The sequence below is a fragment of the Molothrus ater genome, chromosome 15 (assembly GCF_012460135.2).
Source record: "Molothrus ater isolate BHLD 08-10-18 breed brown headed cowbird chromosome 15, BPBGC_Mater_1.1, whole genome shotgun sequence".
Taxonomy (NCBI): Eukaryota; Metazoa; Chordata; class Aves; order Passeriformes; family Icteridae; genus Molothrus; species Molothrus ater.
The window spans coordinates 14,888,609-15,012,824 of NC_050492.2; the positions used below are offsets into that span (position 1 = coordinate 14,888,609).

Consider the following 124,216-nt stretch of genomic DNA (forward strand, 5'->3'; position numbering starts at 1 on the left):
AACATCCTCCCAGGCACCTGCAGTGGCACAGGCAGAGCTGTGGAGCTGAGCATCTCCTCCTGCACTGCACCTGTGCAGCACTGCTGGCTGCCATGAGGGGTGAAATGTGTCCCTGCAGGGAGCGAATTCCCAGCACAAAACAAGCCCTCGGACCTTTGCTCCAAAACGTTTGTTTATGACTAATCACAGCTATCCCAGTGCCAGCTGGGGACCAATGTCCACTGTCCCCATGGCCTTGGCAGCCAGCAGCTCACCAGTGCCTGGTGACAAAGCCCCAGGCTGTGACAGCACCGCAGCTCTCGGGGACTCTCACCCTAAGGATGCAAAGGAGGAGTGGGTCCAACTGCAGCCCACCCATGGCCATCTCCTCTTGGGAGCTCTGGGCTGGTGGCAGGGCTGGTGGCTCCCATTACTGAGGTGAAAAACGAGTATTGATCATTGCTGTGAGTCCAGCACGAGGCACGCACAGCCCACGGCCGGGTCGATAGAGCCGGGGAGGCTTCTGCTCTCACTGAGGTTTCTGTGTCCGTCTGGGGCTCCAGGAGGAAGCCTGTGCTGTGCCAGCATCCAGCACAGCCCCTGCACAGCTCCATCCTCCACAGTGCAGCCTCTGTCCAGCTCTCCAAGCCGATATTTCCACCCGGAGGAAGCTCCAGGGTAGGGATGCTCACACGTGCAGGGCAGGGGTGAGAAGGCAAAGCAGCCATCCCACAGCTGCAGCCTCTCCATCCCTCAGTTTCCACACCGGCGGCATGGAGACAGCCCCAAGGATTCTCTGCCTGGCAGGGCTTCCTCCCGTGGGCTCCCATCTCGGCAGGGATGCTCTGTGCACACAGGCTCCCCTCAGAGCTACGTTCCTGTGCTGTTCCACATCCCCAGGGCTGACTGTCCTGGTGTTCCATGGGGGTGCCCAGCCTTGGTGCAACCGGAGGAACGCTGAAAATTCGGGATTTCCGTCCCTCCAGAGGAGGATGCCGGCAGAGGATGAAGGCAGAACTACACTTCCCAGAGTGCTCCTGGCACTGCCGGGGGAAAGGCTGAGGGACCCAGACACCAGCTCCTCCCTGCTCCTATATTATTCTCCTTCTTGTTTATTTGTGGGTTTTCTGCACTTAACTGTCTGCCTCATCCACTTAATTGGGGGATTATTGCCACTACCTGCCCGCCCGCCAGAGCCCAACTCATTACTGGGGTTTATTTATTAGCAGCGAGGCAGCAGAAACGCACCCTGCAGCTCCCTCCTCTGCTCCTCGGGCACAGGCAGCTGGAGGCCATGCAGGAAAGCGAGCAGGAGCCAGTTTGGCCAGGACCAGGTCAAAGCCAGCCCCTGCCATGCACGGAGGCAGGGCAGCATCCTCCTGCAGCGCCTGGCATCTTGGCAAAGCACAGGAGGAGGACCAAAAGCCTGGCTGCTCTTTAAAAGTGTTCCCTGGGCTCGGGAAAGGCCAGCACAGCACTGTCCTTCTGCTCACAGCAAGGCACCTCTGTCCTCGGCATGGTGGCAGGTGGTGACAGCCGTGTGGCGGGGAGGTGACGAGGCCACTGCTCCCCGAGCCCAGGAGGAGCCAGCAGAGCCCCACGGCTCCTCTCCAAACCCTGCTCCGGTTTCCAGGCGGGAGAATCCGGGGGAAATGTGGGACAGCAGGAGAGAGCTGCATATCGAGCGCTTTGATAAATAAAACATGTGCAGAAGGCAATCAGAGCTGCCCACTTGGCTGCAGCAGCAGCAGCAGCTCCGTCTGCGGCGGCTGCACGGGGGGAATTCACAAGCGGTGCCACCCCGGCCGCCAGCCCCGGCGCTGCTCCTCCGCTCGCATCCAAGTTTTGCAGCCTCAGCACCGAGGGGGATTGATTTATTCATCAGCCTCTCCATCCCGCAGCAGCCCTGCAAGAAGGAGTGGTGCAGTGGCTGTTGCGTGATGTGACGAGCAGCACGGCGGGAGCAGGGAGGGACAACCGGAGGTGGCTCCCGGGTGACCCGAGTGTGACCCTGCCGGGATGCCTGGTGGAGGAGGGATTCCCCAGGGTGGGAAATGGGAGCAGCAAACTCCCCCGGGGGCCGTGGTGCTGAGCTCTCCTCGGGCATTAAGGCACAGCTGTCTTGCACCCCTGTTCAGAGGGTGTTCAGAGATCCCAATGGCCAAACAGATGGCAAAGACAAGTTACAATGCAAGGAGCCCACCCCAGAGAGCACCAACCCCAGAGCATCCCCAGGGCTTGGTGGGAGCTGTTCTGAGCATCCACAAACCCCAAACAAAATCTAGGGAGAAAAGGGCCTCAGCTGCCTGCCAGGAACACAAGGGAGCAGCCTGTGGACAGGGACTGAGCAGGGAGAGGATGAGCTCCAGCCCCTCAGGCCAGTGGGGATCTTGCAGTCCTCTTGACCATGCACTGCACCAATCCCTGAACCAGAGTTTTGGCTTCTTAAAGCCTCTGTGGACAAGTTCTTGCTTTTCTCACACCCCCTCCTTCTGCTGTTCCCCACCCCATGCAGCAGCACGTGGCCAGCCTGGCCATGTCCCCATCCCGGAGCTCTGCAGCCCCTGCTCCAGCCTCTCCACCTCCTCTGCTCCTCCCTGGCTTTTCTGTGAGCCCTGCAGGCTCCAGAAGCTTTGTGGCTCTTCATCATCCCTATCCTTAGGACACCCTGTGAGAGAACCTGGGCAAGGGCTTTGTGCAGCAGGGATCTCTGATCTGGGGAGCACTGCTGGCACCTGAGACACCCAGGGGTGCCCTGTCTAGAGCCTCCTGCTCTGGAGGGCTTGGCAGTGCCACGGGAGAGGAATCACCAACCCAGGGGGGCAGAGAAGCACGGGGCCTGTGGGGAGACAGCAAATAATAGAAGGAATTGCTGGGTGGGGAGGAACTGGCAGGTACAGGGGGTCCAGAGGGATGGCCGGGGAGTGGGGGGAATTGCTGGGTACTGGAGAAACGGGTGGCCAAGCAATGGGGAACTGGGAGACACGGCCACGCACTGGGGGTGGCTGTCATGGCACCGGAGGCACAAGCGATACTGGGAGGGACGCTTCGTACCGGGGGTGATGCGGGGTGAGGGGGGCACAGCCGGGTTTCAGGGCCGGATGGTCGAATAGCGGGGTGAAGCCATCTCGGTACCGGAGGAGCAATTACCGGGTACCGGAGGGAACCCGCCGGGTAGCGGGGCGGAAGGCCGGGCCGGGGGCTGCCGCCCGGGGCGCGGGGCGGTCCGGAGGCGGGCACGGAGGCGGCCCCGCCCGGGAGGCCGTGCGGCGGAGGGGGAGCCAGCACCGGGCCCCCCCTGTACCGCTACGGCTCCCGCCTCCCTTCCGGCGGCGGCTCCTTCTCCGCGCCGGGGGCGGACGGGGCGCACCGGAGCCGCGCCGAGCCAGCCAGGTGGGTGCGGGACCGGGCCGGGCCGTGCCGTGCCGCAGAGCCCGGGGGGGCCGGGCACGGGCGCGGGGATCGGCCCGCCGAGCCTCCCGGGGCCGCCGGCTTATATAACGGGGCGGCGGCCGCGGAGCGGCGGGATGCGGCATGCGGGGCGGGATGCGGGGAGGATGCAGGTGGCGCGGGATGCGGGGTGCGGGGAGCCATGCAGAGCTGAGCGGCGCCCCCCGGCTGCCCACCCGCAGCTCTGGGGAGGGGGGACACGCCGGTGTGCAGGGGATGGCAGGAGAAGGGCTGTCACCCCCGCACCGGGCTTTGGATACCCCTCCGTGCCCGGCCATCCCCCTGCGGGGGTCTCCGCGGAGCGGGGCTGAGGACAGGGAGAGGATGAGACCTGATCCCGCCGTCACCCCCTGTCCGCTGCTCCGTGCACCTTTCTGCCGTGGAGATCTCGGTACCTGCCGGGCTCTTCCTGTGCCTCCCCATCAGGGGCTCCCTCCTCCACCCTGCTCTCCATCCACGGCTCAGTCCAGCCACTCGTGGAGCATTCCAGCCTCACCGTTCCCAGTCCCCTGAGATTCAACCCCTGTCCCCTCTGCACTGTCCCCATAAGGCACCTCCCGAGCCCCACAGCCCAGCCCCTGTCCCCACCGTGTCCCCAGCAGCCCGGTGCAGCACAGGGGCAGGTGGCTGCTGTGATCCAGGCCTTGGCACACGCGGTGGCAGTGCCACCCGCATGGCACCAGCGTGACCGGGCAGCCGCTGCCCGGGGCTGGCAGTGCAGTGACTCAGAGCACAGAGGCAGGGCTGGCACCGTCGCTCAGAACAGGGCTCAGGGCTTCTCCCTGCAACCTGCCAGGCTCCGTGCTCAGGCTCCAGCAGCTGCTGGCCAGGGCTGCTGAAGGAACTGGGGTGATTCGAGTCAAGCTGAGGGGCTGGGTTTGGAAATCGAGGATGAGGAAGGATGGGCTGGACATTCAGAGAAATGTCCTCCCTGCCAAACCTGCCCTTGTGCCTCTGGGGCTGCAGCACCCTGAGGGTTGCCAGGACAGGCTCCAGCATGGAAACAAAGGAGCTCAGTCCCATCCAGTAGCACTGCTCATAGTGTCTGACCCTCACCCTCCTGGGGAAACTGGAGATGGCTCAGCTGAGACAAACTGGCACAGAAAAATGTCTCAAAGTCTCACTTGGCTGTGGGCCGAGTGTCTGTTTCTTCGATTGCCTTGCTTGATGACATTAGTATTGAAATGACCCCGAGCAGACAGAGCTCAGGACACCTCACTGCCCTGGAGGGTGATTGTGGTTCACACCTGGGCTCTTCCCTGGGTTTCTGCAGAGGCTGCTGCCAGGCAAAGCCCACCAGGCCCATACCAGGAGCCAAGGGGAGCTGTGTTGAGTTGCCCAGCCTGGTTTCTGCTCTGGAGATGAGAAGTCCCTGTGGAAAACCCCTCTAGGGAAGAGGTGGTGATCACTGTCAGTGTGGCACATCTCCATTCCTACCCCTGAACACCAGCTTGCCCCTGTGGCCTGGAGCTCTGGAGCTCTGGCATGGCAGGAGAGCATGGTCACTGCAGCCCAGGCTGCATGGCACCGTGCCCAGGCCCTTGGGCATCACACACTTCCCCAGCAGCCAGGGCTGGACCCAGAGGATCTTCCCTGTGGCCAGAGGATCTCTGCTCTCACCCACAGCCTCTGTGCTCTTGGCCAGGCCTTCCCATTTGTTCTTATGCCAGCATCATCCTGGAGTTTAAATGCTCCCTCTCCCTCCCTGGTGTTTATTCTCTGGGTGTATTTATAGAGAGCAATCAGGCCTGCTCAGCCAGGGTAAACAAGCCGTGCTCCTGCTCCTGCTCCTGCTCTCGCCTGAGCGCCCTCAGCTCGTCCCAGGAGCTTTCCCCTCTGCCTCTCCTGCTCCCCCCGAGCCTTCCTGCCTGCAGAGACCCCGACCAGGGCCTTGTCCAGCTGTGGGCTCTGCAGGCTGTGCCTGGCCAGCAGCCACTGCCCCCTTTGCTGTGTTGTTCTGCACCACCCTGCTCCTCCTGCACACAGCCAGAGCAGCGGGTCCATCCGTCCCTGGCTGGTGTCACCAGCCCCTCTGGAACACTCAGAAACATTGCTCATCTCAGTCAAATCCCAGAGCCCCACAGCAGTGTGACCCAGACCTGCCCCAGTCTAAGGGGAGAGCAGTTGTGCCAGAGGAATTGAGATGTTTGTGGCTGAGGATCTTTGCATTTTGAAGGCCAGGCAGGTCAGCTCAGGTACAGACCTCACCTGGGGAATGCCTCTGGGGGCTGCCCGCTGTGGCATGGCACCCTGAGTCCTCTGAACCCTCCTTCTCACCTGCTGCCCAGACTGGAAACTGGTGCCAGACCCAAGGCAGGCCCCAGGAGCATCTCCCTTAGGCAGGGGAAGTGCTTTGAGATGTGCCTGAGTTTCTCAGTCCGTGCGCCTCAGTGCTCACCCTCCTCCTTCCCCAGCCTCCCCTCCTCTCAGAGACTTGGACAAGCTCAAGCAGGGTGCTGAGAGCTGGATGTGCCAAAGCAGAAGAACTGTGGACTCACTGATGTCTCATCTCGAGCATTAAGTTTTCTCTGGATACTGTGTCTTGTGTCCAGACTGGATCAAAACATCCCTGCCAGCACCTGGGGGCACTGCTGTCCCTGGAGCTGGGGGTGTTCTGGCAGCATCACCCTGCTCTGCTGTTCCCTGTCCTCTGCTTTGGCTGTGCTCGGTGTCTGGCTGCCTGGACAGACAGACAGACAGGCTGAGCTAGTGCAGCTGTCCAGGTGAGATGCATCTTCATGGTACTGCCAGGCTCTGCCTATTGAAAAGGAGATAAAAAAACTCTTTGGTCTGGCTGACATAAAAAATGCCCTGCAGGGATTAGAGCAGCTCCTGCAGGGATTAGAGCAGCACCCCTCAGGACTCTCTGCATTCTCTCAGGTGCCTGGGCAGGGTGTTCCTGCTCTTCCCACCCTCTGGGGTTTCAGCAGACAAATATCTGCTGGTATGCACCCCAGGCCATGGCAGCAGAGCCAAACTGCCTCTCCCAGCCCCGCTGTGTCCTTGGCACGGCGCTGTCTGGAAACCAGACGCCCCCAGGAGCACATCCCTGCAGCTCTCTGCAGCCGTCTCACCCTGCTCCAGAGCCTTCCCACATCCCAAAGGAGGCAGTGGTTGTCCCCAGCAAAGGTCACCTTCACGCTGCTGCTGCTGAGCCCTTTACAGGCTGAGCTCTCTGCACTGCATTTCCCAGGGCACCAGGCACCCTTCTGGGGTCTCCCACTGGGGACCCGTTGCCTCTTTCCACAGCCAACCTCCCCAAACCTGTTCCCAGGGGCTGTCAGTGCCTCCTGCTCCCGGGGTTGGGATGAGGCATCCCTGCTCTGTAAAGCTTTTCAAAATGCAGGCTCCATCCATCCATGGCAGCCCCTGCTCCTCCACAGCAGTCAGTGTTTGGTGTTTGCCTGGGTTTCCCCTGGCTCCCCTGGGTCGTAGATTTATCTCCAATTTGCCAAAGCCTCCCTCCTTCCCCAGGGTGGAGGAAAAGCCTTTGCTTGAAGTCAGGATGAATTTGTAACTTCCCCAGGAACCTGCTCCTCCAGTGCAGAGGAGAAATCATGCTCATGGCACATGCCACAGTGACATGAGCCACACCACAGGGACAGCCCACCCCAGGAACTGCCAGCGTGGCACCCAGAACTGGCACCCAGGCCCCTGCACAGCCCCTGCCCATGGCAGCATCCCCCTGCATCTCCCCAAGCCTCACAGGGGGATTTCAAGGGCATTTGAGGAAGGGATGAGATCCCCAGACAGACGTTTCCTGAGGTCCAAAGCAGCATCAGGCTTCCTCCAGTTGCTGAGTCTGAGCAAAGACTTCTGTCTGGTGGCTTGTTTTAACTTGCCATTATGTTCTCCAAAGAAGAAATTCATCATGTGCAAGCTAAGGAAGGCAGAGTCAATGTGAAATTTTAAAACCTTTAAAGAGTTGAGAGCCCTCTAAATTTTTAATGAAGGCATCTGAACTGCCAGGTACCTGCAGAGATGGCCAGGAGCCCTCTGCCAGCAGCAGAGTGGGTGCCCCTGATCCAGGAGAGGATGAGCTGCCACCTCCTGCAGCCTGTCTCCCTCTGCATGCCCTGCTGGGCTCCCACCTGCAGGGAGATGGTGGCTCTGGGCAGGTTGCTCCCATCCTTGGACATGGGGATGCAGGGAGCACACAGACCCACCCAGGTGGAGGAGAGGGCAGCAAGCAGTGCTCTGTCTGTCCCCCATCAAGTGGTTCCCCTTTGTGTGTCCCCCCTGGTGCTGTGGCCCCTCCAAGGCCCTCATGCTGTTGCTGTTGGTGTCTCTGCAGGCCCTGCTCTCCCTGCGATGCCCAGCCACCCCCACGAGGTCCTTGTCCCCTGCATTAGGTGCTGAAGCAGCAGGCTCCTGGTGCTGCACACACCAAGGTAGGCAGCGCTGTGGCTCTTGGGGGGCTGGGGGGGCCATTTCAGTCCTCATGGTATGGGGGGCACAGCAGAGTCATGGGATGGATGGGGAGGCTCAGAGGTACCACCTGGGGCTGCCTCAGTGGAGCCAGTCAGGTCACCCAGGATGGGGGGGACTCATCTTGGTGACACTTTGATGCAGGCAAGAGGCACCTGAAGCAGCTCAGGGCCAGGCAGAGGCCAGGGGAGTGAGGACCAGCTCAGGCTCTCAGCAGGTGCTGGGCATGGTCCCACCTGGAGACCATGGCAAGTGCTGGTGACTGTGGAGGTGGCACAGAGCCAGGGTTTTCTTTTTCTTTCTTCCTCTTTTTTTTTTTTTTTTTTTTTTTTTTTTCCCATTTGAAAGCCCCCAGATGGGAAAGGTACGAGCCAAACCCCTCTGAAAGCAGCCAAGAATGAATTTTCTGGCCCAAGCCCCAGCAGCTCTTGGAGCAGCACGGTGCCTGTCCGGCGTCACGCCGCAGCAGAAACCCCAGCACAGGCAGCTGGGGTGGGCAGCAAGCCCCACACCCAGCCCAGCCACTCCTCCCCACCTCCCCAGCCAGGGCAGTCAGGCTCATCCTGTTCCCACTGAGCTGCAGCTTGGCCCAAGCCCAGGCACCCAGATGTCCCCCCCAGGCTGCCATGGAGCCCCCACCATGCAGCCATCTGCTGCCAGCACAGTGCCCCTGGTGTTGCCCCCCTTATCCAGCTCTGTTGCCCAGGCCATGGGGTATTCTGGGCTCCCAAATTCCCCCTCTCATGGGATACAATGAGCCCTTCACCCACAGAAGGCAGGTGCTCTCCCAGAGCCAGGCTGGGAGTTTGGGTCAAGCATCTCTGCTCCTCACTTCCACTCCCCAGCACTGCTGGTACAGAGAGGGGTTAAAGCACCCCTGTCCTCAGCTCAGGTGCCCCAAAGAGCTCACAGGATCTTTACAAAAGCAGTGCTTATCAGCTTTGAGGCTGAACCTCAGGGGAGCAGTGCCAAGGGTCTCATTTTTTAGGATGTTTGGGCTGGAGAGGGGACAGGTGGGAGCTGCCATTGCTCTGCTGTGACCTGGCTGCCCAGCCTCGAGCCAGTCATGCCCTTGTCCTTCATGTCTTTTTCCTGCCAGTGAGACAGGTGAGGGTGTGTATAACACTTTGACGCTTTCTGTGGGGAGTGGGTGCCCAAATCCCATGCTGACACAGAGCCAGGAGATGATCCCTGTGCATCCACTACCCACACAGTCCTGACCACCTCAGTCACTGCTGCCTGCACGGGCCCTGTCAGTGTGGCAAGGATAAAATCCGTGTGTGCACAGGGTGAGGGGCTGGGGAGGCAGCACAGGGGCTCAGGGGGGGTTTTGTCTGCTTCCCAAGCAGTGCCTGGCGTGCTGTGCCCAGCCCGGCTCTGCACTGGCCCTGCAGAGCTGCGGGTGTGCGTGCCTGCCATAAATATTGATGGGGTGCACTCGGTGCCAGCGTGCCCTTGGAGAGGCCATGGGGGTGGAAATGCTGTCCCTGCTGCGTGGGCAGGGCAGCACAGCCTGGGTGAGAGCACCCAGGTGAACACAGTGGCTGTTCCAGGGAGGTGGGAGCCATCCTATATGGATGGGGGGTTGGAAGTGGCCAGGTGAGTAAGGCCAGGGGCCATAAACCTGTTTGGGGAACTGGCCAGACCTGCAGTGAGCCTTAATGTGGCAGCTGAGTCTGCAGAGAGCCACCAGGGCCTGTCCCCAGCAGCCACACCAGGATAAACAGCGAGGGGCTGCAGTGCCTCTGTTTAACAATGCACAGCACAGAGGCACCGGACACACGCAGGGAGCGCAGGGATGAGGAGTCACCACTGCAGCACTCCAGTGGCAAAGTCCATCCCAGCAGGGTCCCCTGGCACCCACAGGTCCATCCCAGCAGGGTCCCCCTGGCACTCCCAGGTCCATCCCAGCAGGGTCCCCTGGCACCCACAGGTCCATCCCAGCAGGGTCCCCTGGCACTCCCAGGTCCATCCCAGCAGGGTCTCCCTGTCACCCACAGGTCCATCCTGGTGTGCCTCAGTGCTCACATGGACTCCTTGGGGTTCTGGGTGGCTCTGAGACCGGGGCTGGGTGAGCAGAGGGCACAGAGCAGTGGTGGCAAAGCCAAGGTGCTCGGTCACACCATGGCTGACATCCCAGCCACTCTGGAGTCTTCTTAGCTGGAGCCTGGAGCTGAGTCCCTGTCCCCTTGGCAGGTCCTGCTGGGAGATTCAGCCCCTGCAGCACTGTGTGACACAGATGTGGGTGTAGATGGCAATTTTGGGGAGCTCTGGAGGGCTGAGCAGCACTGGGAGCACCCCTCTCTCTCTGGTACCCTCCGGGGACACTGCCATGCTGGGAACAGCTGGAATTACGGGCTCGGTCCTCTCCTCTCCCCATCCCTGGGTCAGCCGCAGCCTCCCCAGCCCGCAGGCACAGCTGGGATGAGCAGGTTCGTGATGGGGCCCCGCAGGGGTGAGCTCACAGCCGGCTCCTGCGGATGGCCCCGGGCACAGCCCTGTGAGGAGCAGCCCCGTGATCCGGCCCCATCTCCCTGCACCCACTGCTCTCCAAAGCACACTGCACCCGAGAGGGGCAGGGAGGGGCTGAGGGTGCCCCCTGCACCCCTAGTCCAGCCAGGGGAGAGTGACAGTGACAGGGCTGTGGCAGCAATGCAGATGGGCAGTAATGCAGAGGGTTGTGATGCAGGGGATGCAGCAACAGCTGCAGTGTCGGCCCTGAGCCCCTCTGGCTGCAGGGGGGCACAGGGTGGGCAGCAGGATCCCCCCCAAGCCAGCCAGCAAGGCCCAGAGCCAGGGAGAGCCCCAGGGCTTGGGGCTAGCAGAAGTTACCCCATAAGGGTGGGTTTTACCCGTTTGCTCTGTCCCTCTCTGGTGAGCTCAGGGGGCCCTGCCACGGTGCTGCTGCCACAGCTGGAGCTTCATGGTGGAGTGGGGGTCAGGCTGTGGCATGAGCCCACCTCCCTCCCCCAGCCCCAGGGCTCCTGGTGAGTGCTGAGCAAACAGAGACCACACTCACACCCTGTGCCTGACCTGGGTGTGATAAGGGCTGAGTGGGTGCTGGGGTCTGTGACTCGCTGCAGGGGCAGAGTGGCGGCCACAGCATCCCCGGGGACTGGACGTGGCTGGCTCTGGGCACCACAGAGTCTCTCGCCCTGAGCACAGCATGAGGGAGTGACGCCAGGTCCCCGCTGTCTCCAGCAGTCCGTGCTCAGCCGCTGAGCTGGAAGGGCTGTGTCCAGACTGACCCCACAGCACGGCTGGTCCCTGTCCCTGTCCCTGTCCCTGTCCCCGCCGGGTGCCAGCCCCAAGGGACCAGAGCTGCTCTTCAGAGGCTGCAGCTGCTGCATGTTTCGCGCTGCCTCTTCCTCTTCTCCCCGCTGCTGTTTTTGTTTTGTTTAAGAGGCTGGGTTACGAATTTTAAACAGGCTCCTGAAAAACCCAATTACCTCCAGAAGACAACCTGATAAAAGCTGCCTAAGTGGCACTGTGGAAATCGCCTTGTGCAGCAGCTGAGGGAAAACCAACATAACAAAGCCTTTGGAAATGGAGTTAACCACTTTTAATCCCTCGGTGCAATGAGAAGGACCAATAATTATTTTCTGCAAAGATGTTGGGGGGTGGATAAGTGAAATAACTGCCCTGGGCTAATGGGTGACAGCAGGCTGGGCTGGCAGTGCTGCAGGGATGGCTGCTGTTATTCCCTCTGCCTGGGGGCTTTGAAAGGGCCCACAGAGGCTGTGACCTTGCAGGGTCCCCATCTGGCTGTCAGGAGACAATGGGGACAATGCCAGCAGGCAGGTGCCACTCAGGCGTTGCTGACAGCGAATGCTGTGGCCGATGTGGTGGCACCAGCCAGCCCCATTCCCTCCCTAGGTGCCAGCTTGGAGAGGAGCACGGAACTGCTGGGGCCCTGGCACCTGTGCTGACTCCACAGAGGCGTTTGCAGGGTTTGGTGGTGCTCAGAGCTTCCTCCCCATTTGGCTACAGTGCTGCTACCCAGCCCCTCACACCTCTCCACATCCCTTCCCTTCCTGCCTCCCCCAGAGCTCCAGGCAGGCACCCAGCAGGTGACACTGCCCAGGATGATGCCAAGGAACAGCTGGGCCTAAAGGAGTGCCCACACTGGGCACGAGCCTCAGGAGCATCCCCCAAACACCAGCCAGAGCTGGCTCAGCTCTGGGACTGCGGGGGTCCCCTGGATCCATCTCTGTCCCACAGCAGGGGTGCGCAGGGCAGGAGGCAATGCCCAGGGCTGCTCTTCCCATGGGATCCTGGCCAGCAGGGCAGAGCAGGGTGCCCCTCAGCCCAGCAGCTGCGGTGGCACTGCCGGCACTGGCAGCTGGAGTGCTGGGGCGGGTGGCCTCAGCTCACACCAGCCTCGTGCTTCCCGCAGCAGCAGGGACAGGGGCTGCCTCACCCACCTCCCCCCGGGCACCCAAACCCACGTGGAGACAGCGCTTGGGGACAGTGCTTGGGGACAGAGCTCGGGGACAGTGCTTGGGGACAGAGCTCCAGGCCACTGACTCCCAAGAAAGGCATTCTCGATTTAGCACTGGGCACTGGCACAAGGGATGTCCCTGCCAGTTTGGCCTCAGCTGATACTGGGAGCAGTCCTCTCTGGCACACTGGGATCTACTGGAGGAGGATGTGCTTAATGAGCCGAGGCATCTCCAAAGATTGAAAGACTCAAGGACCCATCCCAGGAACAAAAGGAGGCGTTTGTCAGGCGCTGAGAGACGGGCTCGTTAATTCCTCCTGGCTGTCACACTTATCTGTAATGAATTTGTGCTCCGCTGTATTATTTTTAATACAATAGGAGCGGTGCCGCCCGCCCACCGCCCGGCTGCCGGGAGCGCTGACGTCAACGCCCGGAGCAGGGCTGCCGCAGGACGGACAGACGGACGGACGGACAGACGGACGGGCCAAGCACAGGCCTGTCTTGCCGCCCACGTGCCCGTCCCATCAGCTGCCAGCAGGCAGAGCGGGGCTGGGCACCCGGGCAGGAGGGTTTTTTACCTTGGAGGTGGAAAAAGGAGTTGTTGGTCAGTGCCAGGCTGAGGGCTCGGGGCTGGTGGAGATGAGTTGTGCCAGGGGGTGTTTTTGGGAGCAGTGAGAGCGGGTGAACAAGAGGGACAAGTCCCTGTTGTGCTGTCCCTGTGCTGAGAGTTGTCCGTGGCAGCGGCCGTGCATTGAGGCAGGAGCTGGCAGCGGGTGTGCACGCACAGATCTGCTGGTGCATCTCTCTGGAGGGGGCACTTGCAAGCCAGTTTTGTCCTCCCTGGCTGTGAGATGTCCCCCCACTCCTGCCCCACATCCTGCATCTCCCCCAGCCTTCCCCCAGCAGCCCCAGCAGCATCTCCACAGCCCACCCCAAGGGGCCTGCGGGGGCAGCTGCAGCCTGTCCCAGCTCCCTGCAGCCTCCCACGTTTAGGGGGGGACATCCCTGAAAGGACCCCACACCCCGACCCTCTGCAGTGCCCTTCTGGGCCCCGGCAGGCTGCTAGTCCAGAGCCTCACTGTCAAACACCGGCTATCCCAAAGCCCGGCTCCAAGTACCCGTAATGTGATTCGCACAGGGCTCGTCTCTAAGAGCCCGGGGCTGGATTAATGAGGAGGCACCGGCTGCCACTCTGAGGAGCACACACCGTCCCTGTGCATCGGGACAAGGGTGGGGAGCCCTGTCCCGCACTGCAGAGGATGAACACAGGAGGGGCTGCAGGAGCCCATCTGCCTTCAGGCAGCTACAGGGGGGCCAGGCAGGGTGGTGCACCCCATTTCCTACCCAGGAACCTTTCGCTGAAGGGGGTTCTGAGCTCCGTGGGCATCATATCCTCGATGCCGGCATAGATCCCCTCTGGCATCCCCTCTCTGAGCACCCCAAACCTGCCCTGGGAGCCCCGCGGGAGGAGCAGGCACCAAAAATCCAAAGCTAGGGCCCCCGAGCGGCAGCTCTTGGCGGAAGGGAGAGTGATATGATTTATCAGGGACTTTAATTAAACTCCCGCAGCCGCCCCGCATCGCTGCAGAGGAGGCCAGGGAGCTGCGGGTCTGGGGGTCGAGTGAGGGAGCCGGGCGTGCGGGACCGGGGGCACCTCGGGCTGATGAAAGCCTCGTTTCCCCGTTAATTGCCGCGGCGGTGAATCATTAACCCCGCGCCGGAGGCGCTGCCCTGCGGGCTGGTGCCCGAGGGGCCCGGTCCCCGTCCCGGTGAGCGGTGCGGGGCTCCCCGGGACGTTTCCCGGGAGGGGTCCCGCATCCCGCCGCCCCCGCGGGGGCCGGTCCGCGCGGTGGCGGGGGGTGTCGCTCCGGGCGGGCCCACGCGTGCCGCCGGGGGCGGGAGGGGGCCGGGCCGCGGCGGGGCGGGGCGGGGCGGAGCGGCGGCAGCGGCGAGCGGCGGCGGAGCCGGTGAGTGCCGGTGCTGAAGGGACAGCGCCGCCGCTGCGGCACCGGGCGGCCCCGGGCGGCGGGCGGGGCCCCGCGCCGCAGACCCCGGGATGGGCTGGGGGGGAGAAGGGTCCCCGCGGCACCGCGTCCCCTGCGCGACCCTCGCCCCCCGCGCGGTTCCCGCCTTCCCCGTGTCCCCGCGTTCCCCCTCCTCCCCGGTGTCCCCTGCGCCCCCGGTGCGTGTTCCTCGACCCGGGTTCCCCCCTCGTCGTCCTTGTGCCTGCGCCCCACCTTCCCCCCGCTCCCCACGGCGGCGCGCCCCCCGCGTCCCGCACCCCGCTGCGGTCCCGGTGTCCCCCGCATGCCGGGTGTCCGCTACGTCCCGTGTCCCCGCTGTCCCCCGCCTTCCCGGCGCCCCCCCGTGTCTCCTGCGTCTCTGCAGCCCCTGTGGCCCCGGTATCCCGGTGCCTGCCGGTGTTCCGTTTGCTGTGTTCCCCCCGTTTGTTCCCCCTGCGTCGCCCGTGCACCTCCCGATGTCCCCCACGTACCCCGCTATCGCTACGAGCCCCCCCCGCGACGCGACCCCAGTGCTCCGGTGCTCCCCGTGATCCCCTTGCACCTTGCCCACGGTCCCGGTGTCTCTGCGCTCTCTGGTGTTCCCCCATCCCCAGTGCCCCCCAAGCCCCCGCTGCAGTCCCAGGGCTCAGCACTGTACTGCCCGGAGGAGCCCCCCCAAATTGTCGCGGGGTGCCCTGGGGCTGGCAGCAGCAAACTTCCCGGGGTCACAGCTCGTGCAGCCCCTCCAGTCCCAGTGGGGTTCCGGGGAGCCGGGGTGGGGGTACCCGCTGGGCTGCAGCACCCACCGGGCACGTACACACACACAGACACACACACACACGCTGCAAACTGCACCCCCAGGCTCCGAGCACAGCCTGCAGCACCCCACTCACACGGGGCACGTGGGGGGCACGGGCACCCCCCACACACACCCTCTGCCATAATCCCCCGCACTCACACACACACATACGGAGCACACAGGCAGCCTGCAACACCCCCACACGTACACACACGCGACACAGTCTGCAAATTTGCGTGCTCAGCCCCCCGTGCAGCCTGCAAACCCACGGACCTGCACACACAACCCCCCCACACTCGCACTCACACAGCCTGCAGCACCCCCCGAGTGTGCAAACTCACGCACACCCGCAGCACAAACACCCAGCAGGCAGACACAGCCCGCAACCCTGCGTGCACACACATCCGCAGAGCCCGCAGACCCCAAAACTCGCGCACGCACGCGCTCCAAGCTTGCAAACAGGCTGCAAACCCGCTCATCACGGGGGCACACGCAACCTGCAGCCCCACAAACTTACCCACACACGTGTGTGCATGCACCCCCCATGCAAACACACCCTGCAGGCACCCGCAAACACACCTCTTGAGCAAACACAGCCCGCACGCAGAGCTCACACGCAGCGCGCGCAGGCACAGCGCGCACCCGCTCCGTCCTGCACGGGCAGTGCCCCTGCACGGTGTCACCCACCTGCACAGGCAGTGCCCCTGCACGGTGTCACCCACCTGCTCCATCCTGCACAGGCAGTGCCCCTGCACGGTGTCACCCACCCACACAGGCAATGCCCCTGCACGGTGTCACCCACCTGCAGCACCCTCACAGATCACACACACAGTCACAGGCTGCTGCTGCTGCCTGCAACCCCTGCAGCCCCCAAGCGCTGCCGCAAGGCGCCAACAGCCTCTTCCCCATCCCTCTGCAGAGCACTCGTGCTGCTGTAGACACACACAGGCACAGACAGCACCCCAGGTCTGGCTGTGCCACACTGGCACCCCCACACAAGGTCTGTCACCCCCTCCTGCACAGCAGGGGCACACGGTGCATGGTGGCGTGGTGGGTCACCAGCCCCCAAGCAGCACCCCAGGGTTCCTGGTGCCACACCAAGGGCACTGCTGAGGTGGAACATCTCTCTGGAGTCCCTGCCTTGGTGCCTCCACAGGTCCTCAAGGCCAGAAGGGATGTAGGGAGGGGGCTGAGGGGAGCAGGCACAGGTCACTCTCTGCCTGCAGACCCCAGAACCTCCCTCTGCCCATCCTGGAAGGCATTTGGGCTGAGGATGCAGAGGGTGCAAAGCACAGCCCCAGAGATCATTCCATCCCTCAGCCTGGGCAGCAGGGAACCTCAGCATGGTGTCCCCAACCTTGTCCTTCTCTTCCTGCACAGGTGGCCCAGGTCAGCAAGCCCGGAGAGCGGTGGATGAGCGCTGGGCACTGGCCTAGCCACACGCACACACCGGCACCATGGACTTCGTCATGAAGCAAGCGCTGGGTGGTGAGTGGGAGCTGTTTCCCCTCAAGAGTCCCCACTTCGGGAGCAATGCTGACCCAGCACCCCAGTAGTGCAGTGGGAGGGACACAGCAAGGGGACAGAGTCACACAGAGAGTCACCAGCAGTGGGGAGCTGCTGCTGAAGCCCTCCAGGTTTCCCATCCCCAGTGCCGTCAGCGGCTGGCTGGGGAATCCTGGCTCTTTTGCTGTTAAGTGGGATTCCCCAGCAGGTCCCTTGGGTGCTGAAGAAGGAGCTGCTGGCATCTCCCCCAGCTGACACTGAACTAGGGCAGAACAGCCAGCTCGTGATACTCCCCATCCCCACAGCCTCCCAAGCCTGTGTACAGCCCACTTCAGCACAGGTGGCCCTGGGGATGTCCCAGGTCCTCCTTGCCAGGGACCTCCTTGCCCTCCCTGCTGCTGCAGGGGCTTTGGGAGCAGCACCTTTGGGGTCCAACCAAGGGTCTTGTTATGCACAGGGGCCACCAAGGACATGGGGAAGATGCTGGGGGGTGAGGAGGAGAAGGATCCCGACGCGCAGAAGAAGGAGGAGGAGAGGCAGGAAGCCCTGCGCCAGCAGGAGGAGGAGCGGAAAGCCAAGCACGCCCGCATGGAAGCGGAGCGGGAGAAAGTCCGGCAGCAGATCCGTGACAAGGTGGGCACACACCTCCCCTGGGCCCGCCCCTGCCTGTGGCAGCCGGGCTGGGGCTGGGACAGGGAGCCGGCATGGCCGGGAGGAGGGTGGCCCAAGCCGGTGGCGATGGGCACGGGGCACAGCGCAGGCAGTGCCCACTGCCTGCCCTGCTGAGAGCCTGTGTCCTCTCAGTACGGGCTGAAGAAGAAGGAGGAGAAGGAAGCAGAGGAGAAAGCTGCTCTGGAGCAGCCGTGTGAGGGCAGCCTGACGCGCCCCAAGAAGGCGATCCCGGCAGGCTGTGGGGACGAGGAAGAGGAGGAGGAGAGAGCATCCTGGACACCGTCCTCAAGTACCTGCCCGGCCCACTGCAGGATATGTTCAAGAAGTAACAGCACCGTCAACCCTGCCATAGGGTGCTGGGGCACGGGCGCCCTCTCTCCTACAACTCCTCCATCAGTTCCCTTGGCCCCGGAGAGGGGGTCCCCACACCCCCTCCCATCCCCTCCTGCCCTGTCCCCCAACCAGACCAAAAGCCCGCCCCGTCCCGTCCAGGCAGGGCCCCCCCACCACGCCAAAGGGGAGCAGCCCTGGCCGGACAGGGCGAACCGGGACCAAATGCACTGATGTAACCTCGCGGCAGGCTAGGGGCACCCAGGCCCTACCGGCCCCCCGGGGTGGCTCCTCGTGCCCCCTGCCCTGCCCCTTCTCTTCTCCCAGGGGACCCCAGTAGGCCTCTGCTCGCCTGCCCCCGTCCCCAACACTGCCATCCCCCTGCCCCCTCCCGCCCTGGGCCAAGCCCAAAGCACAAAGCCAGGCGCCCTGCCCGCAGCTCCCCCATCCCCGGTCGTCGGGCACGGGGGTCCCCCGGGGCTGCCCGGTGTGCTCCTACATCGGGGGGTTGGAGGGGACCCCCCTCCCCGCATCTCTGGCCCCATAGTTAAAGCCATATCAGTTAGACTGCAATACTTCAGCACCGGGAGCAGCGGGCGCCGCGCTCCGCCAACCGTGTACAAAGGCACGCGCGGGGCAGGGGCCCCCCTGCCCCGTCCCCCGTCCCCGCCGCTCGCTCGTCCGTGTCTTGGCCCCGCTGGCCCCCGTCCTCGCATTAGTGTCTCTGTGCCAGGGTGCGCCCCGTCGCTCCATGCGTCCTCGTGTCCGCTGCTCTGACTCCCGCCCCCGCGTCCCCACTGTCCCCGGGGGCCGCCCGCGGCGCCCCTCGCCGTGCTGCGGGACCCCCGCTCTGTCCCCTGCAATAAAGCCAGCGCGGGGCCGAGGCTGCCGGGCCAGTCCCGGGCTGGGGGTACCCGGCTGCCCTCACCTGACGCTGGACACATGGGTCCCCGGGCCTGGGAAGGGATCCCTGGGCAAGCGCCCCGGGATGTCCCAGGAGCCGCTGCTTGCACCCCAGCGCGGGGAGGCAGGGGCACACCCTCATCCCGGCCCGACTCTTTTGCCACACCGTGCTCCCCGTCCCTGTGCTTCCTCAGCCACGGCCCCCAGCCGCTCACCAGGGCCCTCCCGGGAGGTGGCGGGCAGCTCGGGGCCCCACAGACATGCTGTGACCATCCTGCTCGAACTAGTCTTTGACGATCTAATAAAATAAAGGGATTTGTACATTGCTCCGGCCTCTTCTCATCCGTTGCTTTTCTGGGTCCCTATGTCAGCTCCGTCACCCCACCAACCTCAGGGCTGAAATCTGGCAGCTCATCATGCATGGGCTGGCCCCCAGCCAGGCCTCTACAGGTGCAGGAGCAGCCACATGTGGCTCCCAGAGTCCTGCTCATTCCTGCTGCCTTCCTACTCCACAGGCATCTGTCCTCTCTGGAGTTGGGGACAAGACAAAAGGGATGTGCCACAGACACGGCATGAGGGTTTCTCCCCCTTCCCCTTGACTCCAGGACTTCCCTCACTGAATGACTGTGGATACCCAGGGGTCCAAGGGCTGTTTCTGATGGGTTACAGAATTCCACCACTCCAAGAGAGAGCATGAGGCTGTGGGCATGGTGCACCTCATGTCCCCACACCGAGGCAGCGGCCCTGGCAGTGCCCACGCTTGGCACAGCTCAGGAGGCTTCAGCCTGGTGCCAGCCTCAGCTCTGACTGATGTGCCATCATTTACCAGCAAAGAGCTCAGCTGTCACCCAGGCGGCATCAGCAGAGCAGTCACCCAGAAAAGCTTCTGTCAGAAGGAAATATGAGGGTAGAGAAAGGCAGAGATCTCGCAGGCAAGGTCCGCACTGCAGGCAGGCTGTGCCCTGTGACACGGCACGACACTGCAGGCAGGCAGAAATCCCCAGAGCCCTCCCTGGGCAGTGGGCACAGGGCAGGGGAAGGGCTGTGCCCGGGGCTGGCGGCCGTGGCACGGAAGCTGCAGCGTCCTCCATGTCCCGATCTGAGCAGTGTCCCCGCTGTCACCCGCGTCCCACCGTGGGGACGCAGCGCCCCCTGGTGCGGTGACAGCGCAGGACAGGGGACACCGAGAGCGAGGACAGGCAGCAGGGGACAAAAGCGACAATCCCCGACAGACCCCTCTTGCCAGGGCCTTGCTATGGCCAAGGGAAGAAGGCAGGGGAAGGGAGAGCAGCTCAGCACCCCCCTTTTCCCCCTTCAAATAGCCACAGGCACCTTCGTTAAGGAAGAGGATTTATCAAAATTAGAAAAAGACACCACAAATATTTTAAAAAAACCCCAGCTGGAAAACATCTACCAGTTCAAATCCCCCCACCCACCCTCCCCCCGTTGCCCCAGCACAGGGAAGAGACATGGGATGTCTGGGAGGGGGAGAGGCAGGTTGTGCTCCCAGAGCTGCCCTTGCCCCCAGGCTTTTAGGGACAAGGGGACAGTCACGTATCTCATCACTGCTGGGGAGCCTGGTCAAAGCAGAGCACCTCCCATGGGAGGCTCCTCAGCAGCCACCTTCAGTGACTGATTTTCTTTGGCCACTTGCCTTTGGAACAAGCCCCCCATGCCCCAGAGATGAGGCAGCAGAGGGGGGCCCTGCCAGAATCCCCCCATTCTCCCCAGCACACAGCTGCCTGTTTATAAAGCTCCCAAGAACAGGACACACCGAGCTGAGCCCGAGGTCACAGCCCTGCCAGGCTGGCAAGGAGATGAGCCAGCTCCTTGCCCCACCTGTGCTAAGCTCCCACCCTCGAGGGCAGGCAGGTGCTGCCTCCCTGGGTGCAGCAGCTTCATCAGGAGTCGTTGGGGAGCCCGAAAAGCTTGACAGTGCCAGCCTCCCTGCTGCTGTCATATTTGCCATCTTTGTCGTCACAGGCGAAGGCCAGCAGAGGCCTCTTCGGGTGCCAGGCCACTGTGAAGGTGGGGGACTCACACTGCACCTCCCAGAGCTTCTCTCCTGCATGGAAAAGGAGCCAGGTCAGCCTGGAGAGCCTCCAGTCCCCTCTGCTGCTCACCTCCCCGAGCCAAGCACCTGCTGCTTCCCTCAGCAAAGGGGAGAGGCAGCACAAACGCTGCTCCAGCGCCTTTTAGTCACCCAGTGACAAGGTACAGACATGACAGGCATGTCTGCCACAGACTTCTGAGGCACAGGCTCCCCCTCATGGCATTCTCTGCACAGGAAAGCTCTTCCTTAGCAGACGGATTCCCCCTGTGTCCTCCCAGCTCTACCAGCACTTCTCCATCCAATTCCCTCCTTGCTGTTCCCCAAAATAAAACCATTACCTGTCTCCACCTCAGCAATGTCAATGAAGTGATCTTCTGATGCTGAGGCCAGCATCTTCCCATCATGGCTGAAGCTCAACGTCCGCACGGGCCAGTCCAGCCTGCAGCAACCCAGGGGAGCAGACAGTGAGGCACTGCCACCACCGTCCCCAGAGAGGGGGAAAACGATTTTGGAACAGCTCTACCTACCTGGAGAAGCACCTCACACACACCAGCTCATCCACGTCCCAGAGGCTGACCAGTGCATCAGCACTGCCTGTGGCAAAGTACTTCCCCATGGGATCAAACTTGATGCAGATGCAGTTGGAAGGATGGGCGTTGATGGACTGGATGGGTTTCAGCTCTGGGTAGCTGTGGAGGTGAAGGGAGAGGGCAAGGAGCAGTGAGAAAAGCACAGGGATTTCCTAGAGCAGGGCAGGCATGAGGCACACCAGGACTGGAAGCAAACCCTGCCAAGGCAGGACTCACTGAGTGTCCAGTGAAGGAGGCAAAGCATCAGGGACCATTTTGGGGAGCTGAGCCCAGCCCACAGTTGTGGCAACCTGAGTTCCAGCAAGCTTATTCCCACCAGAGGGCAGGGGATTGCTGGGATGTGGGGCTCAGCTTTCCCAAAAGCAGCAAAGGCACTTGCAAATGACTGCAGCCAGCCCAGCCCACCAGCAGCCATGGGCACCTGCCTGAGGATGTTGATGCAGCCATTCCCATTGGTGAGGAAGAACATGTTGTTATCGTTGTTCCAGGAGATCTCATTCACCTCAAACTTGAACTGTTCCTCAGCTTTGGAGCGATGTGTCTTGGCATCAATGAAGGTGACCACATCATCCTTGTTCCCCACAGCAATGGTCTGTCCATCAGGGCTCCAGCAGATGTTGATGTTCTCACCTGAAAGGACAGAAAGGTAGCAGGTCCCACTTCCACTCCAAACCATTCCCAAATGGGAAAGACTGCCAGTTCTTCAGTCTAACACACAAACCCTGCACAGCAGCTATCCAGCAAAACCAAACTTGTGACAAGTACAGCTTGAAAACAAATATGTCACAGCCCATTTCAGCCAAGATGGGACCACAGCAATCACCAAACAAGGTCATGCCAAAGATCCTCTGAATCCTGTCATCTCTGAGATACAGAAAAAGCAGAAGCCAAAAATACCTTTGAATAAAGGTAAGAACATGGCAGGTTGCTGTTATACAACTTTACAATGCCATTCCCAGCCCCAACAACTCAAAACTGGACATTTCCAAGACCATAGATGGTATTTGGGTTAAGCAGCACATGAATTCAAATAGTTTTTCTGAATCCACACAAACTTTCATTTCCACCACACCTCTCTGTAAACATGCTTTTCCTCAGCCTCCAGCCCCACAGCCCACTGACTCCAGAGACAAGTACAAATGACATTTTAACAGCCAGCACCTTATTTCAGCAGTTCTACCAGTCCTGAACCCACGGTAAATCAGCTCTCACATGATGAGTGCAACACAAATATAAAGCAAAGGTGTCCAAACCAGAAAGAACCACAGGAAAGGTGCAAAGCTCTGTGCCACTGCAGATGGGTCCCACACAGCTGAGCTCCTGCCGGGACCCAGCTGGGAAGGTGCCCTGGGAAGGCAGCACTCACCTTTGGTGTTGACGGTGGCGATGCACTTGGTGGTGCGGACATCCCAGATGCGGATGGTTTTGTCCCCTGACGCTGTGACAAACAGGTCCGGGTTGCTGGGGTGCCAGCAGAGCTGGTCCACGCTGTCCCCGTGGCCGCGGTAGTTGTTCTCCTTCACCTGGAGGGTGCGAGCAGACGACGTGAGGCTGTGCCCAGCTCCGCTCCAGCTCCTGTCCCACATCCCAGCACGGTGCATCCCAGCTGGGACAGATCAGGAGGGTCCCCCCGCCACCCCAGTCCCACCATGGTCACAGCTCCCGCCCACGGCCGGCCAGGGTGGAGAACCCCGCCGGGCACCACCAGCTCCATTCCCGGCCGGCAGACCCGGCCTGCGCTGCCCCTCGCGAAGCTCCTGTTCCGGTGCACACCGGGTACCCACCCCCAGGCCCGGCACCGACCACCGGGACACTCTCCCGCTTCTGGACCCCAGCCCAGGCAGCCGCGCCCGGGCTGCCCAAGGGCTCCCGGTACCGACCCGCACCGCCCCCGCCTGCCCGATGCCGGCGGATCTCTCTCACCAGCCGGTCCTTCTCGAGCAGGAAGACGCTGGCGGTCTTGTCGAAGGAGCCGGAGGCGAGGCGGCGGCCGCAGCAGCTCCAGGCCACCGAGTGCACCTTGGCGCCGTGCGCCGGGAACTCGCGGCTCCGCGTGTTGGCGCGGAACAGCTCCTGCATGGCCTGCACGTAGGGCGACACCGCCATGGCGGGGCCGCCGCCACCGGCACCGCCACCGCCGCGCGCGCCCCGCCCCGGCACCGCGCCTGACGCCACTTCCGCCGCCCCCCCGCGCCCGGCGCGGCCCCACCGGCGGAGCGGAGCTGGCGCCCGCCGCCGAGATGGACAACAACGTGGTCCTCGTCAGCGATTCGGACTCGGAGGGCGCCCGCTCGCCGCCGCTCCAGCCCTGCCGCTCCCGCCACTCGCTGCCTGGCCCCGCCGTGAGTCCGCGGCTCCCGCCGGGCACGGCGCCGCTGCTGCCCCACACAAGATGGCGGCGCTGCCATGGCGGGCAGGGACGGGAGGCGCGCACGGACGAGCACCCTCGGGGGCAGTGGAGGGGGTGGGCGTGTGTTCCCCGGTCCGGTCCCGTCCGTCCCAGCCGCGTCCTCAGGGACTTCCCACCCTCTTCCCAGCACCTCCCGCCAGCAGATCCCCGTTCCACAAGCGCGCTCCCCGCAGGAGTCCCGGCCTCCTTGGCCATATACCCTCAGCAAGAGCCCGGTGCCTGCCACAGCGTGTCGCGGTGCCTTCGCTGCACCCCGAGAAGGGTCCGGCCCTGCAGAGCTCAGCACCCGGCGGGGTCGGGATGCGGTGGGGCGGCTGCCGCCCCTGCTCCCCGCGCCGCTCCTGGGCCCTGTCCCGCTCCGCCGGCGGCTGTGGGGCAGGTGAGGCCGTGCGGCGGCGGTTGCGGGCACGAGGCTCGGGCCCGGACGGGGAAACACGGTCTGTCCCCGGCCCTGCACCGCTGTCCCGGGTCCTGAGGCGGTTGGAGCCCTACACCCTCCTCCCTCCGCAGCTCCTCTTGCGTCCCGCAGCCCGCTGGGCTTTGCCCTCTCCTTGGGGAAGGCAGCAGGTTTGAGCCGGGGGAGGAAAGTGGATTTAAATTCTCTGCTAAATGTGTTCGCTGCTTTGAGGTGCTGAGGGAGATTTTTTTCCCAAGAGCAAACAGGTTCTGACCCTGCCTGGGCCTTCCAAAAGCTTGAGAAGTGCAGTGTGTGGTCTGCTGCTGGTGCAGGCACAGCTGCCTCCCCTGCTGCTCCTGCTGCCCCTCGGAGCCTGCATTGCCCAGCGAGGCCCAGATGGGAGTCCCCAAAGTGTCAGGGTTGCTGTAGCTCCAACTGGTGCCACAGATCAAAAGGCAGCTTCATTTCCTGCCACTCCTGTCCTCCAGAGCAGGTGATGTGACACAGAAGAGGCGGCAGGGTTTGGATCCTGTGCTGTTCCTGCCAGCGCCTGGGTACAGGAGAGCTCCCTGTGCTTCTGTTGCCCTCCCTGGACATGGCAGCAGGACTGGCATTTCCCTGTCATGGGAAGGAGCTGAGCAGGCAGCCAGGTCTGCTCTGAGCCAAGGCACGAGGACGTGAGCCCTGAGGGGAGTGGGGAAGAGCCTGTGTTGGGCTCAGGCTCAGCTGTGGTGCCAGAGGAGGCTGATCCCAGAGCTCAGGGCCACAGTCCCCCTTGGACAAGCAGAAGGGTCTTTGCCCCTTTTCTAGGCTGGTGCCCTTTTCCCTCTTAGACTGGGATTACAGTGCCATGGCAAGGGCTCCTGGCAGGACAGGACATTGACACTGCTGCTCTGTCCCCACAGGAGATCATTGACCTGACCTGTGAGGATGCAAACTCAGACCCAACAGCGTCGAGCAGCCTCGCCATCATTGACCTGACTGAGGACATGTGCAGGCCTTCTCCAGTCCACCCTTGGTGCTGCTCAGAACTCCAGAAATGCTGCTGCAGCAGCACACAAGTCCCATCCCCAACTCTGCCCCTCTGCAGAAAAAGAAACACAGGCAGTGCCAGAGCCAAGCCCTGCACCAGCATCGCACAACACTTCTGAGAAGCTCAGTTCCACCATGGTCACAGCAGAAACCATGGAGAACTGCAACTGCCTTTCTCCTGTCTCTAGGCACCACAGCTGGAGCCCAGAGCAAGATTACAGCACTACTGCCTTTAACAGCAGCTTGGACTCAGAGTCAGACTCAGACTGCCAGTCCCCATCTCCCCCCAGCCTGGACAGCAACAGCAGCATGGGAGCTGATGGCCCAGAGGAGGATCCTCCCCAGCCGTGCCTGGAAAGGAACCTCCCCCCAAGGCTGAGTCCTGCCCCAACCATTCCTATAACATCAGGAAAGCCCCAAAGGTCTTTGCCAGAAGCAAGTGACTTCCCAGCACACCAACCAATCCAGCAAGCCACTCCAGCCAGGACTGATGCTGACAGCAAGGCCTTGCTGGATAAACTGCACAACTTCAGCAGGAGTGGAGTCCAGCACCTCTTCCTCCAAGGCACAGCACCCAACAGGGACACACAGAAGGTAAACAGGGTTTGGAGCAGCCCTTGCTCCCCTTTGCCAGGCAGTTGGGGCTCTGGTTATTGCAGTTCCCTTCACAGTGGGCCCCACATCACAACTGGGTTTCTCTGTGTCTGGGGAGCTTTCACCCATTGTCTTGCCTTGCACACAGCAGAAACCTGAGCTCATCCCCAGGGGGAAGCTGAGCATGGTGCACACCACCATGGAGGAGAACATCCTGGACGACACCTTGTGTTTCCTGAACGAGTTTGTCTCCTGCCAGCACCGTCCCCCCAAAGAAATCATCTGCCACCTGATCAAGCAGATGCTGTTGGACACCCACGAAGGGGAGATCCTCAATGACATCTACACACTGCTGATGAAGATCCAAATGTATGTGTTCCCTTGGTCCCAGGGCTGGCTAGATGTTTCCAGGGGTCTGCCCAGCCTAAGGGTTATTCTCTGTGGGGCTCACCCACAGAACAGGGAGTGATTTCCCCTATAACCCAGGATAATCCTCCTGCCAACACAGGCACACCCTGGGCTCTCTGAGGGTGGGTCAGGGACAGCTTGTGACACAAGGGAGCCCCTGGGGACAGAAGAGTGTGCTTGCCTTGCCCTGAAGCACAGGTCTCATTTTTCACTGCTGTGACATGGCAGAAGTGCCTTCCCTGGGCAGCAGAAGTGCCTTCCCTGGGCTGCAGCAGTGCCAGCAGTGGCTGGAGCAGCTCCCTCAGTTTCCTCAGGCTTCCCACAGAGAGGTACAATGTTTTATGAGGCCACAGACATAGGAGTCCTGGGCATCTCCCTGGAGTATAAACCTTGTCAGGTACTTCCAAAAAATTAATGTGTTATGGGCAGGAGAAGGGATGAGGGCAAAGATGGAGAGAGGAAGGCACCTGAGCCAGGTGGGGCTGGGAGTGGCTGGGGAAGGGCTAAGAGGCTGCCGTGACTCCAAGCACATGGTCAGGCAGGTCAGCACAAACAGACATGGCTGTCCTTGCAGGCTCCATCCAGCCAACATCACCACGCTGGGATGGGACTGGACACTGGTGAAATTCATCATGGAGCAGCAGGTACTTGGCACCTTGTGTGTCACATGGGGCAGGGATCATCCAGCACACGCTGCCTAAGGGAGGGTGAGTGTTCTTAAATGCTTCCCTTCCTGTGGCTGTGCTCTGCTGCAGAGCTGGCCAGTCCAACAGCTGGGAATCCCACATTTATCAAGAGTGCTCCCTTACTCTGCACAGTTTTAGGCAGGTTGTCCCACTGAAGAAGGTGCAGATTAACTCTGGGTCACAGCACTAGTGAATGCCCAGCAATGCCCCTCAGGGTCTTGCCTGAGCCAGGCAGCTCCTCCTACAACTACTCCTCAGTAGGTACATCAGTACACTCCCAAGACAGCCAGCTTCCCTGGTGTTCCTAGGCCTGTGGTCCCACCAGACTCACGTGCTCTCCCTCTGCCCCCAGGAGAAGCCCCCTGGCTGGCTCCTCTTCCTGCAGTACGTGGTACAGACCCTGGAGGATGACTTCCAGCACAATCTGAAGTCATACCAGCTGCAGAAGTCAATTGCCAAGAAAGTGCTTTCATGTGACTTGTGCTTCAACAATGTCAAGTAAGGGACACCTCCTCCTTGTTCTCTAACCAGAAGCTCAGAGGCAGGGGCTTAGGGAACATTTGTCAAGACTCCAGCCAGACTTTCAGACTTTCCAAGAAGCAGACTTGGGAGACAAAGGGAAGCATAGGGCCAGCTATAGGGACTAGAAAATATTTACAAAAGCAAATCACCACAGATGATGCAAGGCCTTTCCAGTCACAACAGAATGGGCTTTTTCCAGGGATGAGGTCAGATTTGCATTGCACAGGACAGGACTGAGAAGGAGGCAGTCTGCAGGCAAGTGTACAAATCAAGAGAGCTCCTTTGTTGAGCTGTTCAACAGAGCTAGTTCCTAACTTGTCCAAGTGTGTGGAACATACTCTTCATAGTCAGGGCCTTTCCTCCAGCTCTAAGTGGATCTAGAGGTCAGAACACAGCAAAACATGGCACATCCCCAATAAAATTCTTGTTCTGTTCCAGGGAAGTGGTCAATTGGTTGGTGGCAGCAGTTACAGGAATTGGGTTCTCCCAGCCCCGGGAACAGCTGCAAGAAGCCAGGGCTGAACTTGGATCATCTTCACCAAGGCTGGCCAGCCCTCAGACAGAGCAGGCCCAGACAGCTTTCTTTGCCCAAAAGTAAGCTCCAGAATTCCAAAACTCCCTGCTGGCATTATCATGGACCCAAGTCAGGCAGAAGCCAGAGTCACTCTCTCACTGTCAGTTCAGGGAAGCCAGGCTGTACCTGTGACCAGCTTTGCTAGTTCTCCTTTGTGTTAAAGACTTGGTCAGCAAAAGACTCTCACCTGGTAGAAAACTGGCTCAGTGTCATCCTCTTGCATGCAGTGTAAGGCTGGAGCTTGTGGCCAACAGCCCAGGCAGCCCCATGCTGCTCCAGCACTCAGGAGAGCCACCAAGACTGCCCAAGGGTCAGTCTGGGGATGAGCTTTGCTTGCAAAAGCATCAGATTCAGAAGCCACCAGCAGACACCAAACCTGGCCCACTGCATTCCCATATCCCTCACCACACAAGGCTGAAGCAGGGACCATCCCCAAGGCTTTGCCTGGCAAGCTGAGGGGCAGAGTCCCCCTGTGCTGACTGTCCCCTCTCGGCCAGGACGATGCTCCTGCTGCAGCGGATGCTGGCCATGGCAGTGGAAGTGGACAGATCTCCCACCTGCAGCTCCCGTAAGATTGCAGACGACATCTTCCCGTTCATACTGAATATCCCCCTGAGGAGCCAAAGGTGAGACAAGCATGTGCAAGGCAGCATTTGCCTGTGTGATCAATTATCTGATTCCCAATTTACATCCAAGTCTGGATGCATAAAGTTCTACAGCATATAGAAAGGCCAGCCAGCAAGAGCGTGGCTGTCTCCCCCATGGAGATGCAGCATCACCAGCTGAGCAGATGATGTGTTGATGGAAACACACCCAAGGTGGTGTGCTGCTGAGAACAGTCAATTCTCCCACTTGGTAAAGTTGTGACCTTAAAACTGTAAGGAGGGCCTGAAAAGCAGTACTGTGCAGCACAGCCAAGCACTGGCAAAAAGACATCACTGATTCCCATAGGCAACCAGGTAGTCAGAAATATGATGCAGTTCCTGCAGCTTTGCCTTGGCATCCTTTGTTTGCTTCTTTAAGAAATTCAAATGTGAAGCCAAAGCACAAGGGAGTGAAGAGACCACTAAGCCCCCAAGCATTTCAAACCCATCTTTCAATGCCCAGCAAGCAGCCCTTCATATCCTTTCAGCAGAACTCTGTGCACACACCAGGTATAAACCAAGCCAAACTGACTCTAACCAAGGTGTCACTTTGCCCAGGACAGATGTAGATCCTTCTACTCCTGACCCCACATCACCCTTGCTTGGCTGGGCTCCCTGCAAGGCAGCAGCAATGAGCCACTGCCACACAGGCTGCTGGGCAGGGTGAAGTGAAGCAGCTCAGTTTGCTTTAGAGACTGTACTCACTTCCAGCTGCTGCAGGTCACACCTGAGGATGAAAACATGGATAACAAAGGTCTCTCACCACATCTGGTGGTCTTCCTTCCAGGCCATGGCAGTAGCCCCTGCAGTCACCCCACATCTGCACTAGGTCAGCAGGAGCATGCTGGAACAGTTGTCTCTGGTCAGGCTGTGGTGTCCACCAAAGTAAATTCCTTTTGTGTTGCAGGGAAGCTTTGTTAAACACCATGGAGAGCCAGCTCCTGCGCTGCAGACTGCTGGAGCTGCTATTCCAGCATAGTTGTGATGTGCCCACAACCTCATCCATGTCTCTGGACAAGATCCTGTATTTCCTGAGCCACTCCTCTGTGCTGCCACAATTCCAGGTATCCAGTCCAACCTCTCCTTTGATTTTTTTTTCCTCTGAGAAAACTTCTAAGAACCAAATACTGTCTTCTGTCCTAGGATGAAACAGCAACGTGGCAAAGGTGGGATGAGATGCTGCAGTACTTGAGTTTGCTGCTGCTGAGTTACCATAGTGTAAAACTGGGTAAGCAGTGCTTGTTCTGGCCCTAACAGTCTCATCAAGAGGCTGCAGCACAACAGCCAAATTCCTCTTCCTCCTCTCATCACTACTGGACTCATGGCCAGTGAATCTTAGAAAGACAGTGTGCCTCCATCCATGACAGGAACTATTCCCAGCAGTCAAAAAGTGATGTTGCATTAATCAGAGCACCCACCTTGCTTTGCCAAGCTGAGCCCCTACAAACTAACCTTCTTCCTAAAGGAAGGAAGCACTTCCCAGCACTGGACAGTGCACAAGAGGGTGCTTTGTACCCACTGTGGTCTAAGTTGCTGCACAGTGGGTGGAAGAATAGGGTGGTTTAGGAGGAAAAGCAGAAGGCAAAGGGATCATAGAATATCCCAGGTTTAAAGAGACACACTACTGCCCCTCCATAGACACCCCATAATCCACCCTGTGCCTGAGAGTTGTCCACATGCTCCTGGAGCTCTGGCAGCTTTGGAGCCATGACTCTCCCTGGGGAGCTTGTTCAGTGCCCAACCACTCTGTGCGGGAAGACTTTTTCCTAAAAGCCAACCTAAATCTCCCTTGGCACATCTCCAGCCATTCCCTCAGGTCCTGTCACTGTCCTACAGAGCAGAGATGGAGCTGCCCCTCCCTCCTGAGAAAGATGTAGACCCCAGTGAGGTCTGATCTGTCTCCTTGAGGCTGAACACAGCAAGTGACCTAAGCCACTCCTCACGTGGCTTCCCCTCTAGACCCCTCACCGTCTCTGAAGCCCTTTTTTGGGCAAGCCAGGACACTTTCAGCACTTGGTAAACTGTGCAGGGAACACCACCCACAGCAGCCATGGAAACAGCAGCAATTCTGACCCCAGGAGAGTGGCACAGTCACAAAACACTCTCTATTTTGCCAGAAGTCTCTTCCAACTTCAGGTGCTTTAGCCCAGGGTTAAGGCTGTCATGAATGAATGCAGAGGAATCCACCATCATATATGCAAAGTCTCACTCCCCCTGAACTCCTAGATAATAATGACTGTTGTTGGGCTCTTTGGAGACTCCTTTGTAGCTGCCCATTTTGCCATTCCCACAGAAGACAAGGATTATACAAGCCTTGCCCCTTCCCCATTCCTGGGCTCTCTCTGCATGCCAAATGTGCTCCAGGAGGGGCCAGTTCCTTCTTCCCAAAGTCTTGTGCAGAACCATGGAGGATAACAAGAGGATTAGTCCCATTTCCAGCACTGCCTGTGGCACCCTGGGGTCCATCCCAGCAGCTCAGGCAGCCCTTTGGGTGCTGCCTCTCCCCACCAGCATTTCCTTTTGCAGAGCACCTGTGGACCTCTGTCAGTGACCGGATGAAACTGATTGCTCAGAAAGCCAAGGCCAGGCTCCAGGACAGCGATGACATCAGCCAGCTGGACATTCAGCTGAAGATGAATGACTTCATCAGCAGAATGCAGAAGACCCTGGGGGAGCCTTTCCCCCCACAAATTCAGGAGAAATTGTTCATGCTGCAGGAGTTGTTCTTCATTGTCACTGCTGCTTGATGGAGACAACCACTGCAGCAAGGGGGACAAAACTTCATGTTCTCAATATAAACCCCCCCATCTCATACTGCAATCTCAGCATCATGAGGTTGGTTTATACAGTTCTTTTGAAAGAGTTTTGGTTTACATTGTCTCTGAATTTCCATTCAAGTTTGCCTTGTTGTGCAGTTTTGCAAAGCACTTCGTACACTTTAAAAAGTGAGGTTTTTTTTCATTTTTGCTAAGACACTTTTGTCTTGATGACAGCACTGCCCAAAGGCACTTATTTGCCCCAACACGTCCAGGAGAAATTGTTCAAGCTGCAAGAGTTGTTCTTGACTGTCACTGCTGCCTGATGGAGACAACCACTGCAGCAAGGGGGACAAAACTTCATGTTCTCAATATAAACTCCCCCATTTCATACTGCAATCTCAGCATCATGGGGGTTGGTTTATACAGTTCTTTTAAAAGATGTTTGGTTTACATTATTTCAAAATTTCCGTTCAAGTTTACCTCATGCAATTTTACAAAGCACTTTGTAAATTTAAAAAAATAAATTCTTTTCATGTTTGCTAAGAGTCTTTAGTCTTGGTGCCAGCTCTGCCCAAAGTCCAGAGCTCTGTCAGATCACACCATAAGGCCATGCTTTAAACCTCAGCCTTCCAAATCCATGAGATTCACCTGTGTAATCAGAACCACAGCAGCAGCTGTACCTCAGTACCTGAATCTGTTCCATGACTTTCAGCTCAGCTTACACTCCAGGAGCACAGGGAACACCAGCATTCAGAGCTCAGACTTCCCCAGCCCATCAGCAGCACTTTAAAGGACAAGTAAAAACACTACAACAGCACCAGAGGGGAACTGGACATCTCTAGGGAAACACCAGCCTAATTCCCACACCTGTGCCCACCTCCACAGTACACGTGAAACAGCACACAAGCAACAAGAGACAAAAATCTCAGGAACATGAATTTGGATTGCTCAAGAAAACACAAAGATGCCATGTTTAGTTTCATATGCACAAGCCCTAAGACAGAACTGAGCCTGGCTGTAAACCCAATCTCCCTGTGAAAGGGGAGTTTGTGGGCAAGTATTTCACCTTAGTGAGGTGCTGCCAGAGCCTGATCCACCAGAACCTTGACCCCACACTCACTGGACAGCCCCAAATTTCTCCCACAGATGCTCTGCCAGCACCAACACGCACTGTGGACCTCCATTCCACAAGGATTTTATTGTCCTGTAACAAACAAAACAAACATACACATTAGGAGACATGAATACAGTCAACAAATAAATTAATGTCAAATGAGAGCCTGATTGCCAAGGTGCAAATGAGTGGTGACAGAACTGCTGGTTTGGGTGGGGGACTTTCACACAACACATCACTGGCAGTGCTGCTGAAGCTTGAGAGAAAGCAGTGCTACAAAATGTGCTGCTTCAGAGGGGCCAGCAGCCAGCCAAGGAAACCTCCAGGGAGAGTGGTTGGTTTAAGTGAGAAACCCCAGAGCTCAACAGTTACCACCTGTTAAGTAACTTCTGTAGAATGTCCTGGCAACAGAGAAGCTTCCACTTCCAGATGCAAGGCTGCTGCTGGCTGAGGGACTCTGCAACACCATGGTGAGATCAAGAGCAGACCTGAGGAGACCCACTTGCCACAGCACAGGTGAGGATTCCAGAGCCATGCTGCCTATCATGCTTAAGGGATTAGATGGTAGGCAGGAGTTCCTTCCACTTTCCCTGAAAGCTGGTGTTAGCTGTTCCCAGGAACTGGTTCAGACTAGGTCAAGGATCACATCCAGCTGTACCTTGGCAGGGAGGAATGTTCAGCCTTGGTCTGCCCTCAGTCCTTCCCCAGCCCTGCAGAACACACTTAATGCTGATAAAACAAAATACCCTGTCTGAGAAAGTTCCCAGAATCTAATACATTCTATACAATTCTAGGGGAAAAAAACCAACAAAAACAAATCAAGCAGCATCCAGAGTGCCAGAACACGTGCAAATCTTCTGTCTAGGACACAGGACAGGGCTGTTTTGCAGAACAGAGAGAGGAGGATTACTTGCTTGAAAATACACCAGCTTTGATTACTTCCACCTTCTTAGAGGAACATGAAGAGTTGGAAGAAAAGGAATTCTTCCTCATTACTTCAAAGCTCCATTAGATTCTGCTCTGTGCCTTTCCAATGAGAGCATCTTAGAATAGTCACTAGTCTCTTTTCCCTTTAAAAATATTCCAAGAACAAAAAACATGGTCACACTGGCTAGTGAGAGAGTGCCACATTTATACTGACCTACCCCATATCCCATCTTCCTTCTGGCAGTTGATGGTCCAAGTTTTCAGTCCTTGCTGGTTCACATTGTTTTCTGCATGATCTCTTGACAGAACCAGTCCTCCTGTGGGTCCTTCAGCACTGAGCAGGACAAGACAATCAGGTTCCAGGCATACAAGCCAGGTGCTCACACACCACATGGAACCCTGTCCAAAAAACCATGGCTCAGGGTTTCACTGTGGTGGGGTGTACTAGGAAGCACATCCAGAGCAGCCTGGCAGCCCAAACCAGTGCAGTGCAGCAGACAGGATGGTTTACATTGGTTTAGGACAGTGTAGGAGTTTTTCCAAGACTGGCTTTAGCAGGACAATCAGGACTGTTTCTTTTTCTGAGATGAAGAGCTGGAAAAGGAGACTTTCCTACTTTACTGCAGCACACAGGACAGGGAAGCAGAGCCTAAGACACCCTGTAGCCTGCTAAAGACACTGGAAGCTTTCCTCTAGAACCCAGTGGGAGTGAGCACGTTCAGATCCCGAGGCTTGATATTGTGGGAACGTGGAGATTGTTTCCTCCCATCTGTGCCTGGAATGTCCATTTTGGGTGGCTTGAAGGTGACTGGATCCTCTGTCATCCTTGTAGCCTGAGCACGCATCAGCTCCATTGGGGATGGCTTCTGGGCACCCTTATAGGACTGAATGGTAAATCCTCCTGATGAAAAAAAATCACAGTAAAAAACCAGTCAAATCCCCTTCCTACTGCTGCCAGGAGTGAGCAGTGTCACTGACACTCAGCACCACAGACAGCCTATGCAAATTCCAACAGCTTTATATCATCTGAAGCCTATTCCACATCAGGGGTGGGCACTTCCAGTCTTGGTTGCATCACATATCAGAGAAAGAGTAAAAAGCTGTCACCCTCACACCCTGCCCCTCCCACTGAAGCTCACTGCAAGTTATTTCTACTTCCAGATCCTTGGAACAGGTTTTACCCAACTGTTCTATTTTCAGGCACAGAAATTCTATGACTAACACACATTCCCAACGTGGTCCTGGAGATTAACAAGGCAAGCAGGAAAAGATTCCAGAAAGAGCCAGCAAGTGTGTTGTGTGACAGTTCCCCCCTTGGCAAGGCAGATTTTCAAGGACATACCTGCATCACTGGCTGATTTCTGGACAGCTCTGGGTCCAAAAAAGCTCCATCTTTCAGATGACAATCTGTCCCCACCACCTTCCATAGCAAAGTCTGAGCCAGTGATAGAAGTAGAGGATCCCTGACTAAACCAACCCCTAAGGAAAAAAAAATTAATTGAGATGTTTAAAACGTGAGAATAAATACAAGTGACCCCACTATGCCAGGAAATTTTCATGTAGTCAAAAGGGGTAATTTAAGAAATCCATCCAGGATAAACTATGCATGCTCAAGCTCCAGAGGCTTCCAACATTTGGATCTACCAAACACAAATCCTCACCAGGCTCTGAATTTCACCCTGTGCAGTCCCTCACAGGATAAGAAGGTTGTTTGTAGCAGCTCCCACCCCAGCAGCCTGTAGGAAACCAAAGGAGGCAGAGTACCTGCTTCTGTGCCTGGGGGAGGAGTGGGGGGTGCTGCTTGGAGTGGACTGAGCAGAAGAATTCTGTTTGTCATCTTTTGTTGTGTCTCCATTCTGCATTTTTAGGTTCTGTCAGGAGAGGCAAGAGAAAGAGAAGCAACACAGCTTAAATACTGGACATGAGGAACACCCATTTTTAACCAAAACCAGACGATTGTTTCTATCACAGGTGAGAAAGAATAAGTGTCACCACACCTAAAGTTGTATCCAGTATTACAATACCTGCATACACCCCCATGAGTTTCTCTTCACATCAAATATTAGCATTTTTAAAGTTCACTTTAGGCTACAGAAAGAACACCAGCCCTCATAGGGAGGTTGTGGATGCAGCAGAGCTCACTTCAGCTACCTGGTAACTGCTCTAAATGCCACAGCATCCATTTGTTTCCAGCACTAATCAGAGCAACAAAGCTTTCAGTTCTCTAATGAGGCTGAGACCAGCTCTCAGAGAAGGTACAAGATCAGGAATACCAGACCCTGTGAAGCAATTAGTGTACACCAGCATGGAAACACTGCCCTGGAACAGAGATGAACCCCTTCAGGGCACAAAATAAACAGGAACTGGCTGTATGCAAACCATGTTATTTACAAGCTGGACAGTACAAACTGAACTTTGAAGAAGTCATTTGAAGGGCAGTTACAGTTCAAACACAAAATACACAGGGTACCTTGTAATGTTTCCTGTGGCCATTCAAGCCACACCAATGCAATTCATCGACGCAGTTACTGAGACTTTGGCCTCGTGGGAGGACACTGGAGTTTGACTATTAAACTCCAACTGCAATTTTTTAAGAGCTCAGCAGCCCACAGTAACATGTTCATTCAAGACTTTTGTTTTCAGTAAGACACATCTGGTAACTTCCACAATGGAAATGTACAGTTTACAAGTTCTCTTTGGACACATAGTTACAGAATTCAACTTCAGGGCACCATTCAAAAGTACAGCAAGAAATTCAATTGTGTAGGGTTGTCTCCACTTGGAAAGACAACTGTCATAGACTGATATGACAGTGAAATGTGACAGATTTGAGAATAAAAAAGCTGTTTCAAAACTACTAAGGCTAATTTTAATTTTAAAATACAATTGGGTAAACTTTACTACACAATGAGCTAAAAGCCTTCAGAGGAAACAGCTTAAGGAAAGTTTTGGCAACACACTCCAGAAAGTTATGTCACCAGGTAAATGTTAAACCAGACCCTTCCTACACAGAGAAATGCAATGGAAAACAAGCCTTACATGGACTGCCTCAGCCACTCGGTGGTACTTGGTCTCCTCAGTGGTGAGGCCTTTGTGGGGTGTGTAGCCAGCTTCCCTCAGCCCTGCCTGCTGCTCAAAGCGCTGGATGCTCTCCTGAGTCTGCTCTGGAACACACAAGAGCACAAAGTCACACAGAAGTACCACCACAAGCAGTTCTAGCAACTGAATGCAAACCCCTTTTTTCATCCTTCTCACACTGTAACAAGCTGAGGCAGAAAGATGTAGCTGGTGAGATATTCTGACATGCCAACCACCCTGAGACAGTGAGATGAGCAGTGATTTGTCCCAAATCACCAGACATACCACAAATGCAACACCTGTAATTAATCCCATCTCACCCCAATACTGCATCACTCCCACTCACAACTTCATAAATCCAGGAGAACCCAATAAGTTGGACATTTTAAGTGGCCCACTGCATACAAGGGAGCCTTGCAGGTCATGTTTTAAAGACTCCCAGCGATTTTAGATCAGGTAAAATAAGCCATTTCAGCCAGACACAGAGCCAGCATCTAATACACTGATATCAGCTTCAGTTCTGAAAAACGTAAGCACTCCCTCCAAACCCCAGCATAAGATGTTCATTCCCTGGTGGAACAAGGAGAAAAGTCAAAAGGAATCAGAGCACAAAAAGGTTAGTGGAAAAGCCCACTGTCTTCTTTAAACCAGATAACAATTCCTGGTTTTTGTAGCTGCTGAAAGAAGAGGCAGCATGGACAGATTAACACAGAAATAATTCCTCTCATTGCAAAAGGGCACATCTTCTCTGCAAACATAACTGACCCCATTTTATTTTAAAGCACCATGGTTCATGTTTAGAAGTGTTGCAGTTAGCAAGGCAGCTGTTGCTATTAACAACATCAATGCCTGAAGTGCTCCATTAGCACAGTGTGTCAGCTCCCCTCACTGCCTGGGTTAATGGTAGAGCTCTGCCTGTCATTCAGAAATAGTTAATAATAGTTAATAATCAAACAGAGCAGCAGCAGCCTCTGCACTCCAGCAGCATGGACTGCAGTGTCCTGTCAGCAAACAACAAACTCTGCACTCCTACCCCACCCCTGGAAACATAGAAGAACCACATGTGGCCTCTTCCCCAGTTCCTTGCTTCCTTCTAGAAACATCCTCTGAAAAAAACAAACTCACACAGCACCAGAGCAGAGCCAGTCTGAACCCAAGAGTTCTCCAGGAATTACCCTGAGGCATCAGCAAGCTGGAGCCCCCTCAGTGCCCAAGCCACACATGAGAGAGTGGGAGGTGAGCTCTTACTTGTGATGAGGGAGTTCATGATGACGTGAGTGGCCTTAGCCTTCACCACAGGCACCTTGTTCACACTTTCAGTGGATGATGAAGGAGTTATGACAGGCTTCATGTTGGCATCCCCTTCCTCATCCTGTGGGGAAGCAGCAGGGGATGTTTTGAGATGGGGAAGTATCCCAGCACCTGGCAAGGAGACATCTCTAACTACACAAGTGAGACAAGGTGCTGCTCTGGCAGCCAGCCTTCATCCCATGGGAGAAATCCCTCCCCACAGTGTGCTGTGCACACTGCAGCAGGAGTGGTCAGAACCTTAGAATTCATAGCAATGAACAAGTGACTTGTATCCAACATCTGAGCACCTACCAGGCTCAGAGCAAACAAGCTGTAAGTCCAAGTACAACAAGGTCAACAGGCAAGAAACCAGAACATCTGTTCTTCTCCTAAATGCAAACTGGACTTCAAGGTCAACTGGGCAAAAGCACCAAGAGCACCTTCCCAGGCAGCTCAAGCACCAGCTGTTCACAGAATGGCAGTCACAGAGCAGAGCCTGGAGTGAACAACTTGTTTTCCCACCTCATTCCTTACATGTTTCTTGCTCAGTGTGTCCAGTGGTCATAGATCAACCACTGGACCCCAGCAAAGAAACAGAAAAGAAATGCTAGAAAACAAAGTATCCTGTGAAACACTGACTTCCTCCACCCAACACAGGAGTTCCCTACTGGAGAGGGTTTTTTTTGTACCAAATCACAACTTTTTGGTTGTGGTCTCCCACAAGAGATTTAAAAACCAAGGAGGTTTAAAGTAGAGGTTAAGCTCAAAGAGATACAGAATTAAGTTCTTCCATCCAACAACATTTAGCTTAATTTCAAACTTAGAAAATAGCCTCTAAATTTAAAAGGGCTGCTCCTGCACTCAAAGCACAGAATCCCAGCATGGTTTGGGTTGGAAGGGATCTTAAATATCATCCAGTTCTAGCCCCCTGCCATGGCGGGGGAACACTCTCCAGTACAGCAGCTTGTTCAGAGCTCCCACCAACCTGGCCTTGAACACTTCAATGGATGGGGCAGCCACAGTTTCCCTGTACAAACTGTGCCAGTGCCTCACCACCCTTACGGTAAAGGATTTACATCCAGCCTAAACCAGCCTTATGCTCTACTTTAATTACACCTGGTTGCTGGGGTTTTTTTAACCACAAACACGGAGGAGACACACAGCACACATTTGTCCCATCCACACCTCCATGTGCCCATTGCAAGGCCAGGCAGCAGTGCCGGGCTGTGTCCCCAGCCCCTCCCGAGGTTCCTGCTGCGAGGGCAGGAGGGGTTTAAGGACGGGGGGGATGCCAGGAGACGGTGCCAGAGCTGCGGGGCACCCAAGGACATGCCGGGGCCAGTCGGGCCCGTACCTTCGAGAGCTCCTGGTACTTGCGCTCAGGGATGACCGGCTGCTTCCAGAGCACGCTGGCGCACAGATCGGCGGGCGGCGGAGTCATGGGCGCCGTGTCCTCCAGGGCATCATCGTAGCTGAAGGCGCGGCGTGGAACGCCGAGGGGCAACGACATCCTGCCCGAGCGGGGCCCGCCGCCCGGCTCCAGCGCTGCGGAGAGAGCGCAGCGCTCAGCGCCCGCCGCCGCCGCCGCGCCCGACCGAGCCCGGCGGGGAGTGGGTGCGGAACCTTACCGGGAGCGTCGGGCTTCCCAGAGCTCATGGCGGGGGCTCAGCGGGGCTCGGCGAGCGGCAGCAGGAACAGGCCCGGAGCAGCCATAGCGGAATCGCCGCGAGTCGCCTCAGCCGGAGGCTGCTTACCCCTGCGGGGGCGCTTTTATAGGGGCGAGGTCTCGCGAGATGCGGTCGTTTGGAGCGGGGTACGCTGGGAGCTGTAGTTCGGGTGGGGAAGGCGGGGTTTGCCGGTTTACCGGGGCCCCAGCGCACCCACGGCCCGGTGGCGGGGCTGGGATCGTGTCCTGCCCACGTGTCCCGTCCACCTGCAGACAGGAGGTTGCTGGGTCAGCCCACAGGGCGGTAGGTCCTGGAAAAACAATCCTGGAAGCTGGCAAGCCCATCAGGAACAAGAGTAGGTGGCAGAGAGTCTCACTGTGACACCCTTTCTACAGCTGCTCCTTCCTCTATCAATGAAAGGGTGACCTCTCTGCTGCCCTCCAGTTTCTCGGCAGGAAAGAGACCCCAGTCTACTCTCCCAAGCTGCAGGCACAAGGGAAGACCACAGCACATGGCCCTGCTCCAACTTACACTGCCTACAGGACAATCAGCCAAAGTCTGAGTGCTGCCGACACCCAGCCCTGTCACCGCAGGGGGGGACACGTGTCCAAGGCCAACATCACCAGGAGCTCTCCAAAGCAGGACTGCACCAGGCAGGAGCCCACAAACAAGACATTCACAAGCAGCTAGAAAGAGTACTTTATTTTAGCAAAGCTGAAGAAATGCTGGCTGCCACACAGAAAGTGAGCAGAACAGCACAGTCAGTGCCAGTGCCAAGAGTCTTTCATGGAGAGTAAAACCCTCTCTGCCTAGTGAAGGTTCTTCCTCCATCCCCAGAGGCTTTTTCAGTTTGGAAAATATTCATGTCAAGCCTTCACTTGCAGGTAAACCTGAGGAAAAAGAACAGTCACTGCACTTCCATTTTTTCTGGCTTGAGTGATGCAATGAAATTCTTGTACTCCTCAGGATAGAAATTCTTGTACACATTGATTTTCCTCTTTATCTGTTTGGGAGTATCCTGGTAGTAGTTCTTCTCATCCCGAGCCATTTCCTGTGACAAAGGAGAAGGTAAGTCAGGGGAGCAGCCCCAAGAGCAAACACCAACCCAGCCCACCCACAGCAGTGTGATCACTGCCTGACTCAGACAGGGAGCTGGCCACAGTTCAAAGTGGTTTTTTCCCTTAAGAATCAGCTAACTGCAAAACAGGATCCAGGACAGAGAGGATTAGCAGTTCTCATGCTGTTGCTGGGAAGATCCAGGAGTGAATCCCTTGCTCTGGAATGTACCTTGTAGTTCTCCCCGTGGTTCTGGATCATGTATCTCACATAGTCAATGAGGTCCCGTGAGAGTGTGTTCGACTTCTTCTCAGGGAGGCTGGCCTCCAGTTCCATCTCTGGGCAGAGGGCAGAGGTAGCATGAGGGAGGGGAAGGAAGCAACAACACCTCAGAGATCCCCAGCCTCTCCCCAAGGTTGACTCCAGCCACACAGCTTGGCTGCTGGTGCATGCAGGGACATTTCCCAGCAGGATGGTGCAAGGAAATGGCCCAGACAACATCCAGGCCTGCACTGCAGCTCTTCTCCAGCTCACACAGGAGCAGCAGACCCTTTCAGCCCAGGCTGCAGTGTGACTGCTCAGAGCTGCCCAGCCCACCACTGAAACACCAGGCACTGCCTCCATGGCTTCTTGTCACCCTGGAGCCAAGCACCAGCACATCTCGCAGTGATAAGAGCCCTCTCGAGGCTGCAGGGACAAATACTGTGGAAAAGACATGCTCCTCCACAAGGCTGGATAAGAAACAACATCCTTCCCTACCCCTGGCACAGCACAGGGTGACAAAATAACCCACAGGGGCTCAGGAGAAGCCCAAATGCAGCACTGACCATTCACCACGTACGGCTTCCGCACTATTTTCTTTCCTGGCTGTTGTCCATCACTTTCCACTTCCATCCCCTGAATTATAGCAGAGAAAACACAAATTAAGAAAAGCACAATTGGAAGACTGCTGTGTCCCCACACACATTGTTCTCAAAACTCCAAACTGTTTCTACATGGCTGCAAGGGGCAGGAATCCCAGATGGCTTAAGCAGAGTTTTACTTGTGCCCATAAACTGGCTTGTGGGCAAGGCTGTCAGCTGAGAAACGCTGTGTGAATGGAGACAAATGGCAAACAAGGTCATTCCTACTTCTTCCTTGAGCTTCTTGGGGCCACCTTTCACCTGAAAGTGTTGCCCTCTTACGCAGATGGGCCTGGCTGGCACTGCTGTACACAAAGAGCCCTTCTTTGTTATCAGGAACAACTTCGCTGCAGCGTTCCCAACCCCCCCCGTCTCTGGCAAGTCCCAGGACGGACGTTTTTTATATTTGTTCTAAAGTCCATTATGTTTCGGGAGCGCTGTAGCTCGTTCCCACGCCAGGATCTTGGTGAGATAAGCGCGTAGATCAAGATAAGAAACGTGTCCACTGCCAGAGACTTATCCAGAGTCACCTGCCCAGGATACCTCCCCCCACAAAGGAGCGGCCCGGACCAAACCCTCCCTTACCAGCAGCTTCTTCGGGATGGGGACAGCCTTGTTGGGATCCTCGGCCAGGCCCATGTCGGCCAGGTTCTGCGCCACCGACTTGTGCGGGTCCCAGGCATGGCGGATGTGCGAGCTGCGCGGGGACAAGCGACATCACGGCCGTGTCCCTCACCCCGCGGCCGTGCGCGTCCCCCTCCCCGCCGACACGTGCAGCGGCTCCCGGCCGCCCTGCCCCAGCCCACGCCGCTCCCCCGCGTCCGCGGCGCTCACCAGGCGATGCGGGGCGCGGCGCGGCGCCGGGCGCTGCGGTAGAGCCGCTTGCGGTTGAGGTTGTAGGAGTATTTGTGCCGCCGGCTCTTCCCCTTGGCCTTCGGCATGGCGGACACGCGCGGGCTGGCCACGGGGCTGCCGCGCCGGCCCGGGGCACCACGGGAAGTGTAGTTCCGAGACAGCAGCGCAGCGCGGTAAGTGCGCGCGTCGGACTGCAACCCCCGGCATGCACTGCTTCGGAGGCGGGGCTACGGCAGCCGGAAAGGGCCTTGCTGTCACCTTGGCCATGGCGGCCGGGCCGCCCCCGCCGCTGGAGCCCAGCCCGCTGCCCACGTTCCCTGAGGAGGGATTCGCGGACAAGTTCCTGCGCAAGACCCGCGAGAACCCCCTGGTGCCCCTCGGTGAGGGTGGGGCGGGGGGTGGCTGGACGGAGGCGGAGTGAGGGGCGCGGGCCGGCGCGATGGCCGCTGGTGAGGGCCGGTCCCTCAGCCCCGGGCCGGCTGCCCCCGGGAGGCGCGGCCCGGGTTTGGGAGTGCGGGGGAAGCCGCTCCTCACGGCCCCCGTCCTTCCTCGCAGGCTGTCTGTGCACCGTCAGTGTCCTGGTCTACGGAATCATCTGCTTCAAGAAAGGCAACACTCGGCGCTCCCAGCTGATGATGCGGGCGCGTGTCATAGCCCAGGGCTGCACCTTCGCCGCCCTGCTGGGGGGCATGGCGGCCACGGCCTTCAAATCCCGACAGTGACATCGGACAAGAGCGAAGCTGCGGCCACGGGCAAGTGTCTACCAGCAGCCCTGGCTGGCAGGGTGGATCCTGGCTGGGGATGGAGTTTTCTGAGAGACTGTTGTGATGTCTCAGTACAGCCAGTTCTGGAGCACTGGGAATGGGGTGAATACACTCTGTGATTAATATGTAATTTAGGCTGTGGCGCTTTTTTTTGTTTCCCCAAGAGCTCTCCTGCAGCACTGAGGCTGCACGGCACTAAGGCTCACAATCCCTGTTAGACTTGTCCCTGCTTGATGCTGTCACAGGCTGATAAAATTGTGTCTTCTTGGTCATGGTCTGAGGTGTGGTTGTAGTCAGGCAGTGACCAGCATTTGAGAAATGAGCTGCCCATGAGGAAGGAACTACTGCTTATGGCTTGGTCCTGACAGGACAAAGTCCCTAGGCAGCGGGGGAGGCAGTTTGGAAGGTTGTGTGAGCTGTGTAATTAAAATCGGTGAGTAATAAAGTGAATTGCAGCAAGATTCTGACTGATACTGGATTGCAGAGCACTGAGAAGTCATAACAGTAAACAGTGCAGGGAGAAAAAGGAGTGGGCATGGCTGTCTTGAAACTGTGGTGACGCAAGAAACAAGACATGAAACTCCCTGTGAAAACAAGCAGGGAACTCACATTTCTGAAATGAGGTCTGGCTGTGTTCTCTGAGATGTGGTGCTGCTTTGGCTGTTCTTGCTGGGGAGTCAGCAACACTTTCTCCAGGGGACCTGCCCTGCCTGTGTCCTGACCAACACAGTCTCACTGTTGGCTTTGGATCATACCAGGGGTTTGGTGATCCACAAGACTTTGTTCTCCCATGCTAGGGCCACAGAGCTGGGAGGATGTGGGGCCAGAGTCTCTGTTCATTGCACTGTGGCTGCAGCAGCTCACATCTGCAGGGGAAGGGGCACAGACACCTCTGCCTGTGCTGAAACACCTCACCCAGCAGCCTGGGCTACTTCCAGGTGCTGTTCTGTGAGTTGGTGTCTGTGCCCTGAGCCCTTGTAAGGATGGCCTGAGGGGTGATCCCTCCATCTGCAAACAAGCACGTGGATTGTCCTGTCCAGGGAATTGTGCTGGTGGGCCTTGGCAAGGAGAGAGGGAAGGCTCTTGCTCACCAGAGCTCATCTGAGTTGTGAGGGTGGGAAACAAGCCATCACCAGTGCTGAGCAGGGTGAGCTTCACCTTGGCACAGGGAGCCCAGGGCCTGTCTGCTCTAACAGCTGCCTGCACAGGACATCCTTCCCAGAGGAAACTGCTTCTGCCTGCCTCACTGGCACCTCCAGCCCAGCCAGTTTGGGGCAGGGGTGTGAGGAGCAGCAGGTGGGCAGATCCATGAGCACAAGCCCTTGGCAGCTGGAGAAAGGTGCAGTGGACAGGGGGCAGTTCAGCCTGCTTGGACAAGTCAGAGCCTGCAGTTCCTAGGGGACAGAGCCAAGTCCCAGTCCTGCTGCCACTGCTTTGGCCCCATCCAAGAACAAACCCTCCAGTCTTCCTCTCACTCCTTTTTTTCCTGTAGGATGTTCTTCCTCCAGCCCCATCCTTTCCACGCAAGGCTTCATGGCTGTAGGTTCTCCTAAACACAGCATGCATCCCTAATGCAGAAATACAACAGTGCCCTGTAGGATTGGAGATGTTGGTTTATTGTAACAGGTAATTTGGACAGTCACAGATACCAAAGCCGAGGGGATGTAGAACAGCTGTGGGCACGGCTCCCCGAGAGCTGCCCCGGCCTGACACGGAGCACATGGCAGCTGGGGCACCCAGGGGCCCAGCTGCCTGCAGGGGCTGGAGGGACAGAGCACAGGGGGCACATTGTCCCCCACAGGTAGCCAGGGGTGCTTCCTGCTGCTCTGCAATGCAAGGCTGAGGCAGGAGCCGAGTCCCCAGGTGTCCTGCAGCACAGCAGAGCTGCCTACGCATGCTGGAGCTCAGGGGGCCGGGCAGGAATGATCAGCCCTATGGACAGGGGGCACAGTCCCAAAACACAACAGCAAGTGATTCCTACACACCCATTTACCTTCCCAGCCCACTGGTGAGATCATGCCCCAGAGCTGTGGGTGCCCAGGCACCCCCCACAGCTGCAGCAGCAGGACTGGTGACATTCTGGCCCTGGAGCCACAGCTGCAGGGCAGGAGAGCTCTGCACACTTGATTTCCAGCTGAGCAGGGCTCTGCAGAAGGGTTCAAGTGAATGTTTTGTGGGCTCTGCTCTATGTCCTCCCAAGATGCTGCAAGCCCTTCCCAAGCCCTCAACAGGCCAGACCCAGAGCACCAGCTCAAGGCTGTCCCTCTCCTGCTACCTGGGAGTTGTGCAGGTTCCCAGGACTGGTGCCATCCCTGCCAAGCAGAGGAGGAAAAGTTTGAGCAGGGAGCAGGACTGAGGCATCTCCCCACACTGCCTTAGGTGGGCAAATCCAGGGGGCACAGCAACTGCAGACAGATGTGCAGGTTGTTCTCAGGGCCAGTACAAGCCCCAGCACCAGAACTCTGCCCAACCCTGCTCTGGGCCCCTGGGTTAGGAAGATGGAGGTTTGACCTGCCCCACAGCAGCTGGACCTTCCTACCTCCTTCCCTGCAACTACACAGCCTCCATCTCCCATTCTGGTAGCAAGGGAAGGAGCAGAGTAAAGCCAAGGGTACCCAAAGCCTGGAATCCCACATTCCCAACTGCTGGTGTTCATGGGGGAAGGAGAGGAAACATCCTGAACACTCCCCCCACAGTCCCTTCCCAGTGGCCCACACCACTGTGCTGCCAGCACTGCAGGATGGATGGGACATGGACACTGGAGTGCACCAACTTTGTGGGGCATAGCCAGGCTGGGCAGAGTTCTGATGGGCTTGGGGCAGCCACTGGCAGTCCAGGCCCAACCTGGGCACCTGTACTCACATTCCTCAGTCCCTGCCAGTCTGGCAATGCCATGCTCTAGCCATGCTCCCTGCAGGAGCCAGCAGTGTGGAGACAAGCCAGGGCTGTTTCTCCACCCTCCCAACCCTGCTCCAGCTCTGCTCTAAATCCCATGGGAAAGGCAGACAGCAGCCCAGGATCCCATTGGGATCCCTGCCTCAGGGCTAGGACTGAAGCCTGGACATGGGGCTGCCAGGACAGCTGCAGGCAGGTTTATTCCCAGCACAGAGCTGAAGTGGGGAACACAAGATGGGATATTTTCTGCTCATTTAGCCAGGCCCTCAGACATAAAGTCCTGAAGAGCCTGGGCTGGGGCTTCCCCACTAACTCAGCTCTGCCACCCAGTGCCGCTTCCCGGGGAAATGCCACAGTGATTTATAAATAAGTGTAAAAAGAGACCAATGCACCTTTTAAGCAAAGGAAAACCATGGGGAGAGTTATACAACCAGTGACTCGAGCACAGCCAAGGCGCAGATCACGGAGCAGGGGGTGGGAGGCCCTTCCTGGGCCGGCCCCTGAAGCCACCTGGCTCAGTGAGCCCAGCCATGCCCGCTGTGCTCCCGGCTGTGCCAGGCACAGCTAACGGGACAGGGGCGTCTGTTTGAGGGAGATGAGCACCGAGCGCATCCGCGAGACATCCTTGCTCTGCTTGCTGCTCTTGGGGTTGAAGTCACACAGCTGGGCCACCTTCTCCCACTCAGAGCCTGGGGTCTCCTCCTTGGACTCCTTCAGGAATGCTTCCTCCGAGGCCCTGCAAAGATATTGAGGGTTGTCACTGGCAGAGCCCTTTCCAAGGAGATTCTTCCTTCTGTCTTAAAAACCCTCATGTTCCTGCTTCCTGTCCCTTTTCTCCAGCTGATGAGCTCAGTGTCCCCTAGGACTGAGAGACACACAATGCTCATGTCTGCCTTTGGCTGCACTCATCCAAAACATCATTCATCCAGGGGTGCAGGAGTATCTGCCTGCTCCCAAGACTTCACCCCCACAGAGCCATCCCCAAGAAGAGGCATAAGAGCCCATGGCTTTGCATCTTCAACCAGCTCCCACAGAGACATTTCTAGGAGCTCCACTCATCTCCTAAAACTCCACAATTTGGAGACACTCAGCTGCATCATCCTCCCTTTGGTACCTCACCAGGCCAGTACCTCCCAGCTTCCCCCCTTCCCTTGGCTGGGCAGGCAGTGCTGGGGCCGGAACCCCCAGAGCCTTTGGGGCAGGATATGGTCTGTAAGAGGCACATACACGTAGCCAATGACATCGGCGTCCGGCTGCTGGTAAAAGGCTTTGTCAGCGATCCTAGCCCCGGGCACAGAGAGAGAGAGAGTGGAGCGGAGCGGAGCGACAGGCAGCCAGAGGGTTAGAAAGAGAGAACAGAGGGGGTTAGTCCTCCCAAAGAGTCACCCACACACTTCAGCACACCAGGAGAACCTGGAGCCCAACCCTGTCCCCCTTGTGAGCTCCATGCAGGGGCAGGAGGCACTGAGATCCCAGGGTGATCCCAGTGTGGTTCCAGCCAGAGTGGCTCTGCACAGCCACCAGAGCCACTCCAAGACCTGGGGACTCTCCCCTTGCTTGGCAAAGCTCTGTCCCTCCAGGGCTGGACCCCACTATGGGGAAAGAGGCCCTCAAACATCCCAGGAAGGCAGACAGTCCTTTTGGCCATGCTGACCCTGACATACCTGTTGTTTGCTCGGTTCTTCTCCATCTGCTCATTCTGACGCAGGTTCCACTCCTCCAGGTCCTTCTTGGCCTTCTCACGCCATTCCTGCTCAGTCACCTTCGATGCCGCATCTAAGGCCCAAGTGAGACAGAGCCCATCAACCACTCTGGCACCTGCTGGGTGTGCTGAGCAGGCCCTCAGCAGGCAGGACAGCTGCAGCCCCTCACACCCATCCCCAGTCCCCACCAATACTGCCCAAGAAGCACCACTGCCCCAAGGACAGCAGATCTTTGGCAGGGGCACGAGACATCTCTCTGGGATGCAGCAGGGTCACCAAGAGGTGAGGGACCCCAAGGGCCCTGACCGCCATGTCACAAGGTGCCACAAGCACAGGGGGCTACACATGGCCTTGGGTCTCACCCAGCTCCTCCAGGCGCTTCTTCTGCTCCTCTCTCCACTTGCGGATGCTCTCGGGTTCCTGGGTCAGCCGGTCGGCCTTGGCTATGGCTGCGTAGGCATCCGTGGGGCCGTTGGACTCCTGCAGCACATGAGCACCTCACCATCAGCACCAGTGCTTCCAAGAGCCCAGCCCAGCCACCTCCAAGGGCTGGCAGCAGTCAGGACTCCACACTCCCAGCACTGACAAGCCAAGATAGGAGGTAGGAAGGGTGACAGCTTGGGACATGTGGGACAGTGTTCCCAAAGTGCTGCTGAAGCTGCTCTCCCAGCCTCAGGCCCTGTCACCTGAAGCCTTCCCAGCAATTCCCTCCTTGACTTGCTGCTCGCTGCCACCACAGCTGTTGTATCCTCTGGGCAGCCCCACTGCAGAGGGCAGACATGGCCCTTGGAACTGCTCCCCAGGGATTCCTGGTCCTCACTGGGGCCCAGGCAGCTCCGGGACTGAGCTGCATCCCTCATGTCTGAGCTAAGGGCTCTGCCAGGCCCAGCACCTCCCTTAACACCTTCCACTGGCCACATGCCCAGTCTGACACCAAGCTCAGCAATGGGATTACAGCTTTCTTCCAAGATCCACAATCTAATTAAGTCTGTCCCATTCCTGATGCAATCATCATGCTGTAAACCAGGCCCGGGCAGCGCATATGCCCCACTGCTGGGCACCAAGTGAGGTGAAGGGCTTGTGAGAGGCTGGCACTGCTGACAGCAGAGCTGGGCTTCAGGCTCCCAAAGGGATCTGAGACCCAGGTGGGTCCCCCCAAAAACCCCCAGCCACGAGGCAAGTAGTTTTCATGGGAGATCCAAGTCCCATGGCAGCCCTATTCTGTCTCTAGCCTCTGTCAAGAGATGCTCCTGCCTGCCCCAGAGGCCTCCAGAAGCTACCCAGGCTGGAGAGAGGGGACTTCTTGGGGAATGGGCGATTTGTCACCTGCTCTTAGGGCCCAGGCACTCCTTCATGGCACAAGCCACCTGCAAACAGATGTGGGGCAGATCATGGCAGGTGGGACACATCTTCTCTTCAAAGAGAATGGAGCAGCCAGGACTCCCACGGGAGACCCAGACCTTTCCAGGAGCACCGTAGCTGTTCTGCAGCTGGATAGCAAACTCCAGTCAATGCTGGGGGCAGAACAACAGATTGCTGGCCCCACACCCACCCAATCTTCCTTAGCAGCCCTGGGCCAGCAAAAGGCTGAGCTCTCACCTGAAAGACATCTCCATTGACAGTGGCTCCTCCATTCTGGAAACCTGATCAAGAAAAAGGAAGAGAAAAGAAAAAACACAACTATGGCAGCTGCAGGTGATCCCAGAGGGGCTGGTGTTCATGAAACTACATCAGATCAGCTCCTGGGAGTTTGTCTGTGCCTTTTTCAGCCCAGCACACCCATGGCATGACATCCTCCCAGTGTACTGTCCTTGGTGGGATTCAGCAAGCACCTCTCACTCTCCCACACAAACTTCTCCAAGCATTTATGTCTTTATGGTGTCTTCACTGGTATTTAATCTTATCTGAAGATTAGGGAAACTGCTCCAGCACAAAACTGACATAGGCTGCTGCTCTGACTGTAGAAACACAACCTGACCAACCCCAGCCTGCAGATGGACACAGCTGATCCCAGAGCTGCCAGCCAAGTGCCAAGGAACCTCTCCAGGGACACAGCCCATGGAAACACTGCTTGTGCTCCACCAGGACAGGAGGACATGCCTGCAGGCCCAGGTCCTTGGAGCCCACCTGGGATGAGCTGCAGGGTCAGGGTTGGTAATGAGGCACCCATCTACCCACCCATCTACCCACACCTGGGGCACAAAGCCAGCCCAGGCAGGGGGCTCTCTGCTGCCAGGAGAGAAGAGGCTTTGAAGGAGTCACGCTCCAAGCCCTGAGCTTTCCCCGGTGACCACAGGGCTTCTCCTGGCCAGCCAGCTGCAGGCACAGACACAGCACACACAGCTCGGGCCAGCACTGTCCCCAAAGTGCTCAGCCCCATGACTGCACCCAGCTCCAGCCTGTCTAACTGCATTTATCACTGTGGCTGTCAACACCTCTCCAGGCCCAGATCTGCCTCCATGGCCCTGTGTGCAGAGCCCTGCAACCACCCCTCCACAGACAGCGTGAGGAGACCCTGTGGGGCTGGGTTAGGGGAAGGAGTCAGAGCCCTGTGGCTACAGTGCCCCCATGTCCATACAGAGAGCAGATGCCAAAGCCCCTGCAGACTGGAGACAAGAGAGCAGAATTAGCACATTCTACCTGCAGGGCCTGGGACCACAACGTTCCCAATGGCAATGTCTTCCATTTTGCATCCCAAAGGGCTCTCCTCTCTGTGGGGACAGTGACAAGGCTGTCATTGCTCCTCAGTGCCGCCTGGATGCCTTTTTACACTGCCATAGCTGGGAGCACTGAAACATCGAGTCGGGAGTCCATCCAACCCGGAAAACCCAGCACAAGGGGGAGAAACCGCCCCACGGCTGGCACATCCCAACTCAGGATTCACCCCACATCCCCGAGGTTCGAGTAGCCCTTTGGGCATAAGTACAGGCCCAGACGACCCTTGCTAGGATGCCAGCCTGGCCCACAGGGTCAGCCCGCCACCGGCCTATGAGGTGCAGCACAGACTCCATCACCCACCGGGGATGCCGTGCATCCCCCAGTGACCCCAGCCCCGCGTGGATGCGGCCCAGAGGACCCTTCCCTGCCTTCGGGGCAGAAGAGGGCACAGCCCTCCGTTACCCCACAAGGTCGGGAGCCCGCCCGCAGCCAGCGGGAGAGCGGCCGGGCGGCCCCCGCGGGCGTGCTCACCCTGTTCCGGCGGGGCCGCCTGCCCGCCCGGGGCGGCGGCCGCCTCGCCGTCGGTCGGCCCGAAGCCCTCATCGTTCTCGATGCCCGCGATCTCGCTCTCCTGCTGGGCCAGAAAGGCGGCGGCCGGGTCCTCCTCGGCGCTAGCGCCCTCGGATGAGGAAAAGAAGCCGAAGTCGTCGGCCATGACCGGCCCACCCGCGCCGCTCCCGGTCCGGCTGCGCGGCTCGGCTGGGCTGGGCCCGACTGTGCCCGGGCGGAGCTGTCGCTGTCACTGCGGCGGCGGGCGGGGCAGCCGCGCTGACATCAGCACCGGGGCGGGCCCGCGGGCGCGTCCCGCCTCTCCGCCAGCCGCCGCGGGCACGGGGAGCCGGGGCTGCCCGCCTGCCTTCCCCGGGGTTCGACTGGCCGCGGTCCCGCCGCGCCGATCCCTCACGCGGGCGCTCGTAGCTGCGGGTGGGAGCGGGGGCCCCTCACAGCCTCCTCCATCTTAGCGGCCGCCGCCATCTTGGGCCCGGCAAACGGGCGGCTCAGCGGGACGAGGGGTGCCGGGCAGGACCCACCCGGCGGGACTAGAGGTAGCGGGCAGGACCCACCCCACGGGACCGGAGGTGCCCGGGCAGGACCCACTCGGTGTTCGGCAGCCCCCACGGTGACGGCAACACAGCCAGCTCCCGGGGGTCTTCGGCTCATATCCCCCCCACTCAGGGCCCGCTCCCACAGCAACAGGCTGCGCCCTCGTCCCCGGCCTGTTCCGGGAACAGCCGAGCAGCCCTTGGCACGCTTCGGAACTCCTCGTTTGTCCGCCGGGAACACCCGAGCGGTGCTCGGCACACTTCGGAACTTTACGTGCGCCCGCCGGGGACACCCGAGAGCGGCCAGCGCCGCCGATGGGATTCGGGCATCTCCGGACAGGCCCTAGAGCACTTCGGTTGTGTCCGGAATGCGGCGCGGCAGTTCCGGCCGTGGCCGATAAACAGCCATTGGCCGCGCCGCGTGGGGCTGGGGTGGAAGTGGGCGACGTCACTTCCGGAGAGTGACGGAGCGGCGGGTCAGAGGCGGCAGCAAAATGGCGGCGCCTGAGGAACGGGAGCTGACGGCGGAACAGACCGAGAAGCTGCTGCAGTTCCAGGTGCCGCGTCCCAGGGGCCCGCGCCGGCCGGTGGGAGCGGGGGAGGCGGTGCATGGACACGGAACGGGCTGAGCTGGGCCCGCCCCGCCGGCGCTGGGGGGTACGGGGCTCACGGAGCCGGATAGGCCCGTCCTGGAGTGGGGTGTCGAGCTGGGCATGAGGGGACGGTGAGAGGAGAGACACCTGTGGTCCCAGTCCTGGCCGGGGTGAATGAGATTTCCGTGCCCCTAACACTTCTTTGGGGCGATGTTCTGTCATCGCTAATTGAGAGGTGGCTGCTCAGTACACTCCTAGCAGGAAAAACTCTTTGGTAAGTCCCGGCCATTTTACTTAGTCTGAAAATTTTCTTTGTCGTAGCTGGAGAGCCTTTCCTGGTACCGAGGCAGAGTTATCCAGTGGGTTTCTGTGGAACATGGTTCCTGCCCCTCACGACTGGGTAACGCCGCTGGAGACTGTAATGATCTAATCTGTATCTGCTACACAACACAGGCAAGGTCGCTTAACCTTTGCTTTGCGAGGCCTGGGGCTGTGTGGCAGATGAATGATCATAAACACAGTCTGAAGATGTGGTTAACTGGGGAGAAAATAGTGCTGGGCAGCTGAAATTCCTAGGGTTGCTCAGTGATGAGTAACTAAATGTGCTGAGCAATGAAAATTACCTTCAGGTGTCTTGGGTTTGTTTCTGAGCTCTAGGACATCATGTGGCATCCCTTGGATTGCAGTTCTTTTACAAATCCCGTGATTACTTTTAAGAGTGCTTTGTCTGCTTTTGTTGCTTTACATTATTTTTTTAAGGCTGTACATTGAAAGTTTGGTGTGATGTAACTGTAGATTTAAAGGGACTCGGAGGCATCTGGCGCTGCCTTCCCCAGGTGATCCAGTGCAGGTGTTCATCATTCCACTCATTGCCTTCCCAAGCCTTCACCTGATTCACAGCCCCCTGACTTAATTACCGTGCTGAGCTGTTTTCCCATGACTGGACCTGGGAGGAAACTTGTTTTCCAGATGTCCCCTCTAAGTCTCCTGCAGACTGAGCTCTTTGGGCAGTCAGATTGAATACAGACAAAAGGCACAGGGCAGTGACAGCCATTGCTGTCCCTATGCTGCCTCTGAGTAGGTGAGGGTTTTGTACATGTAAATGTTCCATTCTCTTGCTGTGAGAGATCCTGGTTCTTGCTCATCTGCTTGATCTGGACAGGTAGCACTAGCTGCTCTCACCACTGCCTCTGCTGCTGTTTTCAAACCCCTGTGGGCAGCTGTGAAGTGAAATAATCCTGTTTCCCAATGCTCCCTGGTGTTGTCATGGACAGAGGGCTGCCAGGGAACCAGAAGGAGGGATTCATACTTTAGTCCAGCTTCCTGTCAAGCTCTGGTTTGAGGCACAGGGAAAAAATTCCTCAGGCTGTCAAGGGGAGACATTTTTTCACTTAGACCACTGCTGTGCAGAGCCAGATGTGAAAGCTGTGGTCCAGAAGGCTTGGATACCAGCCAGGATCCTCCCTCTTCTGGGGTGTGTTGGATCAGCTTTCTCCAGGGCTAATGACGGCCCCCACTGTGATTCCTTCTCCTCTGATGTGTCCCACCTAGCTGAGACGGGCTCAGGTGTGAGTCCTGCTGCTTCCTCAAAAGTAAATCAGTCCATTTGGAAGAGATTTTTTTTTTTTTCTCAGACTCCAATAGGAAGAATGAGGTGTTTGGAGAGATTAAGTAAGTGTCATTAAAATAATTTGTACATTGCTACAAGTCAGCTTGGAAAGCCTTCAGGGATCCCTGCTGACTTTGCTGGGAACAAACATTTCAGTGTTTTCAAGGATGATTTCACACTTTGTGATGTGCCATCATGAGTAGGCTGTGCAGCATTCCATGGTGACAGAGCACTGCCCTTCCACAGAAGGTTCTGTCCCCCTGCACTGTGCTGAGAGCAGCAGAGCACACCAGGAAAGAAGGCAGGATGACAAGGATGAGGTAAGGAATAGTAGAAGGCCCTCAGTGAAATAGAGAGCCAAAGGGAGGGAAGCATTGAGCAAGGACTGCTGTTCACCTAGCAAACAGCTCTTTGGGGTGAAACGCTGTTGCCCTGAGCTGTTTATCCTGCTCCTGCTGGAGAGTGCACCTTTCCAGGCAGAGGTGAATGTGCTCTCCTGTCCTGCCTGAGCTGTTGGGCACAGCTCTGTGTTAGTGCCTGCTCTGCATTAATCCCACTGCTGTTTGTGTGCTGGGTTCTGGAGTGCTCATACAAACAGCTTTGCTGGCAGAAAGCTGAAACCAGCAGCTTCCTTCTTGTGGGCAGGGCTGGGACCAGGCAGCTCTCTGCACCATGCTGGGGCAGGTTAGTAAAGGAAAAAAAACAGTAGAGAGAACTGGGATAAACTTGAAATGAAAGCAACAAAGCCTCTTGCATGCTTTCAGCCTCCCATTTACTGCCAGAGAGCTGGCTAATAATGTAAGGGAATAAAAGCATCTAAATTTTTCATCTGTCAAGACCTCGCTGTCCTGACATTTGGAGAGAGAAGTTTGCTGTGAACAGTTTGGGAAAGCTGTGGAGATGTGATTCATTTGGGAGATGGAAGAATCAGAAGAGCAGCTTTTCTAGGATCTGGTTATTGATCTGTGCCCATTACACTTGGGCTGATGTCTGATATTGTAATATGCTAATGTAAAGTAATGGAGTGTTATTTGCAAGAGAGTTGGCACTCATAATCTCTGACTTCAGCTGGGGAAAACAGAATGCTCAAGGCTGGATATGGCTCTGATTTAGGGGAAGGAGGAAATATGAAACTCCAGGCAGCTTTCCCACTCAGTGAATCAATCAAAACCCTCAGAAAGGCATTTGCTGTAATATGCAATGAGAAACTCTTGGTTCAGGTGTTTTTCCAGTTAGAACTCAGATGTTCTTTACCCTTGGAAAGTAATTCTCTGGATTTGGCAGTGGGCTGGGAAGTAAGAGCAGGGCCAGGTAGTGCTGTGGAATTGCATCTCCTGTGCTGTGTTTCAACATCAGAGCGGATCTGTAGAGGCGACGCTTTCGTAAGTCCAGTTTACAACCTTTGTCCACTCAGGGTATTCCTTCTACTTTTGAAACATGAAATTGCACTTTCCACTGCTTCAGTATTGAGAAGATTCTGAGCAGTCTCAAAGGTGAGAGATACAAATCATTACGTCCAGCAAAAGCTTCCTTATGCTTTACAATAACACTCTTGCTTTGTGTGGTGGTCGAGAAGGCACTATTGAACTTTTCTGGCATTTGTGGAATTTAATATTTTGTTTTAGAAATATTAGCCACTGTGTTGAGCTTGGATTTATTTGAAGGTTTGAGAGTGCTGGTTTAATGGGACTAATTTTAACTACTTGTTATGTCTGTAAGATCCATGCTCTTGGATGGCAGCTAATAAGAGATGAGAGCAGCAGGGTTTGAAGATGCTGGTTATTCTCTTAGCCCTGACGATTCTAAGAATGTGCTGGTTTGCCATGTGTGTAAGTTTGCAGCTGATCAAAGTTCACCAGAGATGCTGAGGCAGTGGAAATAATGTGGAGTTTCAAGTTTCTGATCTGTTTCCATGACTTGGTGAAGCAGGGGCCCTAGGAATGCCCTGGGGGTGATAATGACCAGTATCAGTGTTTGCCAGCGAGAGTTGTCTGAAGTGGCAGTTGAACTGTGGTCCTGCCATTCCTTCCATCGGGTGTGGGTCATTCTGAGCCCTGGTGTGTCTCCCAGAGCATGGTGGAGCTGTGGTGTATCCAGTGGAGCACATCAGAGCAGCAGCCAGCAAGGTGCTGAGTGTTAAAAGCCGCCTCTGCCGGCAGCTGTTCCTGCAGCGTTTAATTGTTCAGCCTCATTGATCAGACAAGTGGCAGGAGCTGTTGGAGCGGCTTTGTCACTTCTGCTTTGAGTTGAGAGCAGCTGAATTAAGATGCTAAGAAAAAAAAGTAAAAGGAAATTCACCTCCCTGGAGAGCTCGTGTAGAAGACTGAGAAGTGGCTAGAGCTGCCTGTCACTGTGGTGGTGGTCAAGAAGGGTGGAGTTGGCTGGCTCTGGTGTCTCTGTGGAGCTCAGATGGTCTTGCAAATGCTGCAGTGTTTCAGTGCTCATTAAATGCTTGTTGATAGCTCTGCTGCTTTCTGACCTAAAACTGCAGAAGAATTTTGCATAATTTAAAAAGGAGAGAATGCTTGGTGATGTTCTTAGTGCTCACAGATAATCCAGGCATTTAGAGACAAAGGTGTAAATGAGTTTTTGAATCTTGTAAACTTTGTAAACACCACCAGAATGTCCAGAATATTGGGGAGTGGTGATCAGAAGACTTTCAAGGCTCTGGAATAAACACATTGTGACTCCATTGTAAAATCAATTAATTGAGTAGATTGCAGGTGCCTTTAATGGTGTCCTTATAAAAAGACACTGAAGTGCCTGCTGTAGGAATTCAGCTTGAAAAAATAAAGTTAGAATGCAAAATAAATTTAATAAAAAATAAAGTCAGGAAACAAACCCTAAATTTTACTCTGCAAAGCACATCTTCAAAGAAAGATAGCTAAATGTAAACATTAAATGGTGAAACTGATAATCAAAGGTATTCTAGCAGCAACAGCTGAGGAGTCCACTGAGCTTTATTTCTTCTATGAAATCCTGTTCTGCAGTGTTCCTTTGCAAAGCTTGCTGCAGACTTACTTTTTAATAAATATTTATACACCACTGAACAGTGACTTGAAGTGCTTTTTTTTCTGAACTTCTGCAGTCACAATGCTTTCAGCAGTCTCATTGGGTCTGTACAGCAGAATGAAACAATGATTTTTGCCCAGTAGATAGGAGAGAAGGTGGTGATCTGGAGACTTGGTGAGAAAGAAGCCAAGAAATGCTCAAAAGTTTGAACTGAGCCCAGAGATTGAATAGGGCATTTGTGCACAGTGTTTGTTACTCGGGTGGAAATGGCATGTGGGATGTATGAATGGGGGCAGGGGGAGGAATACATGCACCATCCTTCTCCAGTAAAAAAACCAATTCCCTGCATTCTTGACTGGTCAGCCTGTCAGGAGCCCGTCAGGGGCTTTTCAAGAAAGCAAGGAAAACATCTGCTGAGGCCTTAAAGCAAGTGCAGTGGGGAGAGATGTTTCTGTGGCACAGTGACAGGGGTGTTCTCTTCAGCAAACGTTTGTCTCTGTTCAGGAGATATTGATGTGGTTTCCTGTAATAGCAGACACAATTGTTTGATCTCCTGTGCAGAAATTCTGATTGGCACAGGGCTAAAATACACCCACTGGCTTTGAGGTTTGTCAGTGTGTTTGGGCTTTTTCTGTTTCAGGCCCTGTGTTGGACTGTTCCTGGTTTTTTTACTACACTGTTTACTCTGTTTTTTTACTTCCCCTTTGGTGCTGGGAACATCACCTTCAGTAATGCCTGGCTCGTTTTGGTTTTAGTTTCTGTTTATGCTGGCAGTGAGTGGAGTAACAGTCATCTTGACTTTTCAGAAATGCTTTGTCAGTATTTTGAGTTCAAGATGATGTTTGAGGACATTGGCCCAGCACATCTTTTCAGAGTGGAGCCTGTGGGCAGAATTGTGTTAAACCCTTGACTGTGCTGAGTGCTGTTGTAGTGACAGACCTTGGGCACACTGGGAGTTGGCTGGTGCTGGAAGAGTGCAAAGGCCTGTTTGAGGCCTCCTGTGTGTTTGCAGGTCACTCTGCTCTTCAACTCAGAGCAGGGCACTTCAAAACATGGTGATAATGTGTTGTGGTAACTGCCACCATGTGCTCGTGCCTTGTTAAGAGCAGTCAGGATGCAGCACTTCTGGCACTCATCTGCTTTTATTCTCCTTCTTTAGGACTTGACTGGCATAGAGTCCATGGACCAATGTCGCCACACACTGGAGCAGCACAACTGGAACATAGAGGTACCGCTGAAAATGAGACTTGCAGCACTTTCCAAGTCCCTGGATTAAATGCAGCCCTCTGTGGGAGGAGGGGCCCTGCCAGTAAGATTAATCTGTCCCCCCTGGATTTACCCAAGTAGCTCTTTAGAGCTGTATCTCCACACACCTGCAGAGCTGGTTTCAGCCAAACACAGCAGACTTGTTATGGCTGTGAACAATCCTTTGACTGGCACAGGATGTGGCCTCCCGTGGAGCCTGTGTGCTGGCTGCCATGGAGAAGGCTTTCCCCATGGAAAAGAGCACTGGGGGTTCCTGTTTGTCAGGAGTTGTGCTTATCCAGTGCCCTGGGGCTGTGGACAAGTAAAAACCCCTGTCACTGTCCAAAGTATGAAAACCATAAAATGCCTGAAACCTCCCTTTGCTGTTTCTTATGTCAAAGGCAGCTGTGCAGGACCGACTGAACGAGCAAGAAGGTGTCCCAAGTGTCTTTAATCCTCCTCCACTGCGGCCGTTGCAGGTCAATACAGCTGACCACAGGATCTACAGCTATGTTGTCTCAAGGCCACAGCCAAGGGCAAGTTATCTTACAGTGGATTTTGTCCTGCTTCTTGGCTGACTCTCTGTGAATACAGAACTTGGAAGCAGCTAAAGAAATAGTTTTCTTTGCATGCTGTTATCTCCTTTCTAAATATTTTATCTTACAAAAACAAAATGTAGCGCTATTCCTTCAGTTTCTGTTACTGCTGTGGAGATTTTCTCCATGCTGTGATTCACAGTATGAGGACATTTTTTTTTTTTTTGTCATAGACTGTCTTGTTGTGGTGTAGTAAAGCCTTTTGATCAGTGGAATTGGAACAAAGGACTGTCCCCTCCATGTGGCAGTGATAATGTTTTTCTTAAATGTGTATTAACTAGAATACAGAATTACTTTCATTAATGCTTTACAAACAAATATGCACCAGCACCTGTAAGACTTGGTGCTGTTAGTCTTTTTGTATAGTTAAGAAAATTAATTCCTTATTTGTAATTGCAGGGCCTGTTAGGATGGGGTTACTACTTCATAATGCTTCCATTCCGATTCACCTATTACACATTACTTGATATATTTAGGTAAGTCCTTGTTTGTGCTGACTCACTTATTGACTGCATCAGGGAACACACTAGCTCGGATTTGGCTGGATCTCTGTCACTTAGATCTTTAAGCCTCATGGCAGATTTTCCATTTGTTTCCTTAACTGGCATTATCTGTGGCCTTGTAAAGTTCCTGTGCTGTTCAGGAAGAAATAAATCTTGTTGCAGAGCACCTTGCAGCTCTGTAAATGAAGTGTTTAATTTGATCTCTAACTCCACTCAGCCTTACAGTCTGAGTGCCACACAAAGGGGTAGCAAAACAGTGTCCAGCTGTTTGGTATTCTTGGGCAAACATCAGAGTCATGTCCCATTGGGCTGGGCTGCAGATTAACCTGCCCTAATTCCTGGACGTTATATGGCAAAACTCTAACTGGAAACACCTCTGCTTTATTCCCTTTGGTGTCAATTGCCTCTTCTCCCTTTACTGCCCCAAAGCACTGATTCTTGTCTCCTTTACAGCATTGATAGAGGGAAAAGGGAATGGTAGTGGTGGTAAATAGCCAGCAGTCCTGCCATCTGCCTGGTTTGGCAGTTTCCCTGTTGTATTACTTTTTTTCCCCATTAAAGACATTTCCAAAGTTCAGTGCATCTTCTGTGCATCAGTAGAACTAAACAGCACTGATAGCTGCCTTGCAGTGAAGCTGTTTCAGCTTCAGAGGAATGACAGTTTCACAGGACTCATAGTGTAATATTCTCTTTCTTTGTACATTGGAATTGTTAGTTCTGGATTAGCAGAAATGCAGTTTTCAAAGTTATCTGGACAAAACCGTGTGGCTTTTAACAGCCCATCTTTGACTGAGTTCTTCAAACCTCCTACTGTTGGTGTGGCTTATGGCTGATGCTTCAGAGGAAGCTGAAGCTGTTTAATCACACAGAACTCGGATCCTTACTGATCCCTGCCATGAGATGAATCTTCACTGGGGGCTGGTTCTGTAGCAGTGGTATCAGTTTGGAGCGGGTGCCAGTTTAGGTTCAGATTATAAATGTTCAAGGGTCTCAGCTATGACTTTTTTCCCCTTTATGAATCCCAGTGACTTATCTGTAGAAAAGAAAACCTGTGCCTCAAGAAGTCAGTGAGCTGAATTTGCAGTGTCCTTTGCTTCCTTCCTAGGTTTGCTCTGCGTTTTATACGCCCTGATCCTCGTAGTCGGGTCACCGACCCAGTGGGTGACATTATTTCGTTTATTCATATGTTTGAGGAAAAATATGGGAGGATACACCCTGTCTTCTACCAGGGAACTTACAGCCAGGTCAGTGTCATGTCTTGGTGCCTAGGTCCTGGGGACTGGTGATTTTGCCACATGGTATTAGGGCCTACATGGCAAAATTGCTTTTCATCTACAAGCCCAGCATTTATCCCCAAACTCTCTTAACAGGGTAATGGAGAGCTAGTGAACAAGTGTATTGGGAAACCAGTGTCTGCCAGGCTTGATGGTTTGCCAAGCCTGCAAAGTTGGAAAGCAAAGCTACTCTGGCTGTTCCTCGACCGTCTGTGTGTCTCTGTAGCCGACAGCTTTTCTTTGTAATCCTGCCTTTGTTTTTATAAACTGGTGTGCTGTGCCAGAGTCTGTCCTTCTGTTCACCAAATTGGGATTAACTGCCTGGGCTTGTATCACAATGCAACTTCACAACAGTTCAGGGCCTCAAAATTGAGAGGGAGCCCCTAAGAAATTATGGGAGGTGAGTGTGCCATAGATCAGATCTGAGGGGGCTCTCTGTAGAAGAGGGGTATCCCCATGGACACTGCCTCTTGCACAGCTGCTCTCAGCCTGGCCAAGGGAAGGGTCTCCTGCAGAGCATCCCATCGGACATTGGATCAGCACTGCTTCCCAAGTGCCTGGGGAAAAACTGTCAGTGCCTGTCTGCTCCACACTGCACAGTGATGGAGCTCACCGCCTCTGCAGCTCTTTTAGGCTCCTCTGTCATTCCTGGAATCCAAACTCAAGTAATTGTGGAATGATTAGGCTACCAAAACTCAGTGCCAGTGAAACAGGGAGCATATTGTGCACTTATCCTGTGGTCTTGTTAAAAATGCTCCTGGGTGGGTGGAATCCAGACACTAAAGATGTGGAAAGGGAGGGATTCTCTTCTCTGTTGTCTGGTTTTTGGGAGGCCTGCAGCATTATTTATTACCTGTTTTAATAGAATTTTCATTTGGTGTGATCTGAGGATTGTGTCCTGTGCAGGCTTAAGGGAAAGCTCAGCCTTGGCCACTGTGAGTCCAAGGAGTGAAGGAGGTTCTTCACTGCTAGCTGAGTCTGGTGAGGCAGCTGAGGTGTCAGTCCCTGTCATTGCCTACCCAGTTTCACTCTGAGTTCAGTGTTCCCCAAAGCCACATCCTGAGAGGATATGAGAGAACACCACTGTAGCCCTCTTAAATAAAGGCTCATTTAGAAGGTCTGGCAGGTTCATCCTCCACTGCTGCTTCACTAAATCCACTCCAGTGGCAGAGTAAAGGCCTGGGTCACCCAGGCCTTGTGGGTGCTGCATTCCCCTTGCCCAGATCCTGTGTAACTCGACCTGCTCTGCTCTTTTGCCAAGGCACTGAACGATGCCAAGCGGGAGCTGCGCTTCCTGTTGGTTTATCTGCACGGGGATGACCACCAGGACACAGACGAGTTCTGCCGGTAGGTAGCAGAATTTCCCAAATAGCTGTCCCTGTATTTGAAATGCAGCTTCCCTCACGTGGTCTCTTCTCATCCCCCAGCAATACACTGTGTGCACCTGAGGTCATCACCCTCATCAACACTAGAATGCTCTTCTGGGCTTGCTCAACCAATAAACCAGAGGGATACAGAGGTGAGTGTGTCCCTCCTGGGCTTTACCTGTCCCCTCCTGTCTCTGGAACAAGCCAGATGCTCTTTGGCAGATTTACACATGTAAAACACTCTTGTCTATTTGCACAAAATACAACAGATTTCAGGATTGCTTGGGAAAATACATGTGTTGGTTTCCTGGGGTATCTCAAAGGTTTGGATTTCAAGGAAATACATTCTGATCTTCACCTCCACTGTTCTTTGTTTCTGGGCAGTTGTAGTTCTGTGCTCATTGCTGTGGGCATTTAGGCTGCTTTCAGTGCCTTGTCTCAGTGGGAGTTGGTGGGTGTGTGCTGGGAATAAACTGAGTGAAGAAACAAGTATCCAACTAGATCTGTCCTTAACCCTGCCTCCTGTGATGCCTGAGGCCAGGAAGGACTTGTTAGGTGCATTTTTTCCCTTTCTGAGACAGTCACCTTAATCCACAGCCAATCTCTGTGTCTCCTCAAAAGCCCGCAGTGTTTGAGAGCTGTTGATAATCTGGCCAGACAGCAGTTTGGTAAGGATTTGCTGCAAGTGGAGCCTTTTCCTAAAGTTCTGTTCATGGCTCCTGTGTTGTTTCCACCATTTCTGCTTCATGGTCAGGAAAATGCTACATCTGGGTCAGTCTTGGCTCCATAGTTCTGCTCCAAGTTATCAACAACTTGAGAGAACAGCTCTCTGAGGAGGCAATCTTTGACTAATTCCTGTTTCATTGCTGCAATGCTTTGGAGTCACAGCCTGGGAAGAAGAGCTGGAAGGGATCATGACCTTCCATGAAATCCCTGAGCTGCTCTGATTCCGTTTGGGGGGCTCCATTGGTAACAGAGGCTCCAAGTTGCATGATGTTCCATGTGTGTTTCAAGGAGGGGATCAACAGCCATATATGAACAGTAACTTAAGCACATCATCTGTTCCATTCCCTGCTTCAGACAGAGCCTGCCTCCAGCAGAGCCAGCCTAACTTTGTTCAGAAATGTTCAATGTGGACATACTGCCATCTCCCCCATGACAGTTTCTTCCAGAGTCCAACCATCCCTAATCACCTGAGCAAATGCTTGTCCCGTGTTTCTTTTCCTGCAGTTTAAACCCATGACTTTGTCTCATTTTCAGTGGGCATTCAGAGCCATTTACTTCCTTCCTGCTTGAGTTAGAAGAGCCTTTTTTGGTTATTTGAAAGCTTGGGTTTTTTCCCATCAGTCTTTGTGCTCCCAATGCCATTTCCTCCCTTTGCTAACTTACAGGGTTTAATTTTCAAAACGGAGCCTGAGGCCTTTTTTGCCTTGGAAAAGAGAACATCTGGGGAAGGTGCTTTCCTTGGCCCTCAGTGATGGGGAGCCCTTGTGCTGTACCCTTGGTGGCCCTCGTGTCAGGGGTGGTGACGTTTGTGCCCGTTCAGTGTCGCAGGCCCTGCGGGAGAACACGTACCCGTTCCTGGCCGTGATCATGCTCAAGGACCGCAGGATGACGGTGGTTGGGCGGCTGGAGGGCCTCATCCAGGCTGATGACCTCATCAACCAGCTGATGTTCATCATGGATGCCAACCAGACGTACCTGGTGTCCGAGCGCCTGGAAAGGTACGGTGGGACCAGAGCTCCAGCAGCACAAACCGTGCTGAGGCAGGCTCTGCTCTGTCCCCTGCCTCCCCCAGACACCGTGTGTAGGCACATAGCTCAGCACCTCCCGTTCTGTAACACAGCCCATGGGCTCTCCTCTTACCAGGGGCACCATCAGTCCATACATTCAGGCCATCTTATAGCCAGGGAGCCAGATGTGTTGCACACACAATCCCACCACTGAAAGGTGGATGTGAGTACTCTGTTCTCTGCAATTGGAGCACACCTTTGGCATGCTGGAGCTTTGCAGGGAAAGCTTGGAAAATAACCAGTAGGATCCAAGTGGGAGCTGGTGTCCACAGCTGTGTGCTGCTGCCTGGGCTGGCTGTGCTGAGCTCTGGCTGCTTTTCTGGTGGGGCCTCACAAGTCCCTGGTGACTCTTAGGGATGTACAGGTTGCATCCAAAACAGGATCCTACTGTTTGACTTCTGTCTGTCCCTTCTCTGCCCCATGCCCTGTGTGGGGACCCAGTAACACGTTCCAGTTTATGAAATGGGCAAGGAATTACTTGAAGGAGATGAAACCAGGAAGAGTCTCAGATACAAGGCAGGAATCTTGGGCATTGTTCTTGTGCTGTCTGTCAGCTCTGCCAAGCTGCAGAGGTTCAGAAGCCTTTTAAAGGGCTACCCACCCTTGGGAAGCAGTTTAATTGTGAGAGACTGTGGGGACCTGGCTTGGCCTTTTGGGAGCTTGTGGTACCCCAAGGCATTACCTGCTGTGTGCTTCTATGAGTTGGAGGCTGTCCCTGCACCCTTGGGCCTGCCCTCAGCCTGCCATCCCCTCCCTTCAGGGCCTGTTAGCCCTGACCACTTCCCACTCGTGTTTGCAGGGAAGAGAGGAACCAAACCCAAGTGCTGAGGCAGCAGCAGGACGAGGCGTACCTGGCATCCCTGCGTGCGGACCAGGAGAAGGAGCGCAAGAAGAAGGAGGAAAGGGAGAGGAAGAAGAAGAAGGAGGAGGAAGTGCAGCAGCAAAAACTGGCAGAGGAGAGGCGGCGGCAGGTGAGAGCAGAGGGATTGCAGGAGGGGCTGCAGTGTCCTGTGGGATGCCTGGCCTGCAGTGGGAATTGCTTATCTTGCTTGGGGCTTGAGCATTCCCAAGGCTCCTGGAGCAGCTGTGCTGCAGGGGACGGGCACAAAGGTCAGCTGGGTGCACAGCCATTGCTCCTGCTCCCTCCTTGCCTTGCAGACACTGCAGGAGGAGAAGGAGAGGAGGTCAGAATGCCTTCCTCCAGAGCCACATCCCGATGACCCAGAGAGTGTCAAGATCATTTTCAAGCTGCCCAACGATTCCAGAGTGGAGCGGCGATTCCACTTCACACAGTCACTGACGGTGAGCTTGGGGCAGAGCTGAGGGGCCTTCCAGAACATGGGGGTAAAGAGACTTGCAGGTGGCTTTTTTCCCTTGGACTTGCCAAATGGTGACCTTTGCTGAGAGCCTTGACAGTCAGAGCTGCTCCTTGGTAAGGAGAGTGCTATAGGGCCTGGTTCCACCAGCTTGGAAGAGCAGAAAAAGTGGCAGAAGCTTTTTTTGCCTCCTGAAAAGCTGGAAGGTGTCTGCCCATGACAGAGCAGAGTGGGACTAGATGAACTTTTGAGTCCTTTCCAACCCTTAACATTCTATAATTATATAGAATATATACATTCTATTATAATTCCACTGCTCCCTATGAAATAAAGGTGTAGGAAGAGTCAAAAGTGTCTGGTCTTCCCAGTGCTCTGTGCCAAGCCCAGTTTCACGTGTGCCAAGGAAATGGCTGTCTCAGGTCTACAGTGCAGTGATGGTGCAAATTTGGGAGCCTTCCCCCACGAGATGCCAGGGATTCACTCTGGCTGTGTCACTGCTCCCCCAGCTGGCAATTATTTCTGTGCTTCTTTCCCAGGTGATCCACGATTTCCTGTTCTCCTTGAAAGAAAGCCCTGAGAAGTTCCAGATTGAGGCCAACTTCCCTCGCCGTGTCCTGCCCTGCCTCCCTACAGAGGAGTGGCCCAACCCCCCGACGCTGCAGGAGGCGGGACTCAGCCACACGGAAGTCCTCTTTGTGCAGGACCTCACGGACGATTGACACTTCCTTTTGGTTTTGTTTTTGTTTGTTTTGTTTTTTCGTTTGGTTTTTTTTTGTTTGTTTTTTTTTTTTTTTTTCCAGAAGACACAAAACGGAAAGAGAAATTCATATTATTATTATAATACAATATTTTTTTTAAAAGACTGTGTACAAACGAGGGATCAGAGACCACGTGGCCCGTGCCAGCCGTGCTCCATGTGTGCGCTGGCGAGAGGACACACGGCCATCCCCTGCACCGGGGGGGCAAACAGGGGGGAGCTGCTGTTGCCCCTCTGCCCTCCCTGGGGAGGAACAGGAATGGCAGCTCTTGGTAATTATTGCTTTTATTGATGACAATAATAATAAAACCCCAGCAACCCAACATCTTGTGAAGATTTGATACTCTGCTGCTCCTGAGAGACACAAGACTGAGCACCGGAATGTGCTGGGATTGGGGTGGGGGGAAAGGGCTGGACAGACTCTCTTCAGCTTCCCTCTGTGTATAAATACTGTTCTTTTAATATTTCTCTTGCTTTGTAATGACCAAAGGAGATTGGGGTTGACTATAGTATTAACTTTTTGATAAAGAGCTGGTTCGATTCTTACCCATGTGGGGCCTTGCCCAGGGTTCTTAGCCTGCGTAGTGTAATAAACTCTGCCTCTAGCATGTCTGTGCTGGTGCTTTCTGCCCCTGCCCAGGGAGGGGGGCAGCTGCTGTGGGTGCACTCAGCTGCTGGTCTTACACATGGAGCTGTTGTATGAGATGAGAGCGTGCCCAGCAAGGGGATGGCAGGGCTGGGGCTGCTGCTGTGGCATCAGCTCTGGGCTCAGGGAGGGAGGGAGCTGATGAGGCTGGGTCAGCCCTCGTGGAGCAGGTGGGAGGTGGAAAAGGTGTGGGAGGTGAGTGTAAGGCTGGTCCCTGTCAGAGGGTCAGCCTGGGCTGCCCTAAGGCAGAGGGGTAGGAGCCTGTTGCTGCAGTGACCTGTTCTGGAGCCAAGAGTGGTTGGGGCTGGAAGGAATCTCAAAGCAAATCTCACTCCACCCCCTGCCATGGGCAGGAATGCAGGGTTAGCCTCTTCCCTGGCCCAGCATGGGAATGCTGGAGAGTTGGGATGGAGCAGAGGTGGAAGGTGTCCCACTGCTGTGGCTGGAGCCACCCAGGGAGCTCTGCTGTCCTGGGATAGCAGCCAGGAGGAATTTCCCATCTCTGTGCAAGCTGTGAGGGGTCGCTAGGTGAGAAGGAGGGGGCGTGTGGTGCTGCTCAAAACCAGATCCTGCTGGGGCAACGCAGCCAACCAGTCCCTGCTCCCACCCTCAGGCTCTCCTGGGCTCTCCTCCAAGCCTCTCTCCAGGCCCCTTCCAGCTGCAGCAGCTCCTTCCCTTCCCTGGCCCCCACTCTTCCCCTAAGCCCCCATGGAGACAAGAGCTGGGCCCAGCGTGTTGGTATACATCATACATTTATTAGTGAATATCCCTCTCAAAATCAGCCACAACATTAAAAAAAATAATGATTGCACTACTTGGTCAAGCAGAACTAGCAACTTTCATTTTAAAAAAAGTACAAATCTGTTAAAAATTTCAATCAGTATAATACACATATATATAATACAACATACTAGTTATGTTAAATGCTACAAAACCAATATGATTCCAATGGAATGGAAAAAAACAAACACTTTTAGAGCTTTAAGAACCTTTTTTTCTATATATTAGCCTTTTTTCAAATACATACATGGGAAAAATGAGGTAACTGTAAAATGTGCAAGTAACAGAGCAAAAAAAATTATATATATATATTTATATATATATATATATATATAAAAACTTTCTAACACAGAACACACGTCCTAGCACCTTCCGGGGAGCCGCGGGGAACGCGGGGGTCCCACCGGAGGGCCCGGGGACTGGTATAATAGAACAGTAAACAGTCCACTATCCCACCACAGGAATTCATTGGTAAACAGTGGTATCTACAGCGCAGTCAGCAATCACAAACACCCTAAATAATTGTTTTTTAGTATTTTTTTTGTCATTTTTTCTTTTTGTTATTTTTTTTTAAATGATACTTTTAGCTGCTCATTGGAATAAATTCTGCAGCACACGAGCTGTGAGCTTTCGAGTCGCCGTCAAAGGACCGTAAGGCTTTCCTGGCTCCCTGGGCACCGCGAGGGCGGGAGGGGAGGAGGGGGCGTCTCCGGGGGCGCGAAGCCGGGGACTCCTTTGGTTATCTGTCACTGAGTGAGGGACGGGGAAGGGGCCGGGGTCCTGCCCAAGGGGCACCGAGCCCAGCGGTGCCGGCACCCGTGCCACGGCGGAGCGGGTGGCGCCGGGCCGGGGCCCTCGGCCTCGATGCTCCGGCCGCCGGAGAGGTGGGAAAGGGCGGCGAGGGGGAGCCGGCCCGTAGCCCCCCACCGCTCGCCACCCCCCCGCGCCCGACCGGGCAGCGCGTCCGGGGCCGGCCCACCGGTGGCTGGCACTGCCCTCTGGCCCTCAGCGTGGGGAACACCACCGTGCCCGCCCATGTGCCGGGCGCGGCCCCCTCACCTCGCACCCGGCCGAGCCACCGCCGGGGGCCAGCCCCGCGCCTGCCCCCCGCCCCGCGGGGAGCCGCCCCCTCCCGCCCCGGTCCCTTGCACACGCCGCCGCCGCGGGCGCGGACCCCGCGGGGACGGCCCTGAAAGTCTCACGGTCCTGCTGTGGCGTTGCGGACATGTGCAGTACAGTGCATGGCAGTATCAGCTGAGCACAAAAACCCCTCTCCCCACCCCCCTCACCCCACAGCCGGCTAGACGTAGCCAAGACCACGTTCCAAGCTGGTCAGACATGCATGCATATTTGTGAACATTTACATAGGGCTGGCGTCCGCTCGGAAGCTCCCAGGCGTCAGCGACGCGCCGGGAGGGGAGGGCGGTGCTCTCACCACCACCCCTGCCACCGCCTCCCGTCACCCTCCTCGCTAATTAATCATGCAAAACAACGGCCACGCGGGATTGATGGAGCCGGGCGGCGGCGTGGCGGCTTCTCCCCCAGAGCCTGCAAGGGCAGGGGGGATACGGTGGCAAGGGGACCGCTCACAGCTTCCCCCGCACCAGCCGGGCCGAGGCCAGGGTAGCACTGAAAATATTCCACGAAGTTATGAATAAACCCCCCCCGCTCTGGGGGCCGCAGCCCAGCCGGCCCCTCGCTGCCCACGGCCGGGGAATCCGCGCCGTCCAGCCAGCAGGACGGGGCACGGGGCTACCTTGATTTACGTCGTCGGGACAGAGATACGAGCAGGAGCCAGGGGCCGGGCAGCACACCGGGGACACCACATGCCCAAAGCCCTAGGGACGGGGTTGGCGTCCCCTCCTCAAGCTTGGCTGCCTTGCAGGATGCCACACGGCCTGGCCCCGGGAGCTGCGCTGGCCAGGCACAGGGGAATGAACAGGGAGAGGGGCCAGGGCTGCGCCAGCACCATCCTCCCACTGGTGAAACACCCCAAGCAGCCATAGCTCTCTGGGGCTCCCCAGGGCAGCCGAGGCAGGAGAGAGGCTGTACCAGGCTCTGCACAGGAGCGGGGACAGAAGCATTCCTGTGTTCCTGCCTTTCTGCCCCAGCCATGCCGCGGGGTTGCTGGTGTCCCACCTTGGCCACACTCCGCCAGCCTCCTTCTCCGGCTGTCCCCGGGGCCGGGGTGCTGCCGGCATCAAACCCGCAGCGCTCCCTCCTCTCTCCTCCCCGCGTCCTCCGAGATCAACGCTGAGGGGAGGAGCCGCCTGCGTGCCCCTAGGGCAAACGGCCAAGGAACCAAAAACATGACGGAAATGAAAAGGAAACAAGGGGGAAAAAAAAAACTATCGTAAAAAAAAAAAAAATAGTGACAAAGGGAAAAACCACTAATTCCCTAGGAGAGTACAAAGACCTGGAAAGTGATGGAGCAACAACAGCGTCTTTGGAGCGCAGAGGGCACGGCCACGCACCTCCCGCCTCCAGCACAACACGATTCGGGGCCCTGGGAGCGCAGCGGGCAGGCGTCCGGCTGAGTCCGTGCCCCGGCGGGGAGGAGGAGGGCTGGCCGGGAGCCCAGACTGCTCAATGCTCACCACATCCGAGGAGAGGCTTTGGGGAGGGGGGGTAAGCACAGGGTCAGGCCCTAGCAGCGGGCAGCAGCCCCCGCCCCAGCCCGGCGTCCTTGTCCTCTAGCGAATTGTGCGGCACAGCGCCCGCCAGCCTCAGTCCGCCTCCCGCTGCACCTCCGACGCGTCCGCCCGGCAGATCGGGCACGTGCGGTTCGCCTGCGGGCAGCCAGAGATGGGGCAAGTGAGCAAGGCTGGAGCCACATCCCAGGAGTGGCTTATCCTGCACAGTGCTCAGCCCCAGCTCCCAGTGCATGCAGGACACGCAAAAGGCAGCACCCCATACCCACAGCACCCCAAGAAGCCACCCCGCTCCCCAGAGCGGGCACAGGCAGTACCTTTAACCATTTGTCGACACACTTGGCGTGGAACTCGTGGTTGCAGGGCAGGACGCGGAGAAGCTGCCGGGCCTCGAAGTCGCTGAAGCACACGACGCACCTGGGGGAAGCAGCCATCAGTACAGCCCCACTGCCAGCCACGGCCCCCAATCCCCCCCAGGCCTCCCACGGGCACCCCAAGCTCACTCACAGGGTCTGCTCAGACTGGTGGCTCTCGGGGTTGAAGCGGTAGGACGGGAGGTGCTCGATGTCTGCTTTGGTGAGTCCCCGTGGCTTGGCCTCCCCCAGCCGCTCGGCCAAGTTCAGCAGTGCCTGGAGGGAGGTGCAGAGGCCGGCTCAGCTCATCTCCTGTTCTGGCACAGCACCCCTCCAGACTTCCCCCTCCCAGCAGAGAATCAGCAAACCCCCCTCATTCTCCCATCTCATCACTGTGAGGAAGCCAAGCAGACTCACCTCATAATTCTCCATCTCCACATCATCCACGTCCAGGTCTAAGCTGATCGTGGGCCCCACGGCCGTTGGCGACACAGGAAGCATAGAACTGGGGGGAAGGACAGGGCAGTCAGCATGGGGCTGCAAACCCCAACATCCACCCTGGCACCCCCCGGCGGGCACAGCCCCCTGTGCCATCACAGTGCCACTGTGGCCCCCATCCACAGTGCCTCCCCTGCCCTATACATCCTAGAACATCCCCAGCAGTACTCACAGGAAATAGGGCAGGAAGCTCGGATAGTACGGAGGCGGCGGCGGAGGGGGTGGCGGTGGGGGCAGCGCCTGTTGCAGCCGGTACCGCTGGGTGTTCAGCCGCCGGGGCATCATGTGGGGGTATGGCTGCAGGGAGAGATGGGGCACTCAGAGTCATGCCAGCCCCACAGTGTTCCCATCCCCTCCCCAGGATGGGGACTCACCACGCCAAATGGCAGTTCTTGGTGCAGCGGGTCGTGGGGGAGGTAATGCAGCGGCATGGAGGGCGACAGTGTGGGAGCGTGGTGAGACGGAGGGTACGTGAAGCCTGCGATGGGGTGCTGCTCCCCTCGCAGGTCCACGTCATTGTCTATCCTCTGCAGAGGCTGTGGGGAAAGAGTTAGGCTGGGAGGAGCATCCCAAATTACACCTCCCTGATGCTATGAAGAGAGAGGCATCCCTGCCCACCACCCCCAGCTTAGAACCACAGGGGTTGCAGAAGGACAAGACCCCAGGGTGGTGGGTGCATCATGTCCCCAGCCTGTCCCTCCACCCCAACTCACCATACGTGGATGCTGGGCTTGGAGAGGTACGAATTGCCCCAGGGGGGCCATGTGGGGCGGCTGGTGGGGGGGCACTGGCGGTGGGGGTGGGTGCAGGATGTAATGGTCGCTGGAGATGATGGGGGGGAATGTCTGGTAGGAGACGGGAAGTTGTTGCATGGCACATGCCTGAATCAGCTGTGGTGAGAGACAGAGAGAAAAACAAGGGTCAGACACCCCTGCCCCCTCCCCAGGGCCTCCAGAGGACCCTGTGCTCCCAGAAACTTGCACTACAGTGGGCTTGGGTACCCACAGGACTCTGGGCACTCACGGCCCAGGCTGTCCCCAGGTGTCCCCCGCTGTGACTCACCGGGGGTGGGAGGCAGCAGAGCGGGTAGTGCTGTCCGCTGAACATCACTGAGCATGCTGGGAGCTGCTGGGTGCTGCACCCAGGGATGTGCTGGCCAGCGTGGATGGGGAAGCCTTGCGTCGTTACGGTGGTAACCGTGTAGGAGAGAGGGACAGGTCCCTGGTGCACCTAAGGACAAGGTGCCGAGGGCTCAGTCAGGGTACAGCCCTGTCTGAGCTGTCCCTGTCCTGACAGGGTCATAGCAGGACTCTGGGCACTCAGCTCTGGGACAAAACACCTGGCATGCCCATCCTGCTGGTGTGGCCAGAGGAACGGGCTGAGTGAGGGCTCAACTTGAGGGAGTTTTGAGCCCTTCTTTCCTCCACACAGACAGGCTGACACAGCCTCCAAACACATCACCATTACCATGGATTATGATGACAGCTGTCACATGAACAACCGTACAAGGGGACTGTGCCCAGCCCCTGGGAGCAGGGACCACCCTGGACATACTCAGAAGGCAGAGGGACTCCAAGATTTAAATCTCGGAGAATCAGAGCACCAGCAGGCTCAGGGCTGGGTGATCCCAGCAGCAAGTGGGCAGAAGGGACCTAAGGACATGTCACCACCCCAAACAACAGCCCAAGGAACACCACAGGATCACACTCAGGAGTGGGACTGGGGGCTGCAGCACCTACCTGGTCATGCAGATCCACCATGAATGGGTTCTGGTGGGGTGGGTGAGCGGCTGGGTGAAGCATTCGTGGCGGCGTGCTGGGAAGAGCGTAGGCGCGGGGCTCATCTACAGGGATGTGCGGCTGCTGGGGGAAGGCAGGGTGCACCTGGGGCTCATCCTGGCCCAGCAGGGTTGCCAGAGGTCGATCGCGTCGTCCCCACTGACGCCTGGCAGAGGGGCTGTGGGGCCACCGCAGGAGAGAAACAGAGCAGGAGTGACCCCCCAGGCCAGAGGGGCACCACAGCCCCAGGCAGGATGGCTACAGGACGATCAGCCCAGTGCCCAGGGTGAGATACTCAGGGCATTGTGCCAGGCCACGTCAGGCTGGACAGCTCCAGAACCAGCTTCTCTGCTCACCCTGCAAGTGCCCTCTCCGTGTCCGCAGCATAAAAAGGACCCCTGCTCCCCAGGGACCCCTCATTTGGGCCAGGTGGATCTGCTTCCCTGTCAATGTCCCCCCAAGCCCCACTGGGAGCCGGTGCCTTGCCCCAGCAGGACCAGAGAACCGGCCCCACAGCCCTACGTGCACAGGGGACGGGCTCCACACCGCCCTGCAGCCCGTACCTTCGCCGGAGGTGGTCGGGGCTGCTGCAGGGTCCCCCCGAGAAACGGCGCTGGGCAAAAGGGGCAGAGGGCGGCCGCCTATTCACTGCCAGTTCCCATGGTCGCATTGGTGACGTCGGGAGGCGGGTGGGCACACGGGACCTCAGGCTCCAGGCAGGGCAAGACACCAGCACCTTGAACTCTGCAAGAGGGACAGCGGGTCATGGCACTGTCCCGCCACCGCTCAGGCTGTTGCTCCATCCTCACAAGGATGGTGGTGCTGACAGCTGCAGCTCTTGCTGCTCCTCCACCCACCCCATCTCCCAGGGCTGCATATGGCCCTGAGAGGGGCTAGGAAGAGCCTGTTCCCAACTCCCTTGTTACTGTTCCTCCCCTTCATGGCCAGAGTCACCTCCCATGCACAACACAAAAAGAGAGAGAGAGAGAGAGAGAGAGAGAGAGAGAGAGAGAGAGCGCCTTATTTTTGCACTTATTTTTGGCACAGAGGAAAGAAAATGATGAAGAGCCCTGTGGCTGTGGCAGCATCCCAGCCTGCTCACCGGCCAACAGGGAACCTAAGCATGGCATGGGGAGTTCCAGCAGGTCCCTGATGCTGCTCTGGGGGCTGCTCTTTGTTGCTGAGCTCCTGCACATCCTGCTCTGGAGTGACACTGCTACCCCAGTGACAGGCTCAGGGGCTGGTGGTGGCAGCAGGGCTCATGGCCCTTCTCTGTCAACTCCCTGCTGCAAACAGGGTGCAGCCACACATCCCCACGGAGCAGGGGACAAGCATGGGCTGTGCTGAAGCCATGGAGGCAGCTCTGCTCCCCCAGATGCTCCCCAAGGCAGCGGGACAGTGGGAACACTGCCCTGGCCCTGCCCCATCTCCCCTCCTGCACCCAGCCTGACTGGTGTTCCTGCACCAGAGCCCCTCTCCCGGGCACAGCTCGACCCCTCAGCCCAAATCAACCCTGGCACAGCACAGAGGAGACATCTGCATTTGGGGCTGGGCTTCAGCAGGCTCTGCTTTCCCAGGTCCCAAAACGGCCTTCCTTGCCTTCATGGCTATCCAAGATCCTCCCTGAGTACCCTTCCATTGCCCAGCGTCCTTCAGCTTCCACAGCCTCAGGCCAGCACACGGCAGCAGCCGTGGCCTTGGCACCACAGCCCACACGCCCCTAAATCCAGCTCGCTGCAGGCTGGTGAGGTCCCCCCCAAAGCTTCTTCAGCTCCACCTCCTCCTCAGTGCCCATGGCAAAGACACACCCGGGACAGGAAACACACTCCGGGGACCTGGAGCCTGGGGAATGCTGCTCAGCAGGGGGATCTCAGCCCAGCAGAGAGAAGCTGCAATGCCACTTTTGGGTGATGGGTATCAACAACCACGGGGACAAGTCCTGTGCCACACACAAGTCTCTTCTTAACCTCATCTTCATCTCCACACTACTGTGGAAGCTGAAAGCAAATTTCTCTCTTTGTTTTGGTAGAAAAAATGAGGAAAAGCAAAAGCCACAGGCTGAGCCCTCCAGAACCTGTCTGTGACTGTCACCAGGGAAGGAGGTGTGCCTGACCAGGAGGTTCTTTCCACAGGGAGTTTATTCTGCCCACCTGGAAGCTCTGCCCGGCTGCAATATGCCCTTGAGTGGGCTGGGAGCCAGAATGCAGCAACAATCCAGGTTCAGCCCTACTCTGAAGAAGCTTCCCTGAGGTGTTACTGCTTCCAGTTCCACATCCTCACTCTCGGAGCACACGTGGTGCCAGGGCCCTGTGTGATCCCGCGGGCACCTTCCAGACCAGGCACCACAGCAACGGGCATGGAGATGGGCAGTACATCCACAGAGGAACACTGAAGCCATACAGGGGCTCGCCTGTTCCTGGGACCTCCAGAGCGGAGGGCTGCCTGCGCTCCTGGAACCCCAGGACGGCATCCCGAGGCAGGACGGCACCCCCGACTTGCGGGACAGCGCTGGCCCGGCCCTCGTCCTGCCACAAGCAGCACCCGTAAGGCGCCCACCCTCCTGTCCCGGGCGGGCACACCCGGCTCCCTCCGCACCCGCGGCTGGAAGCCAGCGGCCACGCCGAGCAGGGTGACCGTGACCCCGCGGAGGCCACCGCGGCTCCGAACGAAGGGGATCGCGGTCCCGCAGCCCCTCGGAGGGGCGGGGGGAGGCGGCTCCCGAGCCCCGCCGAGAACAAAGTTAGCAGCGCGCCAGCGCTCACGCCCGGTGCCATCTGCTCGGGCAGAGCCGGGCTCCGGGGCTGCCGGGGAGCCGCCCGCCCTGGGGGTCCTGCCACCCCGCTGCCACCCACCGCCGGCTCCGTCCCGGCACCCCCGGAGCCCCTTCCCCGCCGTTCGCAGGCGGGCGCCGCCAGCTCCCCCGGGAGCGGGGTCACCGCTGGCCCCGCCGCACCGGCAGCCCCTTCGGAAGGCCGACCCCGACTCCCAGCCCGACCCCCAGACCCGACCCGAACCCGACCCTCGGTGTCCGGGACGGCGGCGCACGGCGGGGCGAGCAGCACATCCCGGAGCGCACCGACGGAGCGCCCCACCGTGCAGCACCCCGGGGAGGCACCGCGGCCACCGGCAGCCGGGAGCGCACCCCAGCCCGCGCCCCCCGCCGCGGAGCCCCGCCGGTGCCGTTGCGGATCTGTGGCTTTAAGAGCGGCCGCTCCGGGGCCATGTGCTCGGCGCCAAACAAAAGCAATAACAAAGGCGGCCGCCGGACCCCGCCGCCGCCGCCCGGGGCAGGTGCCGTCGGGGGTCCGGGGGGCGGCCCCCGCCCCGCCCGCTCCCGCCCCCCCCGGCCCGCACGTACCTGCACCGATGGCCTGGGCCGCCGCTCCGGTGCCGCTGCGGCGCCCCCGCCCCCTCCCTCCCGCCGCTCTTTGTTCGCCGACGCCGGGCCCGGGCCTGCCCCCCCCGCCGGCCCGCCGCCGGCCCTCCCCTCCCTCCCTCCCGCCCGCCTCCCGCCGGGCCGGCCCCCTCCCCGCCGCCGCTGTTTCCGGTGCCTCTTTGTTTTCCGCGGCGCGGGGCGGCCGCGGCGGGCCGGGGTGCGCGGCGGGTGCCTGTCCCTTTAAGAAGCAGCGGGACGCACCGGACCGAGTCACAGCGCTCGGGGGCACCGGGGGCGCGCGCGGCTGGCGCGGGGGGGGAGGAGGGGGGTGGCCGGGGGCACCGGGGGGGGGGGGGGCGGCGCGGCGCGCGCGCGTCCCACGTGACCAGGCGTGTCACGGTCCGCAGCCATCTTGGAGCGCGGGGCCGCCACGCGGGGCAGCGACCCCCGGCCGAAACCACCGGGCTGGGCCCAGAACCGAGGGCACCGGGCACACACCGCCCTTCCCAAGTGGCCTGGTGGCGCTACCGGCCACCTCGCCCCGCTGCGACAGCCCCTAAGGCTGGTGGCACCGTACCTGCGCTGTGCCCCCGCATCACTCCCGGGCCCCTGCTCACCGGGCTCGCAGCTCCGTGGGCCCGGTGAGCCGCGGGGATGGCAGTCCCGTGTGCCCGGAAGTCGCCCGTGCTTCTGTGATGGTGGGCAGAAAGCACCGGGGTGGGGAAGCACGGCCTCGGCTCCCCAGCACCTTCCGTCCGCGCTCGGACGGGACCAAGGAGGAGCTACTCCAGTCCCGCTTAGGACATCGAACCTTTTGCCCGCACCGACCGCTCTCCCAGGGCATCTGTGGCCAGTTCAAACTTTTACGCACCAGAAAAGCCCCCTTTGCTTCAGAAAAGCCTCCTATTCTCTCACATTAATTAAGCAAGAAGCAGGAACTACTCGGACCATCTGCACACCTCCAGCTCACCTGAGCGAGTCACCCGGCTGGTGGCTAACGCTGAGAGCTGCACACCGAGAGGCCGAGCCGGCGGCTCCCCGGCAGCTGCACACCGAGAGGCCGAGCCGGCGGCTTCCCCGTGTGCCCCAGCAGCACCGCTCAGGCACCCGTCAAATCCCCGTGCTCAGGACAGCACATCGCAGCAGCTTCACTGAGCGCCAGATGCTGCATCCGAGCCAGATTTCCCCCGGTTACAACGCACACTTAGAAATTCCCAGGTAGGCGAGCGAGCCAGCCGGCAGCCCTGATGTAATGCCTATAAACCAGCCCTCCCCTGACAGCTGGGCTTTAAAGTGCTAACAACCAAAAGGGAGCTAATTAATTTGTAGCATCACCCCTTTCAAAGAAAACCTCAGACTGACGATTTAACAATTCAGTAGCTCGTTGTTGCAACGAGCAGTCGGATTCATCTTTGCTCGATTCCAGCCCTGTGCCCAGGTCCCTTCAGGCCCCTCTCAAGGCTCTCACCTCTTCACCCCAAATCCAGGTGTGCAGGAGGAACTACACCAGGCTCAAGGATCCTCCAGGACACAGAGCACTCTGGGGAAAGATCCCTCTACCATGACTGTCAGTAGCACCACGGCCAACTGCTAGGGGACACACAGGACAGGAAGGCAGCACAGCAGGGCAGACCTATGATGGTGTCAGAGCCACGCACTCAGGCAAGAACTCCAGCAGGAAGAGCCAAAGGATTGAATCAGCCCAAACCTGAACAACCACCCTCCAGGTCTGTTCCACTACAGCCTCTTTGCTTCAGGAGCTGGGGAACTACAGGGAAGAGAAGGAAAACAGCACTCTGTCCTTTGACCTTGCCATTGTTTGTGGGCAGAGGTAGCACTGCACCTTCACAAGACTGCCAGGACCTGGTCTGATCCTGGGCAGAGCAGTGGCAGCAGGCAGAGGCCTCAGATGATGGATATCTGTGCAGACACTCCCTCCAGACCCGCTCCAGCATCACCAGCTTCCCTGTGGGCAGCAGCTATCGATGTCCTCAGGAGGCATCAGGAGAAGCCATCGATGGGACACAGCTCACACGCTGCTCACGCTCCCTGCCCAGCCAGGCTGGATCATTCCCCCAGCACAGCCACACTGCACACGGCTGTGCCCAGTGAGGATGGAGCACCACACATCCAGCCACAGGATCAGAGCGTGTGGAAACAGCTCTGCCCACACTGTCTCAGAGACACAGCCATACACACAACATCACACTGTCCCAAGTGCAGAGCTCTGCCTGAAAAGCCATGTGAGGGGCCCAAAGGATGCTACAGCAAGGCTGGTAAGGTTGGTCAATGCTTCTGGGCCTGGACAAGGGATCCCAGTCCAGCCACAGAGACCTGTGACACCTCTGGTGAGTGGGACAGCCCATAAGCTTTAGATAGCTCTCTATGTGCAGGGGCTGCTCAGGCTGAACCTGGATGCTCTACAGCTGACAGGTGGCCCATCCTTTCCTTCAGGATAGCCAGGGGCCAGCAGGACAAAGTCTCCCTGAGCCCAGGCTCTTTAAGAGACCATCTGCTGCCACAGACATGCCACCTCCCTCGCTCCATATATAGGTCAGGTCTGACACAGGATTAGCCAGGGTGATCCAGTGGTGAGAGCACATCTCCCACTGGAGGCTTGGTCTGCCCTGTGCTCTCCCCAACACTCAGCATGCCAATGCTTCATCTCCACACTCTCCTGGGCCTCTCACACAAGTCCAGTGAGAGAAAGAGGCCCCAGATCCTACTCTTTTCTCCCCAGGGCCTAGAAAAAAAGCGTGAAGAAACTGGCACCAAGAACACGGAAGCTCTCAGACTGTAGGGAGGGAGGAGCAGTGGGAGTGTCCCTACCCTACCCAAGGCCCAACACAAGCACCAGGGGACATGGGACACCCCAACATCAGCAGGGTGAAGCGCTTCTCCACTGTGGAGATGGGGGAGCAAGGAGCTCCCTCCCTGCTCCACACACCGGGTGGAGCTGAGTTCACTGGCAGTGGAGGCAGGACGCCTCTGCCATGATCACACGCCACCCACTCCCACCCCCGGGCTGACAGCACTCCCATCAAACGCCTCCAGCCACACACACGTGGAGGATGCTGACATGAGGAGAGAGTAGCTGCACAGGCAGCGGAACTGATAACGCCCAGTTTCCTGTCGATCTCTCCCACGTGGATTCTCTGATGTCTAATAGCATGGCTGAGCTGCACTGCAGAGGGAGAACTAGCAGCACCTTCCTCCCCTGAGCCAGAGCCTGTAGCAAGCCAAGACCTCAGAGGCAGCATCCACACCTGACACCTACCCCAACTGACACCATCCAGCAAGTTCAAAGCAGAGTGAACACAGATAAACAGTAAGCTTGCAACAAGCCTTCATTTCCTTAGAACAGGGTAAATAATCTGCAGAGATCTCCACCTTCCTTCGCTTGCCCTAGAAACACCAGCACAACCTGAATGGCATGACCAGAAGGCTGCAGGTGCAGCAACTGAGTCCAGCTTGGCCACCTCTGTAGCTCAGCAGCATCAAGGAATGGGTTGTGTCCTCCTCTCTCCTGGGTGGCCTCTTCTCCCCTGAGCAGAAGCATGCTGAACTACACACACCTCTGTCTGTCCAGGCATCTTGCAGCAGCCACTTCCACAGTTCAGTTGCACATGGGTGGGAGGAAAAGAGCAAATGCCACCATGTCCATCTCCAACCTGCTGCCTGGGTAGACTCCCTGGTCCTTCCTTTCCTTCCTACTACAAGACACTCCTCTTCAGGACTCCATACTCCTCTGCCCTTCACTTTTAGTTCTCATTTCAGACAGCCCTTTCCTAAACCAGACCCAATCTCTCCTGGGACAGACACAGCACAGGGAGGAGGGATCACCCCTCTTTTCCTTCTCCACACAGCATCCCTGGAGTCCCCAGCTCATCTGTCACCTCTCCACAAGTATCTCTCTGAGTCCAGCCTGCTGTCTACATGCTGTGGACAGTGTTAATGGCATCTGCCAAGTGAGTGGCTGAGAGTAGGAGGGCCCAGGCTCCCACTGCTCTCGGTCAGAGCAGCTCCTGCAAAGGGATACAGGCAGAGCCAGGAGCTGGTGGATGGCGAAGAGCAGTTACCACTCAGCAAAACGAAGTGTCTCTTGAAAGCTCTAGTGACAGTCAGGAAGTTGGGCTGGGTGGTTTGTTCTGCATTTTAAGAAGCCTGCAGGGACACGGACAACCTGCAACAATCATTTTCAGAAAGGAGCTCAGAGAAACTCAGGATTTTCAGCAACCATTTACCCTCCTTTGTCCTTGATTAAAAATTTGCCAAGAGGCTGCTTATAAGATGCACCAAAACAGGGAGTGACCACTACCCTAAGTGCAGAGGAGGTTTGCTGCAATATGTCCCCGTACATCACTCAGAGAACCCCACACCAGTGCCCGAGGTTGGTTTTAAGAGCAAAAACATTACTTTCAAGCTGACAGCCCCCGCGCACAAAGCGCAACGGCGGTGACAAGAGAGCAGCCTGGGGCACAGGAGCTGCCTGACCTCTGCTACAGCTCTCAACAGCAGATTTTTATTGTTCACCACTTTCCCAAAGCACAGGCATGGAGAGAAAACCAACTAAGACACTTGTCTCAAAATGCAAATACAGCTAGGGAGCCCCACCAGCCCAGCAGAGGAAAGACAACCTGCCTGGAGGGGACCGCGCCTCAGCATTCCCCCTCAGGCTCGGGGGAAGGAGGACCAGAACGTGCGCCCTCCCTTCCCAGGGGCAACGGCGAGAGATGCCAGAAGCCTGGATCACCAAGACACAGGCTCACCCGAGAGAAAGCAGCTCCTAACACAGTACTGCAGGCCAGTCCTCTGCTCTGCATGGCTGAGCTAAAATCCTACTTTCCAGGGTAACCAAGGAAAACCCAGAACTACAGCTCTGCAGCCAGTGAGAGCAGGTCTCCAGGGACCAGCCTGCAGCTAGAAAATAATATTCCCAAGGCCTGCAACGAGCACTGTTTGTTGGGGACACTGCTCAACATCACTCTCTGCCATGCACAGAGCAAAGTGTGGAGTCCTCCCAAACCACCCCACTCCAGAAAACCCAGACATGCCACACTGGACATGGGACCCATCGTCTGCTTGTGCCCTCCAGGAAACAGCTCCTGCCCAAAATGCTGAGGACTTGCAGGTGCAAGGGTGGAGGAAATGATAAGCACCATGGTGCAGCTCTGCTGCCCAGAGTCAGCAGGCTGGCTTCTCCCAACACCCTTGTGAGCTGACAGCACAGATCCACACTGCTCCCCTCTGGAACTGACCTGTCTCAGGGAGCCACGCAACATCCTCATGTAGCTCCATGACCACAGGGCTCAGGGCTTGGCTCTCCCAAGTTCCTGCATCAATGTCGAGGGCTCTGGGAGAGCTCCCCAGCACCAGCAGCTTCCTTGGATGTTTTAGCAGCCTCTGGACAATCAGACTGGCACCCTACAGGCTGTGCCTGCAAGGTGGGTACACAAACCCCTTGGCCAACCAATTACCCACACACAGCAGGTGACAAACCATGCTTCTCCAGACTGGTCCAAGCAGGGAGCCACGGGATCGTGGGAAAATGTTGTGCCCCAGCTTCTCAATAAAGAGGTGAAAACCCCAAAAGCATCAGAAGCCAGGCTTTTCTGCCGAAAACCAGCGCCGTGCGCCTGCCACCAGCACCGAGCCGTGCCCCGAGGCCAGCCTCACGTGACAGTGGAGTGGATGCACACAGGAGGAGTGGCTGTAGTGACAGCGTTACAGCTTGTGTCCAACACACAGCTGAGCCCAGCAAATCCCAGCGCTCTGCAGCTCTCCTTTACAAACTCCACACACTGCGCAGGTACCCGAGCGTCAGTGAGAGCTCAGTGCCCACAGCCCCAGGAAAATGACACCTAGAGGGAGAGAGCCCAGTGAATACAGGGCTCTCAAACTCTCTGCTGTCCATTAGCACAAGGACAGGCCCACACCAAGCCCCAGGAACCAAGGACAGCTGTTCTTACACCAGCCCCAATTGCCCAGCCCCTCTGCTATTTCAGCACACGTACTCCCAGCAGGAAGCAGGGACACCCAGCAGGGTAAGCAGAACTTCACCGTGTCTAACTCTGCTCCAAGTGACTTTACATCTTTCCTTACTCTACCCTGGGTGGCAGGACTTGGGCAGTTCTGCAGACAACCTGGGAGAAAAATGATGCAAGATGAAGCCCAGCCCTTACCTGCCAGCTGTTATTTCATTCCTCTAACAGGTCCATAAACCAAGGATAATTAAATCTCTCCTAAACTCTCTTCCATTTAAAATAAAAATCTATAGTCCCTATTTCATTAGCTGGCTCTAGGTTTTACAGCTTGATCAATTCCCCTCACAGGGCCCTGGTCCTGGGCAGGCAAATGCAAACATGCAGCTTCCATGGTGTCGGTCAATGGGATTCACAAAGTCTCCCACCCCATTCCTTGTTCCTCACTCACCAAAGGGAGCCACATAGCCCAGCAGGCAGGGACAGTGTGTTTCACTGCTCAGGGGAACACCACTGCCATGCGTGGCTTCAGAGGTTGGAGTGAGCACCTGGCAAGAACAGAGGCAGCAGCGACTCTTCCTCTCCACTGAAGGGCCCCAAGAACGCAGCCGTGACCCTAAAGGCGAAGCAGCCCAGCATGCCAGCGGGGTGACATCTCCCTGTTTGCTGCACAGTGAAGAGGGACAAGGCTCAGCTCTCACAGCTGACAGCTGGAGCCAGAGCCCACCACAAGCACCAGCTGGGAACCAAGAGCAGCCGCCACCTCTGTGACCTCCCTGCACACAAAGCGGAAGAGACTCGTCACTGAGACCCAGGCACACGGGCTCAGTGCTTCCTGCCCTTCCCAGCCCTCTGCTGCTGCCCTGCCACAACACCTTCCCCCTGCCAGCCTGCCAGGCCAGTAGGCTCCAGATGGCTCTTGCCACCCCTGCAAGCCTCTCCCTCCACTGCAGGAGCTTCCAAAGCCTGGCAGCAGATGGAGGGACCACAGCAGCATCCAGCGCTGCACCGAGAGCATCCAGGCAGAGCCCACAGAGTGGACATCAAAGTGCTGGGCAGCCCTTGGCCAGCACCCAGGTGCCCCTCAGCACCTATCACATCATTTCCCTCTGTTCCAGGTGCATATCCCTCCCTCCCTCCCACCTCTGCACAGCCAGAAAGCAGCAAGTTGCCACAGTCTGAGTCCTGTCAGTGCCAGGACACACCATGGTGGCAGCCACAGAAGGAAGGTCCGGCAGCCCCAGCTCCAGTGAGCTCTGCCCTGGCCACACAATGCCAGTGATGGACAGATCACACCACCAGGGCCCAAATCCTGATCTGTAAACAAACCAGCTGGTACTCGCCAGGGGATATCAGAACAGATTTCTGTCCACCACTTGGAGAATGCCTAGTTCCAAGCAAGGCTAGGGGAACAAAGCTTTGCCATCCCACCAGGACTCCTTGCATGGCTGCATGCAGGGAGGTGGCACTGGAGCCTCCCAAACACACACAGGTGCCTCCTGCCTCACCTCCCATGCCTACACCTGCCCTGTCTCCACTGGCACAATGTCCCAATGTGGGGGGGAATGGAGGGGCCACATTTCACCTGCTAAACCTAACCCACTGCTCGAGGGGTGTGACACCACCCGGCCAGCCCCAGAGCAGACACCCAAAGGTGACAAACAAAGGCGCCCAGCAGGCACTCCGCATTAGCAGTATTTTTAGACACCACTATGGAGCCGGCCTTATTATTTTCATTGCAACGTGCATAATTACCCACCATGCACCGCAGTGACATCAGACGCAGCCGGCTCTCCTCCGACAGCTGCTCCTCCTCCTCCCGGGGCTCCTGCTGGCCCCGGGGACACACCTGCCCTGCCGGGCCCTGCCCTGCGCATCTCCCCGGGGCACAGGACCCCACCTCGAGGGGGGCCTCGAGGTCCTGGGCCATCACAGCCGACCTGGGCGCAGGTGATAGAGGGACAGAGCAGGGCACTGGCACAGGACAGACAGAGGCAAGCACAGGGACGATGTCCGGAGCTGCAGGCGCATACAGCCAGTTGTGCTGGAGCACGGGGTCGGTGCAGAGCTGGTGGACAAGCTACCAGCACAAAACAGAGCCACGCTCCTGGAAAGAGGGGCTGTCCTCAGACAGAGAAATAGAACCTGCCTAGCCACAGAGCTCAACTCCTGCCCGGGAGAGCAAACCCTGGAGCGCATCCCAGCTGCCCACAACGCGATCCCACACATCCTCCGTGGGACAGGGCTGCCACGGGTCCACACACAGCCCACGGTGCCAGCACAGATCCTGCCGGGCCGGTAGCACGGCTTGTGCCACTGCCACCACCCCGGGTGCCACTGCCCCCACCCCGTCACCTCGGACTCATTTGTTTCCTACCTCCTCCCCAGGGACAACTTTCCGAAGAGTTTCACCACTTCCCCTCCCGTCCCCTGTCCCACACCAGAGCTTGCCCCGAGCTGGCACAGTTTACCGGGTCCGGGGGAACGGCGGACGGGACACCGCGAGGTGCCAAGCGGGACGAGGACACAGCCAGTCAGAAGCCCCTAACTGAAGCCAGACAACCACCTCAGCAGAAGCCCCTAACTCCCGCCCGCCCGGGGTCGCGGGAGACCCCAGGAAGGGGCTCCGGCCGGGGCAGGCTCGCACAGCCCCCACGGGCAGCCGCGCTCCGGTTCCCTCCCCGCTGCCCCCCCTGTCCCCGCGGGGCTCCCCCAGCAGCGGGGGCTCCTCCCACCGCCCTGCGGCTGCACCGGGCCTGGGCTGCGCTTCACGGCCGCTTCCCCGAACCCCAATGCCCCGGCAGCCGCCACCCCCGCCCGCGCCAGCCATCCGCCCCCTCCGCGCACCGGGCCCGGCCCGGCCGCCTCCGCCGCACCGGGCCGCGCTCGTTCCTCCGCCCGCCGCACCGGGGCCCGCAGCCCCGCATCCGCCCCATCGCTCCGGGCCCTGCCCGCCGCCCTTCCTGTCCCGCTGCCCCGGGGCCGCCCTCCCCCTTCCCCCAGCCCCGGGCCCTGGCCGCCGCCTCCCCCTGGTGCCCCGGCCCTGCCCCGCACAGCCCGGGCCTGCGGCCGCCGCCGCGCCCCGTACCTTCGGGAGGCGCGCCCCCGGCGCTCGGTGCCGTGCCCCGGCGCTGCCCGCCCCTCAGCCCGCTCGCATGGCGCGGCGGCCGGGCCCGCCGGGCTCCGTGTCCGTCCCGGTGCCGGTGCCAGTCCCGGTGCCGCTCCCGCTCCGGCCTCAGCCCCGCCTCATGGCGCCCCCGCGCCCGCCGCGCCGATGGAACCGGCCGCGCCGCGCTGCCCCCCCCCTCCCCGCTCAGCGCCGCCTCCCCCCCCGCGCCGCGCCGATGGGCGCGCCCGCCGCCTCCTGCCGTAATAAACCCAAGAGCGGCGCACAGAAACTGCACCGGGGGATTGAGGCCGTAATGCTCCGAGCGGCAGCGCATCCACGGCACAGCCACCGAGCTGGGACCGTCACAGGAATTAGACAATCACAGAATCAGTTAGGTTGGAAAAGAGCTCTGAGATCATGCAGCCCAACCTACGACACAGCACCACTATGCCAACTAGACCGTGGCACTAAGTGCCACATCCATTCTTGCCTTAAACATCTCCAGGGACGGTGACTCCACCACCTCCCTGGGCAGCCCATTCCCGTGCCTCGCAAACCTTTCCATGAATAAATTCTTCCTGATGTCCAACCTAAACCTTCACTGGTTGCCAGGGGAAAGAGGTCGACTCCCACCTGGCTACAACCGCTTTTCAGGTAATTGTGGATGTCTCAGGGCAGCCCTGGGAGGTGTGGAAGTGCCCCAGGACAGCAAGGGACAGTTTGCAGAACAGTGTCCAGCACCAGCTCCAGGAGTCTCGGGGGAGGCACCCCGGGACAGCCCTGGGAGACTCTGGGGGTAACTGCAGGCAGCTCACAGGGCGTCTGTGAGGATGTCCTGGAGCAGCCTCTGCAGAAGCTCAGGAGAGCTTTGCTAAGGGGTGCTCACAGTCTGTCCCCTGCAGCCCCTTCTCTGGGGGTTCTCTGACCCACGTGTAGGGTGAGATGGGAACCACAGAGCAGGCTGAGTGTCTGGAGACACTCCAGAGTTTCTCCAGTATCCAGGCCCTGAGGGTTCCCCAGGGAATAGGGCCAGGGATGCAGGGGTCCAACAGGCTGGCCATGCCCCCCCACCACCACCTCCCAGCCCTTTTCTGCCTGAGCAGAGCTGGACAATCCACCCTTGTCCCTAGCGGGTCTGAAGTAGGTCAGGGAGGCTGGGCCAGGCTCCTGGGGAGGGGAGTGGGTGGCAGGGGGTGCAGAGGGCCCCCGGCACCCGCCCCAGTGGCCACACCACAAGGCTGGTGCCCACCCCCTGTCCTGGTAGGACCCCAGTGTCCCCAGCCCAGGGGATGCAGGGCATTTCCCTAACCCCCCTTTGGTCTCCTGGGGTGGTTTGGGATCCCTCTGCATCCCTGCAGGCTCCACACCCCTTCTGGGAGCTGGGGTCCCATGGATGCAGGTTGGGGGGTGCCCGAATCCTGAGGGACAGCACCCAGCATGAGAGCTGGGGACTTGGTTTTGGGGAGTGAGCCTGGAGCTGAGCTGGGTGGGAGCTGCAGGATGAGAACAAGGAATACAGAAGAGGGGGGAGGGATTTCTCACCCCTTAATTGCAGTTAATGATTGATGAACATGCTTACTGCAGGAGGCAAAGGTCTGGCGGTGTCAAGATGAGAGAGCAGAGGCAGCATCCCCAGGGACACAGCCACAGGTAAGGGATGTCAGCCCCTAACCCAGCCCCCACGGGCACCCTGCTGCATGGGGGGTGTGGGGGTGTCTGTCAGCTGTGGAGCTGCCCACAGGCCCTGGCACAAGCAGGGACACCCCTTGGTCATGCCATGGGTTACTCTCGGACTCCAAGCACTGCTTGGAGAGGCTCTGTTGGGCACAAGCAGCGGAGCCTCCAGCCATGCCCAGGGCAGGCTCCTGGGGTCCCCCAGGCACACCCACAGTCCCCTCTACCTGGAGGTCACCCCTGTCCTCCCATGCCCAGCAGTGCAGTGTGCAGCCTGGTGTTTGCTCACCAGCCCAGCTCAGCAGAGGGGACTGTCCCCACCAGCACCTCTCACCTCTCCTGCCCTGGTGGCTGCTCCCCAGGAGGGGTTTGGGGGGCAGGCCTCAGTCTCTCAGGTGCTTGTTCCCTGGTGTGTGCCTACAGGCATCCTGGCAGGATGGCATGGTGCTCTTGGGTGCTGCTCCCCTTCCTCCTGGCAACAGGTAAGGACTCTCTTGGCATCTGCCATGGGTGGGTGGGAGGTGTTGGAGCTGCTTTCAACCCCCAATACTCTTTCTCCATTCCCTGGGGGAAGATACAACCCCAAACCAGCTGCCTGCCCCACTGGAGACCCACGGCAGGGCAGGGCTGGACAGCAGGGAAAGCGTGGGGGCTGCAGGTGTGGGATGGGCACAAGGGCACGAAGGCTGGGGGTTCCCCTGCCTGCCATGGAGACCCAAACCACGGCTGGGAGCTTGGGCTGGAGCTGAGGAGGTGCTGTCAGACGTGGGTGTGCCCAGCACAGCCATGGTGCTCAGCTGCTCTTGCCTGCAGTTTCAGGAAACACCGTCCCCATCATCAATTCAACCCTTTTCTATGTGCCTGAGGACCTGGAGCTGGGTGAGTAGGGGGTCTTGAGAAGGGCCTGGGGTGTCAGAGGAGTGACTGGGGGGTTCTGACACTGCCTGTGCCCCCAGGCCAGTTTGCTTTCCAGCTGGAGGCCTATGACCTGGACAACGACCCTCTCAACTACCAAATTGAAGGGACAGACGCCTTCTACTTCTCTGTGGACTCCAAATCAGGCAGAGTGACACTGAGGAACTCCCTGGACCGTGAGGTGAGGGCAGAGGATGGGGTCAGATGTCCCTGCCTGAGTGGGAATCTGGGGGTATGGATGGAGGGCAGGGCCTGTGGGTCACTCCCTGGCCCCAGAACCCAGCTCCTGGAGGGAAGGTTGTCCTCACAGAAGTTGGGGCTCAGCCTTACACAGAGATTGGGGCTCAGCCATCCGAGGATTGAGCTTCACCCTGGCCCTGACCAAGTCCTGCCTTGTGTCCCCTCAGGTCCAGGCCAGGCTCACCATCACTGTCAGAGTGTCAGATGGTATAAACTCTGAGGTGAGTGCTGGGGCAAGGGCTGGGGGACTGCAGGGGGAAGGGAGCCCCCCTGGACAAGGCTCAGTGGGTGATGCTGGCTGGCTAGCCAGGGTGAGCACAGCATGGCAGAATTGCACCCAGCTCTGCTGGCCACCATCTCCCACATCCTTGTGCCCTCTCTGACACCTGGTAGGTTTCCAAAAAAGTCACCATCATCGTGGAGGACCGCAATGACAACGTCCCCGTGTTCCAGCACCTGCCATATGAGGCCAGCATCCCTGAGGTACCTTTCTGGGCCCTCCCAGCCCCCTCGGGCAGCAGGGCAGGGGTGCTGGGTGGCTCCTGTGGCATGGGTGTGCCAGCAGTGGCACAACAACGGGCTGGGAACAGCGTGAGCCCACACCTGGGTGTGTGGTGACAGTGTGTCTGGGCGTGGGGTTGCCCGTGGTGCAGCCAGCACCTGGGAGCACTCTGTCACCAGGGCAATTCCCAGTGGCAGCCTCTGTGTCACCCTGAGACGACTGGGACTCTGCCCTTGCAATGAATTCAGGGTGTGCCCAAGCTAGCTGTCAGCCCAGGACACCGTGACACTGGATCAAGGGGTAGATGGGGTGTGGGGCTGGGTCCAACCCCATCCAGCAGCTCCAGGGCTGGGGTGGGCGTGCCCTCCCAGGGAGGGTCGTGAGGGGGTCCAGTCCCTGCCCAGCCTGAGCGAGGGCAGCAGCTCATCCCTGTGTGTCCCACGGCACTGGGCAGTACCTGCAGCCCTGAACATGCCAGGGCAGGGCTGGCAGGGCCCAGGCACAGCATCACCCCCTGTCTGTCACCACCACCCCTGTGTGCCCAGAACACGACTGTGCACAGCATCATCTACACCGTGTTTGCCAACGACAGCGACACTGGCAACGCCTCCAAAGTCAGCTACAGAATCCAGGAGGTGAGCACAGAGCACTGTGGAGGGGGTCACACCACAGCCAAACCCACCCCTGGGCCACCCCCGTGCTGCTGAGCTGCTGGGGGACATGGCCAGGGCAGACTCATATCTCTGGGGGTGCAGGGAGGTTTTGGGCAGTGGGTAGAAGGTGATTTCAGTTTCAGGCTGGGGATGAGCCAGGAGGTTGGGTGTAAATGTTGGGGGTCCCCATGGGCCAAGCCCGGCAGAAGGATGGAGATAGAGCCCCCATCTCTGCTGCACCACCTCTGCTCCCTGCCTGGGTGACACAGGCTGATGTCCCCTGCTCAGGTGATCCCAGACAACATGAACAATCTCCAGCTCTTCTACATCCTGAACAATGGGAGTCTGGTGCTCAATGGTTCCCTGGACTATGCCAAGAACACTTTCTACCAGATCAAGATCCTCGCCCAGGTGGGGACCATCCAGGCTGGGGGTGCAGGACTGCCAGGTAAGGGGGCTGTGTGACTGACAGGTGCTCTGCTCCTCAGGATGGTGGAGGATGGCTGCACAACGCTTGGATCATCCAGAATAGCTCTACTTACCTGTCCCTGACCATTACAGACGTGCCCAACCTGGACCCACGGTTCCTCAATGAGCCCTACTCAGGCTCTGTGCCTGAGAACTGTGACCTGGTCAGGAGCCTGCCTGCCCCAGTGTCATGTCCCTGTCCCTGGCCCTCCTTGGGGGCTCTTATGCCCTGAAGTGTCTGGGCCACCAGGCCTGTGGGCAGCTGGAGATGTCATAAGTCATTCCCTGATGGCCATGTCCCCACAGGGCACCATTGTGCTGACTGTCACTGCCATGGACCAAGACACAGGGGTGAATGATAACATCTCCTACATCATCACCAGTGAGTGATGGGGCAGAATGGGTCAGGCAGGGGATGACACAGTGGGATGAGCAGGAGGGGTGGTCAGGCAGCAAGGGGTACCCTGGAAACTGGTTCTGGGCATCCAGGCTCTGCCAGCCTGACCTGCTGGCAGAGGGAGGGCCAGGCCTGCCTTTCCCAGTGGCTACCACTGGTTCCTGCTGTCCCCTTGTCCCAGATGCCAGTGCTCCTTTTGCTATCAACAATACAACGGGCGCCATCACTGTGAGCGAGCCCCTGGACCGTGAGCAGCTGCCAAGTGATGAAGTGCTGCTGGAAGTCACAGTGAGTAGGACACAGCAAGGGGAACCCCATCCTCTTCCTCTCCCTGGGCCCCTCCAACCTGCTCTCTCCTCCTCCCCAGGCACGTGAGGAGCACCCAGATATCTACGGCAAGGAGGCCCAGGCCAGCACCTGGGTGACAATCTTGGTGACTGATGTCAATGACAACAAGCCCCAGTTCTACAGCTGCTCCCTGTCCAGCTGCAACTTCTCTGCCAGTGCTCAGAACAACTTCACAGGCAGCATCATAGAGCATTCCTCCACCAGACTGCCTGTGTCCAACCTCAACATTGTTGCCTACGACCCAGATAAGGTAGGAAGGAGCCTGTCCATGGTGCTGGGCTGTGGCGCTGGTGTCTGTCCTTGCTACACCACTCACCCTGGCTCTTGTCCCTCCCTGACAGGGTATCAACAGCAGTTTTGAGCTGAGCCTGCAGGGTCCAAATGCCAACGCCTTCACTGTGTTCCCCACAACGATTGTGGGCGCAGGGGAAGTCCAGATCCTGGTGCAAAACTCCTCCTTAGTGGACTACGAGATAAGCCACGTCATGGTGGTGCAGGTGGGACTTGTAGGGCTGGCCTGCTCTGTGGAGGCAGTTCCTGCTCCCTGCCTGCATTGGGGCACAGTGGGGACATGGCCTTTCTCTTGCAGAGCTCAGGAGTAAAGCACAGCAGGGCTCTGTCCTGGCAGTTTGTTTGGTGCAGGGGAGCTGGGCTGGAGTGTGACAGGTCCCTCTAATGTTTGGGGACTGGTGTGAGACACAATCCCTTTTCAATCCTGCAGATCATTGCTAATGACACAGGGAACCCTACAGACTGCTGCTCCACGGCCACCGTGACCATTGACCTCATCGACAGCAATGACCACATCCCTGAGTTCCCCCAGAGCACCTACAGCCTGTCTGTGATGGAGAACAGCCCCGATGGCACTGTCATCTCCCCAAACATCACGGTCAGGCACTGAGCAGGGAGTGGGCACACCTAATATCCCCAAGCAGGGCACTGGGCACACCTAGCACTTCTAGTACAGCTTGTGCTGAGGGCACTGATCTCTCCATACACACAGGAAGGACTCAAGACCAGTGGGTACTCAAGGGTGGGACCCCTTGCCCATGAGGGCCGCATTTTTGGGGCGCTCACTGCCAACAGCCACTGCCCCAGACTCATCACTGCTCTGAGGGCTGAAACAGACTGACCAGATGGTTCCTTCTGTCTTTCAGGCCTATGATCCAGACAGCGGTGTCCTGGGCCAGATCACCTACCAGCTGCTCCCAGAGAACATGTACGTAAGGACAGAGCCAGCCACACCCAGGGCATCACCCTGGAGGGTGGGCTCCACTGAAGGCTCTGTGTGTGTCACAGCCATAACGTCTTCACGGTGAATGCCACAACCGGCGCCCTGCTGGTGCACAACGGGACCTTGCTGGACAGGGAGACTCGCTCCATCTACTACGCCAACCTCCAGGCCAGGGACGGGGGTGGCCTGGTGGGCACCACGGTGCTGGAGATCACCGTGCTGGATGCCAATGACATGGCACCCATCGTCATCGGCTCCTACTTCATCTCTGTGGAAGAGGGGCAGAATGTTAGCACACAGATCCAGGTATGTGCCAGCAGAGGTGAGGGGGTTGACAGGGCTCTCAGAGGGGAGGGACTGTCCCCGAGGTGCCCCACAGCCCTGTTCCAAACGCTGACCTTTTCAGGCCATCGACAATGACATGCCTGACAGCCCCAACAGCAAACTGGGCTTCATGATCTTGCCAGGACTGTTCAGCAACAACTTTACCATCAATAAAGACACAGGTGAGATGCACAGCACAGAGCCACTGGACTGTGAAGCCTTGGAAGATGAGCATGGACAGATGGTGGTGACAGTGATGGTGTATGACCATGGCGAGCCACCGCTGAACACCACAGTGAACGTCACCATCACCGTGGGGGTGAGCCCTGGGCACAAGCAGGGACATGCTGGGGCAGGCTGGGGCTTAGAACTGGGACGGATGGGCAGGGCGGGGCTGTGGAATCTGTGGCTGTGGCAGAGGTGCCGTGTCTCCAGACTTTCTGTGGGGACAGAGTGAATAGTTGATGCAGGGAGGCAGGAGAGGGCTTGTGTAGCTCCTGCCTGTGGGCAGGCAGGTGCCCACACTCCTGTCCCCAGCTAGCTGTGGGGAATCCTGTTTTCTGGAAGGGCTACAGCCATGGGCTTTGTCTTCTGCAGGACCTGAATGACAACATTCCTGTGTTCCTCAACCAGTCCTATGAGTTCTCAGTCTTTGAAGACTCTCCAGGTAGAAGTTGCATGGCCAGGTTTGTGGGACCAGCAGTGGCCCCAAGTCAGTGCCCACTGCCCACTCAGTGTCTGTCTCCACCTGCAGGGTCCTTTGTGGGTGAGGTGAAGGCCACAGATGCCGACCGCACAGAGATCAATTCCCGCATTTCATTCCGGCTTGAAAGAGACATTGGCTCCAGCAACTTCTTGATCCGCTCAACCCGCCTGGGACCAGGGAACTACAGTGGGCAGCTGTCTGTAGACCCTGAGATGTCCCTGGACTACGACACGCTGCAGCAGAAGTTCTTCATCCTGACCGTGCTGGCAGAGAACACGGCTGCAGACAATGCCGGGGACAAGGCCAACGTCTCAGTGACAGTCCACATCCTCGATGTCAATGACGTGTCCCCCACCATCCTGCCAGGCTCGCTGCAGGACGTGTCAGTGGCTGAGAACAGGACACAGCAGGGTGTGATCCACACGCTGAACGCCTTCGACCCTGACACCAACCACTCGCTGCTCTTTGAGGAGCTGGCGGTCGCCTGCTTCAAGGGGGACAGCAGTGCTGGGGACGTGTGCTGGGACTGGTTCCTGCTGGCACCCAATGGCTCAGTGCTGGTGAACAGCTCGGACATCGACTACGAGGTGTGTGACAGGGTCCTGCTCACACTGAGGGTGGAGGATCTGTACACTGAGAAAGGAAACCGCTACAGCCAGAACGGTACGGCCCCAGTGCCCCCTCCTTCCCCACCAGGGGCATGGCAGGTGCTGGGACTGCCTCTCCCACCTCCCACAAGCACCTGTGAGCTGGGTGGTTTGGCTACAGAGGGAGGGTGTCCCCAGTTCTCTTGACCTGAGCTTTTTGGGAGGACAGAGCTCCCACAGGAAGCAGAGGATGGTGCTGCAGGGCTGCTCTGTTGGTGATCAGAGCTCTGCTTTTGGGATATTTGCAGAAACCCTGAGGATCATCATTATTGATGTGAATGACAACGTGCCAGTCTTCGAGGCCATCACAGAGACTTTTGGTGAGCAGCTGGGGTTGGCACATCATGTGGGCTCCTCGCTGCACCCACACATGCCCTGCCACATTCACCAGCAGCGAGGATTTTCCCCAAGCCTGGGGCAGGGCTGAGAAGTGCAGGGGCCAGGCTGGGGTTACTCAGTGCTTTCCATGGAGGCTGTGGGGGCAAGGGCAGCAGGGGGTGCTTGGAACCCTGGGGCTGTGTGGGTGTGGGGTCTGCAGCAAGTCTGGCTGCTCACCAGCATGACTGCACCATCCATCTGTCTGTTCCTGGCAGTGGTTGTCCCCGAAATCTCTCCTGTGGAACTGCAAGTGGCTACTGTGAAGGTGAGGAGCTGCCTACCTGGATCTGTCAGTCCATGGAGCTTTGTTCACTTGTCCCATGGGCAGGCAGGGGCCGTTCCCACCCATGCTCCTGCCGTGCTCTATCCCTGCAGGCCACAGATGCTGACACAGGGCTGGGGGGAACCATCACCTTCTCCATCGTCAGTGTGGTGTTTGTGGAGGACAACGGGGGCAGTCGGCCCTTCGAGAACCTCTTTGGGGTGTCCACAACACCTGACAAGGGCGCCTACATCGGGAGTATCCGGTGAGGGCGTGGGGCTGGGCTGGGCTGGGAGGGGGGATGCAGCTCAGCTCCTGCCTGCTGCAGGGCCAGTGTGGGCTGCAAAGGGGACAAAGCCTTTCTAGAGTCCTGCCTAGGCATGGAGGTAGGATGGAGCTTGAGGGATGGCAGGGCACAGTGCAGTGGGATCACTGGTGTCCCTGTTCTCACAGAGTGGCCAGCAACCTTGATGAATCTCTGAAGGGGCAGTACAAGGTGACGGTGGAGGCTAAGGATGGTGAGGAACCGGTGCACAGAGCCCAGACCGTGCTGAGTGTGAGTGTCACCCCCAAGCCCTGTCCCAGGACATCACCCATGCAGGCCAGCTCTGCTCACCCCTGGTCCCCACACACAGATCTTCACGGTGGATCAGAGCTACCGCGTTCGGCTCCAGTTCTTGACAACAGTGGAAGAAGTCCAGAGTAACTCCGAAAATATTAAATTGTAAGGGGTGCTGGGCTGGGCTGGGCTGAGCTGGGGGTGCATGGATGGACCCACCAATGTGTCTCTCAGCCTCATGGACTGTGAGCAAGGTGGGCCAGGCAGGTCCCCACCAGAGGAGGGGGATTCAGGGGGTCAGTCTGCTTCCTGTGCCCATGAGCAGAACAGCAGGATGTCCAGCCCAGCTTCCCCCCCACCTCTCTTGTTCCTAGGGCCCTGACCACAGTGACCAAGGCAGCAGTCTATGTGGTGGCCATCCGAGGCATGGAGGACACCCGTGACACCCAGTGAGTGGTGGTGGGGAAGGGGACATTGGTGGTGGCATCAGGGGTGTGGGCAGGGCACCATGCCCTGCACCCCAGCACCTCACTGACCCCATCTCTGTGATTCTGCAGCGTGGATGCCAAGTCAGTGATGGAGGCCTACTTCGTGTACAGCAATGGCACTGCCCTGGATGTCAATGACCTGATCACGTGAGTGCTGGGGTTGTGCACGGGCACGGCCTCGTGCTGGCACCAACCCAGCTGTTTACACCTCTGCTTTCCTTGGCAGACTCATCCAATCTGACCCGGTGGGCTTGGCTGAGCTGGTGAAACTGGGCCTGGCTGTCATTGTGAGTGGGGCCAGGCAAAGGGCAAGGGGAGAGGGCAGCAACCCCTCTGGGGCTGGCTGGGGGGTTTCCCTGGCTGGAACTGTGCCCTCACCCCTGCTCTGTGCCAGGGCCCCGGGGAGGTGGCAAAGCCCACCAGGGAGGTGGAGCTGATTGGCATTATCGCAGGATTGGCAGCATTCCTGCTCATCTTCATACTCATCATGACCCTGGTTTTGGTGCTCACCACCAGGAGGTACTTGACTGCCTGCACCCCCTCCTACCACCCCCCACCACCCTCATCCTCACCAGCACCCCCAGACCCATCCCCATCCTCCAACCTGCCCACCCCATCCCACAGCCCAGCTCCTCCCTGCCCCTCTCACCCACCCCATCCCTGGGCTCTGCAGCTACAAGAGGAAGCTGAATGCCATGAAGGCTCTGAAGGTGGCCACAACATTCAACCCTGCAACAGCACAGCAAGGAGCTGGCATCCCTGGGACCAACCAGTACAACGCTGAGGGGTGAGTGGGGGGCTCCCTGCAGCAGGTGGGGAGAGACCAGGCTTGTCCCCACATCCAGGGGCTGCAGTGCCCCAAGGGGCAGCACTTACCTGCCACCCATCCCTGACCAGGGCCAACCCCATGCTGAACCGCCCGCTGGATCCCTCCCACGACCTGGGCTTCCATGAGGACTCCATCTCTGTGACCAGGTGAGCTCTGTGGGCAGGTCCCAAAGGCCACAGGCTGTCACCTCATACCTCACTTCTCCAGTGCCTGGGTCCTTTTTTACCTCTCACTCTGCATTCTCACAGCATGAATTCCCTGGATGAAAATACAGTAAATGCACCAGCAGATGACAACTTTGAGGTCGAGGTAAGTGTGCAAAGAGCTGCCAGTGCTTGGCAGCTGGGAGTCCTGGCAGCACCCTGCACCACCTTCTCTCTGCTGTGGTCCCCAGGGCCTCATGGACCCTTTGTGTCCTCTACTCTGCACCCCTCAACAGAGGGGAAAGGAAGGACGGGTGTCCCTGCCCTACACATCTGTCCCAATCCCTTCTGACCACACTCTCCTCCTGCAGCAGGTCAAAATGCAGCCAACAGACCCCACTGACAAGGAGGTGCTGGTGGCTGCCCTGAACATGAAGGAGCCCACCAGAACAGCATACCTCAACACCACCTTCACCACCACGGACTTGTGAGCGGGCTCACAGGGCACAGCAGGGCCAGAGCAGGACTCAGGCAGCTGCTTCAGTGTTGATATGTTCAGTGTCTGGCAATAAAACTGTTCCACGGGGGGTCACAGTGTCCTGTGGTCATCAGCCCATCTGCCTGGGGGGCTCAGTCAGCTTGGAGTCGTCTCTCCCAGCATGAAGTGCTGGTTTTGGGCCAGCTGGTGCCAGAGGGGAGGTGCCACTGTGGGGCTCAGCCAGGCTCCTTGTCCCCAGGACCCTCTCTGCCCCGGGGGAGGGAGGTGCAGGCAGCCCCCAAGAGGTTTGTGCAAGGTTTTATTACCCAACATCCACACTGACAGACTGATCCTCCCGCCCCTTCCTCCCCCCGCCCCACCCCCAAAAGAAATGAAGAGGAAAAAAAGAAGAAAATGGGTGATGAAGCTGCAGCGCTGGTGTGCCACAGCTTGGCAGTTCAGGGCTGGAGGTGAGCACAGCCTGGGGCAGGGTGGCAAGGGGATGCCCCAGGGCTCCTGGTCTCCCTGGCACGGCCGTGGCACTGGTCCCACAGCCCAAGGCACTGAGCAGAGCCAGGTCCCAGCGAGTGCCACGGCACTGAGTGGGCACTTGCCACGGCCCTGGCTGCCAGCTGGCACTTCAGCAAGCCCTTTGCAGCCCCACAGGGACAAAACAAGCCCAGGATGTACAGTGTGGGTTTAGGTGGGCAAGAATTTACCTTAACGAGGGAAAACGGCTGCAGTGGTGACTCTGGCACCTTGAGCCCTCCTGCACTTCTGCCCAGAGGGGTGGTGCAGCTCTCCAAGCACCCCTTGTCTGCAGCCTCCTGCCCATCAGATGCTGGACATGGCCCTGGGCCCCCCTTGCTGTGGCACTGTGGGGCTGGTCCTTTCCATGGGGCCAGGCTGGGGGAGCCAAGATCCACATCTTGGCAGGACACTGAGGTGCTGCCAGCCACAGGGATGTCGGCCCAACCACGGGGATATTCACCCCCCCTGCAGACTGACCCTTCACTCCCAATGCTCCTCAGCCTAGCAGAGCACAGGCAACGTAGGAAGAGTGTTTGAAAAGATGGTCTCAGCCCCACAGGCCACCATGGGGGAGGTGGCTCCAGGCAGGACGTTCATGGCTGAAAGTGTCTCTTAAAAAGCTCCAAAAATGCAAACACGGTTCAATAAAAGCTCCCCTCCCCCCCACCCTGTAAAACCCCAGCTGTAAAAAGTGGCAGCGTTCTGCAGTCGTCGTGTCCCCAGCTGCCGTCGGAGAGGGGAAGCCAGCGGGCCCAGCGGGACATGTCCCGGTGTCCCCAGCACATGGGGCCTTTCCAGCACCACTGGGGCAGCTGGACAGGCCTGGAAGCAGGGCAGGCTTCATGTCCACCACCAGCCGTGGTCAGGATGTGCTGCTCCCAGGCAGGTGGAGCTGGGGGCCATGGGGACAGACTCCCCAAGCACCTCCAGCCACGGTGACAGGCACGAGCAGCTCTCCATCACACACGTGCTTGGCCTCTGTCTCTCTCAGATTTGAGATCTGTCCTGGTGCCCTGTGTGGCCGCATCCTCCCAGCTCCAGGGCACCCACAACATGGCAGTGGGGCAGAGAGAACAGGGAAGTTGGGGGATTGGTGCTTGCCATGGGTGGCTGTGGGGACCCACACATGCACAGCCACGGGCTGGTTGGAGTGTGGCCAAGCCCTGGACAGGCAAAGCAATGGCAGGGCGATGCACCAGTGTCTCTCCAGCATGGGAAGAGATGCTCCTGCTTGGGGTGCCAGAGTTCAGGGCAGCCAGCAGCAAGCACCCTGAGCCATCTTCAGACTTGTGCCATGGGCAGGAGATGCACAGGAGCAGCTGCCTCCATCTGGAAGGAGCCACGTGCTTCCTCGTGCTGAAAAAAGCCACCAAGCACAAAGACAGGGCACCAGTCTCATGTCCCAGGGCACCTCCATGGGGCTACACTCACGGGGGAACCCGAGGCTGACAGGGAGGACCCCAGCAAAGGAGATACCTTGTCCCAGTGTGCAGTGCTCCATCACCACCACAGCCCTGCACACTGGCACCGGGTGTCTCGGGACGCCAGGGCAGGGACCCATCCCCACTTTGGAGAAGCCCCGAGGCACCCCCACCCTGCCAGCACAGGCAGCAGCTCACTCCATGGCAGGGCCGGCACGGGAGCAGCACCGGGGCCGCCGGACGTTCTGCAGCAGAGCCCGAAAGACGCTGGGCTGCCTCTTGGGCTCGCCCTTGCGGGGCCCGCCCTTGACGGAGCCGGTGCGGGTGTCTTGCGGGGTCACCACCCCCTGCCGCCCGTGCTCCTCAATCTGCTTCTCCAGGTGCTTCTGGATGGCCATGCCCAGGACCTCCACCTCCATGGAGGCCCCATACACCTCCCACGTCATCCCCTTCTCATCCCAGCTCACCTCCCGGATGGGCTCCGGAGGCTCCTCCTCCACCACCTCCGGCACCGTCCCCTTCACCTGCACCTCAGGGTACGAGGTCTGCGGGGACTTGGCCACCGGTGTCATCGGCCCCGTGGCCACTGAGCGGGTCTCCACAGGCATGGACACCTGCATCTCCGCGTCCTTCATGGAGGGCTCGAGGCGTGGGGCTGCAGAGGCTGCCTCTCTCTTGGGGAAGGTGAAGGCAGCAGCCCCACACGGGGGGCTCATGGGGCTTAAGGCCACCGACACCAAGGACACGCGGTTGTCCACTTGCGTCCCCATGTCTTGTGTCCCAGTGTCCTGGGGCGGGGTCACTTCAAAGGAGTAGGATTCACAGAGCTGCTTGGCTGTTTGGGGCTGCTGGCTGCTCCCAGCACCCACATCCTGGACTGAGCTTCCCTCAGCTTTGCCCTGGCCCAGAGCAGTGGAGCTTGGTCCTGCCTCACTTCGACCCCCAATCCCTGCAGTGCTGGTGCTGGGGGGGTCTGCTGTGCATCCCTGGGGGTGCTTGGGAGCCTCACTGCCCTTTGTCTGGGGAGCAGCACCCAGGGATGTCCCTTTGCTGTCCTGGGGCTGCTCCTGGCTTGGAAGCTCAGCTGTCCCGGTGCTTGCAGTGGGCTCCACGAATGCCACATGTTTGGCAAGAGCTGCCGTGCTCCCCATGTCCTTGCTGGTTGCCTGGAGGCAGGGATCAGAAACAGGGGAAGTGGGGGCTGCTGCATCCTCCTTCTGGGTGTTGGGGACCCCCATCCCTGTGGCACCACAGGCAGAGGCAGCACCACTTGATCTTCCGCAGCTCCCTGTTGCTACTGCCACACTCTGCTCTGTGCTGCTGTCCTGGAGAAGTGCGCCAGGAGCTGGTCCTGCTGATGATGGCACCTTCTTCTCTGCCACTGAGTTGGCCTGGGTGCCCTGAGACTCTGCCTCAGGCACACAGCAGGTCCTCATGGCACGGGCTCCCGCAGCACAGCCGGAGCCGGGCAGGCACTCGCCTGCCACGGGGCAGCCAGGGGAGCTGGCACTGGGCTCGCAGGCGTCCTCAGCCCCAGCCTGGCAACTCAGCACCTGCAGCCCCTCGGGCTCCTTAGCGCTGCCCATGCCCAGGGAAGGCTTCTCCCATGCTAGTCCCGCCACGGGTCTGCAAGAGAGAGGATGGGGCAGTGAGGAGCGAGCAGCACACAGGCCCCCATCACACCTCAGCTGCCCACTGCTTTTCTCCATGCCACCCCTGACAACAGGTTGGGTGGCCACCTGGAGCACTCGCTGTCCCTGGCACAGCCTGTGTGGTGGCACACGGTGCCCAGGCACACGGGAAGGGAGGAGCAGTGTCGGCTGCCTACCGTAAAAGTCAGCCTCCTCCCGGCGCAGCAGGACCGGGAGCGGGATCCAGGCGCTGCTGGGGCTGCTGGAGCGGGAGACGCGGTGCAGGCACCCCTGCAGAGAGAGTGTGAGCTGGAGAATGGTCCTGGGCACCAGGCTGAGGACCAGGGGGCTCGGCAGCCCCCTCCTGTCAGTGGGAAGCTGGGGGCAGTGAGGGGTGAGAGAAAGCTGGGCCTGGGGTCCAAGGGAGGCTGCAGAGAAGGGCAGGAGCCCAAGCCCTTCCCTCTCCACGTGAGGGGAACACGGTCCAGTGTCACCTGGCTGTCCCCAAACCCTTCCCAGCCCCACGGGGCAGAAGCAGGGCAGGAAGCCCCAAACATTCCGGGAGCTCTGGCAATGCCAGGGAGTCCCTGCAGAGCTGGGAGCACACGCGTCCCGCAGGCGGGGGGCACTCCATGCCTCCGGACACGGCCACCCGTGGGTCCCGAAAAAGGCAGAACCGAGCGGACACAGCTGGAGCCGAGCGTGTTCCCCCAAAGGGAGGCGACAGGAGCGGGGACCAGGCGGTCACCGACGTCCCCCAGCAGGGCTGAGCCCGGAGGCGATGATCCCCGCCCCGTCTGTAGGTTCCCACGGAGCACCCCGATCCCCGGAGGGCCGCGCCGCCCGGCCCCCCGACCTGCCCCGACAGCATCCCGACCCCGCGGGATCAGTACCGTGCCCGGTACCGATGCTCCGCGAGGAGCTGCGAGCCCCGGCACACGCGTGTGCACACGCACGGGCACGCACACGCCAGCACATGGCCACGGGCACACCCGCACGCACGGACACGCGTGTGCACGCCCCGGCCCCTCTTCCCCGGCCGAGCCCCGGACAAAGCCGGCACCGCGGCAGCCCCGGCCGGGAGAGGCCGACCCGCCCCCGCCGCCCGTCCCGGGGCTGCATAACACCCCCAAACCGCCCCCCCCCACCCCCCCCCACGCCGGGGTGCCCGTACGGGGCGGGCGACGGCAGCGCCCGGCCCGGTCCCGCCACGTGCGCCCCGCGGCCGCCGGTACCTGCGGCGGATCCTCCCGCCCGGTCCCGTCCTGTCCCGTCCCGTCCGGCCCCTGTCCCGCTCGGCTCGGCTCGGCGCGGCGGCGGCAGCGGCGGCGAGCATGCGTAGGGCGGTGGCGGCGGGGGCGGTACCGTGCCCCGGGCCGCTCCCCACGGCTGCCGCCCGCCCCGGCACCCCCAGCAGCAGTGGGGAGGCGAGGGAGAGCCGGCTGCCGCCTGGGGAGGGGGGGTCCCGGCACACCGCAAGTCCCCCGGTGTCACTGCTGTCACCACAGCGGCCCGCCCCGGGAGCCCCCCGTGATCCCAGAGCCCCCCCGGTACCCAAAGCATCTCCGCGCCGTGTGCCCCAGGAACGAGCATCCCGGCACTCCCCGTGCACTCGGGCACAGCAGGACACACAACCGGCACCGGCAGAGTCAGGGGATCCCAAACCTTAGCGTAGGGTCCCGTGGGTGGGGGTGAGAGCACCACAGAGCCCAGTCCCCCTCCTACCTGGTGATGGAGGCGGCCGCTTCCCTCCCGGGCATTCCCGGGGCCGGGGCTGCGCCCCGGTCAGCCCGAGGGACCGGGACAGCGTGCCAGCGTGGCGGGATGGAGATGGGCTCCCGAGTACCCCTCGCCCGAGGGTGGGGGAGGACGGGGAGGGAAGAACGGCCCCGTCTAGCTCCCGGCAGCGCTTGCCTCTGCTCCCGGGCTCAGGCTTTGTCTAACTCCTTCCCACGCACTCCCGCTCGCGCTGCGGGGGGGAAGGCGGCCTGCTCGCCTCACCTGCATCCCCCCCTAAAACCTCCAGCTGACCCCCAAACCGCCCCTCAGCGTCCTATGGGACTAGGCTCCCCTCCCCGACCCAGAGATGTCAGCTCAGAGACAGGAGCTATAGATCTATAGGGTCCGGAGGGGTGGGTGCTAGGGTTAGGCAGGTTTCCCCAACCATCTTAGAGATAACGTTAGCACCGGCCCCCCAGCCCTATAGATCTATAGGGTAAGGCTGGTTCCATGGGAGCTGGCACACCTGGTTGCTTGGAGACAAGGGAGGTTGGAAATGCTTCTTTCAGTAAACAGCCAGCCTGGAACAAAACCCCGAAGGCTAAAAATAGGGAGGCAGGATATGGAAATTAAATAAAAATCCTTGCCCCCCTCCCTCTCTGGGGCAGAGCGAGGCACTGCAATGTCACCAACGGGCACTCCAGGAGGTGGCTGGGGAGGCTGGAGGGGGGGGTGTACCCCTGCGCCCATTCATGTGTCCCCTCCTCGAGGTGTTGGTCCCCACACTTGGTCCTGCCTGCTGGTCCCAGTCCTGCAGCATTGACTGGACCCAGCTGCATGCCTGCAGCGGTGGGGGAACTAACTCACTGTGGGGCACCGGTGTGGGGTTACATCCCATGGTGCCCTGTATGGAATCAGACCCAGACCCCGGCACATTCGTTTTTGGATCCAAGGGACACCATGGACTGGGGCAAATCCTGGCAAAGGAGGGGACAAACACCCCTTGGCCTCTGGCTGGGACTTTGCAGCCGGCAGGAGGCTGCGGGGTCACATCCTGCTGCCATTTGCTTCCACTGCCCCTCTAAGCTCCGCCAGCCGCGTCTCTTCCCATCGGCATCTTGCCACCAGCGTGTCCCCGTCCCACCAGAGCTGGCTGGGGCTTGGGGGGCCGGGGGGGTGAGGAGAGGGGCCATGGGGAGCATCTTTTCCTCCCCGCAGGCAGCCTTCATCCCAGGCTGGCTGCCTTCTCCTCCTCCTCCTCTCCCCGCCCGGGCACCTCAGGGCTGGCAGGAGAACAATAGCGAGGAGGATGAGTAAGATGGTCCCCATTGCCTTGGCAACGCACTCCCGCGCTGCCGGCTCGGGAGGAGCCAGGCAGCTGCCTGAAAAGCGCCTTCTCCCTCAGCGGAGGGGGAGCTGGCGCAGGTAGCACCGCACCCCCTCCCCGGGCCCTGGCCCACCTCCCACGCCGCACGGGCAGCGCCACGTGAACGCGCACCGGGCTCCCCCGCAGCCGCCGGGCCCGCACACGCCGGAGCGGCAGCGCACGGCCCCGCGCTCGGCTCAGCCCAGCCCGGCTCCCCGGGCCCCGGCTCTCGGTGCCCGGCTGTGCCCGGGAGCGGTGGGACACAGCCGGCAGGCTCTGGGTGGGAATGTGACCCCTGCCAGGAGAGGGGGTCCCGCGGCCTCTCGGCACCTCCACGCACGGCTGCCCACGGAATCGGCGGGCAGAGGTGTCGGGTGAGGAGGTGGTGGGGCGTTCGCAGATGGCAGTGACAGGGGATGCCCAGGGGCACCGGGATCCCATCTCCAGCCGCAGCCATGTGTCCTGTGCTGTCCCCCAAGTCGTGTCACCAGCAGGAGGACCCTCAGTGTGCCCAGAGCTGTGAGTGCCTTGAGGTGACAAGGATGTTACACAGGGACCCTGTTACCCAAAAGCACCAAGCACCCTAAAAACAGTGCTGTTTTCCCAGCTGCCTTGGTGTGGATATGCTGTGGGGGCATATCTGATCCCTGCCACCACCTCATGTCCCAGGTGTCCCAAAACAGCCCCTGCCACAGCCCCATGTGATGGGAGAGCGCTGCATCCAGGACACTGCAGCCTGGAGCCTGAGAACATCATTCAGGATGTTCCTGGGTACAGACAGGGACACAGCCCCAGGGCCAGCTGGGGGCAGAGGCAGGGATGGGGGAACAGAGAGGCCCAGCTCTGCCAGCTGCTCTGTGCCACTGAGAGGGACCCAAGCATAGCATCAATCAGCCGGAGCTGGGTGGTGACACTGGGGAACAACCCAACCACACATTTCACCTCTCAGCACAGGACGAGGGAGAGCTCTGGAAAAGAACCAACACAGAGAATCATATAAGCAATGAATGGTTTAGGTGGGAAGGGATCTTAAAAATTATTGAGTTTCAACATCCCTGCCATGAACAGGGACACCTTCCTCTAGATCAGGTTGCTCAGAGTCCCATCCAACCTGACCTTGAATGCTTGGAGGGATGGGGCAGCCTCAGCTTCTCTGGGCAACCTCTGCCAGGGCCTCACCACCCTCACAGGGAAGGATTTCTTTTTAATATTTAACCTAAATCTATCTTCCTTCAGCTTACAGACATTCCCCCTTGTCCTATCACTCCACACACTTGTAAAAAGTCCCTCTCCAGCTCTCCTTAGGTACTGGAAGGAGCTCTGAGGTCTCCTCAGAGCCTTCTCCAGGCTGAACAGCCCCAGCTCTCCCATCTTGTCTCCACAGCTGAATGCTCCAGCCCTCTGATCATCAATACACTCATCTATCACAACCAGATGCTGCTGCTCCAGAAGAGCAAAAAACCTTTCCTACAGTGCCTCTGTGCCTTTGTGGCAGACAGGCAGGGACTCTTCACTTCTCCTCTCTCCTCTCCCAGGGGTTCATTTCAGCAGCTCAATCCGTGCCCATGAAGTGAAAGCCCTGGCTACATTAACAGCACACAAATGCACAGTAGTGGGTCAGTACAAAGGGAACACAAAACACACGGTGACTTGGGCATGGGATGGGGCCACAAGTCAGAAAAGCTCATTAGGTGCTGTGAAAAACAGCAGGGCTTTGGAAGAGCAGGATGCCCCCCTGGGCACAGATGAGTGAGGGCATGTCTTGTTACAGAATACACCCCTGGCAGCCCGGGATGTTGGTGTTGATCAGAAGTGTCCAGCATCGAGCTCCTCAGATGCAGTCTCTGTGCCTGGGTTGTCATGGATTCAGCTCTGGCTGGTGGCATTTGTGGCAGGCTCAAGGTCCATATCCCATCCTGCCTCCAGCTCTGCTCTGCAGAGGATTCATGGCATTACCAGGGAGCCATGGGAGGCATGGGGGAGCCGTGGCCCCTTGCCTGGATTCACCAACACAGTCACGATTGCCAGAGTCACTTCCTCCCCCTGGGGAGCAGGTGAGCTGGCAGAGAACATCTGTCTGCCTTACCCAGCCTTTCCCAGATGTTCCTTTTTGTGTTGCCATGGTGGGTGTGAGGATGAATCCAAGGAAATGCTGGGTGAGTTCACTCCTCGTTTCCCTGCCGACAGCCCATAACTCACGCTCCATTTGCACAGCCCTCCCTCTCCGTGCCAGTGTGCTCTGACGAGTGGGGGGAGAGGTTTGTAGTGAGTAACACTCACCCAGCACTGTGAAAAGCAGCTTGGGGCGGCACAGGGGGGTGAACTCTGGTTTATGGGTCGGTGCATCTGGCTGGAGACACGCTGAGGGAGCCTGGAGTGGGGATGCTCCCACCACTGCCTGCTGTGCTGGGGGAAGGGGCAAATCAGCAAGGGCTTAGAAAGGCAGTGAGCAAAGGGAGCAGGAGTTCACACATCTCTTTTTTCCATTCCTGGGTCCCCAGCTGCTGTGACTAAACTCCCTGGAGCCAGCAGGCAGGGCAGGACAGCTGCTGGATGCTGTACTGAGCTCTGTGATTTTTCCTGGGGCCTCTAGTAGCAACTGTGTTTTGTTGTTCTTGCACAGGAACACGAGCCTGAGAAAATAACAAGGCCTTTTACTATAGAAAAGCCCAAGAAGGAGTTTGTAGGTGGTGGGTTTGTCCCTGCTCTGTAAGCAGCATGTGCTGGCAGTCAGGAGAGCAGGCAGCAGCTTCCTGGCCAGGCAGATACAGGAGTGTCACCCTGGTTTTTTAAGATTTTTTAAGCCTTCTGATGTTGACATTCTTGTAGTGAACTTTCTCACACACTTTCTGTAAATAACTCATTGTTTTGCATTCCTTTATAGAGGAAGAAGAGTTGATAGACTGTTGGTTTAACCAGTGGCATTGGAGAGGTGCCACTGTCACCCTCCAATCCACTGTCACTTTTGGAAAACTATAAATGTTGGAGTCAGAAAATAAACGGCCCTTTTTTCTCTTTCACCTTGAGAACGGTGTGAGCGTGTGTTCTTTTGTGTCCTATAGCAACACAGGAGCTGCCACCATCGCTGCCTGTCACTATCCTGGTGCTCCACCATCCCTTCACACCTTCCTTTGCCTGCACTGAGAATTTGGAGTAGAGGGACCCTCAGGATTGTCCTCCTACTGAGCAGGGCCTCACTTGGACATTATCCTGTACTCCCACTGGCCTGCTCAGACTCAGGGAGGAGTGAAGGTTTCTCCTGCCTCAGCATGTGAGAGAGAGTTCAGTGAGTGCTGACCACAAGGCAAAGACCTCTACACTCCCTCTTGGCAAGGGCCAAGGCAAAGACCCTGTGAAAGCCAAAGCCATTCATGCCTGAGGAAATCTGGGGTGGCCCTGGGACGTGGGCAGCACCACACTTTGGCCAGGGGACTGCTTGGTGTGCCAGAGACCATGACCAGCCCGTGGAAATCACCCAGTTCTAGATACGCTTTGGTTGGAGCTCAGCAAATGAGTTGCAGGACAAGACGTGGCTGATTTTTCCACCTCCACAGGGCCTGGGATTGGTGTGCTGGCCCCTGATATCAGTACCTGGGGAGTGGGAGATGGATAGCAAACACCTACACCCACTCAGTGGGGCACTGGGTAAACTCTGATTGCACCAGTTTGGAGCCCGGAGCTCAGTGGAACCCTGAGAGCACCAGCACTGCGTTTTCTCCTCTCCTCCCAGGAAGACCTTCCCTCTCTTCCCTGCAGACCAGGTCGAGCTCACAACTGCGGTGAGGTGCTTCCCCCTGCTGAAACGCCAGGAGCTGCTGCCCCGATCCAGCGCCCACAGCTGCCCATTCCCGAGGCCATTGACAGGGAGGAATAAACTGGAAAACACACAGCTCAAGTGCTGCTGGCACCCTGTGTATCCCTCCAAGCCCTCTCTCCTCACAGCAGCTCCCTCCTCCGTGGAAAAGGCTTTGAACCAAGGCTGCACCCTGAGCTGCTACCCTCAGGAATAGCCCTGTCTGTGCTGATCCTTTTTCTCTCCACACATCCTTCTGCTTCGCTGATACAGCTGATACAGCAGAGAATGAGACAGCTGGAAACCCTGACTACTCTGTGGATAGTTCTGCTGAGTTTTGGGACTCGTTTTGCAGTGTCAGTTTTGCTTTTAGGAGCTGTACCAAGCTGGTAAGGGCTTCGGGGCAAACAGTGGAAAATCCTCTGTCCCAGTAAGGAAAGTTGATCTCCCTCATGGCCCTGCTCTGTGTTGGTGCTGTGGCAGCCAATTGCACAGGAGTGTGAGGTGCAGGATTGCTCAGATTGTGCCTGGATGCTGTGCGGTGCCCACCAAGGGATTGTTTCTCACTGGAGCTGTTTTCTATCAGGATTGGCTCCTAGGAACTGAACAGCATGCTGTGCTTGGAACATCACGTCCAGGAGCTCTGGAGGTGATAAAGACAGGATGAGCTGGAAGGTGAGCAGACTCTGCTTTTCACTACCCTCCCACCAGCCAAGGATGGTGTCCTGCCAGGTCCTAGCCTCTATCCAGCCAAAACATTCACCAAGAACAGCTATGCTGAGGTTTCCATTTGTGCTTTTCAGCAAAAGCTCCTGAGAGGGAGCTGTCACCAGCACAGAGGGTCAGGTTAAATGTTTGTCCCCACAGCTTCCCTCTGCCCACACCCCCCATCTCTGCTCCATGTCACTGGAGGGCTTTGGCAAAGTGGGCTGAACACCTGCACAAATCTGGTGCCTGCTGTATCTGTGTGGGAGACGCAGACAGAGCCATTTACAATTCCAGAAGGATCAGCACCAAGGCCCTATAAGACTATGATCAGCTGAGTTGAGCCCAGTCACCCCAGTTCTTTAAGGGGTGGTGGTCAGTGCCTGTCCCTGAAGTGCCCACAGAGAAGGTGGCTGTCCCTGGTGTCCTACAGACACAGCTCTGAGGGCTGTGCTTAACTCTGCCAGGCTGGGGACAACAGGACTGTCCTGCACATTCCAGAGCCACAGCACCATAGCTGGCTTCCCAAAAACAGATCCACATGCCAACAGCATCCTGGAGATGTCTCACAACACCCTCATCCCTGCCACTGTAGAGAATCAGCTCAGGAGGGAGAACACACCCCAGAGCAAGCAAATGTACAGACCACTCGTGCCACATGCTCCTGACAGACCCTGCATTGGTGTGCGAGTGGCAGCAGCACAGCTGAACTTTGGCTTTAGGAATTCAGCAGCCCAGGAAGGTGCCACAACACCACACTGACATCTTGCCTGCTGGGCCAGAGGGATGGAGGTGGAGGTAGCAGGTTACATAATTTGGGGGAAGGAAAGCCTGAGCCCCTCTGTTTGCTGGCAGGGAGCAAGGATCATTGGAATGACCTTGGCTGGCTCTTCTCCATTCTCAGTCTTCATTGTTTTATCAGATCTTCCCCAGGGCAGAGGAGAGGATGCTCTTGAAGGTACTGGGGCGTCACTGTGTTGGCACTGAAAATCACGGGCAGCAGAAAAAAGTGAGCAAATTATATTTGGACAAATACCAGCTTCCTCCCACCACGTGTGTAGGATTGTCCTACACCATGGAACAGTCAGCTGAGGTACCTGAGGGCTCTTTGCCTCACCCATCCTTGTTCTTGGGCTCTTTGCCTTGCTACAGAGACCCTTGGCTATATTTGAGGGGTTCCCACCTATGGCACCTCCTCACAGCTCCTGGCAGGTCAGCACAAGGCTCATCTTCCCACAGTGACTCCCTCCATCTCAGATAAGGCCTCATGCTCAGCAGTGCTCCTTGTTGCTGCTGGGTCCCTGTCCCTCTCTCTGTTCCCACAAAGCTCTGTCCCCATTTCCAGGGTTGTGCCAGGCTTGTGCCTGGTGCTCACACCTGGCACAGCCTGCATGGGGCCCTCTGCCCCCCTCTTGCTGCCAAACCCTCCTGGCACACAGCAGCCTCACAGCTCTGCCCTCTCTAGAAAATTACAGCCATGACTGCAAGTCCAGCCCAGGTGTGGGCAGGGAACCTGGTGCAGGTGTTCACTGCGTGCAGAGAGGGCAGCTGCAGCTACAGACACAGCACCAGGGGAGCTGCCCCATGAGGGTCACAGCCCTGCTGTGCAGGGGGTGTGCACAGAGGGGACACCCTGCTTCCTATAAGGCATGGTTGGAGCAAGTTCCCTCCCTGCTCTCTGGCTTCCAGCTCTCACAGCTTTCCTGTCTCCCCCCACTCTGCCTCTGCCCCAGCCCCTTTACAGCCTCCCTGGCACTGGGGCAAGCCATGCTGCTCCTGGTTTGGGTCTGCTTGTTGGTGGATAGCAGAATTGGCAAGGGAAGGAAAAAATGCCCTAGGGGAACAGCCAGCCAGCCCCCAAAGAGCTGTTTCAGTCCTTCCAATAACACACAGTGAGTGCTATGAGCACTGCTGCAACCAGAGCCAGGCTGGGATTTGCTGGCATCAGCAAACCTGTTGTGAGTCCATGCTGACTGCTGCAGCTTCACTCCTTGCTGGCAAAGCTGGAGCCAGCACAGGTGGGGGATCTAATCTGATATTCATGGCAGGGACACTCAGCCCAGCCTGTCAACCCAGCTTGTGATGCAGTCAAGGGGCTAAAGGCCAGCTGGGGGTCCAGGCTGGGTTGGTGGTCCTGTCCTAGGAGAGCTGAAGACCCAAGGATGGCACTGTGGGGTGGGCACAGGACCTCCTGCCATGGCAGACATCCCACAGAATGTGTGACACCCACCTGCCCTTTAGGTGGTCACACTGCATCTAAACAAGCTGTGAGTGACAGCCACGTCCCCTGCCCCATGCCCAGGGGCCATGTAAAAAGAGGGGAACCAGTGCTTGAGCTCAGGGTTGCGTCTACCCTCACCCTGGCTTGTTGTTCTCAGCCCCACAGGGCCCCCTGCAGATGCAAAGCCCTGCAGACATCTGCAGGGTGGTGTGGGGACACTGCTTGCACCCGAAGTCTCAGCCAGAGTCTGGCTGTAGTCAGGGCACAGTGACCTGCTGTGATGCAGCAGCCAGCAGACAGAAAGGCATCTTGTCCTCATGAGCAACCAGTCCTGCCCACTCACCCAGCATCAGCCCCATTCCTCTTTCCAAAACTACCCTTGCCACCAAAGCATGGGGCCAACCCCTCCCCAGGGACCCCACAACCAGGACCAGGGGGCTACAGACAAGAGTTGGCTTTATTCACGGACACGGGGGCAGCTGTGTCACTGGCAGCTGCCCTCGTATTGCACATCCAGCGACGGGGGAATATCCATGCCACGTCACAACACAGCGTCGGCACTATGGGACCTCGGGGGAGGCGCGGGCACCGTCACCACCCAGCAGGCTGGGGAGCGGGCTGGGGCGCCAAGGGTTCACAAAGGCAAAAGACCCGTCCACCCATAGATAGAGAGAGAGAGATATATATAAAAAAAAAATAGTTCCACGATGACCAGAGCAGAACCACAGGGACACGCGTGCAAGCGAAATGTACAGCAGCCCGCGAGCAGGTAAACATGCTTTGTACACACACAGACACGCCGGGACACGGCCGGGGTTTATGGTGCTGGGAGGGAGACAGAGCCATAAACCCGGGCCTCACACTCACTCACACACTCACTCACACTCACACACACTCACACCGGCCCCTGCGGGCAGCACCCGCGGCTCGGCCTCGTGCCGGGGCTTGGGGGCTTGGACACAGCGGGTGTTTCTCACTGCTAGACATGGTACGGAGACACGGACACGGTCCCTTGGAACGGAACTGGAGGAAGAACTCGTGAGCGAACGGGGCAGGGGCACCCCTGCTCCTCCCCGGCACACGGGCACCGGCCGGGGCCGGCTGGAGAGGAGCAGGGGGCTACCGGCGGTTCGTTGTGCTGCTGGTGGAAGAGGCAAGGATGGGGGTCCATTATGCCTCTGGCTCGTATTCCTGGTATTCCTCCTGTGGGATGGGGAAGGAAAGAGCCAGTGTGAGAGTTCAGGTGGGGCACAGAGCCCCTGTCTTCTCCAGCCCATCCTCAGCTTTGCTCTGGACAATGCACTAACCACTGTGACACTGTGTCCCTTGTCACCCTGTCCTCTCACCTGTGGGGGTTCCTCGTAGTTCTCCCCCTCTGGCTCCAGCAGCGGCTCAACCAGTGGCTCCTCCACAGCCTCCTGGGCCACCTCCTCTGCCTGAGAGTGAACCAGGAGGTCAGTGCCACACACACACACAGAGCACACACCCTCCCTGCCCCGGCCAGACCAGCAATGCACCCAGGATACAAGGTGCTCCATGGGGAGCCAGTGGGATCCTGGCACACAGCACCCAGCTGGGAGGTGACGTCCATGAGTCCGTGGGAGCAGGGGCTGTGTGTGTATGTTCCTATATACGCTATTCCCAGCCCCAGCCTCGGGCAGGCAATGAGTGCTGGCACCACGTGGGCCTCGGCAGGCTGCAGGAGCTGGCAGGGCTGCAGGAGCATCCTGCATCCCTGGCAGGGGAGGGCGGCGCTGGGTAACCCCTCCCCGGGGCTGGCAGGCGGGAAAGGGGGGCAGCCAATCCCCCCGTGCAGCGGCGGTGGCGGCGGCGGTGGCCTCATTTCTTCAGCTGATGCTATTTTGGGCTAAGCTGGAAGCCAAGGGCTCATGGGGCGGCGAGCTGGAACCCGCTGCCCCTCCCGCAGCTGTCAGGTCACCTCGAAGCCGCTGGAGCGCCGCAGGCCCGGGCCCAGGCCCGGCCGCCATGGCAGGCCCCGAGCACGCACACGTCCGCAGAGGCCGCGCACGCGGCCATGCCCGCCCGGGGCACGAGGAGACCACCTGGGCACCCTCGTGCTCTCTGCTTTGGGGCTGGGGAACAGCCAAAGGGCTCCTCGCCAAAGCCGGGCATGTGCCAGCCTCCCCACGGGCATGGCAGTGCCTGGGGACTCTCACCTTCAGGTCTGCAGGGAACTCCTCCTTCTTCACCAGCCCGGTGGCCGCCGCGATGTTGCCGGCGCCGGTGAAGGCGGCCTCGCCCAGCTGGGACGCCTGCTCCTTCGCTTTCTCAGCCACTGCAAGAGCCCGGGGTGCCCATCAGTGCCCCTCGTGCCACAAAGGGTGCCCAGCTGTGGCTTCATGCCCTGCGCCACCCACGGGGGGAGCTGGCGGGGAGATGCTGGGCAGGATCAGGCTCTCCTCACTTCCTTGCCCTGGTGGGGAGGGGAGGGGGCCATGACACTGCTCTGCAGCTGGGCAAGGAGTGTGAGCAGCCTCTGCAAATCCTTGGTTGCCGGCCCTGTTATATAAGAGGCTTTAGCAGAGTGACATCAGTCCCTCAATTAGCCTCCGATCTCGTTAGTGTGGCCATGCTCTCAGGGCTGGAGGGCTACCGCCGCAGGAAGACAGAGGGGTCCGTACCTGAGGTTACGCCTTGCACCACACCTTGGGTTTTACTCCCTGAGGGTAGAAAGAGACAGAGATGGGGTTAGAGGGACAGACAGCTGGGCTCCAACTTGCGCCATGCCTGAGCCCCTGGCAGGGCTCTGAGCCAGGACAGCAGCCGGTCCACACCCCATGCCAGGGCACCTGGGGGGCTGAGCACTTGCCTGGCTCCCCTCAAGGCTCCTGTTGTCCCTGCGGGAGCCTGAACTGGGGCAGCACAGAGCTGCCACCAAGTGCCAGGCAGGGCAGAGACCCCAGGGCCCAGCACTGTGTCAGGGCACAGCCAGGCAGGGTGAATGCCAGCCGTGCTGCTGAGAAAAACCTTCCACAGGATCCAAACCTACAGCTGGTGCCAACAGAGCGTGGCAAGCCCCACAGCTGGAGTGCCCGGAATTGGGTGCTGCTGCTGGCTGTGCCAACCCTGCCAGGCTCCCTCAAGCAGAGCAACACCACCCAGGATACCCCACAGAATGGGAGCGGGGTGTTTAGGATGGAAGGAAAGGTAGGGGCTGGGCAGCTCCTGTAGGATGGGGCCTCAGGCTGTTCCAGGAGCTGCTGTACCAGCAAATACACCCTAGCGAGGATGGGGATCCAGGGCAGACACCCATCGCTGCCCAGGGGAACAGTTTTGGGGCCTCAGCTCTCCCACAGAGCTTGTGCCCTCTGGAGCAGAACAGCCCTGCGCCCTCCTCCCTCCCACTGCAAGCAGAGCTAGCCTCAGCTCCCTCCTGGGCTTTCCAGCACCACAGACTGCCCAGGAACTGCTCCTCCTGCCAGCCATGCCTTCTAGGACTTGGCCCCGAACAGATCCCGCCCCCAAGGAGCAGCACGAAGGGACCCCTCAGTCACCAGCCGGGTGCAGGGGAAATGCCGGTGTGGGATCAGCTCCAGGGCACTGCCTCTCCAAGGGGGACAAACGCGGTCCCCACCCCCCTGCACCCAGACAGGCACATCCCAACACAGGGGTCACCACCTCCATCATGGTCCCTCTGCTTTCCTGCCCCAAAGCATCCCGGGCACAGAGCTGAGAGACCCTCAGGCTGGGAGCTGCAAGGGGTCCGGTCCCCGAGGGTTCCACCCCCTCAGCCTGGGGACCAGTCCCCGACTCTGCTCCTGCCTGCGGAGCCCACTCTCCTGCCCTGCAGATTCCCGGTGGGCAGCGAGGCACTGCGGGCACCGACCCTCTGCCCCGGGGCACTCCACCGCAGGGTGGTCGTGGCGGGGAAGGAGCAGGGGACAGGGGGAGCGGGGCGGGGACAGGTGGGAACGCCAGGGGGACGGCAGGGTGATGGGCTAGAGGACGCAAGGGCAAACGCAGGAGCAGGCAAGGGCAAGCAGAGAGGGCCGGCAGGGCAGGCAGGGACGGGCAGAGATTAGCCGGGGATGGAGAGGTAGGGGGCAGGCAGGGGGCAGGCAGGGGGCTGGCAGGGCAAGCCGGTCCTTACCGACATAGAGGACCCCTTCCTTGGTCTTCTCCGCGGCCTCGGCCACCCCCTGCTTGGTCTTCTCAGCTGCGGCGACCACCCCCTCCTTGGCCTTGGACAAGCCCTTCATAAACACCTCCATGGCGGCTCTGCGGGGAGAGGCCGCAAGGCTTCACCCGGCCCCGCGCCCGCCCGCCCCGCGCATCCTTTCCCCGCGCATCCCTTCCCTGCGCGTCCCTTCCCTGCGCATCCCTTCCCCGCGCATCCCTTCCCCGCGCCCCCGGCCCCGCCGCCCGCCCGACCTGGCTCGCTGTCGGCGGGGACGGGCGGGCCGGGCCGGGCCGGGCCGGGCTGCGGCGGGGCGGGCTCAGTGCGGCTGTGCCGGGGCCGCGCTGCGCCGCGCTGCGCCGTGATGCGCGGGGGGGACCGCGCCGCGCCGGGCTGCGCCGGGCTGAGCCGGGCTGAGCCGTGCTCGGCCGTGCCGAGCCGTGCCGAGCCGCCCGCCGCCCCGCGCCGCCCTGCACCGCCCCGCGCCGCCCCGCACGGCAGCGGCGCCCCCGGCCCTTCGCCGCCCCAGCCCCGCAGGCTCCTTCCCCGGCTGCACGACCCCCCGGGGCTGTCGTTTTCCCCGTCCCCATCGCTCATCGTGATCCCACCCCACGCTGTCCCCCCGCTATTCTGTCCTGACCCCCATCGCGTCCTCTCCCGGTCACATCTCCTCCCGTTCCTTGTCCCATCTCGTCCCGATCCCAGTGCTTTCCATCTACAGGCTGCCCTTACCCCATTCCATCTTTACTGCCATCCAGCTCCCTCCACATTCCACCTTGTCTCTATGCCATTCCCATCCCCTCCTCGTCATGTCCTCTCCCCACCTCATCCCACCCCATTCCCATCCCACCACATCCAGTTCTGAACCCATCCCCTCCCCATCACATCCTGTCCTGACTCCATCCTCCCCATCCCATCCTATCCCTCCCCTCCAACCCGATGCTATCCCACCCTCTCTGGGTGCCATCCTGCTCTGCCCATACCACACCATGGTCCCCACACATGGTGCCCAACTTACACAACTCTACTCCCTCATCCTGATCTCATCACACTCTAAGCCCCTGTCCTCATCCCCCAGCTCCCTGCCCTAGAAAGGGATCCCCCATCTCTCTGCTCCCCAGGAGGGGCAGGACTGGCTCCGTCTCCCCAGGATACCACCCATCCACCCTCCCCACCAGGTGCAGCTGGGATTGCTCCTCACCCCACCTGCTTGTGGGTACTTAAGAGCCAGAGGCTGCCCCGGAGAGCCTCTGCTGGTCAGGATGGCTACGGGGGAGCAGGTGGGTGCTCACCCCGTGGGATGGGGAGGCTGTAGAACACAGAGAGCCCTGCCAGCCCTCGGGGTGCCTAGTATGGGAGGTATTGGGGTGCTCATGGGGCTCCTCGGGGCTGTCCCACCTTCCTCTGCAGAGGCAACAGGAGCGACGCCGCCAGAGGGCTCGGCAGCAAGAGCTGCTCCCGGCAGAGATCCAGGGCAAGCACCCCCTGCAGAACAGGTATGGGAGGCCTGGCCATGGACAGCCTCTCCCAGCACCGGGAGGGGTGTGTGGGGGCTGGAGGGGGACTCTGGCACGGTTTTGAATGCCCCATTTCCCCTCCGTTCCCAGATGGGCGCTCTGGTTTTTCAAGAATGACAAGAGCAAGATGTGGCAGGCAAACCTGCGCCTTGTCACCAAATTCAGCACTGTGGAGGATTTCTGGGCGTGAGTGTGCACTGGGTGGGCACACCCACCGTGTCCCTTCTGGAGCTGTTCTGGTGGGGGGGGTCTGAGCCTGAGGCACCTATTCTCACCTGCTTCTGTGTCTCCATCTAACACAGGCTGTACACTCACATCCAGCTCGCCAGCAAGCTCGCAGCTGGCTGTGACTACTCCCTCTTCAAGGTATGACACCCCATCCTCAGAATCCCCCCAGCATCCAGCATTATGGAGGTGCACTGGCTGCTGGTAAGGCTGTCAGCATGCCCCGGCCATAAGGTGGGAGGGGAAGCCTGGCTGGATGCAGCTCCCCAGGCCAGCTCTGGCCAGTACTTGGTGCTTCTGACTGTCCCCTTGCCCGCCCCCAGGATGGCATTGAGCCCATGTGGGAGGACAGCCAGAACAAGCGCGGTGGGCGCTGGCTCATCACCCTGGCCAAGCAGCAGCGGCACACGGAGCTGGACCGCTTCTGGCTGGACACAGTGAGTGCTGCCCCACCCGAGGGTCCTGCCTGGGCTGCTCCCCCTGCCCCAGGGCTGAGCCCCAGTGGGGACTGTCCCAGGCTCCCCTTCTCCTCCCAACAGCTGCTGTGCCTCATTGGGGAGATGTTTGATGAGTACAGTGATGAAGTGTGCGGGGCCGTCATCAACATCCGCACCAAGGGGGACAAGATTGCCATCTGGACCCGGGAAGCAGAGAACCAGGAAGGGGTCACCCACATTGGGTAATGCAGCTTTGGGGGAGGCTGCACAGGGCAATAAGGGCTCCCCCTGTTTAGGGGAATAGGCACAATGGGAGAAGTGGTGCTGTCCTGTTCACGCATCCCCTTCTCTCCTCCAGGCGTGTCTACAAGGAGCACCTGGGCCTGTCACAGAAGGTGGCCATTGGGTACCAGGCTCATGCAGATACAGCCACCAAGAGCGGCTCCCTTGCTAAGACCAAGTTTGTGGTGTGACTGTGGGGAGAGTGGGGAGCTGCCTATGAAGTCCCCATGTTCTGTCTCGCAATAAATTTCTGCATCTGAGCATGATCTGTATCTCCAGGGCTCTTGGCAGCCTGGGGTGGCTCCTGTTTGTTGGGGACATTTCCAGGGAGGAGATGATGGTATGCCAAATCCTGGCGCCTCCATTCTGGGTGAGCGGGGCCAGGAGCACAGAGCTGGCATTGTGGTGGGCTTGGGACACTGCACATATCCCCTCACCTCCCCTAGAGCCTGGGACCAGTGCCCCTCTCCCTGAGGCTATGGGGGTGTTTCCAGTGTTTTAGGGGGCCCTGGATAGCTGCCAGAAGGATGCTGTTCTGCCCTCCCCTGGCCAAGGCATGGGCACAGCTCACTGCCCTGAAAACCTGGGCATGGGAGGGACTACTGAGGCCCAGCTCATCTGGGTCAGCTCAGCCTGGGGAGCTGGTCCACTTTTCTCCTAAGTCCCTGCACATGTGTGGGACATGGGTCTGCCTTCTCAGGAAGATCAGTTTCCCAGCTGAGGGCTGGCAGTGTCCCTGCAGGGTGGGTGCTGGGCTGCAGCACAGCATGGCCCCCATGCTGCATCCTCCCACAGACACTTGCAGCACAGGTGCTATGAAGTTCGTTTTCTTCCCAAGATTTTGTTGGTGTCAGACTTGCAGGCTCACCACCTCAGTCTTTTGAGCCCTGAGACTTTGCTGGCTCCTCCTTTCCGTGGCTCATGTCTTCTGCTGTCCCTTCTGGTGGTCCTGGCCTCCCATTCTCTCTTCCAGCCCCACCCCACACTCTGTCCTTTAGTCTTTTATTTGTGTGTTTGATTGTTGTATCTGTGCTGCCCTGCCTAGTCAGATTCCAGAGGTGGAGCTGTCTGCTCACCTTCTGACAGTGGCAGCTGCAGTTCTGCTCTCACCCAGGATATCTCCATTCTCTCCAGCAGCACCCAGGCTCCATCTCAGCCCAGGGCTGCACCTTGTCCAGGGCCACATGTCCAGCCTAACTGTGCCACCTCATCAGCCCAGAGCCAGGGCTGCTTGTCTCCTGCTGTGATGGCTCAGTGCCTGCAGACAAGCTCTGCAGAGAGCTGTCCTGCAGAAGGATGAAGTATTGACCACTCTCTGCTCTTTGAGCTGGTTGTGACCTGTCTGCTCACAGCTTGACAGGCAGCTGCTGTGGCTGTGGCTGTGTCACCCAGGGTCTCACCTGCCTGCAGTGCAGCCTGTGGGGTTGAGCTTGCTGAGCCCTGCAGCTGCCATGGCTGCAGAGGGCTGTGTCCCTGGGACTCAGCTGCCGTCCTCCAGGAACATCAGCCTTGCAGCTCCCCTGGGGCAGTGCAGGGCCCTCCACCACCCAATATTGCTCCTGTTCCAGGCAGAGGATGATGCTAGAGACTGAAGACAGGGGCTCATCCCTGGCAAGCAGCATGTCACGCCATGTCCCTGTGTCCTTGCATCGTGTGATGGCTTTGGGTCATTTCTCTGCGCAAGGGCAACAGCACAGCACTGCCCTCCCCGGCAGGGACACGGGGCTGGGGAGGTCTGCAGGCAGCAGGACTGGGATGAGGGGATGGAGTATGGGGGGCAGCAGGACTGGGATGAGGGGATGTATTACGGGGGGTAGCACCTCACACTGGGGGTGCTGCCAGCGGGGCTCAGGGGCTGGCTGTGCCTGCCTTGCCCCCTGGTCCCGCACGGGCTGTGCGCTGGCAGCCCGGGTGCTGCCTGTACCGCCGGTGCCTCGCCACGCGATGGTGCCGCTCGCCCGGCCTTGGCGGCTCCGGCGCGGCAAGGATGGCAGCCTGCCCTGCCTGCGGTGCGCTCCGTGCCTGCCCTGCCCTGCCCTGCCTGCGGTGCGCTCCGTGCCTGCCCTGCCCTGCCCTGCCTGCGGTGCGCTCCGTGCCTGCCCTGCCCTGCCTGCGGTGCGCTCCCTGCCTGCCCTCCCTGTTTGTGTCCCTGCCTGGAGTGGGGTCACAGCACTACCCCAGCCGCCCCTCACTCCGACCCCCCTCCCCAGAATGAGAGACAGGCAGGGCCACACGTGGGGCTGGCAAAGCTGAAACTGGAGGAGGGATTGCAGAGACCCCCTAAACGCACCATTAATGCCCCTCCCCAGCAGTGACAGTGTCAAGTGTGTGAGGCAGGGGTTGTCTGTCCCTTTGTCCCTTCAACCTCTTGCTCTGTGTCACACGGCCCTGTCATTGCCCCCGACCTGGCTCTAGGGCACCCTACAGCCAGGCTCTCCTTGTCCCCATACCCCAGCAAGGGCGTTGTGCCCATGGGGTGCCCTTGCCCCACCACGTCACAAGGCCAAGGTTAGCTGGGGCAGGAGGGGGTGCAGAGGCTGCTGCAGTGCTGTGGTTCATCACCATTCTCATGTAGCCACAGCGGGATTTCTTTTGATTGGAAAAATAATAGGAGCCATTTATCTCCATGGCTTTATGGGTTCCCATCAGCCCTGCAGCCCAGCCAGGCTGAGGGACTGGCCGTGCCCACCCAGAGCCTGCCCTCTGGGGACACAGTGACCTTCATCCTCAACTTTTGCACCCCACAGTCCCTGTCTGAGGGCCAGAGGGTGCTGGGGGGGACAAAGTCACCCCCTGGGTGGGCACAGCAGTTGCCAGGAGCCACACAGGGACTATAGCAGTGCCAGGGCTGCCCCCAGCCTATCTCATGCTGGGCAGCTGTCCCAGCTGGCAGCCGAGCTGGCAGCCCTGTCAATAATAATAATTAAAAATTAATACTAATCAAAAGGGAGAGGCAGATGGCAGCAGACATGCGGCAGGGCTGGAGGTGGGGGTGGGAGGCAGGGCAGACAGAGGGGCCTGCAAGGACAGGGGTGGGGGGGCCAGGAGTGCTGTGGGGTCTAGTGGGGATGGGAGGTGCAGGTCAAGGGACCCATGTGGCACAAGAGGGATGGGGGATATGGGGCTGGGGTTGATGTGGGGCACAGCAGGAATGGGATGGACTGTGCTGCTGCAGGGATGGGGTCCTGTGTTCCTCTTTCCATGCAGGGGTTGTGGGTCAGTGGTGCTGGGTGCCCGTGCTGGGTCGCCTTGCCAGCAGCTGGCGTGCAACCATGGCCAGGCACTGCCAGTCCAGCTTCTCCCTGAGCCACCAGCTCTGGCAGCAAGGACAGATCCTGCCCCTAGCACGCTTCTGGTGCAGGCACCCATTCTTGCAACCAGTGAGCGCTGCAGGGTTAAAATCCCCCAGAAAACTGGGGAAGGAGCTGCTGGCTCCGTGCAGGGCGCGTGGGCCGGGGAGGAACAGGCAGCGCTGGCTCACCGTGGGAGTGGGCAGGCAGCGTGGCTGCCAGCACTGAGGCTGTGCCACGCTATTCCTGCAGTGCCTGAGCCCACCTGCCTGCCCTGTCACCCGGCCAGGGGCACTCTGGACCTTGCAGGAGAGCTGTGGGTACACAGGGGACCTCCATCCCTGCTGCCACCAACATCCCCCTGCATCCCTGGACTGGAGCTTCCCGTGCTGTCCCTGCCAGGTCCTGGAGGGGCACAGGCTGTGCCCACCCTCCGTTCAGAATCACCGTGGCATGCAAGGAGGGGTACCCAGGGTGAGGGGTACCTACAGTGCACCGTTCCCATGACAACCTCCCGGCAGAGACAGCAGCGGTGCAGGAGATGCGGGAGGTGAGGGGTCCATGGACCCACCGGGCATGGGCAGGGCTGGCAGGACACAGCGGGGCACAGCACAGGGGCTGCACCTCTGCCTCTTGCTCCCCCACTCGGGCTCTGCCTGCTCCATCCTGTTTCTTGCAGCCTGGGACAGGCAAGCATGGCACTGCTGCTGCTGCCCTCCAGCTGCAGCTGCACGGTGGGGAAGGGGTTAAATGCCTGCAGGGCCGTCCCCAGTGCCAGCAGCAGAAGAGGCAAAGACGGGGACAGAATCTCCTGCCCTGCGCCTCAGGGAGCCTGTACCTGAGAAGGGTCCTTTGCTGTCACTTCTCATCTGGGTGGATAGCGGGCTCTGAACACGGCTGAGCACTCTCCTTCCCCGCAGGGACGGGCTGGCACTTCTCGCTCGGCAGAGGCAGGCGGGGGGAGTGGGCGGGTGGGATGGGGACAGGGATGGGGACAGGGACGGGAGCTGTGTGGCCGCAAACCTGCAGGCATGACTGCAGCACGGGGCTGTGCAGACAGTGCCACCACCCCTTTGGGGTGTGTTATCATGGCCTGGGTGCCCCTATGATGGCTGGCACGTGCCCACAGAGCCTTCATCTCCACGAGTCACCGTGTCCATGCTGTCCCTGAGAGTCTGGTACTGTCCCTGCCCTCACCCCCCTCCCTCAGCTCCCACAGTGGATGCCACCAGGTCCGAGGGACCACCCTGCACCTCCCTCAACACAGACACATCCAAACATTAGCACCCCCAGGTCCTCCCAGCGTGGCACGGGGAGCAGCCACTCTCCAGGTTCACAGGGGAGCAGGTGGCAGCCCTGAGGCTGCGGGGACACAGGGCACGTGGCAGTGCCTGTCCTTTCCCTCCTGGCCCTGTGCATCCCGCTGTGCATCACAGGGGGCTGCTGATGCTGCACCCACAGCCATCCCTTTCCCGGGGCCGGGGCTGTCAGGCTCCTTGCATGCCCCAGCTCCACAGCTCTGGCGGGGAGGGCTGGAGTTTCCCGGCGGTCGATGTGCCCATCGATCCCCACAGCTCTGCCGGCTGCTCTCCCACTGCCCTGCTAATTAATGGGCTGCTGCTGCTGCTGCTGCTGCTGCTGCTGCTGCTGTGGGAGCGCTGGGCACGGGGTGCTTGGGCTGCCTGCACCGAGCCCTGCCTGCACTGTGCCCTGCCTGACCCTGCCCTGCCTGCACAGGAGCTTTGCCCCACACATGTCAAGGAGCCAGCACCCACTTCAGACCCACCATGAAGTGGGGGCTCTGTGTTAGACTGGGCATGGGACTGACGGGTCCAGGGCAGGGTGAGTGCTACCAAGGATGGTTGGGGACAGCAAATGGCCACTTGCAGCCCACTAGCTGCCCATGCCCAGAGCAACCTTGCACTGCTCACAGCTGTGCCCACCCTGCCTGCCCCCAGCCTGCTGTGGGGACAGGGATGGGGACTGCCTTTGTGCCAGTCTGTAATGAGATTTCTGCTTGGCTGCCTGGATAGAAAATCCCAGCCAGAGGATGTGAAAAGCCTCTCCAAGCCCCAGCAGCCTCCTGCCCCTGCTCAGAGCATACAGAGGTGCCCCTGCCCCAGCACCCACAGTGCTCCCAGGGGAGCATCAGCACCAGCTTCATCCAGAGCACCCACTGCAATGCTTGGAGTGGTCGTTCTGGGTGCCAGCATCTGCATCCCAGTGCTGTCAGATATTATTCTCTGTGGTGAAGTCCTGGCACCCTGGTACTGTGTCTGCAGAGCTTGTGTTTGCAGAGTGGCACCATGCTGTGCTTCTGGCCACTTCATTTTCCCCTGCAGCAGCAGCAAATCCATCTCCTCAAAAAGTGGGGAGTGACTCTTTGGGTGCTCAGGGCTACAAGGAACAGGCTGTGCCCAATGGGCTTTGCTGCACATCCTAAAGGAGCCCTTCCCACCCCCAGCACTGTGTGTCGTTAATCTACTCTTGCAAATGGCTAATTTTGAAAATCCTCTTATCAGAATTAGGTCCTCAACATCCATATTTATTTACTTTTCATTTTCATAATCTTTCTGCTCCTTGTGTGGCTGGGGTTGTTCTCACTGGCTCCATTTCTGAGCATCCCTGTGCAGGATGACACCTGGGATGTCCCACACTGTGTCACGTTATCCCAAGCCAAGCTTGGGATGCCATGCCATGACCATGCCATGCTGTGCTGTGCCATGCCATGCTGTCCCATGCCAGGCTGTGCTGTGCCATGCTGTCACCTGTCTGTTACACAGCACACGTGCTCCTCACACCTTTGGCTCTGCCAGTGACACCATCAGCGCCAGTGCCCACCCCGCTGGAGCACCCTCTTGTCCCATGCCCTGCAGAGCCCTGCCTGGTGCCAGGGCAGCCACATCCTGCCCTAGGGCCCTGCATTATGCATTGTTTACCCACCAGCACCTTCCCTGTTTGTAACTCAATTAAGCAGGCGCGGTTTTGCTAATACAATGGTGTTTAATATTCGCCTTCCTTAAATACCACAAATGGAGAGGGAGGCAGCGCACGGGCGATCCATTATACATGAGCTCAAATATCTACTTAAATATTTGATGGGAGTTTAGAAAATCTCAGGGCTGGCCTTGCCCGTGGCTGCCAGGGCTAGGCAGGAGGTCGGGCACGGCACAGGGCCCTTGCCAGTCTCCGTGGTGGTGGGAGCTGCCTCACCCCAGCTGGCCCAGACAAAAGTGGCACCTGGGGCGTGTGGTGAGAGGTGAGCAGTGCCAGGGAGGTGGCATCCCCAGGGAGCTGCAGCCCACAGAGCCTGGGTGTACCACTGCTCACCGGGTGATGCCCTCCCCCCACCTCTGCCTTAATCCAGGCTTTTTCAGAAGAAAGCCCTGACACAATGGCTGTAGCACGTGGCTGAGCCGTGACCGCGGAACACTGGAGAGGAGAATTAATTTTTAATTCCACCTTAATTACTCTGAGTAATAATCCATTTACAGCACCCAGTGGGACCGGTGTTTCTGGCATCCCCCTGGGGCTTGCAGGACACCCAGATGCTGAGCATGTGGGGTTGGAGGCACTGGGCCAGCCAGGCACTGCAATCTCCTCCTCAAAGACTCTGATTCCCGTGGCTCCCCATGTGCTGCAGCCCCTGACACCACCCTGGCAGGTGGGCAGGGGTCCCAGATGCCCCCACAGGCATGAGCCAGGCAGACATTGACCCTTGGCAGCAGGACTCAGGGCTCTGGCAGCTGTAGAGCAGGATCTGGCTCATCCATCCCTTCAGTTTCTCCTCAGCAAGAGGGAAAGCAAGCAGAATTAAAAGTGATCTCCTCAATCTGTATTAATTAGAGTTTATTCATTCGTCAGTGCACTCTGCCACTTCTCCACTGATGACCCAGCCACGCTGGCCCACAGCACAGGAGGGACAATGTAGGGTGACACCACACAGCCTTGGCATGGCACCGAGGGAACTGAGAGAAGCTGAGGCTGGACTGGGCACAACCAGCACCCCCGGCTGGGCACCGGGACAGGGAGGATGCAGTGGGTGCCCAGGGGCTGGGAGCGTTGTTGCTGGCACTGCCAGCAGCCGTGCCAGGAGCAGGAGCTGGAAGCCATCCCAGGAGAGAGGTGCAAGGAGCAGATGGGGCTGGCATCACACATGGGACCCCCAGCCCCCTCCCCACCACGCTGCCCAGGGCAGCACCGTGCTGGGTGCCCACCTCAGGTGCCATCTGCACTGGGTACCCCACCTCTCCCTGTCCTGCTGCTTGCCTGGGGGTTTGGCCACCGGGGGAGCCCGAGCTGGGGGTCCCGGTGCTGTGGGGGAGCTCGCCCCCGTTCCCATGGCAGCCCCCTGGAGCTCATGTGCAGAGCGGTGACTTCAGCAGGAGCAGATGGAGCTGCAAGGAGTAAAAACATCCTGTTTCCATGCAAATGCCATCAGTAATAACGAGTCAGCCTGAAGGAGGGCTGTTATTGCTGCACCAGAGCTCTGCTTACAGGGGTTGGGGGTCTCCTCTGCCACTGGCCCCCACCACTGTCCAGGCAGATGTCCTGGGGCTCATGGATCTGCCTGGGGCAGCATGGTGGGATGAAAATGGGCACCCACGGGTGTCACACACAATCTCTGCCCTACCTGTGTGCATGGCTGGTCCAGGACTGCACAGGAGGTCCTGTGTGATGGTGGGAGATGGCTCTGGCCTCGTCCCAGAGCGGTGCTGGCAGTGGGCTCGACTCTGCCTGGCACTGTCAGCATTGTGCTGGGGTGGAGGGAGGCCACGGCACAGCCGGTGCCACCCAGGAGAGCTGCGCTGGCTTCACACACACTTCAGCTCTTGAAGGCATCAGAGCAGTTGTTAATTGTTCCTGATGCCGCTAATGAAATTATTGCTGCACGAGGCTGGGAGCCACTGCCTGGCTGCTGCTGCTGGGGACAGGGCTGCTGGGGACAGCTGCCACAGGCTTTGGCTGCCACAGGGTTTGGGGAGCACCCCGGGCACCCCGGTACAGCCTCAGCCCCCTTTGACCTTTGCCCCTTGCCCACATTGCGGCTGCCTGCTGGTGATGGCAACGCTGCTTGTGGGCACCTTGGCAGGGTGCAGGGAGGGGACAGAGAGGGAAGGGGCCACATCATGCGGCTGCATCCCCTGGGAGAGGCCAGTGTGGCTGAGCATGGGGTACCTTGAGGTCAGACCGCCATGTGTGGCAGAAAGGTGGGGTCCTACAGGTGACCCATGCTGCCACAAAGATTGCGGTCCCTCTTCTGTGA

The 124,216-nt window shown here is 58.5% G+C and overlaps 14 protein-coding genes across 20 annotated transcripts; 7 read left to right on the top strand and 7 right to left on the bottom strand.

The window, feature by feature from the left end:
* The first annotated feature begins 3,242 nt into the window (after positions 1-3,242).
* Positions 3,243-17,729, top strand: CPLX2 (complexin 2). Its single transcript, XM_036391672.2, is given in 6 exon segments — positions 3,243-3,372; positions 7,724-7,820; positions 16,481-16,588; positions 17,064-17,239; positions 17,411-17,537; positions 17,540-17,729. Coding segments are annotated over 4 exon segments (402 nt in total). The 5' UTR covers positions 3,243-3,372; positions 7,724-7,820; positions 16,481-16,557; the 3' UTR covers positions 17,608-17,729.
* On the top strand, positions 9,663-14,223 carry LOC118692074 (uncharacterized). The gene is made up of 2 exons (XM_036391671.2): positions 9,663-9,690; positions 9,758-14,223. Exon 2 carries the CDS (start codon positions 11,636-11,638, stop codon positions 12,539-12,541), a length of 906 nt encoding a protein of 301 aa, XP_036247564.1. The 5' UTR covers positions 9,663-9,690; positions 9,758-11,635; the 3' UTR covers positions 12,542-14,223.
* Positions 17,730-19,848: 2,119 nt separating the features above from the next.
* On the bottom strand, positions 19,849-23,456 carry THOC3 (THO complex subunit 3). The gene is made up of 6 exons (XM_036391357.1): positions 23,078-23,456; positions 22,521-22,677; positions 21,580-21,784; positions 21,092-21,253; positions 20,903-21,003; positions 19,849-20,576 (listed from the first exon to the last, which is right to left on the bottom strand). The coding sequence occupies exons 1-6, from the start codon at positions 23,258-23,260 to the stop codon at positions 20,413-20,415; spliced, it is 972 nt and encodes a 323-aa protein (XP_036247250.1). The 5' UTR covers positions 23,261-23,456; the 3' UTR covers positions 19,849-20,412.
* Positions 23,457-24,877: 1,421 nt separating this feature from the next.
* Positions 24,878-31,725, top strand: SIMC1 (SUMO interacting motifs containing 1). Of its 2 annotated transcripts, none has more exons than XM_036391355.2 (9): positions 24,878-25,587; positions 25,736-25,956; positions 26,570-26,639; positions 27,034-27,179; positions 27,642-27,797; positions 28,275-28,403; positions 29,329-29,485; positions 29,565-29,649; positions 30,948-31,725. In XM_036391355.2, exons 1-9 carry the CDS (start codon positions 25,129-25,131, stop codon positions 31,166-31,168), a joined length of 1,644 nt encoding a protein of 547 aa, XP_036247248.1. In that variant the 5' UTR covers positions 24,878-25,128; the 3' UTR covers positions 31,169-31,725. The 2 variants fall into 2 exon arrangements, with proteins under 2 accessions (XP_036247248.1, XP_036247249.1); XM_036391356.2 differs by having other exon boundaries at positions 25,097-25,587; positions 25,739-25,956.
* A 634-nt stretch (positions 31,726-32,359) lies between these two features.
* On the bottom strand, positions 32,360-39,334 carry KIAA1191 (KIAA1191 ortholog). 2 transcript variants are annotated; one of them, XM_036391358.2, is made up of 7 exons: positions 39,218-39,334; positions 38,944-39,134; positions 37,548-37,671; positions 36,261-36,385; positions 34,986-35,092; positions 34,564-34,700; positions 32,360-34,122 (listed from the first exon to the last, which is right to left on the bottom strand). In XM_036391358.2, exons 1-7 carry the CDS (start codon positions 39,243-39,245, stop codon positions 33,914-33,916), a joined length of 921 nt encoding a protein of 306 aa, XP_036247251.1. In that variant the 5' UTR covers positions 39,246-39,334; the 3' UTR covers positions 32,360-33,913. The 2 variants fall into 2 exon arrangements, with proteins under 2 accessions (XP_036247251.1, XP_036247252.1); XM_036391359.2 differs by lacking the exon at positions 39,218-39,334 and having other exon boundaries at positions 37,548-37,721; positions 38,944-39,005.
* Positions 39,335-39,943: 609 nt separating this feature from the next.
* On the bottom strand, positions 39,944-42,188 carry NOP16 (NOP16 nucleolar protein). Its single transcript, XM_036391954.2, has 5 exons — positions 42,049-42,188; positions 41,800-41,911; positions 41,140-41,209; positions 40,544-40,650; positions 39,944-40,307 (listed from the first exon to the last, which is right to left on the bottom strand). Exons 1-5 carry the CDS (start codon positions 42,153-42,155, stop codon positions 40,164-40,166), a joined length of 540 nt encoding a protein of 179 aa, XP_036247847.1. The 5' UTR covers positions 42,156-42,188; the 3' UTR covers positions 39,944-40,163.
* Positions 42,189-42,296: 108 nt separating this feature from the next.
* HIGD2A (HIG1 hypoxia inducible domain family member 2A) lies at positions 42,297-43,294 on the top strand. Its single transcript, XM_036391956.2, has 2 exons — positions 42,297-42,449; positions 42,625-43,294. The coding sequence occupies exons 1-2, from the start codon at positions 42,335-42,337 to the stop codon at positions 42,789-42,791; spliced, it is 282 nt and encodes a 93-aa protein (XP_036247849.1). The 5' UTR covers positions 42,297-42,334; the 3' UTR covers positions 42,792-43,294.
* A 1,134-nt stretch (positions 43,295-44,428) lies between these two features.
* On the bottom strand, positions 44,429-50,882 carry CLTB (clathrin light chain B). Of its 2 annotated transcripts, XM_036391462.2 has the most exons (6): positions 50,621-50,879; positions 49,031-49,074; positions 47,794-47,911; positions 47,393-47,504; positions 46,956-47,009; positions 44,429-46,464 (listed from the first exon to the last, which is right to left on the bottom strand). In XM_036391462.2, exons 1-6 carry the CDS (start codon positions 50,802-50,804, stop codon positions 46,293-46,295), a joined length of 684 nt encoding a protein of 227 aa, XP_036247355.1. In that variant the 5' UTR covers positions 50,805-50,879; the 3' UTR covers positions 44,429-46,292. The 2 variants fall into 2 exon arrangements, with proteins under 2 accessions (XP_036247355.1, XP_036247356.1); XM_036391463.2 differs by lacking the exon at positions 46,956-47,009 and having other exon boundaries at positions 50,621-50,882.
* A 101-nt stretch (positions 50,883-50,983) lies between these two features.
* Positions 50,984-65,865, top strand: FAF2 (Fas associated factor family member 2). Its single transcript, XM_036391461.2, has 11 exons — positions 50,984-51,749; positions 57,566-57,634; positions 58,053-58,187; positions 58,647-58,723; positions 59,856-59,994; positions 61,286-61,371; positions 61,452-61,543; positions 62,938-63,115; positions 63,984-64,155; positions 64,343-64,486; positions 65,037-65,865. The coding sequence occupies exons 1-11, from the start codon at positions 51,687-51,689 to the stop codon at positions 65,217-65,219; spliced, it is 1,338 nt and encodes a 445-aa protein (XP_036247354.1). The 5' UTR covers positions 50,984-51,686; the 3' UTR covers positions 65,220-65,865.
* A 771-nt stretch (positions 65,866-66,636) lies between these two features.
* Positions 66,637-76,274, bottom strand: RNF44 (ring finger protein 44). The gene is given in 15 exon segments (XM_054516454.1): positions 66,637-69,472; positions 69,652-69,751; positions 69,842-69,963; positions 70,105-70,192; positions 70,358-70,482; positions 70,560-70,721; positions 70,899-71,075; positions 71,248-71,415; positions 71,925-72,141; positions 72,527-72,707; positions 75,322-75,370; positions 75,372-75,426; positions 75,428-75,570; positions 75,572-75,667; positions 75,670-76,274. Coding segments are annotated over 15 exon segments (1,827 nt in total). The 5' UTR covers positions 75,751-76,274; the 3' UTR covers positions 66,637-69,409.
* Positions 76,275-85,987: 9,713 nt separating this feature from the next.
* Positions 85,988-95,775, top strand: CDHR2 (cadherin related family member 2). Its single transcript, XM_036392072.1, has 32 exons — positions 85,988-86,079; positions 86,527-86,585; positions 86,917-86,982; positions 87,060-87,199; positions 87,426-87,479; positions 87,652-87,741; positions 88,306-88,395; positions 88,702-88,824; positions 88,902-89,045; positions 89,188-89,263; positions 89,460-89,566; positions 89,646-89,876; positions 89,968-90,123; positions 90,348-90,515; positions 90,784-90,845; positions 90,926-91,166; positions 91,267-91,503; positions 91,782-91,851; positions 91,939-92,553; positions 92,786-92,857; positions 93,131-93,180; positions 93,291-93,442; positions 93,631-93,733; positions 93,813-93,901; positions 94,111-94,185; positions 94,294-94,371; positions 94,451-94,511; positions 94,619-94,743; positions 94,898-95,011; positions 95,122-95,199; positions 95,302-95,362; positions 95,568-95,775. Exons 1-32 carry the CDS (start codon positions 85,988-85,990, stop codon positions 95,685-95,687), a joined length of 3,999 nt encoding a protein of 1,332 aa, XP_036247965.1. The 3' UTR covers positions 95,688-95,775.
* A 245-nt stretch (positions 95,776-96,020) lies between these two features.
* GPRIN1 (G protein regulated inducer of neurite outgrowth 1) lies at positions 96,021-101,180 on the bottom strand. Of its 2 annotated transcripts, none has more exons than XM_036391864.2 (3): positions 100,983-101,180; positions 99,455-99,548; positions 96,021-99,252 (listed from the first exon to the last, which is right to left on the bottom strand). In XM_036391864.2, the coding sequence occupies exon 3, from the start codon at positions 99,210-99,212 to the stop codon at positions 97,821-97,823; it is 1,392 nt and encodes a 463-aa protein (XP_036247757.1). In that variant the 5' UTR covers positions 99,213-99,252; positions 99,455-99,548; positions 100,983-101,180; the 3' UTR covers positions 96,021-97,820. The 2 variants fall into 2 exon arrangements, with proteins under 2 accessions (XP_036247757.1, XP_036247758.1); XM_036391865.2 differs by lacking the exon at positions 100,983-101,180 and adding an exon at positions 100,493-100,651.
* An 8,320-nt stretch (positions 101,181-109,500) lies between these two features.
* SNCB (synuclein beta) lies at positions 109,501-114,019 on the bottom strand. 2 transcript variants are annotated; one of them, XM_036391843.1, is made up of 6 exons: positions 113,932-114,019; positions 113,173-113,300; positions 111,704-111,742; positions 111,239-111,357; positions 110,408-110,497; positions 109,501-110,264 (listed from the first exon to the last, which is right to left on the bottom strand). In XM_036391843.1, exons 1-6 carry the CDS (start codon positions 113,967-113,969, stop codon positions 110,232-110,234), a joined length of 447 nt encoding a protein of 148 aa, XP_036247736.1. In that variant the 5' UTR covers positions 113,970-114,019; the 3' UTR covers positions 109,501-110,231. The 2 variants fall into 2 exon arrangements, with proteins under 2 accessions (XP_036247736.1, XP_036247737.1); XM_036391844.2 differs by lacking the exon at positions 113,932-114,019 and adding an exon at positions 113,454-113,571.
* On the top strand, positions 113,935-115,891 carry EIF4E1B (eukaryotic translation initiation factor 4E family member 1B). Of its 2 annotated transcripts, XM_036391842.1 has the most exons (7): positions 113,935-114,479; positions 114,610-114,695; positions 114,807-114,902; positions 115,019-115,082; positions 115,265-115,378; positions 115,481-115,620; positions 115,737-115,891. In XM_036391842.1, the coding sequence occupies exons 1-7, from the start codon at positions 114,462-114,464 to the stop codon at positions 115,849-115,851; spliced, it is 633 nt and encodes a 210-aa protein (XP_036247735.1). In that variant the 5' UTR covers positions 113,935-114,461; the 3' UTR covers positions 115,852-115,891. The 2 variants fall into 2 exon arrangements, with proteins under 2 accessions (XP_036247735.1, XP_036247734.1); XM_036391841.1 differs by having other exon boundaries at positions 115,265-115,620.
* The last annotated feature ends 8,325 nt before the right edge of the window (positions 115,892-124,216 follow it).

Excerpts from the sequence above, each read along its gene's own strand:
- LOC118692074 (XM_036391671.2), top strand. The coding sequence starts at position 11,636 with ATGGGGACAATGCCAGCAGGCAGGTGCCACTCAGGCGTTGCTGACAGC.
- THOC3 (XM_036391357.1), bottom strand. The coding sequence starts at position 23,260 with ATGGCGGTGTCGCCCTACGTGCAGGCCATGCAGGAGCTGTTCCGCGCC. Across the intron at positions 22,678-23,077 it reads TGCTCGAGAAGGACCGGCTG|GTGAAGGAGAACAACTACCG; the intron begins GTGAGAGAGATC and ends CGCACCCTCCAG. Across the intron at positions 21,254-21,579 it reads GGCTGCATCAACATCCTCAG|CTACCCAGAGCTGAAACCCA; the intron begins GCAGGTGCCCAT and ends TCACCTCCACAG.
- SIMC1 (XM_036391355.2), top strand. The coding sequence starts at position 25,129 with ATGGTCACAGCAGAAACCATGGAGAACTGCAACTGCCTTTCTCCTGTC. Across the intron at positions 28,404-29,328 it reads ATCCCCCTGAGGAGCCAAAG|GGAAGCTTTGTTAAACACCA; the intron begins GTGAGACAAGCA and ends TTTGTGTTGCAG. Across the intron at positions 29,486-29,564 it reads CTGTGCTGCCACAATTCCAG|GATGAAACAGCAACGTGGCA; the intron begins GTATCCAGTCCA and ends CTTCTGTCCTAG.
- KIAA1191 (XM_036391358.2), bottom strand. The coding sequence starts at position 39,245 with ATGAGCTCTGGGAAGCCCGACGCTCCCG. Across the intron at positions 37,672-38,943 it reads AGTACCAGGAGCTCTCGAAG|GATGAGGAAGGGGATGCCAA; the intron begins GTACGGGCCCGA and ends GCTTCCCCACAG. Across the intron at positions 36,386-37,547 it reads CATGAACTCCCTCATCACAA|AGCAGACTCAGGAGAGCATC; the intron begins GTAAGAGCTCAC and ends TGTGTGTTCCAG.
- NOP16 (XM_036391954.2), bottom strand. The coding sequence starts at position 42,155 with ATGCCGAAGGCCAAGGGGAAGAGCCGGCGGCACAAATACTCCTACAAC. Across the intron at positions 41,912-42,048 it reads GCCGCGCCCCGCATCGCCTG|CTCGCACATCCGCCATGCCT; the intron begins GTGAGCGCCGCG and ends GTCCCCGCGCAG. Across the intron at positions 41,210-41,799 it reads CCATCCCGAAGAAGCTGCTG|GGGATGGAAGTGGAAAGTGA; the intron begins GTAAGGGAGGGT and ends GCTATAATTCAG.
- HIGD2A (XM_036391956.2), top strand. The coding sequence starts at position 42,335 with ATGGCGGCCGGGCCGCCCCCGCCGCTGGAGCCCAGCCCGCTGCCCACG. Across the intron at positions 42,450-42,624 it reads GAACCCCCTGGTGCCCCTCG|GCTGTCTGTGCACCGTCAGT; the intron begins GTGAGGGTGGGG and ends CCTTCCTCGCAG.
- CLTB (XM_036391462.2), bottom strand. The coding sequence starts at position 50,804 with ATGGCCGACGACTTCGGCTTCTTTTCCTCATCCGAGGGCGCTAGCGCC. Across the intron at positions 47,912-49,030 it reads TCAATGGAGATGTCTTTCAG|GAGTCCAACGGCCCCACGGA; the intron begins GTGAGAGCTCAG and ends CATGTGCTGCAG. Across the intron at positions 47,505-47,793 it reads GAAGCGCCTGGAGGAGCTGG|ATGCGGCATCGAAGGTGACT; the intron begins GTGAGACCCAAG and ends CTTGGGCCTTAG.
- FAF2 (XM_036391461.2), top strand. The coding sequence starts at position 51,687 with ATGGCGGCGCCTGAGGAACGGGAGCTGACGGCGGAACAGACCGAGAAG. Across the intron at positions 58,724-59,855 it reads ACATTACTTGATATATTTAG|GTTTGCTCTGCGTTTTATAC; the intron begins GTAAGTCCTTGT and ends CTTCCTTCCTAG. Across the intron at positions 64,156-64,342 it reads CAGAGGAGAGGCGGCGGCAG|ACACTGCAGGAGGAGAAGGA; the intron begins GTGAGAGCAGAG and ends CTTGCCTTGCAG.
- CDHR2 (XM_036392072.1), top strand. The coding sequence starts at position 85,988 with ATGATTGATGAACATGCTTACTGCAGGAGGCAAAGGTCTGGCGGTGTC. Across the intron at positions 93,734-93,812 it reads GAGCCCAGACCGTGCTGAGT|ATCTTCACGGTGGATCAGAG; the intron begins GTGAGTGTCACC and ends CCCCACACACAG. Across the intron at positions 95,200-95,301 it reads GACTCCATCTCTGTGACCAG|CATGAATTCCCTGGATGAAA; the intron begins GTGAGCTCTGTG and ends GCATTCTCACAG.
- GPRIN1 (XM_036391864.2), bottom strand. The coding sequence starts at position 99,212 with ATGGGCAGCGCTAAGGAGCCCGAGGGGCTGCAGGTGCTGAGTTGCCAG.
- SNCB (XM_036391843.1), bottom strand. The coding sequence starts at position 113,969 with ATGTGGAGGGAGCTGGATGGCAGTAAAGATGGAATGGG. Across the intron at positions 111,358-111,703 it reads GGTGCAAGGCGTAACCTCAG|TGGCTGAGAAAGCGAAGGAG; the intron begins GTACGGACCCCT and ends GGGCTCTTGCAG. Across the intron at positions 110,498-111,238 it reads AGTTCCCTGCAGACCTGAAG|GCAGAGGAGGTGGCCCAGGA; the intron begins GTGAGAGTCCCC and ends GTTCACTCTCAG.
- EIF4E1B (XM_036391841.1), top strand. Across the intron at positions 114,696-114,806 it reads AAGCACCCCCTGCAGAACAG|ATGGGCGCTCTGGTTTTTCA; the intron begins GTATGGGAGGCC and ends CTCCGTTCCCAG. Across the intron at positions 114,903-115,018 it reads ACTGTGGAGGATTTCTGGGC|GCTGTACACTCACATCCAGC; the intron begins GTGAGTGTGCAC and ends CATCTAACACAG.